A 144179-nucleotide genomic window follows, 5' to 3' on the forward strand; every position below is an offset into this window, starting at 1 on the left:
GGCTTCATCAGTCACAACATGACAAATCAAACACTAATTACAATATCTGACAAAATAAGGCCAACAAATCATTTGTTCTGCTCAAATTACACTTTCTGTATGGCCTCGTAGATTTTCCCATTGGCCCGAGAAAGAAATTTGTCATATATGCAAGAGCTGGAGACTAAATATATGGATATAAATTCAGTTGGCAGCCTGCCTCCATTCCTGCCCGGAGGCTAAAGAAAGCCTGAGTCACGTTTAGAAAGTGAATTATAGGAGATCATAAATCCTTATCTGAAAAACCTTTGACCGTTCAGAAACTTTAAACGTGGTGCACACGAGATGTGTGAACATGCTAATGGCTGCAGAAATCAATCTGTCTATTTACTTCATCACAGGTCTGAGAAAGTGACAGCTGTAAGGAGAGGCTGTAGTAAGCAATACATTACCGTTGGAGTTCAGGCTCACACTGGAGAAATACTGTTTTTTGGAAGCTCCTGCATGCTAGTACCAGCTCTGACTAATCCTGCCTGGCTTAACACATGCATATATGTCCCCTGGCGCAGGTTAATTTTCTCTCCTCACTGTGAGCAAGCCAGAAAAAAAAAAGAGAAATGAGGCAGCGAGAGAAGGAAGGAGCGCTCTGAAAGAAGGCAGACCATGGTGGGTGATATCTTCTTAATAGCATAACTGCCTTGACCCGTAACATACTGTCCCTTTCTCGTCTGCCTCTGTTCACCCTCCGTTTTTTCACCGCACAAGAGCAATATTTCTAAACTGACAGAGACTACATGGTTATGTAAAAGCCAGATTCTTAATCTGTTTCTGGTTGCAGGGACTGGAATGTTTTTTTGTCTCATGGACAAGCAAAGAAAAGCATCGCCTGCTTGGGCTCCATTTGCACTAAAAGCAAACCTGTTTACGAGAAAGCTGGAAAAATAAAAAGGGCTCATTTCTGCACCAGCTCAGTTACGTACCAGGGACGGCATTGGGCCCCACCAACCCTGAGTGAGAGGTGTGTAACCCAGATAGAATCAATACTTTTGTCAATACTGTAGTGCCAGGAGAGGACTGAAAAGAAGAGAGCCAGAAAACAAGACGCATGATGGAAAATATGTCAGCTCCTCTCGCATGCAGCAGAAAATCCATTGAAATGTATCACATCAAAAGCACAATGCATTTAGAGCCTTGTCTCCATGAGGTGCACCTGCTGCCGATATCCTCACCACACACAACTTGTCATCAATGGACAGTGTTTCTTTAATTATACAGTCATTGTCACACAGAATGTCAAGTACCCATATTGTCATGTCTTTACACAAACAATGCATAATCATAATGAAAGGATTAATCAATACAAAAATCTGTATGAAAAACACCACTTCAGATCAAGGCCTTGCACGTGTTCTCATCCCTGATCGTCAAATACTGACGCTTTGTTTCAATGCTTTGGCGTCTCATCACATGGTTCATGTCAAGCGGACTGTTAGGTTATTCCCCTCTCCCACAGAAATTTGCACGTTGACACGTGTTTTTCAGACCTGGGAACACCCACTTAAAGATGGCGATTGTCTTTTTTCCCATTGCCAGTGAAGTATACTCCCGTCGGTCTCTTTTCTGCTGCGTCACCGGCTGACGTCACAAACGCGCCGGAAACAGGGTTAGTAAACAGTGAAGATCTTACGGTGGCTATTGTATCTGTCACTCATTCAGTCTGTGTATCAAAGGCAGTGCCGACAGATGTGGCACGATGTTCGAGCGCTGCTGATTTGCAGTTGAGATGACAAGGAGTCGCAGAAGTTACAGACGGAGCATAGCATCGCCCAGGAAAGGGGGGCGGAGATTAGCATGTCGACACGGGTTTTGTGTTCCCATCAATGCCGATTGGAGTAGAGGCGATTATTACCCTCTGGTCTGAATGCTGATTGTAGACATTCCATTAAGCAATAAAGCCAGGTGTTAGCAGGTGTTAGCGGATTTTTTGACCAATGGGAAAGCGGCTTTAGATTCAGGAAATGAGAGCTACATGACAAAGGTTAGGTTGAACATTGTACGATAGGTTTAAACAACAATTTTTGCTTTCACACGAGACTCAAACTCCAGTCACCCATGTTTTTCTGTCCTTCCATCGCCCCACATCACCACCCCAAGTGGACTTTTTCATACTTTCTTCCACATCACTGATACCAACTTCTTGTAGTGTTGAAAAGTGATGCTAATAGGTTAGCATTACCGCTGAAAGCCCTGCGTGTCTCATGCACACACTAATGAACACTTCGTGCGTCTGTGTGACACCAAGGGACATGACAAAGCGTTGGTATTTGATAAGATGGGAATGAAAACGAGCTCGGCCTTCACTTGAAAGATTTTTACAGCTTGGAAAACATCAGTCCTGAGATTAGACTCATGAATTTTTAAGCACAGTTAGCTTGTTTGGCTGTAAAATGAGCCAAAATAGAATTTTAACACCAATTAGACCAGATTTTTAATAAGAGCGAGAAGCATCTTATAAGCAAGGAGGGTGAAATCATGCAAAAGATCTCAGGACAGGACGATCCCGCTGCTGTTTGCCCTCATTTTTTGTGTTAGTTTAATTCTCTGCACTGGTCTGCCAAATGCAGAACAGTTGAACTGGACAAATCTGTGAGAATAAGGTGCAACACTGAAACTCTTCCAACCAGAAGTCAGTAAACCATGAGATTATCAGCTCCTCAAAATAACACACACACACACACACACACACACACACACACACACACAGTACGCTCAGAGATGCACACACATCCTATTTGCTTTACAAGCTACATAATAAAAATGAAAACTAGCAAGTAAAAAGTGGCTTCGTCGGTTCGTGTGTTCTATGGCGATGTAGTTTGACTTGGAATGAGGCCAGTCTCTCTACAGAGCTGACTTCTACTGTAGCAGAGGTCCAGTGGTTAAAGTAGATCAGACACAGCTAACCTGGCTGACCCCGCCGCTGTTCTCGTGTCAGTCAGGGTGATAATTAGCTCCAAATATATCTCCCGGCTCCAGTCCTCTTCTCTGTGCACATAATTATATTGTCCTATGCCTCCAAGTATTTCCTTCAGAGCTGCAGAATCTTTCCTCTCACATTAGAGATAAAAACCACTTAATCATGTGGAAGAAACATTTACCTCTGCGTAGCAATCGCACTTTTAGTCCCTTAAGGTGGAGTGTGCAGCTCAGACTTCACATTCTATGGATCCCGATATGGTGCACGTGCACGGCCTCGTCTCATTCACCAAAGAGTCCATCGCCTCTGAGTTTGAATGGTAGCTCAGATAGTACTCCTGCAGCTGAGAGTTCAGGTCCTGCTCCTGCTTGCGGGCCTTTTTCCTGCGCTTATGGTTGACTGAGTGCTGCTGCAGCTGCCTCATGGTGTTGGGGTAGCGCCTCCATGATACATAAATAACCAGGAGGATCAATGACACTGACAGGAACAGCGCTACGCTGCCTGCAATAATTTTATGGAAAGCCATGTGTTCAAACGGTAACTCTGGGGTCAAAGACGTAGGAGGTTCAGGGGAGATGGGGGATGTGGAGCTCATGGTTGTGGACCCTGTTGTCTTTCTGTCTGTCGAACCAGGACGGGCAGACGAAGGAGTAAATCTCTGATCAGGTAAGTCAGTATAATCCAGGTCTGTGTAATCAAAGGGAGAGACGTCAGTTGTGATGTTTAAAACCTGGGTTGAAGTGAGAACGATGAGAGAAGTGGTCGAGAGAACGTTTGACATGTCTGCACAGGTCGAGTGATTCCTCACGACGTCCACGACTCTCTCGCCCTGCACGGACTTGGGGCTGCTGCAGATCATACTGATGTCTTTGGGGTCTTTGAAGTTTCTGAGCCATCCCATGAGCGGGCAGATGCTGGGGCTGCAGTCCCACGAGTTCCCTGCCAGACTGATGGTGGTCAGTGAGGTCCACGCTGCCACAGCCTCCACAGACACACTGCTGAGCTTGTTCGATTCAAGGTTGAGGGTTTGTAAGTTCGGCATACACTGAAAAACCGCCGGGTCCAACATTTGGATCTCATTCCCTGACAGGTCCAGCTTCTGCAGTTTGTTCCAGGTCCAAGGCACGCCTTGATTGATGGATCGTATTCGGTTCCATTGCAAATAAAGAGCCTGGAGGCTGGTAAGGCGCGGGAAAATGTAGAAATTAATCCTGGAAAATTGATTGTGCTCTAAATGAAGCTCTTTCAGCTTGAACAGGCCTAAGAAGGTTGTGCGGGTGAGGCTCCGCAAGCGATTGTAACCCAAGTCCAGAAACTCCAGGCTGCGGCATTCCAGAAAGGTACGAAGGAGGATCTGTTTCAGGCCATTAGACCGGAGGTGGAGGTTTTGTAGCTTGCGCAGACCATAAAAATGTCCCGGCTGCAGAGACTGCAGCTGGTTGTAGGATAGGTCCAGATTGCGCAGGTTTGGTATGGCGCTGAACGTGTTGTTGTGCAGATGGGAGATTTTGTTGGAGCTGAGGATCAGTTCCTTGAGCCTGCGCACACCCTGGAAGGCTAAAGCATCTATGGCAGTGATGGAGTTATGGTCCAGGTACAGCCAGATAAGCTGATTGAGATGAGCGAACTGGTAGGGCAACAGAACCAGCAGGTTGTTATAGCGCAGAGACAGACCTTGGCACCCCGTTGTGATGTTTACTGGGATGTCTTGGAAGATGCCAGACTCGCAATAAACAATCTTTCCTTCGCAGCGGCAGCTCGTGGGGCACATCCTCTCCCCCTCGCTGAGCAGCAGCAGAGCAGCCGCCTGCAGAAGAAGACATGATAACCTCCAGTCCAACATCATAGAACCTGTTGGGGGTAGAGTGGGGCACAGGCAATCAAACGGATGATTTGGTTACAGAAAATGTGTGCTCAAAGACGTTTAAGCAGATAATGGTGGAAATTCATTCTTCAAACAGGAGCTCGTGTAGTGAGGAGCAGCTTGGGGTCTGATGTCTGAGGCACCAGAACAGCTTTATGAAGAATTGGTTACAGAGTCTGACGTTTGCTACTTTTAATGTCAGAGATGTGGAAAAAATCAGCAGCAGAGAAGCAAGTGAACGAGAGAGAATTCATGTTTTACTGCATGCTTTAAAAAGAAGTACAGCTCCTTATTCTTTATGTGCAAGAAATTCAATTCTGGAACTAATAAATCTTTCAATAAAAACTGACATAAGCTGTCGTCTTGACTGAAGATCAGCCAGAGGGAGAAACTGTGTCACTAAATTTTGAAGAACATAATGACTTACCCATCGTTTCTGAGGGAAGGAGTAATCCTCTGAAATAAACGGGTAAGGAGCACATTAAACTGCTCTGAGATGAGAAAAACGCAGTTCATGCAGCCTCAGAGTCGATCCGCGGACTGGAGCATCACTTATGTTTTCAATTAAAAGGAGGGAATCAAATAAAGGCAAGTTTTCCGCAGCGGTCCGGCGCCTCTGATCTCTGAGGACGCCTCCTGCACACTTGGGTCGTAGTTGGAGCCGCGGCTGTAGTTCAGCCTGCTGTGTGCGCAATAACCCATTTGAGCGCCAATAGACGGATGCACAATCCTCCTCTCCATGCAGTCACACACTCTCTCTCTCTCTCTCTCTCTCTCTCTCTCTCTCTCGCTCTCTCTCCCTCTCCCTCTCCCCTTTTCTCCTCTCTCTGAGGCGTAGGCGTCTTTAAACACACATAAGCCCAAAATGTAGGCTGGCATATTTACATCACATTTAGGAGCCCTATTATGTGATTATTTAATTCAACGTAATATGATTTTTTTTACTAATTCATTGTCTATGTTTTATGTCGTGTTTTAAAGGTTCAAAAACATACAAAAAATAAATATATGAACGCTGTATTATATATTTTGGAGGGCTCTATGAAGTCTAAAAATAACAGTGACAATACTTTGAATTAAATTTTGTATTTATTCCGGTTTTAAAGTATTTTTATTTATTTTATTTGTTCAGATTTCAACTTATTTTCTTTGAATCCAAATCTTTCTGTAATTCTGTCACGTGATGATCCACAGTCTACAGAAGGCATCGCACAATGCTGCTGACAGTAATGATGATTACGCTCAAGTGGCAACTGAAATAATTCCCCCCCTTTCAAAATAAAAGTCTGTACTCATCTAAATCCTTCATTCATTCATTAACAGGTCCAATAGCTCATTGAGGAACGGCAGCAGAGAACAGGAAGTTGTGTAATCAGGGTTTTGGGTCCCTCTCAGCAGCTTGTTGTTAAAATTATGCTAACAGCTGAAGTGTGATGTTGTGACACGCAGCATCCATCCACACTCTCAGGCTGCGGGGACAGTTTACGTAGATAAACAGTTCACACCTCGTGGCGTCTGGAGATGCTGAAGAGGTGGCAACAGCAGGATTATTGGTATTTCAATTAATGACGCTAATGAAGTGGGCAGGCGGCAGACGGGAGAGGAAGGAGGAGAAGTGTGTTTAAAATCAGAGCAGATGTAACGTGTAATTCTGATGTCATCTTATGCTTATTTTCATGCTTTGAGCAGACATCCATCACTCTGGATGGAGGAAAACATCACCTCTGACGGTACATCCTCGCAGAGTCTGAGTTGTAATGTGTGGTAACAGCAACCCCTTGTGCACACTAAAAGAAATGTCTCGCATTAACACACAACTCCAGCAGAGATAAGAGAGAAATCAGCACCCAGATTCTGCACGTGCTCAAAGAAAACTAACTAATGAATTCGTATCAATATTTGTCAGGGAGCGCGCTCATAATCTTGGTCAAACAACATTCCCTCTGATGCCTGGGGATTGTGTCGAGGAAGGGAGGGATTTATGGAGCAGCGCAGCAGGGGTGATTCTGAGAGGTGTGAAAATGAGCCATTCTGTTAAGATAATACCTCTCAGACTTATAGTAGCACATTTGGCACGAAATGTCAAACAAAACCTGCTCTTCAAAGGGTACGCCGGCTGCCTCACACGTGTCTCGGGAAATCACACGCCATTCAAGAAATGTGCACCTAAAGTGTAGGACGACGTGCTGCCTCTCTGCACACACTCTGCTGCTGCGTCTCTCCATTCAGGCAGAGGAACAGAGACAAACCTGTGAGGGAGGATGTGCTGGAGTGTCAGTGATCAGGATGTGACAGCTCCATAATCACTGGATGACAGATCTTTTCTTCTGGATGAAAATATAGAAAATGTTTGTGTGTGTGCACACAGCCAGATATTCAGTGCTGACAGTGTAATCATCCTGATATAGGGGGCAAATAAAGCACCAATTCACAACACAAGTTATCTCATTTCTTGTGCTCTTTGGTATGTTATTTAAAGCGACCCAACATTAATCCACCAATGAACAAATAGTCTGCAACAATGGCAAAGAAAAAACCTCCTTTTAACAAGCAGAACCAGACTCTTGGTAAACAGACGTCTGCCTCGACTGGAAGGGCCGAGAGAGTGGGATAGAGGGAGAGACAGAAAGAGAGAAACAAACAGGGAAACAAACACACAGCAACACAAATAACAGACAATACAGATTGATAGTAACAATAGAAATAGAAATTTCCATCCATTATCGACGCCGCTTATCCTGTTCAGGGTCGCAGGGGAGCTGGAGTCTATCCCAGCTGTCATTGGGCGAGAGGCACGCTTACACCTGGACTGATCACCAGTCAATCACAGGGCTGAAGCACAGAGACAATCTTTCATACCTACAGACAATTCAGAGCCACCAGTGAACCTAACGAGCATGTCTTGAGACTGTGGGAGGAAGCTGGAGCACCCAGAACCCACGCACGCACGGGGATAACACAGAAACTCCACACAGAAAGGCCGACTTCATCCGAGCCGGGATCGAACTAGGAATCCTTTAGCTGTGAGGTGACAGTGCTTACCACTGCACCACCTGCAGCCTAGCAGAAATATGACTAATATGAACAATAACAACTATAATAATGATAGAAACTGTAAATATGAGAGGGTACATCCCTCAACACAGAGGCCCTGGATTCCACTCTAACCCTCGGCCCTTTGCTGCATGTCATCTGCTCCATCCACTGTCCTATCTGATAACGTCAAAGGCCAATTAAATAATAATAATATTTAACTATTTTCTGTCTGCACGTTATAGAATGTGTCTTACCTTAAATCATGTGAATGTTTAAAGTTACAGTTTGAGCGTGAACGTGCGTGTAAACTACGGTGTTAAAGGCCTGCTCTGCTGCACTGTGTCTGCAGTTTCTTGTCACCGTTATCAATCTTATTTACAGCCAGATGAGAGATGGATTTATTCCTCCTCTCAGACATCTCTCACTGACCTTTAACTCTCCCCACTGAGCCCCATTTTCCAAACGAAGTTTGTCAGAGCCAAAGGTGCAGCCGTGTCACGATCCTAAAAGGCCCGTTGTATGCAAACAGCACATAATCTTCCGTGCTTATCTTTGAAAATGGCCTTTCGTGATATTTGAAATATCTAAAAATATCTGAGCTGGAAGGTAATCTCTTGATAAAAGTCAGTGGCCTTTGTCTTGAGATGTGTGTACAGCTCGGCAGTAATCCACAAAATCCTGTTTTATTTAATGCCTCCTGGTGTTTCAGCTCATCATGTGATCATGGAGGTACATTTTCGGGGTTTGTATCTGTTGCTATGGACGACAACATCCTTATATACATGATGTTTGATGATGTTTGCCAACCTTTTCCGGCGGAGGATTGTCTGTACTGTGCTGCTGTTTCTAATCCTCTAAATGTTCACTTCTATAAGATAAGGTTCAATGAATGGAATCGGGTGCTTAAGAGCTCTTTGTAAGAGCTACAGTGTGTTGAGGGTTTTCAGAACATCCTGTCGCTCATGCAAATACTCGTCTCTCACTCACTCCAACTCAGGTGCTTCATTAAAATTTTATTTGCACGTAAAGAACAAACAAGGCAGCAGCAAGCGTACAGCGTTGTGACTACAATCAACAATAAAATGAGAGAGAGAGAAACAGAAGACTGGATGAAAAATGAACCACATTTATTTACTGCTGGAGTTATTTAGAAGATCTTTCACTGGACATGAATAAATCAGTGGCAAGGGAAGAAGAAGTATTTTTTAAGAAGTAATGCACTTCACAAAATCACATATTAAAAAAGAGGATATTTTTATCAAAATATATTTATCCATAACAGTAACTGAGTAACAGTAAGGTATGCAACGATACGTTAAAGACTCAAAGAAGCTGAAGTCCAGTTTGGTTTATTTGTACTGTTTGTTTGCACTTTACAGCCGCACACACAGCTAATACACGCCCTGCAGCGTAGGTACATGCACTTAAGTCTTTCACACAGAGTAACATGTCGTCATTGGCTGAAAATGCTGTCTCACATTTCCTGTTTAAACTGTGCGGGTCATGTAGAGTTCATGTAACAACACCTGCTCAGTGCTAAAGTTCCCTGTCGGAGAAGAACTGTTACAGTCACAACACTGGTATGCTATCATGATGCATTATATAGAAGGAAATATACAGTTTAAAATAAGAAAGTTGCAGAAGACGAATCTTTACTTTGGTGCAGAAGTCTCATCTTTTAATTGTGATGCTGAAAAGTGCTCACTTTGTGGGAAGCTGTCATGTTGTTTGTGTCACACGGGCTGCTTCTGTTGGACATGCATCTTTAATTTGCTCGTTGATTGTCTGAGGAACTTTCATAACCTGCAGTTCTCCAGCTGTCCACCAGAGGCCCTCACAACCAACACTCACAAATCTTCCACCCAACCTTAATCTCCAACCCTTCAGCCTGAGAACTAAATCCTAACAGGCTTAAGACATCAGGCATGCAGAGAGGGCTAGACGTGGTATACAAATGCCCAGTCCCAATCTCCACCCCAATGACTGTATATATAGATGGACGACGCGTCTCCATCTGCTCCGATAGTACGAAAGTGATGCCAAAATAGCCCCCATGATAGGCGCGGCCATCTTGCGATGGTTACGTCATTTGGAGCCAGAGTCTGCGCAGTAGAGATCGGCGGCCGTAGCCACTTCTGCTAACCACAACACACACTTACAGAAAAAAACAGCAAAGATCTCGCACGCCGGCGTGTTTAACAGCAGAACAGCTTCTTTACACACTGATGGCAGAGGCTGCTCTGTAAAGTGCTCATCTGTTAATCATGCTGCATTCCAGACAACTCAAAAGTCGAGTTTTTCCGACCTCTGTCTAGAAAGATTGCTCTGGAACGCCATTAAAAGTCGGAGTTCCTACTTGTGAACTCGGAGCAGATTCATCTACCCCGACTTCACAGAGAATCAGATTTCTGACGTCACACAACGATGGAGCCATGGAGAGGCACGTCGTTAATGGGAAACTATCAACTGAAAAGCAAAGAAATGTTGCCAGTGTGATAAGATAGCTGGTTACTATAAATAATCTCTGAAAGTTTTCTCTTCACAAAAGTTATTCTGCCTGGAAAGCAGCATCAGCACTAATCACATTCATACCTTTTGGCTATTCCACGGGAGCAATTCCGGGGTTCAATGTCTTGCCCAAGGACTCTTCGACATGTAGCAGTCACGGATCGAACCACCCTCCTTCCGATGGAGCCACAGCCGACTTGAATGATGTCAGGCGTGCAGTGCGTGAGTCCATGACGTATAAAAATGAGGATTAGGACACACTATTATGCATCACACGTTGCCTGGAAACAAGATGCACTATTCAATTAGAAAAAAAAAGCCTGCCTCCAGGATGTAATTGTGTGTCTTGCTACAGTGTTTACATATTTTAGTGAACAATCAAAAGTCAGAGAGGCGTTCATGTTTTCCAGATTTGCAGCTCCAGAATAATAGGAACAATAGGACAGCAAAATGTTTCAAAAAACATTTACAAATCATTCTTCATTTCAAAAACCTCAAACATGGGCTGAAGATACGGCCACGGTGCTCCGGGAGAGAATCGTCATCCTTCTCTGCTGTAGCCATCATTACCACCGCTACATGAACGGCCTGATCTGCGTTTGCTCTGCGTTCAGCCACGCAGATGCACAAGCTACAGGTACGGCAACACCACTTAGACAAACCAGGTTATTGTCTTTCTGATTTTGGAAAAGAAAAGAAAATTCAATGGCTGACTTCAGAGCAAAAGTAACGAGAACATTCATAGAAAGGTAGTGGAGTCAAAAGCACGATGTTTGTCTTTCAAGTGTAGCGGATTAAAAGTCACAAGTTTCCCCCAAAAATAAGAAAAAAATGCACTTAAGTACAGTACTCAAGTAAATTTACTTTGTTACTGTCCACACCTGAGCATTAATTTAAATTTAGTAGTGGGGTGGGACAATCACGTTTGTATACGTCACCAAGTTGGCAATGAACTCTGGGTAAGTCATGCAGATAGGCGACTCACAGCATTTTGGCTTTGAGAAGTCCTCATCAGAGCCCTCACACCCTCGGTGATTTGACATTGGGACAGCACTAAGCGCTCGCACACTTACCGGGAGTCTGTAAATCCCTGAGTGTGGAGATTGGGATTAGGCCAAAGACAGAAAGGGACACACCGTCAGGACACCACATGTTACCTGCTGTTACTCTGCCATTAAAAAAGAGAAGAAAGCCACAGCTCCACTCTGTGTTTGTGATATTACAAGATTTATACATTTTAGCATCAGAAGTCAGGAAAGCCATGAATGTAAATCAAAGAGGTTATCTGACAGCACAAATACAAACAACACAAGCCAAGTTGCAAGATGCTATGTCGCATACAAAATCCACATTTTCTTTGTTGTAATTTACATGGGGGCAGTGCAATCATGTTTTGCATGCACAGATTTTGCTATGAACTCTAGGAAAGTCTCACAGGCGATTTTGCCTTTGAAACATCCACACAGGAGCCCTTATGCACTTGATGTGTCAGTGAGATCGCTCTACGTCCTCCCTCAAGTGCGAAACACTCCAAAAAGTCTGCAAGTCAATTAGGGTTGAAATTTTTCCTCGGCCACCTGACTCCAGCATCCACCTGCTCACCTGTTCGCATTCCCAGCTCCTGCTGACACACCTGCCTCTCATTATCTGATCAGCCCTCTTGTGTATAAAACCAGCCCAGCAGCCCCTCCGCTCTGCCAGTTTGTCATGTTGTGCTCTCGTGGTTAAGCCACCTGTGCCTGAGTTTCTGATATCTGCTATCTGTGTTCCGACCTGCTGCCTGTTTATGACCCGCCCGCCCGCCCGCCTGCCTGTCTTGCTCCCCTGCACCTGTTTGCTTATTTGCATTGCCGTCTCGTGCCTGTGCGCCCGTCTCTCTTTCAACAAAGATTCTGCAAAGTTCTTTCTCTTCCTCGGGGCTGCTTTTGGGTTCTCGATCCTATTCCCTCACAGAGAGATACTTCTGTGTCTGAAGCAGGATTTTAATGCAGGAGCCCATTATCATCATCTGTATAATGCATTACCAGCTGATCCTCACAGGCTTCCTGGCAGGAGCGTGCTTTCTTATGCATGACAGTGATATCTGGAAAGGTAGACTACCATGTAAAGGTTTGGTGTCTCTGAGGAGCACTGGTTCAAGCTTTCGTACAGTCGTGTTTTAATGGTGTTTTCCACCACCTTTTCCTCATGGGCGTCATGAATTTTGCAGCACCTCTGCTGCCTGTGTTTCAGCCTGTGAATCGGTCTAAAGAGATGACTCGTGATTCTGAGAAAATAGTTCCTTGAAATGAAGTAAAGAGAATATGAATCCAGGTCAGATGAACAACTTTTCAGTGTTCGAGCTTGAAAGAACTCCCGAGGGCGTCGTCCATCACAGACACGATCACTGAATCGTGGTGAGATGAGGATCGATTTTAAGGGAATCTCTTCGTACATATAATCAGAGAAAATTCAATATACAGGTGTCAACAGATAAAATAAAGTGCATGCAGTGTTTATGTCTTTTTCTCTCTCCTCACTTGAGCAGCAGAAGCAGCAGGGGATAAAGCACCAGATGTCTCCTAAATATTTACCTGCTGCTCCGATATGTCGCGTGTAATTTGCCGGGTAATTAAAGTTACGCATTTAGAGGTCAGGGTGGCAGTAAACAGAACCTTCTTCAACACTGTTTTAAATCTCTTTTTGTCCTAATTATTGGACTATTTACACATTTTACACAGTTTCAGTGGGATTCATTATGCTGCAAAAAAGCAGATCTTACCTCGCTCTATTATTCAGGGCTTAGTCAGTCACAGACAGTCATTAAACTTTCATAGGAAGCAATTTGGTGGCTGAGTTATTTGCAAAGTGAGGTGAGTGCATATGGTGGCACTTTACCTTGTGTTGATTGCCCGGGTTTGCATGCTTTTCATGTCAAGAGAGGGTCACGCTTTTATCTTGTGGGGTGATTTTTTTTCATCCCTGATAACATCTGAGGGGACATCAAGAGCCGCTGATGTTTCCACAATAAGTCAAAGGTTCCAGCTGGAAGATAAAAAGAGGGAAAGTCAGGAGAGTTTTAAAAAGATCAAATCATGATGTCTTTCAATGTTGAGAGTTGTGACTGTGAAACCTAATTATTGATTCATGTCTTTGATGCTCGGTCCACAGGGAATATAAGGAACTTAATAACACATGATTGCACAGTGACGTGCAGCAATTTCTAACACAGGTACAACCAGTCATCCAGATAGTTTCTCCCGCTATCAATCTCACTTTTTATTTCTGTGTACGGATTATTAACAGATTTAACACTACAGACTAACATGGCTGTAGCTGTGATAAACAGACAGAGATGAAGGGTATCACACTCATGCAGGACAGACGAGAATTGAACCGTATTGTTAGAAATCAACAACTTGTTATTGTTATTTTATGCAAAAGTCCCAGCTGTATTTGGTCCAACAGAGCAAAAGCACAGTGTATCTAAGCCAATATTATGGCAGCAATGTTACTGTGAGAGCTTATTATATGTTAATACATGTAAATTTGTAAATCATTAAAATTAAATGAGAAAACACTCGATTCTGATTATAATGAGTTTAAAGGCTCTATAACAAAGGTGGATGTAGCCTCCATAGAAAAGCTTAATCAATGTATACCAGTGACTTAATATTCCATATCATACATTATATACATTTACTGCACATACTATAATATACCATACTGTATTTATTGCCACTTTTATATTGCACGATACACCTTTATACCACATAGCATACTGTCTTATCTCATCCTGCTAAAATGTTGCTGCTATTATCCATACATGTCACTTTATCTCATAACTGACACTTACTCCTACTCATAGAACAGCTGTATATACCTTTATTTATTCATGTTTTTATATTGTATTTGCTTACTTGCTATTTTGTCTTTGAGCTGCTGCAACACCTGCATTTCAATAAAGGATTATCTTATCTTATCTTATGTGCCTCTGCTATCTAGCTGTTGCCTCACAGCTAGAAGGTTCCTAGTTTGAATCCCAGTCCAGACCAATGACTGTATATATAGAGGGGGCCTTTCTGTGTGGAGTTTGCATTTTCTCCTCGTGCATGCGTGGGTTCCCTCCAAACACTCCGGCTTCCTCCCACAGTCCAAAGACATGCTCCTTAGGTTCACTGGTGACTCTGAAATTGCCCGTAGGTGTGAAAGGTTGTCTGTGTCTATGTGTGTCAGCCCTGTGAATGACTGGTGATCAGTCCAGGGTGTAACCCCGCCTCTTGCCCCAATGACAGCTGCAATAGGCGCAACCCTGAACAGGATAAGTGATATAGAAAATAGATGTGCCTTACACTTGCATTCTTTCTAACAGCCAGCAGGGGGCCACTTGAGTCATTTTGTATAGATAAACGACCAGACTGCAGTTAATTATTTCTTCCGTAACATTTTCGTGATAAGTTGATGGTGTAACTAAGTTTGCTAAGTTTGAAGTTTCTTCAATACAGGACGATTTTTTTTTAAGTTACAGTAAAATTTTAAATAAAACAGGGCATATTTTAGGCTGTAGCAACTTTGTGATTGACAAGTTGCTATGGCAGCAACCTGAGAAAAGTCTGTTTCAGTGTTCTGTCGTACAAAAAGCCCATCTAATGAGTCGGCTGTTCATTTTTTCCAGTAAGTACATTGTGTTTTTTAGCCAGCTAAAATTAGTGTCCCAAATCATGTCCCAGTTAATGTGAAGTTTTAAAGGTCATAAAGCTGGCACTAGCATTAGCTGATTACTTTCTTAGTGTTTGCTCACCACTCACTCCTCTCTAGCTTCAACCTATCGGCAAAACATGTCACTTCTTACTTCAAAAATCAAGATGGCAACAGCCAAAAATGCAGAACCAATGCATGAAGTCACAGTGGTTGCACCTCTTATACACAGTCTATCTGTGAAATAGATCAAAATGTCTATGTATTGAATTCCTCCTGTGTGGGTATGATATTTTTATAGTTGGGGCCTGGTGGAGGGCAGAGATACAGTGTCATAAACCACATCCTCTTTTATGCCCTTTAAGAGTTCATAAAATGCACCTTTCCTGAACAGTCTGCAATGGTGGGACTATTTCCACCTCCTGATTCAAACTTTTACTGGAAGACATACACTTATTGATCTCTTAAAACCCCTTTTTACATTATGACAGAGAGGATTTTACTACTATATGTAATAAAATGTAATGTATTATGGTCACAGTTGAAACAATCTCTTTAGGGGTACCTCAGGGCACCACTCTTGGACCGTTGTGCTCTAATTTATTTCTAATTAATCCCTAAAATGCTTCTGACAAACTAATTAACTTTTTGTTGATGACAAAAGTCTCGCTTAGTTTGAGATATGTGGAAAGCATTGGAGAAAAGATGGTGTAAGGTTTCAAACTTAATAGATATACAGAGAGCAGATTGTCAGATTGACAGATAGAGAGAACCTTTGTTTCTAACATCTGTCTGGTTGGGAACTATTCTTCAGTGAACAGAAACAAGCTGACCACTGTTGTTAGGACAGCATGGAAGATAGGCTGATGACCTTTACATCAAAGCTGTACACAGGGAGGCCCTGTCAATCATCAATGACAAAACACATCCCCTTCACCCTGAGTCTGTGACAAAGACTTACAAGAGTTCTTTATTCTGAACCAAACAATGTGGTCAGCAGATACAGTTAACCTATACACCTGATATCACAGGTTAATGATGCTTTTATTGTGTGTTTCTGATTTGTTTCATGTATATTATGTGCTAATGTTATGTATGCCCCCCTTTTGCCGCCAAAACAGCCCTGACCCGTCGAGGCATGGACTCCACTACACCTCTGAAGGTGTGCTGAGGTATCTGGTGCTAAGACGTTAGCAGCAGATCCTTTAAGTCCTTTAAGTTGCGAGGTGGGGCTTCCATGGATCAGACTTGATGTCCAGCACATCCCACAGATGCTCCATTGGATTGAGATTTGGGGAATTTGGAGGCCAAGTCAACACCTTGAACTCGTCGTGTTCCTCAAACCATTCCTGAACCATTTCTGCAGTGTGGCAGGGCGCATTATCCTGCTGAAAGAGGCCACTGCCATTAGGGAATACTGTTTCATGAAGGTTCACCAGCTCACCTTCTTACCAGCATCCTGGTGTCATGTCTTCCCCAGGTAAGCTATGCACACACACTCAGCCATCCACATGTTGTAAAAGGAAACGTGATTCATCAGACCAGGCCGCCTTCTTCCATTGCTCCGTGCTCCAGTTCTGATGCTCACAGGCCCATTGTAAGCGTTTTCACTGTGGAAAGGGGTCAGCATGGGCACCCTGACTGGTCTGCAGCTACGCAGCCACATACACAACAAACTGTGATGCTCTGTGTGTTCTGACACCTTTCTATCAGAACCAGCATTAACTTTCTCAGCAGTTTGAGCTTCAGTAGCTCTTCTGTTGGATCGGACCACACGGGCCGGCCTTCGCTCCCCACGTGCATCAATGAGCCTGTCACAGGTTCACCAGTTTTCCCTCCTTGGACCACCTTTGGTAGGTCCTGACCACTGCAGACTGGTAACACCCCACAAGAGCTGCAGGTTTGGAGATGCTCTGACCCAGTCGCTAAGCCATTACAAATATGACCCTTGTTCAAGTCGCTCACATCCTCATGCTTGCCCATTTTTCCTGCTTCCGACATCAACTTAGAGGACAAAATGTTCACTTGCTGCCTAACACATCCCACCCACTGACAGGTGCCACTGTAACTAGATAATCAGTGTTATTCTCTGGACCTGTCAGTGGTCTTAATGTTATGGCTGATTGGTGTTCAGTTGCTTATCTTTTTTTTTTTGTCTCTTGGTGCAGAACAAACTCCCCAGGGGGGCAATTAAGATTTCATTTATTCATTATGTGAGAGCGTAGGCTACACAATAGGTATAAATGCACACGATGTTTGATTGAGAGATTTATGGGATGCAAATGTGGTGTTTGGTCGACATGTTTGTTTCTATTTTCTATAAATGAGACCAAAGATAATTTTCCTGCCTCGGCTCTATAATAAGGTTCAATATATTCTACTCAAAAAATCTAAATGTTTATAATTAAAAGGAAAAGCTCATTCAATGACGCTTGAGTACAAATGTAATTATAAGTTTAAAACTAAGGAAGTGAAGTGATTGAAGCTTAATGAAAGGGCAACTAAGAACTAATCACTTGAAAAGCAAGTAAAGCCTGAAAAAAGGAACAATATCTGTCAGTATGCTTTAAAAACACAGACGAGACTCTTTCTGTTATATTCTGACAAACTGTTTGTAGTTCCACTTGTCCAAAATCCTGTCTTTAATAAGCAAAACAAATTAAATATGTAATTTATTATCCGTATTGAAAATCTGTTGCACCACACGCGTCACTGTGCTCTGTAAATGATGAGTTTTTTGGTCAGTCAGTGTGTTTTGTATTTCTTAAGAATGACCGTTCATCCACATTTAGTCTGACTATGGTTTAATGAATGAATGAATGATGTTTGTTGGTTTGGAAGCATCATCAGACGACATCTGTGTGTGTGAAGCATCTGTTACATTCAAAGCTGTACAGTGCATTGAGCGCTGTATCTGCCGTTACTCCTGTCACCTTGGTGTGTGTGTGAGTGTGTGTGTGTGTGTGCAGGTCTCGGCCCCGTCCTTCAACTCTAGTTAGCCGATTGATCCAACAATGGAAATTAAATCAGCGACTGACACCGGAGTGCTTCATGCATCAGTTTTATTTTTGTTTGCGCCGATTTTCTTTGTCACAAACTCTCTGCAAGTTGAGGTCAAATGTTCATTAATGTCCATCACTGGTAATTACGCTGCTCATTAACTACAGGAGCGGAGGGACCTATTAAAAGTGATGACTTTGACCCTGACTCAAAGTCCCATTACGAGGCCGGAGAGCACCCTTTGTTTACCCATGATGCACCTCAGTGACAATACACAATGAGTAAATACCTACCAACCGATACCTGCTTTCTTTACTTCTTTACTTGACATGGATTTAAAAAATTGCATCCAAACCAATTAAACCAAACCAATTTAAAAATGTAGCTTACAAAATGTGTTTTATTACACATGACCTCCATCTGGATCTTATAGACCCCAGCAGAAGACGCTGTTCACTGTTTTCTTGCTTATTATGGGGTTTTATAGTGACAGAGACAAAGACCTAACAAGCTGACCTTTTCATTAAAGGCCTACCTGCCTTTGAAACACTAATTAGGAATCATGTTAACATCTGAGAGCTGGCCAACAGTTCCTCTGAAACAGGCCCAGATTCAGAGTAAAACCACTGGGGGGCTTGTGAAGAAAGTTGGGGGCACTTTATTGCAAATCTGCAGACAGAGAAAGTTTTACTGCTGATAAGAACATTTAAGATAACAGTTATTAAATCATTAAAGTTAAAGGCAAATTGTTCCACACAGCAAATTAATACATAATTAAAATAGCTAATCATTTAAGGAAACTAAGCAGACTCGTGGAATCTAATTACTTTATGTTTGAGGTACTTTACTTTATGCCACAATATTTCTGTCCCGCTACATTTAAAGAACAAAATCTGCACTTTTTAATCGTTTATAGATTTAAAATAGTTGCAGAACTATACCTTTCATCTAACTAAATCTCACACTACGATTTTCATCACGATTAAATCTAAAGCTTCCTCTGTTGCTTGTCTTGATGGTACGTTACTGCAGAGTTGAACACTGAATAACCTCAGTATTGGCACTCTTTACCGCTCCAGGAAATCAAAGAAGCTTGTGTTACAACTTATTTTAACCAATTTTGGATTATGCTGATGTTGTGTATCAGACTGCAACTAAACCTGACCTCCTCCTTCTCTATATAACCTGTAACAGATGTCGAGTTGTGACTGTCCTTTCAGAGCTCCCTGCTGCACAAACTCTTAATTGGCCCTCTCCCATCATGAGCAGACAGCAACACTAGCTGCAGTTTATCTTCAAATGTGTACATTTAATTATCCTCATAATTTAAACAGGTTTTGGTACCTTTCTCATGTAGTTATCAATTAGGACACTGTACAGCTGTTGTCTCTGTGCCTGCAGTCTAAATCAATAAGTAAAAAAGCTTATGTCTAAAGCTAGTTAGTTATTCGATCCACATCATCTTTAAGTTAATCATATTCATGTCCCTAATCAACCCTCTTTCTCTTTCTTTAATTATCTTGTGTTTCTGTTATGTTACTTACCCAACGCTATCACTGACCTGACCTGCCCGCCTACATACTGACTAAACGTTGAATGATTGTTTTTTGTTGTTGTTGTTGTTGTTTTTTTTAATCTTTCTCCGGTTATTTTCTTATTGTTTCTGTCTCCTGTTTGTTCGTCACATTTCGCATAGTTATGAATGATCTTGTAGTTTTGTTTTGTTTGCTTCAAATGAGTCTTCACTGTACTTTTGTGTTTCGGACCCCCCCTCGAAAAGGACATGGTACATCTCATGGGGTTATTCCTAATAAAGACTTGACAGATGAAGGCGTGAAGTCAAGACAAACAATGGGAGCACAGCCGCTGCGGCATCTAAATGATCTTATAACGTAAACCCATCAGTAGGCTAATATTTTCCCAACATCAAATAGTGCCAGTCTATTTATTGAGCTTTTACACGTGTGCCTTTAATTAAAAGTGGAGGTAATAAAACACGAGATTGTTCCCTGAGACTTATCCAAAAAGCGTTCAAACACAGGCTGTTCAGACGCATTTGACTGGAGTAAATATCCACAAACATCTTCGTGCAGGGGGAAACAGACCTCCTATTCCCCCGCTTTAATTGATATGCAGCCTCTGTTCACGAGGACAATGAAGTCTACTTTAACACGAGCTGAGGAGAATCACTCAGTGACCAGGAGAGGGCATCTCAAGTCCTGAAACGAGCGCCAGGATCTCAGTCTAATCCTCCACCAACATCATTCCTGTTGCTATACCACTGATTTATTCTTGATGCCACGGTCAACGGCTCTAATCCACAGCAGACTGCGCCTTTCCCCTCCGCTCTCCTCCAAGGAATCAGGATACATCCAACTTGTCGGCTTTGGACCACAGTTTTCCCCTTACTAAATTCTCCACTTGGTCGGTTTCCAGTGTCTTTTCCGTTACTTAACCTAGATTTAACATTTGGCGACTCGGTCTTTAAAATGTGTTTTATAGGCTCCCAGTGCGCGCGCTAAACAGTGTCAGTCTCACGAGGCTGCAAGCTCGAGTGCGTCTATCCAAGGACTTTGTAAGGTGGTCTGAAATATGCATTATAACGCTGATGCTGTGCGGTAACGTAGGAAACTACAGGCAGAGGTGGATGCACACCTTCTGGAGCTACTCACATCTCCGACAGGTGTGCGGCCGTGCGCAAAACGGATCCGGCTGCGACGCAAATTGCGTTTTTATTCCTTGAGGACGGGCGTCCTGGGTGCGTGTCCAACTATTTGGACAAAACGTCTAACATGTGGACCCGGGACGCATGCAACAGAGAGCCCTGAACATGAGGAGGAGCCGACACCGCGCAAACATGGGTATGTACTCTGTTCCGCAAGATACTTATGGTGTGAATTTCTGCGCAAAGTCTTCAGTCGTTTGGATAATTACAAGTCACTTAGGGCTAATGTTGCCTGTGTGTTTGCCTCCTGCGGTGTGTGAATGATGACTGCAGGCTGGGGGATCTGAAGGAGCTTTTTCTCTCTGCAACTATTTGCCGGATGCTTGTGGTTATCAGTCACCTCTCCAGTGTGTCTCGAACATGACTTTGACTGTGATAATGAATGTAAGTGTGTGTGAAGTAGGCTGCAAATAACCCCCCCATTCCTCTCAGCACAGTATGGGTTATCATGGCTGGTTTCCTGGTACAATTTCAGTTCTATTCTATTTAATTCAGTTTTATTCCAGTGTGTATAAATCGGTCCTGATTTGTAGGCGTGTTATGCTCTTAAGTCTACTTTCTGTGTGTCGGCAGGACTTCTCGTGCTGTTCAGATGGCTTGTATTCACAATGGTGGTGCCCGCCTGGCTGCTCGCTGCTCCGAGTGCCATCCGTGAGCGTCCCTGCCCCCAGAGCTGCAGATGTGATGGGAAAATAATATACTGCGAATCCAATGCCTTCCGTGACGTGCCAAGCAATGTGTCTGTAGGCACACAGGGCCTCTCCCTGCGCTACAACAGCCTGGCCAACCTCAGAAGCCACCAGTTTGCAGGCCTGAGCCAACTGGTTTGGCTCTACCTGGACCACAATTACATCAACGCTGTGGACGGTCAGGCGTTTCACGGCATACGGAGGCTCAAAGAACTGATTCTCAGCTCGAATAAGATCACACTGCTAAAGAACAACACTTTTCATGACGTTCCAAATTTACGTAATCTTGACCTTTCTTACAATAAACTGCAGTTCCTCCAGCCGAATCAGTTCTACGGTTTACGGAAGCTGCTCAGTTTACACTTGAGGTCAAACTCCTTAAAAACTGTCCCCATGCGAGTTTTCCTCGACTGTCGCAACCTGGAGTTCCTGGATATCGGCTACAACAGGCTGCGGAGCCTCACGCGCAACGCCTTCGCAGGACTCCTCAAGCTCATCGAGCTTCATCTGGAGCACAACCAGTTCTCAAAGATAAACTTTGCTCACTTCCCTCGCCTGACCAACCTGCGGGCGCTCTATCTGCAATGGAACCGTATTAAACTGCTCACCCAGGGCCTGCCGTGGATGTGGACTTCGCTGCAAAAGCTGGACCTCTCGGGAAATGAGCTCCAAGTGTTGGACCCGAGCACGTTTCAGTGCCTCCCTAATCTGCAGACTCTTAACCTGGACTCTAACAAACTCAGCAATGTGTCGCAGCAGACTGTGGAGGCTTGGATCTCGCTCACCACCATCAGTCTGGCGGGTAATTTATGGTACTGTAATCCTAACATATGTCCCTTGGTGGCTTGGCTCCAGGCCTTTAAGGGCAACAAGGAGACCACGATGATTTGTGCCGGCCCTAAGGAAGCTCAAGGAGAGAAAGTGACGGATGTGCTGGAGACTTATAATATCTGTACAGCAACACCGTCCCCTATCACCACAACAACCACTTCACCCCCGACTTCCACATTCCAGCCCAAGCTGCCTCCTCTTCCCACTCAGTCTGCGGTGGATAAGAAGCTGATCTGGAACAGGACAGCCTCCCCGACTCCCTCCGAGGCCTCCCCCACCATCCCTCTGCCAGACACTGAGTACGTGTCCTTCCACAAGATCATCGCTGGAACTGTGGCCCTCCTCTTATCAGTGGCTATAATTCTCCTGGTTATCTACGTCTCGTGGAAGCGCTATCCCAGCAGTATCAAACAGCTTCAGCAGCGCTCGGCGGTCAAAAAGCGGCAGAAAAAGGCGCGAGAGACAGAGCGCTCCCTTAATTCGCCACTGCAAGAGTACTATGTGGACTACAAGCCTTCACACTCAGAGACTATGGATGTGCTGGTTAATGGGACAGGACCTTACACATACACCATCTCAGGCTCCAGGGAATGCGAGGTATGACCGTTGCCCTCCAAAAATCCATTTCCACTGCGAGGCATGAGAGGTAAATTTTCTAACAATCTGCTGAGAAAAATTCCTTTTTTTCTCCTCTGCTCGTGTGTGATTTGGGATAAGGAAGTAAAGGTCAGCGCACGGTGACTTGCTCTGCAATATGCTGGGTTTGTTCGGTTCCATATGATTACCCAGCTGTTGTTCTGAATCATGCACTTTTATTGCTAAAATATGACTCCCATTAGCTGAAAGTGCAGCGGCAGCTCCTCTCTGCGGATAACTTACATACAGTGAAATGCATTATGCACAAAGTGGCTTCATCTGTCATCCCTGACATAAAAGAGCCCGCTGATGAATCTATGTATTATCAGCCAGTCTGTTATTTATTCACAAATGAATTGCTGCCCAGCGTGGAATGATAGAGAGTGATATTAGATCAAGTCACTGTGCAGGTGGTCCTCTCTCTTATCCTGTGTGTTTGCTGCCACAGCTGTAGCAGCAAACACGCCAGTCATGTGAGTGTTTGTTTTTCTTTTTGCTGTATTACACATGTTAATATTCACACTCATTCCAGCTGATCAGACCTCATGCTCCTTTTCTGCTTCTAGGAATCATCTCATTAGGATTTGACTCATTAGTTTAATTCACAGAGTTCAAACAGTCACCGCAGGCTGGAGACGACTATAAAGACCTGCAGCCAAAGAGAAGATAAATGAGGCCTTTGGGCTCGATTTCTGTCTGGCTTTTTTTTTTTTATTACTGCTGCAACAAACTGCATTTTACTTTGTTAAATTAGTTATAGAAACATAAAGAAAGTATTCGGCAAACTTTTGGACTTAAAATCCTCATCCTAAAGCTGGAGACAAAACTGACTCTGAACTTACAGCAAAGAGCGATTGAGACAGAAGCTCCAATCAATTTCCTCCTGCTTGATTAGGCACTTTTTTTGTCTGTGTACTCTTTTTACTCTAATGCTATGCATCCATCTTGCTTTGTCCAGCAGCTTTCTCTCATTTGGCACTATGTTTAAGTGTGATTAACAGAACATGTTGGGTTCGGAACTATGTTGTGTCGCTGGAATCTCAGCTGCACCCTTTGACTAACCAGACGTGCTGCTGTGGCGAACAGGAGACATCTTTCTTCTGTGTTGTATCTGTCAGCATGGCTCAGAGACAAAGTTTTATCTCCATCCGCCACGCTGCTCATTTCCTATATTCCACTTGGACCCTATAAATCACGTTATAATGTCTTTTAAGTCAGTGGATTGTGCTGTCGCACCGCTTACATTCTTGTTGTGTCCTTTCCTGAAGTCACTTGAGGGCCTGGCACAAATATGTTTCATTGTTTCCAGTAATGTCACATACTGCCAGCGACACAGGCGGCTAAATCAGCTCTTTGTCAGATTATCTGTGGCGGAGCATTTCTCAAACACAAGGGGAGCTTGAGGTGAGATGGTCGGCTTATCAATCTTGTAGCCTTCATGTGAGAATGTGGCATGGGAGCATTAAATGGCAGACCTAATGGGGCTTCTGCTAGCTAGAATAACTAATAGCCCATCAGAGGTAAGGAGCCGAGACTTCCCTCAGCTTTGTTATTCCTTGCCCTCTACAGCTCAGGGGAGCAGCCTGAGTAGTTAAAAATGTAATGGGATTTTTTTTTCTGTGTGTGTGTGTGTGTTACATTTTGTAGCAAACACTGCAATGCAAAGTCAGAACACACAGTGCAGCAGGGGACTTTGAAAAACACTACCCCATTTTAATGCACGCTCAGGTTCAAGTGGTGCGTTCACTCTCTCAAACTGTTGCAAACGGCTGCAATATTTTATCTCACGCGCGATCGTGTTTATTATCCATGTAACTTGCGTCAGAATTCAGTCCATGTTGCAGCGCGAGAAGCCAACGATGTGTAGTGATTGTGTCTCAGGCTATTTGCATCACAATACGGGCAATGCAGCACAATCCCTCCTGATATATGAGAGGGCTTTTCAGTTTTATTGAATGGCACACAGTGGAGAGAGTCGAGAGGGAGGGTGCATCCAAAAAAGCAGCTTCAGGGTTCAATCCCACAGTCAGAAGTGTACTCTAAATGCCCAAACTCAGTGAGCCTCTTGCACATTATTTTAGCTACCCCAGATAGCGAGCACTTAAGCTATTAGCTGCTTTTTCAATTAGGAGAAAGAGCTTTGTAATTGAAGCCTGTTATCTTCTGCACATGCCCAGACCAACAGACTTGGAGTAAATTTGTTTCTATAGATTTCCTCGAGCACAGCTCAGCAGGTCGGCTCCGACGCTGCGAGCTGAACTCGGCCAGTGTGAATTTTGATGAACACTTTGAACTGCGCGCTGGCATGCTCTTCCTGTGGCACATTATTAAGAAAAGCCCCCTCTCTCTCCCCTGTGTGTGTGTCTCTTCCCACTTCTGTGTCACAAAGCAGCTGCAGTGGTTTTAGTCCAACCAGGGATCACCTCGCCTGCAAAGTTAGCTCAGAAAATATTAAGGAGAAAATCCCACTGTCTCAGCCGAAGGCGATTCGTGTACATGTGCAGAATTTGCCAGCGTTAATAAGGTGAGGAGTTCCTGCTCACGGATCATTAAAGTCTTCTGTGAGAGGCCAGAAAGGGGGGTGTGCCGATGCTGGTGCATCTACCTGACTGATACAAATGCCGTCTGAAAAACTAGACTAAAAATAATTACACTTGCAGCTTAACTAATTTTTCAAGCTGACAGGGTCAGAAGCAAAGTAATGCTAACTTTCTGATGAGCAACCCAGTTTCTAAAGTCGCAATTTAGGCCACAACGAGCCTTAATCACTTATTAAGTTGTTTTCATTTTTCCTGCATTCTGCTCTCAGAAATGTGGCTCCCCGTGTCGCCCTCCTGGTTATATTAAAAACTAATGGCTCCTATGGATGTAATCTGTGTTTGCTTAGTACAGATCCTGCAGCTGTGGGGACGTTTTACTCAGTAAACATTTGCTTAATATTGAAGCGTTAGAATATAAACCCCATCTTTAAGACTTCAGGAATAAGAAACAAAGATGAAAAGCGATCAAAATATACTGCTTCAGAGTGCCAATATGGCAGCTTGCTCTTCATCTGTGCGTAAATGCACAGACGGCCGGCTTCCATCATGTGGAGGGAGTTTGATAGTTTTCAATATTTGCTGTTTACTCGCCAAATGAAGGTTAGACACACGAGCAGAATAGCTTCTAAAAGAGGATCACATCAGTTTGATGCACGCTATGGGACAGCACACAAGGGAGCAGAGGTGGAAGTAATGAATTACAAGTACTCACGTTACTGTAACTGAGCAGCTTTACCGTGTACTTGTTCTTTTTTGAGTATTTTACAAAGTCAGTCATTTTACTTTTACTGTTCAGGTAAATAAATGTCTGTTAAGTCTCGCCGAACGAGGTAACACAATGGTGATTGAGCCTGTGGCCCACTGATGAAAGCCTTTGTATTTTCAGTTTATAGTATTATTACATACGGGGTGTCTGGTGCAACTTGTGACACGTTTTCCAGCAGCCAGCAGTGGTTGGTCTGCCAGAGAGGGTAGGCGGAGCTAAGCGGCTGCTTTTCCGCTCTCTGCAAGTGTTGTGAGTAAACAGTAATCTACTATGGCTGAACAAACAAAGAAAAGATCGATGACTACAGATACAACTTCAAAAATAAGTGAAAATCCAAAGAAAAGGAAACAAATTTGACGCTCAGATGAAGGCAAACAGTCTGAAAAGGAAAGCGACAACTGTAACAAAGGGAGCCAACCGTAGACATCTGGTGATCTGGGACGTTTGCTCCTGCAATTGCCTTTTATCACCACAAGGTGCCACCAAAGAGAGGTAAACTGAGAACTACGAGATTATCACTTTAAGTATGTTTTAAATGAAGTAAAGTAATTGCTACATTTGTACATTCATCCATTACTGAGTAAAATATTTATCTACAGATAATGCGAGCTAGAAAGAACACTTACTTGGACCAGACACCAATCAAATGCATCACATCAGAAACAGGCTAATCAAATAAAAACGTCATGCATCAGACAAAACAGCGGTGCCAGTTGAAACAAACAAACTAACCGATCGAGGCAGGCGTGTTAGGCGAGTCTGGTGGCTATGACGAGAGCTATATAACTGCTGTCTCTGGTTTAACACGGGATCTTACTCTTTGACAAAATGTCCCTCTCTCATCATTTTGACACCAATACGTGTACATATAGGGCCCAGGTTTGAACATAACAACATTTTATTCCATTTGCATAGGATGCATGTGCAAGGTAACCTTGGATACATTGGGCAGCAGTTGTGTTGCATGCTCTGAAAGGTAGCGTCTGATCTTCCTGATGTTGTACAAGGCAAATCGACATGTCCGAGCCATCGAGGTCTTAAAGGTTAGCTTGTCTCCAGTTATGATGCCCAGCTTCGGGGCAGACTTAGTGGGTACGAGTTCAGTTTGTCCAAGCTGGATATTGATCTGTGCTTGCATAGAGGGACTGGCTGGGATGACAAGGAGCTCAGTCTTGGATAGGTTGAGCTGAAGGTGGCATAATTTCATCCACTCAGAGATAACAGCAAGGCATGATGAGATCCGAGTCGAGACTGTAGTGTCGTCTGGTGGGAATGACAGGAAGAGCTCGGTATCGCCCACATAGCAATGGTATGAGAAACCATGGGAGCGGATGATTGCACCAAGTGAGGTGGTACATATTGAGAAGAGAAGGGGACCGAGCAATGACCCTTGAGGGACCCCTGTGGATAGGCTGTGGGGTTTGGACACTTCTCCTTTCCAAGATACTCTAAAAGATCTCCCTGAGAGGTAGGACATTAACCAGTGGAGGGCAGATCCTGAGATACCAAGCTCAAAGAGAGTGGAGAAGTAACAACAGTGCTTCTTGTGCTACTTCTTCTTGAGAAGAATATTTCAGTACTCTTTACACCTCTGCATCGGTGCAGCTTTAGACATTATGACAGAAGTAAATACACACTGCATGAGACACACCATTAGTGTTTTTGTTCCAAAGAAATGTATCTTTTGCCATTAATTCTCATTGTGCTCGGTTGTCTTCTTGTTCGATGGGTTAAAAATGACGCAACACTGGACGGCAATGATCCATGAGTCAATATAAGTAGGCTACTTATCTTTTCCCACACCTGATGATTTTGTGAAAAATGGTCTTTGTTCAGCTCGATTCAAACACAACTGCAGCAAAAATGCAGGATAAAAACAGCCTTTTATGTTAACTGAACGCAATGGCTGTTACACAACGTCTTTTTTTAGCGTCATGTATCACTTATCATTTTATAATTGGTGATATAAATCTCTTTAAAGGATGTTTGTGTATGACTAAGCACATCACAGCGGCTCAAGCTGCACTGGGGACCTGTTGGTTACGTAATTATGGGAATTTGAGTTTTCTTTTGTGCTAGTTTCAAATGAATATTTTTTTCCGCAGACAAACCAATTACATCGCCTGGACCGCAACAGGCTGAATATTATTATTCATATTTTAGCTTTTTAAGGGAAGAATTTAACATTATGGGAAATACACTTGGAGTTCCTGAAGTTGATCGAGTCATAGCCGTTAGCTGTCGTACCAACTCCTTCAGCATTTACTTACTCAAGAGGCTCTCTCTCTATATATACACAGTGTATATATATATATATAACTATATACTGGCCTCTAAATGTGCAAAAGACAGACTTTAAGCATGACATGTATAAACACACAGCTGGATTTATAAAGAATACCTCCCTTCACTCCACTCAAGGCTGTGATTTCATGCCGAGTTAAGACGTTGCAGCAGGATTCATTTGCACAAATGCACATAATCAGACGTCAGACTTATCTTTTTCCTGTTAAGCACCTCTCAGGCTGCTCTGTGCGTGGGGTGAGATCTCCCCCAAATACACACACTCTGCGATATGTATGGTTCCTGCTTTTGACAGATGTTGCTTTTGGAGGTGTGATGTCTGCGCTGGTGAGGAGGTGGAATACATTTAACAAACTTAGCAGCGGGGAGAGGCAACACAGGATTTGTGCAATAATACCCTGTAATCTAACATGGCTTGTGCAAATGAATACGGCAATTCTGCAGTGTCATAGTCATTAATCTTAGCATCTCATCTCTCATCCAATTGGTGTTTTCATGATTTTATTATTCTCATTATGATGCACTAATAGTACAAGCCCCAGACTGCTAATAGCTTAATCTGGCACAGGCTGAAAATATGATGTTCCTTCTCCACGCTTCGACACAGACAGTATTGAATTTCACTCCGGGTAAGATGTTCTTATTTACAGAACATATACGATGAATTGATGTCTGTGTCATCATTACAGAGTCTGGCAGAAGCAGAAAGCCAGACGAGTGATAGTCGCAGGTGGATCACTGAGAGAACAGTTTGCTGCTGAGGGAAAAGAAATGAAAGTCATCGCTTTGTTGACCTCCAAACCTCCATTTTAAATTGAGGTCAGCATTGATTGACAACATCATTAACTCCTATATGCACTTTATAATACACAATAACCCAGTCCTTCACTAAAGCCCATGAGCAAATTAACTTGTCTGATATAAACAAATCAGGTGCGTCCGCATGTTGCGGGATTACATAATTTAACAAAGAGTTTTGGAAGTTATGAAAATGTATTAAAGAGTCATTTCCACACAAACTCATTTGGTTAGAAATGAAAAAGAGCACAGAGATAAATCAAACTAATTCATCCTTTCCCATCACACAATCTCCAGTGGTCCTTCCCTCCTGCAGCCACACATAAACCACCATGAATATTTAATGTGATATTAAACTTCTCTTCACTTTTCGTTCAGGGCCATTCTGTTCAGGCGATGGAGAATCGGCTTAAATCTCTTTTGTGTTAATTAGAAGTTTGCTTTGATGGAAACCCTTTAATATGTTGGAAATTATTCCAGTCTGTAAAAACAGCAGATGTTTATATTTAACTGGATTTATTATTGGCATAAAAGCGTTGAGCGGCAACAACAAAACAGGGGTCTAAAGCTACAATAGCAGCCCTTCAAGGCTGTAGGCTACTTGCTTCAAGCTAACTGCTAACATGCTCACAATGACGATGCAGATTAATATGGACTGTTTCCTATGTTCAGTTCAACATGCTAACATGCTAATTAGCCCTAATTAAAGCAATTAAAGCTGCCTATTGGGAAGTTAAATCAGGGATTTACCATTGTTATGAGGATTTAACAATGGACCATGCATGACAATACACATTGTAACAGTTGTTGAGATATATCGGTCCTAGGAGGCCATAGCGTCATGTTGCTAGCACAGCTAAGAAAAATACAAGTCCTCCCCTTAACTGCCCACCGGAATGAGATATATGACAACACATGCTTAAAATGAAGCCTTTATCTGATCTGTGACCTGCAGCTGCTACAGTGCCTTTGCCATTTGTCATATCTTTTGGCTATAAAAACGTCACACAAAGCCTAAACAAAAAATCGGCAAACGCAACGTCTGCAGTATGAAAATAAAGGATGGTGGATCGACCACATCAAAATTCTTCAGGCACCGAAATAGTCAGCAGATATGTCAGTCAAGTTAGCAAACATGTTTAGCTCAGCTGCATTAGCAATCTAACGTTAGCTTGCTACTAACGTTAGCTTTGTGGGAGGTTAACTTTTAGATTGGCGTTCTCAAATTTATATAGTTTAAAAAGATGAGTGTTTGCTAACCAGTGCTGGATTGGCTTTGCTATGGCTATAAAATTCATCCAAGTTCTGCTGCCACCATCTGCTGTTAATTTGTGAGAAATACCACGTTAATTATTAACGTCGGCTAAAAGCACGTTTACGTTACAGGTTTAATCTTGAGCATGTAGCGTTAGCGTTAAAATTAACGTTACTGGGCTTATTGTGTTTGAGAGGCTTGAGGGATTTGTTCGTTTTCAGTAGATTATAAAAGGTAATTTATTATTATTTGCCAAAATCATGAGAGACTTGACTTGGACTTGTGGCCAAAAGACTTGTGAGTCGACTTGGACTGGAAAAAGGTGACTTGTGACCATCTCTGCCACTTGGTCAGGGACAGGGAAAGATTGTGGCCATGGTTTAAAGAAAGCAGTGTTCACTGTTGGTAGGAAACCAGAAGCAAACTGTGGTCTTCCTGTTAAAGTATAGACCAAACCACCAGGACCTCTCCTCTCTGCTGATTTTAATCAATGTCACTCCTTTTCTTCCTCTGCTCCCCACAGACAAACGTCATAATTCTACAACTGCTCGCGGGCTCACTTAACATATGTCGGTATTGGGCATTTGCTGAACAACTGATGCTGTTGTTTTCTTGGAGGACTGAGGTGTTAATTCTTTATCAATTTCCAGTCTTATCTGAGTAATTAATACAAATACCCTAAAGGAAGTACTTTATAAAGCCGTGTTAATTATCCGCTGTGGGGGACGTCTCTTTCTTTTCTGGACAGATTCTGTTGTTTGAGGATGTAATGTCTCATCCGATGCAGCATTTCCTGTTGTCTGTAACTTCAGGGGGCAACATCTTGTTTCTGTGTCAGACCCTCTGAAAGATTGTCTCACAATTTGAACCTGGCACTCAACAATCCATCATAAAAGAGAAATGCATTATAGAAGAGGCACGGAAACCAATTTCTCCGCCGACAACAGCCTCAACAGACCACAATGCAATGCAGCCTCGTGATATGCTGGGATTTGAGTCGGGTGTGTGACTTTTTGACTTTCACTACATGCTATACTTTCTCTGCCGACACATAGAGCGGCACACTGCAACAGGTTTACCCTCAGTGGCCCCTGGCAGCTGTCGAGATGCATTTAGGGAACAATAGGAAAAAGGAAAGTGAAGCTGGAGCAGATGTGGCGAGTTGAGGGAAGTTTTGTACCCACAAAATAATTTATGCTACTTCTCCTGGCATGCGCCGAGCCTCACAGATTGATGATACATAACAGTGTATCCAAGGGTGGATTTTCCCATTAAGTCTTCAGTCTGAGTTACAGCCAAGGAACAAAAGAACGACTCCAATTCTCTCGGCGGCCGAATGAATGTTTCCCTTTGCAGAAATCTGTAAATTACCGACAACATCCTAAAAATCTGAATCCCGTATCGAGCGTCGTATTATTATGACATATCTATCAGTCAGTCATCACATGTCCCGGATTCCCCCTCACTTTAAGCTTCTGTTCAATCAATCAGTGACACCTCTGCTATAATGGGATTTGACAGCTTATCTAGCACTTCATGAAAAGTCGGCCATCGCAGACAGAATGAATAATATTACATGAAAATATTAGATGTAATGCTGTTTTACGGTCACAGCAGCCATGTTAATCTTTCAACTCAGCTTGAAGCAGTTAGGGCCTATTTAGCCGTTGATTTTATTATGATTCATTTAATTAGGGTTATTAAGTTAATTTAACTGAGATGCTGTAGTCATGTGCACTGTGTCACTTCCATTCCCCGCGAGAAGAAGTTAAGAGTAAAAGAATTAAGTGTTGTTTTGGCACATTACGCGTCCTCGTGAGTCGGTGGACAGCTTATATCTGCGCCCTCCTCTGCATAGAAACACTTCCTTTCATCTTTCTTTCTGCTGCGAAACATTCGGATGTACAGTTGAAGTCTACGTCAAGAATAGTATAGTGATTTCCCAAGAAAGTAAAACTCCTTTATCATGAAGCTACACCTCCTCAGTCTGTCTGATGGGAGGAAACAGTGAGTCAGTCAGCACAAACTGGGAATGATGCAGCATCTCTGCCAACTTCTCCTTTCAGGTTATTGTGAATCGCTTGTCAGGATGCTGCATGTGTGGGGGGGGATGTCCTGAAAATAAGCATTACCTGGCACATTTCTGGTACCGAATATGAGGCAGTGTTTTTATTTTTGTGGGGAATATAAGGAGGCACTGCTGACACAAAAAATATATGTGCAACATGGCAAGAAGAGTGTTAAAGTCCAAGAGTTTGCAGCCGTGCTCGCAGCTCTGTGAGGCAAAACGATAATGTCAGCATGCTGATATATTCACAAAAGTTAGTTTCCATCTAACTGTTTATGCACATTTTAAATTTATTTATAAAAAAAACTTGTTTTGAAATGCTGGAAAATGTTGAATTCTCATAAAAAATATTTTCACGCTTGGCTGAGGTGGAAAATTGGTGTATCAGTAAAAGCAAAGTACAACAAAGTGCCATGGAAACAGATAAATCTTGAGGAAATGATACAAAGATTCGTCTGAAGCTTCTTCTGACTGAAAAGAGTAAGTAACAGAAGAACTGCAGAAAAACACACCAGAAAAGGCCGGATCATTTCTCAGATTAATAGATTAAATTAACAGAAATGTAATTTTTCCATCAAATGTTTTCCAAGTGATTTTCCATCATTTATTTCCATTCATAGCTCTTTTTCGTTAACGGTTGTTCAATGGCACCCGTCTACAGACTTAGCACCAACTGCTACTCTCATATGTGCTCAGCTCCTGGCGTAAGAGTTAAGAGTAGTGATCAAAATAAGATTTTTGGTATTTCAGTAAATATATTCTATGTTTGGTTGGAAACTTGATTCATAAAAATGCTCACTGTAAGGTTTTTAACAAAGCTGGCAGAAAAGATCCCCAAAACAGTCCAGTTTACTAGGCCAGGCAGGCAAGGATCAAATCAGGAAATCACTCCAACAGCAAACAAATCCGATGGGGAACAGGCAGAGGGAAGGTCAGGGAAAGCAGGCAAGGTCAAACACTGAGTCAGGCAGGCAGAACCGATACAACTGAACAAAGAAGGCTGGAACGCGAGGCGGCAAAACTCTAGACAATCTGGCAGGGGGTGAGTGAGACAGGGCTGGTTTATGTTCACTGAGGAGCTGATTAGGGGATGAGCTGCAGGTGATAGGGATTAACCAGGTGAAGGGAATGAGCTGATTGCAGGCAGGAGCGAGTGGCAGGGTCTGAAATGACCTGAGAGTTAGTGATATGGCGTGAAAACAAAACATGATGAAATATACTATGAGTTGGGGAGGGGTGCAGAAACAAAGTTTTTGTACAGGTTTTGTTCAGCTTGTTAGTATGCTAACTTAAGTTACTTAGCAGCTGAGCATTTTGGTAAATGGACTGCACTTTCTAGTGTTCCAACCGAGGCACCTTTTACATTACATGTCACATTCATATATCAATGTAGTGGCATACAAGGCCACTAATCAACTAACCATTCACACACATTCATATACCATAGGCTATGCCTTTGGGAGAAATGTGGGGTTCATCCTTCCATCCATCCATTTTCTTCCACTTATACGGGGTCGGGTTGCAGTGGGAGCAGGCTATGCAGGATAGCCCAGACGTCCCTCTCCCTAGTAACATTTTCCAGCTCCTCCTTGGGGATCCCGCGGCGTTCCCAGGCCAGGTGGGATATATAGTCCCTCCAGTGAGCTCTGGGTCTGCTCAGGGGTCTCCTCCTAGTTGGACGTGCTCGGAGAACCTCCACAGGGAGGCGCCCAGGAGGCATCCTAATCAGATGTCTGAACCACCTCAACTGGTTCTTACCCTATCTCTAAGGCTGACTCCAGCCACCCTGCGAATGAAACTCATTTTGGCTGCTTGTATCCACAACCTCATGACCATACGTGACTGGTTAATTTAGAGCAGGGGTGGCCAACCCTGCTCCTGGAGAGCTACCTTCCTGCATGTTTTAGGTTTGATTTGAATGTTTTCGTCATTATCAATCCTCTGAGAAGCTTCAGTTGGTTGATAACGAGCAGATCACTCAAATCAGGTGTGTTAGAGTATGGAGAAACCTAAAACATGCAGGAAGGTAGCTCTCCAGGAGCAGGGTTGGCCACCCCTGATTTAGAGCTTCGCCTTACGGGTCAGCTCCTTCTTCACCACGACGATTCGTTAAAACGCTGGCAATACTGCTGACGCTGCACCAACCCGTCGTGAACAAGACCCCGAGATACTTGAACTCGAGACTCACTCCCAACCCAGAGAGAGCAATCCACCATTTTTGAGAACCATGGCCTCAGACATGGAGGTTCTGACCCTCATCCCAACCACTTCGCACTCGGCTGCAATGCCCCAATGACTGCTTGAGGTCACAGCTTGATGAAGCCAAAAGAACCACATCATCGCCAAAAAGCAGAGATTGAATTTGGGGTTCAGTTCATTTGGGTATATACAGGAAGACGTATGCGTATCAAACGACCAACCTACTTGGAGGGATTGGAAGGCAACCCTCTCTACCACTGCTCCACAGCTGCCCCAAATTGGAATGCCATTTTCTAAGTATGTTGTCTAAACCATTTAAACCTATTATAATGTGACCCAATGATAACCCAATTCATAAAGTCACAAAATGTCATGGCAACAGCTGACAAGATATTTAACCCGTATATTGAAAGCTCTAGCTCATGGTGTCAAAGAAAAGTCTGGGGATCATAACAGTCATATGGATTCATTGTCTGAAACATGAATGTCCGTCAATCATTCTGAGCCAATCCCTTCTGTAGACTGTTGAATATTTCCTGCTGTATGATTCGTTGTGACATGTATTGTGCACAGGTGGCGGAAGAGGAGGGATTCATCTTGCCATTTCCCCTCTGGGTGCAACGTAGCTTTTTCACATCAAACAAATGGCCTCGCCCTTTATTCCAGCTGAATATAATTACTGAGACATGTTTTACACTCTGATCAGTGCGGTGTTTCAGCGATCAACATTTAAAATGCTTTCCAAATAGAAGCTCAAATTTCCCTCCATGCTGGGCAAAGTGATAAAAACTGTGGTCATTCACAGAAGAGAAAAACAACACTATCTACAGAGTGCAGAATTCAGGACAGATCATCCTGTTAGGATTAGAAGCTCTGACTGAGCAGAGTTTCAACAGACCTCAGCTGATTTCAGGCTCTCTTTCTCTTCCATTCTCTGTTCCCCAGGTACCTTACTCCATGTTTCAGTGCCATATTGCCTTCACCAACATCCTCTTCTATCCATGTTTCCTCAGACGGGGGAATAAAACAAACAGGCCAACAAACCTGGTAACCTGCGGACAAACAGACAGAAACAGCACAACAGAAAGCTGCTACCAGCAGAATTATAAATCTGATGCTGTTCTTCACAAAACTTCAGTGAGCGTTTGGCCTTGTTTTTGTCAGGAAGGAAAAGACTGCAAGACTGTACGTGCACAACATATCGCAGACAATCATAACAAGGAAGTCTCAAAAGAGCAGCATGATCAGCCAATTCTCTTGGAGATGAGATAATTTTCCTGCATTAGACTCTGGCATCAAATTATCTCGTGAATAATACTGAGATAAACATATTATTTGGTGCCCATGATGCTAGATGAGGGAGATGATATTCTGAATACTGACAGCGAGTGTAAGGGGAACTAGTTTCTGCAGTGAAAAAACCATAAAAGCATCAGTTTGCGCTTCCCATGAAACTGATGCAATGAATGAATCATATTACTTTTGTTCAAAGAGCCACTCTTGAAATCTTACATACTGAAAGATGTCTGGGAAGCAGCTGATCTGAAAGATAATGTCTGATTCGCTCAGGCCCAGATTTACAGAAGTCTTTCAAGTTGCACCAATCATGACCGTTCATCTAATATGGGTTTGAGTGCTGTTTAACTAGCTACCTAGCCTAGCTGCCAACCGCCAATTGGTCGTAGCTTTCAGAGATGTTTTGGTCTGCGCCCATGGATGGCGCCCTGTGAAAATCAAAAATGGAATAAGAGGAACACTGCCAAGCTGGATAGATGATATAGTTTCCATACACTTTGAATAAGTCAGAGAGGTGATGCCACACATACAGGTAGTAAGTAGCCAAGTGGCAACCTCTGGTGTTGACAAATGAAGCCAATGTGCAAAAAAAAACTGCAGTTCCTCTCGTGGCCACTTGAGGCTGGCTCCAGAAACCAAGATATAACATTACAGCAGATGGGAAAATTCCCATTTTTACAGCAGAAATAATTTTGTTCAAGATAACCGTACAGTTACACACCTTTCTTAATTACATTACACTTTAAATTATAGGGGCGTGGTCACTTGAGTGACAGGTGGATACTGCTGGCAGACACACAGACACACAGTCACTAAACTTTACATCACCATGTTTGTATTATTGGAGCCTTGTGGGGATTTTATCACACAAAAATCAGACAAATAATGTGTCTCACTGTGTGATTTATGGAACTTTCTGGCCTTGCAAGAAGTCTGTGTTCCAGCTTTTCGCTGAATTCAATTCTAGTATTATTATGTTGCTATGTCTGTGAAGGTTCTCAGTCATCCACACATGGTAATTCAAAGCTTAAAAGGCAGATGGACTTGATTGAAGTTCAAGTCAAGTCCAGCAATCTTTTGGATTAAGCTTTGAATGGCATTGATATATTTTTTGCACTAAGTAGCTGAAATACTGTGCTCGCCATACCTGGCTAGTTAGCCTGTTTAGTGTTTATCATTAATTGAATTGTTGGCCAGTGCAGGAGTCAGGACTTTCCCTGGAGAGATTATGGCACACTGTAGTGATGAGAAGATGGGTTATTTTACGTTTCCCGGTATGTGTCGTTCACCCTCCGCTCTATTCTTTAGTCTGATATATAAACAACTGCAGTCAGAAACCACCAGAAAAAGAATCTCCTCTGTGGGAAACACAGAGTTAAACTAGCTCATTCAAACTTGTCGTTTGCCAACCCCTCGCTCCTCTCCAGCACCGCCCTCTCATCCAAATTTCACTTGGCTGCAGTAAAACAACATGGCGGCGGCCATATTCCGGCTTCATTTACGCAGTGGAGAAACCAATGGGTGACGTCACGGTGGCTAAGTCCATTATTTATACAGTCTATGGTAGTAGTTTAAGTGTGCTGTCACAGTGGGGCCCTATGCAGTCAAACTAGAGTGCATTTGCCTGGATACTGCTGTTTGTTCGGGCTGCTGTGAGAGCAAACAGACCAACTGCAGGAGTTTATTATAAAAGATATGTGACTTTAGAATGAAGTCAAAGGCCTCTAAATACTTTTACATCCATCTGTCGATTGTGAACCGCCCAGGCAGATATCTGTATTCTTTGTGCGGCAAAACTAATCTATGACTGATTCTTCGTCTGTTTACCTTAATGTTCCAGGGTCTTTGTTGGATGGTAAAAACAAGAGTAAACTCACTGGAACTACAATGAAAAGATGTATGTTTTTTCCTTTTGTTTGAACCAAGTGAACCTAACCGCAGGTGGGAAAGCACCCTGTGTGCTGCAGTATACTTGTAACACTGCAAGGTTTGTTCTAGACAAGGTTTGTTTTAGGGCAACACATTGCTTTTAACAACCACGTAACAAATTCTCCAGGCTAAACAACAAATGCTTTGGAAGACGATCCATACCACTTTTAACCTGACAGGCCTGTATGCGTGATTTCAGGTGTCAGGGTCTCCTAATCAGAGTAACTGACATGATGGTTAAATGTCTGTATAGACCTCACTAAAGAACATATCACTGGCCTCTCTGCTTTGCTGGGGCCACCTTTCATTCCTCTCTATAAAATGGAGCCAGCAGCCACCCTGAATGGGTTTGGACCAGAACAAACCCTTGACTGTATTGTTACATATTCTTTTAGTCCTCCCTCAGTAAGAGTTACTGGGAGGCATGGCTCATATCCAGCTTTGTAGATGTCCTCCAGTCAGAGAAAGATCGTGGTTTAGGTTAAAATAACTACAATGTGAAGGTTGGGGAGCTATTATGGGCATGGTTAAAATAAGCTCAGTTAAGGTGAGGGGATGGTCATGGTCCTGGTTAGAAATAACACACATAAAGAGCCGTGTCAGGTAAAAGGAAGCAGGCGAATTTAATGCTTTTGAACAAATGATTGACGCTTCTTGTGATGGACAGTCTCCCGCCTACACTGGATGTGATTTCTGTGTTTAATTCAATCTAAATGTGGTGTAACAAATAGATTCCAAGCACCAGAGCAGGAACGCTGCATGTTGTGCAGAGCGTTTCTTCCACAGATAAATCAGTGGGTGAGATTATCCCCGCAGCCAGGAGGAGAGGCATTTCATCAATCGGAGATCAGGACTTTGTATTGATCTCGCAGCCCATGCATGTTTGACATTACTGAAACCCCTCTGTTTTTGGTGACTCCTGGATCTCAGTCAATCTCAATTTCCATAGAGCACAGAGGTGTGAGCGCGCTGCAGAGGCAGAGCTGAGAGGTGACGTGCTTCTGCGGCTCCAGAGGTAGTTTTTTTTTCCACCCACCTGTCATACTGTTCTCCTTTTTATATAATAGCTTACCTGTACCGCACAGACGTCCTACAAAGCTGGATTTCTATTCTTTATATCTTAATATTTTTGGCTCTTTTCTTTTTGTAATAGTTTAACTTTACGACATTGACAGTGTCCTCAAACGCAGCAGCTTTTGTTTCTTTAGTTTTTTGTTCCTCTTCTGACCCAGCTGTGAATTTGTGGTATAGTGTCAATGCAAATTAAAGACAATGTAGTCCTCGGTGTTAAAGCAGCTTCATTCAGGCCGTAATGTCTCTTAAAGATGTTATAGAGTCGATTATAGAGGATGTACTTTCCCCTGCAGAGCATTTTATGGCCACAATTTTTTGTGGTAATGTTTTCCAACCACGTTAACTGATACAGCGCATCGATGTAACATATCTGTTTTTGCTTTATGAAAGTGTTTTGAAAAAGTCGAGAGGGGTCTCCGTCCGCATCCAGACGTCTCAAATGAGCAGGAAAAAAAGGTTCTGATCTGAATTCTTAAGAGCGACAGCAATTAGCTCAATCTGCATCAAGCCGAGCCACAAGCCAGAGGGTTGCACATTCACACATACTGCTGGAGCCATGCAAGGCTTGACTTCCCTCCACAGCTTACTCACAAGCACCCACCCACACCCACCCGCACGCTGACACCATAACATTCACCAGCGAAGAGGTGTGTGAAGCCGACATGTGTGGCACTTACGTCCGAAAGCAAAGCGAGGAAAGCAAGCCTTTCCTTTTATTGTGGAAATTATGAATAAATCCTTCATCATGTAGCGCTTGTCAGCGTTTAAGAGTCGGGCGGCTGGCGCTGGCTTTTTTCCAATTCTGTGACAATTACCACAACAGATAGTGGAAAGCCACGACAAGGGCCCTAAAGCAGCCCCTAAAGCCTGTGTGTCGGCAAAAGGGCTCGCTGACACCCCATCATGTTCCTGTTAATGTGCTTGAAAGATGCTGAATGGAGAGATTTTTCAGTCTCATGAATTTCTCTCTCGGTAAACTGTATTTATATTCCTACTGGTTACACTGACGCGGAGGCTTCTCCCAGTCACTTATGAAAGCTCCAGTAGGATTATCATAAGTGCAGCACGGGCTAATTTTAAATGAATACATTTTTTAGTCCTATTGCTGTTTGCAACATTTAACAGACATAATTGGAAGCAGAGTTTTTGAATATCTATCAGAACAAGAAAACCCTGAACTTAAGTGATGTGACTGCACATTTTGGGAATATAAAATCCTAAAGATGACCTTCCTGACATCTGAAAATTACCTCCATTAATCACTGCTTACGTGGAGGCCAACAACCACAGGCTCTATTTACAGGAATCAATGGTGCAGGTTATCCTTCCTGCTAGACCTCAGCCGGCCTCCTCAACACGGCCGAGCAGCAGCAGCAGCAGCAGTAGCAGGACACTGGGCTCTGCTCACATCATTGAACTTCTCACCCTGTTGTCATGCAAAGTGAGCCCAGTCGCTCTGTAGAGGAATCTCATTTGGCTGCTTGTGTCAGGAATGAAATGATGACGTTTTAAAGCCCTCATGGTTGAAGGCTGGAATAACGATCCTCCAGTGAGTTTGGAGCTTTGATTTGCAGCTCAGCTATTTGAATTTATAAGTCAGTGTTGACTTCTTCTCTATTTACAGATTCTACATACACAAGTAGACTCTGTAGGCGTGCGACCGGACTTTGGAACAAGAAATGTTCTGATTTCCTTTTTTAGTATGTTTGTAGCCCGAGTCGTATTGACCAATCACGTATCAGCAGGTTTTAGTGTATGCTGTGTCAATATTTGACTCCCAATTTGAACTTAACCAAGTCCTTCCAGTGGCCTTAGATTATTAATTATATAGATTATAACTATTCTTTTCACCTCATTTGCTTTACAACAAGAGGAACAAAAATGCAAAAGAACTCATGGATTTTAGAACATATACTTGTCGAGCCACACTCAAATTAAGAACACTGATTCAGTGTTTTTCTTTATAGATGCAAGAGGATCAGCCACAAGTAGGGATTTTCAAATCGAACAGTAAAAAAATCAAACAAATTGGATCATGCTGAGAAAGTATTTAATGTTATTAGACTTTAAAATCGGCCTTAAAGCTGCATGAAGTCATTTTTGACCACTGGGAGGCAGAAAACTTTCATACTCAAGCAGAAACATTGACATGTTTCCTCATTCATGATTTATTGTTATTGTCTTCAGGTATATATTTTTGGCTGACTGCCCTACACATGGGTCTGTATGTGGCTGAGTGACTGAGTAACTGAGTGAGTGACGGTACTTTCAGAGCCATAGGCGGGGCTGCTCCTCCGCTGCTTGTCTGCTGTCCTCACCATGTCCGCAGCGTGCATTTCCAGTGGTTGTTTCAGGTCTTTGTTTTTAAGGTTCACGTGGGTTGCTCTTAACAGAAAACGATCTTATTTACATTAGAAACAGGACCTTAATTAACACACAGTGAAAACAACCGTATGAGCCGAGAGGAAGAGACGGAGAGCGAGCGAGGGGTAGAGAGGAATACTAACATATACACTTATGACCTGCGGGAGACTTCCTGGAAAAGTTACAAATGAAGTAAGAAAAATAACAACAACAACGGCACGGGCAACATTTCAAAGTAAAAGCCTTGTGTACAAACGAAGGGAGTCAGAATTCCAGATCGGGCTTTTACTACAGGAAGAGATGTTAATATTGCTGTCAGAGATCAACAGGACTCATCACAATTCATTTTCACCGTGTATTTTGGCCGAGAACTGTGTGCGGCTCGCAGTAAAAATAGGCGAGCCTCATATTCTCTACATTTCCGGCATGTGTCACGCCGCAATGCGAAGACTCTCATCTGTTTTCATGCGTTTAAAATGAAAATAAACACGTCCCGCAGCCGCCACACACACGCGACGCTTCCAGTCCACATTGACCACATTGTCAGCCACATACATAGGATTCTTTCAACTAGAATCAAGCTCTGTAATGAGTTGTACACACAGTATCATTACACGAGCATGATGTAAACCTGACTCTTTGCTCTTTGTATGTTTATAGAGGATGGGATGTGGACATTACTTCCTCTCTGTCTGCCAACATGTGTATCATTCTCTGTAACAGACACTCAGTAGTTTACTACAGTACATTGTGACTTTGGACACAGGCTCACAGGAATCATCATTCTGCGCTCTCACTGAAAGATGCAGTGTCAGAAAGCTGTTTATTCTGCTTCCATAAAGTACAACACATTACATCGAGGAATTGCTTGCAGAATTGAATGTTCCCGCGATGGACGGATATTTTCATGTAATATTTTGGCCATTTCTGAGGACACCACATCATGAATAAATTTCCAACTGAGAATTCACACACTCAAACCAAATGCTGGACAGGAAAAAAAAGAGCGCTTCATAACAGTTAGGGAGTGATTGCAGACACAGCCATTGTTTTTACACTTTCATATTATCCTAACAGGTTGTTATGTCTGCTGTGATAGCAAACGGCTGCCTACTCACTCATCCACCACAGCAGACACAGAGCTGCCAGAGTGTCCTATTAGAGTCCTCCTGCTCTTTATGAATTCAATCAAATGCAGTCTACACTTCTAAGTACACTTATATCAAATCATACCCAGACTATATGTATTTATTGATTTATGCTCTATGGAGAACATTGATTCTTAACTTTTGTTCAAGAGTTGACATTTTGGTTCTTTGTGTGTCTTGTTTGGTTTTTTCTGCCAAGTACATGTAAGAAAAAAAAGCAGGTTTAAGACGCCTCAATATACTTTTGAGGTTACATAAAGTGGAAACCTCCGGTGTTATTAAATCAAGTCAATGGGGAAGTGCAAAAAACTGCAGTTCCTCAAGTGTCCACTTGAGGCTGGCTCCAAAAGTTGGAGCTGTACAGGGGTTGAATTTTTATATAATTCACCTGTTTTGATTATGTTAAGCCTAAAGTTATAATTAGGGCTAAGCAAATAATGTGTTGATTGCTGTGAGATTTATGGATCTATCAGGCCGTGCATGAAGTCTGTGCTCCAGCTTTGTTGGTGAGTGAAACTGTTGTGAGTGTTTTGATATACTTGCACGAAGCAGCAGGTATGCAGGTAATAGGGCTGTCACTTGGAATATCAAATTCGATATATTGTTCGGACCTGGTGGAATATTAATAGTTTGAACTGTAATGATGCGACTGAATTCAAAATTGAAGCACAGCAGATAACGCCCACGAACAAAAGATTAATCTGCTTTCTAGAGTCCCAGAATGCTTCACGTTTAAAGCAGTGTGCCTTGTATTCCAGCAGATGGCGATAATTCACTGCCTGCTACAAACCAACGGAGAAAACTAGCAAGTCGAGGCGTCGTTAACCTTTCCTGCTTGAGCGTCCCGACTGTGGTCAGAAAGCACGGGGGAGACTTATTGTTGTTCTGCACCAGGGCCGAAGCTGGAGCTAGCTTTGGGGCTAACTCCCGTCACTTTAATACGCCAGCAGGAGTTGTAGGCTTTATTAAGCCCAAACAGCCTGAACTGTACATTAGTCCTGTTGTTTATACAGCTACTGATCACTCTTTTCCCTTATCTTCCGCTGCTCCGGCCCACGACACTTAACTCGTGCACACACCTCCGTTCTACAGCCCTCGCTCCTCTTCAGCCTTAACCATCCTCTCGTCCAATATGGTCACTTCCAGCTCCAGAAAATCAACATGGCGGCCAAATCCTGAAACTCGAGGCTTCATTTATGCAGTCGAGAAACCAATGCGTGACGTCCTAGTGGCTAAGTCTCTTAATTATTCAAACATTATTAGCTACAACCCACTCTCTAATACATTATGGTACACACACACAAACAGCACACACACATACACACATACATATATTATTACATAAACACAGTTAACACCTGTGTTTGACTCAGGATCAGTCCAGATAAGTACATTGCAGTAAAACAAACAATGGAGCTACATTTGCATCGCTGTACTTAACTTTGTTCCCTCTTTTCTTTCCGACCTTTAACACGCAGCTGTTTAACAGCGGTGAAATCACAAGTGGTGTACCTCATTATGTAAATCGCTGTCACGCTGAATATTAACTAATTGTGCTTCTTGTTTGCAACGCTGAACTTCTCAGGAAACACATGAATCTCATAGACACACAACCCACCCACACCATCAGTGCAACCAAACCAGGTGCACTGATGACACTCATGCTGTGTGACTAAGAGTATGACTCTGTATGTGTGTGTGTGTGTGTGTGTTAGACTGAAGGCTTGTCCACTGTGTTTTCCTGCCTTCCGCCCAATACACACTGGGATCGGCTCCAGCCATTGGACACGGATGAGACTTACAATGCAGTACAATGAAAACAGATGTTAAGTGTCGCTGAGGAAGGTAGTCCTGTCAGAGCAAAGTGCTTTTTCGTGTTGAGAAGTAAAGCATGGAAAGGTGGGAGCATTACGATTGGTCGACACGGCTGCTGATAATAATTGTTTTGACAAATATAAAAGCAACATGGACAAACTGCATGTGAGAACAGCTTTGATTGATGCATCATGAAATCCAGGTAAAAGTAGAGCAGAATAAATTATTATGTGAGCATCATTAGGGTAAGGAGCGTGTGGTGAAATGAAAGCCAAATGTCTGCACCGTCTAACAAGGCTGAGATGAAAGCAGCCGTCTATTAACTGTGTCCATTACCTCCTGTTGTACCCACGCTGTCACAGAGCTCAATCATAAAAGTGAAGTCAAACAGAAAGACAGAAAAAACTTTTTTTTAGCTGGGCAGACATTGAGCAATGTTGGTGGTTTGCTTGTAGGTGACGAGTGAGAGCTCTGTTGTTGAAATAGTGGCCTGTGTCACACGGGGTGGAATACAGCCTGAACCCCCCATTTATATGCCCTTGAGCAAGAAAGGACTGCAGAAATGAGTCAACAACATTAAATGTAGACTACTGAGGCTGTCTACCCTTCCTCCTTAGAATTTTTATTCTGTTATTAAAGTACATTTGAAAACTGTCCTCAGGTTGAGCACATATATAAGATTTTTATGACCAGCAACTATTTCACAAGGTTGTTATCATGAAGTTAATTGACTGGAAGTAAAGATACTTCAAAACAAGACCCTCTTCAGCCATGCTGGTAGTTTTTTGTGGCTGTACATAGGCAAAGTAGCCCTTTGAGTGAGAAGCTAATGCCAGCATGCTGACATGTGCAAAATAAAAATGCTAACATGCTAATGTTTAACATGCAATAGTTTCCTTGTTAAATCTTAAGCCCTTTTTACAGTGCGAGTTCAAGGCGGGATTATTACGCCTCTGTTACGTTACTTCTTGTATGTAAAACACACAGAGGCGAAACAGCATCTGTGTAAACAACGAAGCCGGCACTGTGTACACCTCACGCCCGCTTTGCATCCGCAATGCCGGACACTATAAAGAAACACACACTGGGGCGGCTTTACGCGGGCTCTGCTTGGTCCAATGTAAAACGGCAAAGGCTGCATGACGCCTGAGCTTCGTTACAGCGCTGAGACTGAAGTGTAAAAATGTTTAGTTCTGCATGTTAGCATGCTAACACCAAGCTAGGTTTCCAGAGTCTTGACAAATATCAGTAAAATGACAAAATGTCTCGGTTATTAACATTCACAAATTATCTGGGATTTCAACACAATACTAATAATAATATGATACATGTTTTCAGCAATTACATAGATTTCCTCATGCTGTCCCACTCTTTGTTAGCTTAGCACACACGGAGGTGGTCTGGGACACTTTTATCCACATACGTCTGGCAGTGTGTACGCACGTGTCCTGGGCCACATTAAGCACCGCCCACCGTATCTACGACAAAAATCACGTGGATACGGAGAGATCACTCGCCGAATTTTAGGTCTTAATGTTTATCAGAGTTTATAGGCTAGGCTAATGCTGCAGGGAGGAGCAGATAGTATAACACAGATGTGTGTTTCTCATGCTCTGTACCTGACACAGTAACATTGCAATCTATCCATGAACAGTTACTAAGAGTATAAACTACGTGCTGTCATATGTCCATATGCGGTGTTTCATATCACGTCATCACTTCAGTCTGTACTCACCCGCTACCTCCTTCCCTCCCTCCCCCTGTGCTCGTGTGCAGCAGCTCTCCCCCTCTCTGTGCTGTGAGTCTGCATTACAGTGTTTTCGTATTATATGATGTTTTTAAAGTCTTATTAAGGTGAACGAGGCTCCGTGTTCATTTGCATACAGAGCGGAAAAGGGAGATCTGATCACAAGTGGTCACTGAAGACACATCTGAGGGGCTCGTTAATGCTAACAAACGAACTGCTGGGCTTAGAGCTGACCACTTGTGATCAGATCACCCAGGACACATACGATGATGTGGATAATACCAGGTCTGAACAGGGCCTATGAGGATGTCCTTACCTGCTCTTTGCGTTCGCTAAGAGGCTCAGCAATGTGTTGCTTATCTGAAGACCACTCACTCCAGTTATATAGTGGAAAGCTTTTGCAGAAGAGGAAATCACAACCTATAGTAAATTAAAACCCAACCTTATGCCTTCTGCAGCACTACAGCATCCCTCTTAATATACTTGGACATTTTTTACGCACTCAATCAGCTAAATTCACTCATTGCTGTAAGTTAGGACAGACTGGCTCTCTCTCACAGAACCTGCCAGTGTGCTAACGGTTAGCTGCATGTGGTCTTTATCTGAAGAGCTAAAAGAGTTTACATTATTAGTAGCTGAACCATTCTCTGGAGAACATAAATGTGTGTCCAAAAATACATGATAAAGTGCGAGCCATCTAATTGTTGATAAACACAAATTGGTAGCCCCACAGACCGACATTGCTATGCTAGCACCAGTAGCGAGACAACATGAGATCTAATTAGCCTCGACTCTATTTTCATGTTTCTTTGATTACTTACCCCAGCTTGTGTTTAAGTGTCAGCTGCTTTTGGAAAATAATTCTGTTGACACTAACATTTTTTTATCACTTACACAAACCCAGATAATTTGCTAAGTCTGAACCATTCAGCGAAAGCGTTAGCTGCGTCTTTAAACAGCTCTGTTGAATACTGTGACCTGATTGAAGGGGCGGTTTTATGAGGACATGAGACTTTGATCTTGTAAATTGTGACTTGGGAGGAGATGAGTCACTTCACATATTTTGTACTTTTCACCTTTGCTGATTACACTGTAGCTCAGTGAGTGCAAAGACCACAGGGCTAATTAGTCTCTCTGAGGTGATTGATATCAAGCATGTAGAGACGTGCTGAATGAGTAAGGCTTGTGATGACTCACAGCCCGATTGAGCCTTGAAGTTTGGAGAATTGTTTTTGGAGTGCATAGATGTCAGATACTCTGGCAGAAAAAATATTTAATTTCTGTGAGTCCTTGAAAAGAAGTTGAGGAGAAATCTGGATCCTAATAATTGTATTTTTTGTGTGTGTGTGATTCTCCCTCAAGAAAATCTGAAGGTTTCTAAAGTTTAGAGAAAGTTGAGCTTTTTATACAACCCACTTCTTTCTGTTATTAATTCTTTTCAAATTTTCTGATTAATTTAACCTTGTAAAAAGTGTATTCATCTATAAATGTTCCTTACATCATTATATCAGTATACAAGAAGCCTAATGTTGCATGTAGAAAATGATTTGACCCTGTCAGACCTCTGCTCTCTGAGCACTTTATGAATACCTGACGTCGGCCTGAGAGGGATACATTAGTGGGGTTTTAGAAAATCTTAATCAATAGACTGTATAGTAACCTAAAGTAGATGCTGGTGCACGGTCCCTGTTTGGAGAAGCTGGTTAAAGTACCGTCATGGAAGATAAGTATGTACCGCTGTGGACGGGGAAACTTAAGATGAAAGCTCATAGAGTTATTCCAATACCAATACCAGTATGCCAGTCCATGCACCTTTACCCTACCATAACCAATCAGCCAACCATTTTATTTTTAAGATACAGTATTATCAATGGTATCAGGAAGATAGTCATCTTCAAAAAATCAGCACTCTGAGCTTTCTTCTTTTTTTAAATAGTATTTTTTGGCTTTCTAGCTGAAGAGAGAGAGGACATGTGGGGAGTCGAGAGTGGGGGATGACATGCACCAAATGGATCGGCAGACCGGGAGTAGAACCTGCAATTAGTGTGTTGAGGACTGAAGCCTCTATACATGGGGCGCCTACTCCCTAAATCAGCGCCCCACCCTCTGAGGTTTCTCATTGTGCATGAGTGTTAATGTTTAAACTCAGTGCAGCTAGCCAGAGATGTCTATGGCCAATTCACTCAACACCAGGAAACTCTTTGTCTGAACAGTCTCGAAAAACACAAGCATGCACCATCTTTGAAATCTTCAGAAAAGGGAAGTTCTGCACGTTCTGACCCAAACAGCTGATCTACGGAGTAACACAGGTCACATTGACGTTGTATACGGTTTAGAAAACCCCGGAAAAGACTGTCTGATGGCAAGGTGAAGAAATTAAAATATTCTAAATATAGCGTACACTGGTTTTATTTTTTGGGGACTTTCTTAGCCCATGTTGCTCCAAACCCCGTCCACTAGCTCAGCTCACATGTCTGTACCTCGGCCTGCCTCTCCACACAGGTCCGTGCTTACAGCCATCTACCGTAGGTAATACACTGACTATTGGTAATTACCTCATATGACCCCTCTTAAAAAACAAATCCAAACTTTCCCTTTAGGGGACGATACATCTCATCATAGATGATGCATCCTAAAGGGATGTTAATGATTTGTTCTCTCATATATGTGCTAATCGCTCCACAGATCCAAACCGTTCACGGGAGCATTTTTACCTCTATCATTACATTTCAGCAATTAAAACGTACTGACTGGCCTGAAGGGAGGAGAGGGGGGATTACTGAACTAAATAGAGAACCATAACACAACACTGTCGAGATAGAAATGTCATTTAATGTAACCCACACAGCAGCTGAAAGAAATGTGTCCAGGCTTATTTTCCGTAAAGGATGGATCAACAACAGTACAAAGCTGCGGTGTCCCACAAACTGAAGAGATCGTGATTGTGTGTTTTTGCATATTTCCCTGATAGTTACATTTTACCATAAACCCAGGAGCCCCTTTCATCTAACTCTGCATATGAGCGGTAGCTAAGTAAGGCCAGGCTACTGGGTTTGTTTGTTATTGTATTGGGAACTCTCTGGAAGCAAATGTGTCTCCATCAGCTGTCATACTTTCATGGCTATATTTAGAGCCTCCAGCACTCTGAATGGATATTCACAGGGTTAGGCCTACATCACTTTCCCAGCTCTATGTGAATAGTTTCAGTGGTCAAACTCATATTCTGATGCAGTGTATAATATTCTAAAGAGGGGGTATTATGCTGTCTCACATTTTACGACATATATATAATGTTACAATGTTGGATGTTCAGACTAAACGTGGGTGAAGTTTCAAATCTGTAGGTAAAAGTATGTTGGAGCATCCACCCGCCAGGTTTCACACAGTTTGTTCTACACGCTGCACTTTGTGACATCACAGCAGGCTTCGGAGAGCAAGCCAATCAGAAGAAAGTGGGCTTGTAGAGGCAGGGTTTCTTAAAGGGACAGTGCTGACTGAGTCTTTTCAGGCTGTATGAGGGCCTGCACAGAGCACCAGTGTGAGAAAAATGAGGAGTATTTTTTAACTGTAAATTATGCTAAGCTACTCCACAGGTATCACAGAGTGAAATATGAGGCTTGAAATTAGCATAATACCCCCCTTTAAAACGTATTTAGTTATTTTTTTTAATCTAAAAGTCAAAAGGACTTTGTGTAATGTACAAGTTGTCTCTTGTAGTGACAAAACCTCAGTGAATTATTGTCTGACTGCAGTTCTCTTCAGCTTTATGGAGAGATTAAGCAACTTTCAGCTCATTGTTTTGGATTTATGGTGACTTTAATGTTTGGTTCACTGTATGAGCTTAACATCATTTCATGTCACATCTGTTATTTTATGTATTTATAATTTTTTTGGGTCTTTTCTGCCTCTATTGAAAGAGAGACAGTGAATAGTGTCAGAGTCAGGGGTAGAGAGAGCGGGGATGACACGCAGCAGAGGGCCGAGGGTGGGAGCCGAACGTGGGACCGCCGCATCGAGGACTGTAGCCTCTGTGTGTGCGATTTAACCACTGAGCTGTTAGTTTTTTATACAGGAAAAAAAAACTTACAGCGAATTTAGCAAAGTTAGCGACTAACTCAAACGGAGGCGTGCACCAATGTTTCAGACCCTACTAATTATAGTAATTATTCAGTGTTGGATCCAAGACAGGAACACTATGTGACTTTAAACATTGGAGGTAGTTTTAAATTTCATTAATGTCTGCAGGACATGAATATACAAACAGTGGTACAGTAAACCATCTGGCAGTAATAGGTATCAGAAAACCTCCTGCAGTTACACTATTACATTTCATCTGTTCTTAATGTTTCTTGAGTGTTTTTGCTCAACACGCATGAAGACATAAATGGAGTCAACATTAAACTGTGGCAGAACAAGAGCACTGTACAGACAATATGATTCTTTCACACTGTGAAGGCAGGATGACAAAATAAGAGAGAATTTTCAGAATAAGAGCATGCACAGTTTGCTTCAGTGATAGCGCTTCAGGAAAGGTCAGGTGTCATCCAAATCAATACGTCTGTTTCTGTTTGCTGTGTGAATATTCATAACATTTCATGTCAATCAAGCAAACGCACAACAATAAATAGACGGAGCGGGGTGATGACTTTTTTGCAGAAACAACAGAAAAATTAAATCAGCAGATTAAACATAAATCTTCGCTGTTTGTTTGCATCTTACTTGCCTGTTATATAATTTCCTCTTTCAAGCAGAAATTCAGTAACAAAGAACCATCATGTTTGTTATCAGCTCTTCTGTCATCGCTCCTTCATTTTAATATCTATTTATATTCTGTAATTTCCTCTTTTTAACCCCTTTACTCGGGTTCTGACGATGCAATAAACATGTCGGAGGCCCCTGTGGCCTTGGTACACGCTCACCATCTCATTGCCCCATAAAATGAGATCTGCGCCCTTATTTGCACCAAGGTCCTGCAGCTCCATCTCTCCCACAATGAGAGAAAACGGCCACGAGGCTGGCAGATCCCGTCCATGGGCAAGAGGTTCAATTACTTCAGTTGTCATGGAGCAATAAATGACAAATTAAGTGGCTGGCACCGAACACAGGAGGCTGTATCAGAATACTAATGTCAGCTGTGTGTGACGGCGGGTAAAGAGAAAAGGGGCCGAGTTTGGGGAAGAAAAACAGACTAGTTTCAGACTATATTCGTTGACCTCGAAAAAATAGTCCCTTGTTGCCTGAAAGATAGCACAATGATGTTTTAATTGCTATTTAAAAGAACACTTCTCGTTATTTATAGATGTAATAAACAGATGGGTGTTGTTCTATTGTATTCATGGAGATAAAGGCCTCTGTCTTGTTTTATTCTTCTCAGCAGCCCATGATCTTTGTTAGGGTGGACTGGAACAGGCATTGTAATCCTGTAATTAGTCGAGTACGCACACAGAATATAGACACTGCTAATGAAAGTGCTCTGTGGTGCCACTTTTAATCACATTAAAGGTAAAAGTCTATAGCCGCACGATCTGCCCAGAGAGGCTTTTATGTTCATTACACACCAGGAAACAAATTCATTGGAGCAGAAATTGAGAAATTTTGCAAACCCCAGACACCTTCAACTACTGGGTCAAATCATAGACTGTGTTAAAAGATGGACGACGTGACAGCTTCCATAAAGTGAAGCCAAATCATCTCTATCGCCCCCTGCTGACTGCAGTCATAAAGCCCACCTCCTCCATGTTAACAGATGGGACATGAGTCAAACTATAAAATCAAAATACACGTCAAATAATTGTTTCTCAAACATGGTTTCTGTCATTATAGTTAGTTCTTATCATGCTGATTTAGTGTTCATTTTTCAGACAAGTTTAGTTTTAATGAGTTATTTGATGCTGTAAAAATGATGATTGACAGCTCTGTTGACAAATATGGCTCCTGCAGCCGATCTGTTCCTGATTAGCAGAGTAGAGGAGGAACGATGAGAGGGATTTTTGCTGTTTCTTTTTCAAAAGATTTAAGTGTGTGTGTGTGTGTGTTTTGGTTAGCGGCTAAGTGGCTAAGGCGGCTCCACCCGCCGATCTCTACTGAGATCTACTGAGCTCTGGCTCAAAATGACGTCATCATCGCAAGATTTTGGCTTATATTTTGTACAATAAGGCAAAGTGTCCACATAGCTCCCTTTCTGCGCTAGGGTGAAGCACTTGTGTGGTGGGAGAAAAAACGCTGCATTAGATGAGAGAAAAAACGCTGCACCTAAGTTTTGTGTCTATGACAACAATACGTTACACACATAACATACTACACAGTAAACAACAAGCTCACAACACATCGGGCGATTAAAGCACAACACACAACAGCAACATTTAGTGTGCGGCCGATCTGCTCCCACAAACAGGCTTTTTCGGTCTCTATTCTGATCCTATTTGTTTGTCATGTCGTACAGCTCTGGGTAGACAGAAACGGCCGACACAAGTTGTTCCTCCATGTTTGGTGGTAACCAGGGTGATGAGTGGCATCCCATCTGATTGGTTGGTTGAAAAAAGTTGCAGTGACGACACCAGCGCCTTTCTGAAAAATTCTGAGATTTTCAACTCGAAGCGCTTGGAGCGGCTGCACAAAATAGGATGAGCGGGGTGCAGCATGTTTTCTCTAGGCGGCCTCATACGCTCTGTCCTCATTGGGAACAACTGAGTCAAATATGTAACATTTAGGAAACATCATGTTTATACCTTAAATGAAAGGGTTAATCCACTCCGACTCCACCTGTCAGACAGTGATCCACATTCTCAGACTTAAAGCCACCGTCAAACAGAAGTTTAAACGGTCTTATCTTGTGCAATGTGATGCATTACTGGGTGAAACAGACTAAAGTAGTTGTGACTGAGCAAACACAGGCCCTGATATGGAGCTCCAGTGAGACAGAGCAGTGGAGGATCATTGACCTCCACCTACACCTCCCTCAGACGCCTCATTACATCAGGAGGAGGAGGACAAGGAGAGAGAGATGCATAAATTAGGCCTCCACCACAGTCTTTGGAAATATAAACAGATTTTGCCAACTGAGATTCAAACACACACCACCCACCATGACACCCTCAGCTAGCTATCACATTTAATTGAATAAATGTATGCAAACGCCTCCGAGTTCAGGATGCGTCATCGAACATTTTACAGGAAGAGAAAAGAGGGATTTTGATGTAAAATATATTAATAATGTTTTTTTCCACATATATTCAGCACCAGGATATAAATAAACAATAAATGGGGACGCAGGATTAGGGATGGGTAATGTATTTTTTTATTGCAATGTGTCTCTAAAGGTGCATCAGGGCTTGTTTTTGCCCACTTGGGGGCTGCGGAACAAACAGTAAACACCATTGTTATGTTATCACCTAAAGAAGTGTTGTTAGCATCATTTTTTCACATTTTGTTAAATGTTTTTCTGCCTACATAACAAATGCAAATCCAACATTCACTCTCTGTTCACTTTCGTGTTGGTCTTGAACCAACTTCTAAGTAACTTTTTAGCTCCTTAACGTTTAAGAGCTGAAGACTGAAAATGTTTATCTGTCATTTGGTGTTGGGTAGATAAGTACTTTTTTGGCTGAAATTAGCCGCCTGCTACTGCTGAATAATAAATCGATGAGACTGAGTAAAGGCACCTAATTTGCAGACTGTAAAACTAAGAAAAAAAGAGCCGTAAAGACACTTAAGGGGAAGTAAGGGATTGGGTGGTGTTTATCTTTGGCTTCATCATGTAACTCCCTTCAATTGATTTGATTGACTGTTTCAGTTTTATCTGAACATTTGGAGTAATGCCCAGTTCACAATGCATGCCTGAGTAGTGTGTAGGTTGCTGTATGTCTTGCTTTGCATGTCACGCCATGTCTACACGTACCGTACACGGGTATTTTTCCCCTCGTCCACACGGGCACGGTTATAAAAAAATCCCTGTCGAAACAAAAAGGCAAAAACACAACAGAAACGCTGTCATGACAATGCCACACCAACAGGCGGCGATATAACCCGGTCATGCAAAGATGAAAAAGAAAATCGTGGCCAATCAAAAGTCTAGAAGACTACCTGGCAAGGAAGGGGGATGATATACTGTATCAATATAGTGGACTGTATACATATGTGTAAACATGTAAAAAGTCTGGGCCGCTGGTTTAGCTCAGTTGGCAGAGCAGGCGCCTCATCGACAGAGGCTACAGTCCTTGTCGCACTGATCGCAGGCTCGACTCCCGATCTGCTGATTCATTTGGTGCATGTCAGCCCCTACTCTCTACTCCCCACATTTCCTGTCTCTCTTCAGCTGTCCTATCGAAAAAAGGCAAAAAGCCAAAAAAAATAATCTTAAAAAAAACATGTAAAAAGTCACAGTTAGAAGCATCACTGTTTTTGTCACATCCATCATTTTGCAAGGAATGTCGCCTCATTTGTGACGCCTCACAAAGGAGATAACGGCACACAGCCAAAAATGCAGTTTACCCCATCGTCTCCGTGGAAACAGAGTTTCTAAAAGTCTTCACTTTGGCGGGAGTTTTACAAAAGATCAGTTTTCAGTAACCTAAAACGGCGTTTGTGTGTGGCCAGAAATACCCGTGTACGTGTAGACATGGCCTCAATGTGCATGTTAACAGTTTAAAGCAGCCACACTGACCCTGAGCCGCGCTGCTTTCACACTGACAGCCTTGGTCGGGGAGTTTTCCCATGTGGAAAATCCGACCAATCTGAAAGCAGTTTACTCGCCCATCAAAAAGTTTAGTCCACTGCTAAAAGCTGCCGTGTGAAGACAAAATGCAACATTGTAACACTTTGTTTTTTGATTCAGATCGAACAAGCACCCTAAGAGGCTCTTCCACGAGTCACAGGCGAGTCTCTGCAAAATAAAGTCAAAATAGTCTTGTATAATACCAGCAATGTGACTTCTTTCACTACAATGTTTATATCTGTAGAATATGTAACAGACATGCTTTTCAACTTCAAACATCTTATAACCATTTATTTTTGTCTAAACTTAAAATAAATTAAGTGTATTTTGACACAAGATGGACATCCGGTTACTGACGGCCGTTATCAAAGCCGATCTGGTCGTAAAGAGAAAGAGCTGACAGCAGCTGCCTGTGTGAACACCACAATGGTACGAGCTGCAGCAGCCCAGCGGGGCAGCCTTCCCGCGCTGCTCAGGCGTGCTGTGTGGACCAAGCATAAAGACTTCAGATTCAAGGCTTGACCAACAAATTCACCAATCAATCCTGCCATCCCTACTGTCACACCACCAGCATGTTTAAAAATAACGATTGGAAACCAAAGCGGCGTTGGAGGTGTCTGCGTTAATGTGATTGCTCAGCGTCATAGATTAATCGTCAGCCCATAATCTGCTTGTTTTTTTATGCCCTTTGTGAGCACCGCTACATTATCTAACTGAACCTGTAGAACTTGTAATCAATTACATTACCGTTTACAATCCTGCACAGCTTAAAAAACAGGTGCAGGGTTTTGTTTTTCCCCAAAAACCAAACTGGTCTTATAACACTGCAGAAAACAACAGACCCCACTGACTTCCTTTACGCCTCCTTTTCCTTCATCATATCACTGAATTTAAATGCGTGTTGCTCAGAAAACATTGAGGTTGCTGACCTCCACTCCCCTGTTGCCTCTTTCTCTCCACTTGTTTTTCTTGTTGATTTATTACTGTACATTCTCCCGGCTACATTTGCACCGTGTTCAGCAGTCAGACAGTGCAACTGAGTCATGCTGCAGCAGATTTGTCAGAGTAACGAAACGTTTGCACCGCAAATGTGAACTTACATCCCCCAAGGTGACCTCCAGGGAGATGCTGTCAGGCTGCCCAAGGTGACAGCTGAGCAGCTGAAGCACGCCGCGCAAATGGGGAACGTTCTGCGGTAAAATGAAGGAAGGCGTCACGCGGATGGGATTCATTCATCTTAATAAAGTTGGGTATCAAGCTGATGTGGCTGCAGAGGTTCTCGTTAGACAGAAGGAGAAATGCAGGGAGACGGAGAGAGGAGAGGAGAGAAGCCGACAGGGCCATAGGAAAGACTCCTCAGCTGTAAACACAATGTTCTTTTCCCAGCAACACTCCTCTGAATAGCACAGCACCTGTCTACCTGTTGGCAACACCGACAGAGACGCTCGTTTTGTAGAACTGCTGCAAAGAACATTTTAATTTGACTCCCAAATGCCTGGCAGCACAATTATTCTTTTAAGTAAAATCTGTCCCACTTTCACGCACATAAAGGTGTTTCGCTGACATACTGTAGCACAACTGTGATTCAAAGTGTTGTCACTTCACAAAGCCTGCTGCGTATTACTTTTAAACAATCAGTCTGTAAGGTCTTCTCCCATAAGAAACGCTCTGCCACGCGGGGAATGATGCTTTTTATGTCGGCAGCAGTTTGTTTGTAATAAATTCTGCTAGTTAGCACAAGCGCTGAGCAAACAAGGGAAAGTAGCACAAGGCTGGGGAGGAAGGGAAAAGGTGTTTAACTGGCAGGTGATGTCATGTGAAACACCACAGTGGATAACCTGAATAGCAATACGATCTGTCGCCCAGCTCAAGCACTTTTTCATAGGAGAGAGACGGCATGGAAAAAAGCAGCACTGTTACCTCTTCATCCAAACAACATCACCTCACAAAAATGATACGGAAAATGTCCCCTAATGTTGTTTTGAGTTAGCAGTGAGTGGCTAAGCTTGGTGACTTCACCTTCACAGTAAAAGCTTTTTAGGTTTGTAAGCAACAGAAACCTGCTGCTGGGGACCTGCTCGACTCCAACTGTTAATATCAGTCTAACTTTTATTATCACTATGATTAAAATGTTAATGTGAATCTTAAAGCTGCTTGACTCTAACTGCTATAATTAATATTATCAATCTTCCCCATATTATAGTTATTAAAGTTGCTAATGGTTATAATAGACCTCTTGACTTCAGCTGTTACAGTTATTATTATCAGTCTATTATCATTACTACACCGATCAGCCATTACATTATGACCACCTGCCTAATATTCTGTAGGTTCCCCTTTTGCCGCCAAAACGGCCCCGACCCGTCGAGGCATGGACTCCACTAGTTAGCAGCAGATCCTTTAAGTCCTGTAAGTTGCGAGGTGGGGCCTCCATGGATCGGACTGGTTTGTCCAGCACATCCCACAGATGCTCGATTGGATTGAGATCTGGGGAATTTAGAGGCCAAGTCAACACCTTGAACTTGTTGTTGTTGATTTCTGCAGTGTGGCAGGGTGCATTACCCTGCTGAAAGAGGCTACTGTCATAAGGGAATACTGTTTCCATGAAGGGGTGTACTTGGTCTGCAACAATGTTTAGGGAGGTGGTGGTACGTGTAAAAGTAACATCCACATTCTGCAGGTTTCCCAGCAGAACATTGCCCAAAGCATCACACTGCCTCCGCCGGCTTGACTTCTTCCCATTGTGCATCCTGGTGCCTTGTCTTCCACATGATGTAAAAGAAAACGTGATTCATCAGACCAGGCCGCCTTCTTCCACTGCTCCGTGCTCCAGTTCTGATGCTCACATGCCCATTGTAGGTGCCACTTTTGGTAGGTCCTGACCACTGCAGACCGGGAACACCCCACAAGCTGCTGGTTTGGAGATGCTCTGACCCAGTCGTCTAGCCATCACAATTTGGCCCTTGTCAAAGTTGACCAAATCCTTATGCTTGTCTATTTTTCCTGCATCCAACACATCAACTTGGAGGCAAAATGTTCCCTTGCTGCCTGAACTGTCCCACCCACTGACAGGTGCTATTGTAACAATATCATCAATGACCTTGTCAGTGGTCAGAATGTTATGGCTGATCAGTGCTGTTCTCGCTAATAACACAATTGTACCATTCTTATTGGCATTGTAATCATAAGTCTGTATTATCTATTGTTGTTGTTGTTGTTACTCTGTTTGCCTGTCTCTTTCCTGCATCTCCCTCTATCCCACTTTTCAGCCCATCCACTCGAGACGACCATGAGCCTGGTCTCTCTCTAAATAATACAAAAAAAGAGAACGGTCTAGACCTGCTCTTTCTGTAAAGTGTCTACAGATAAACTCGGTTATGATTTGGAGCTGTATATGAGTGATTGAAAAAGTTCAGGTTGCATCAACAATAGAGTACAATGGCCAAATTGTTGTAATTTTCTTCTTTGTTGGTGTCTCATCTAGTTTGACTTGACTAGCATGTGTTTTTTTTTTTACGTTTGATAGTCATGTACCAATGAAAGGAGAAAAAACAGCTTTATTTAATGTTGTCAGTGATGCTGACCTGCGGAGGATTACACTGCAGTCTTTTCATCGTTATTTGTGTTGTCCACACAGATTCACAATTTAATGGACGTATTGGGGATCTAGTAGAAGTTTTTAATTAATGCGCTTTTTTATTTACTATATTAAAACCTTTATTTAATGTCTAGTTCGAACATGCATTTTTTATTTAGTTCTTAAAGTGGTTCAAACTGGCTTCTGTACAGTACACTAGTAGTTCAGTTTAAGTTGCTTGTGTACAGGGCCGTACACAGACATTTTTGGGGGCAGGGGCTCAAGCAAAAAAAAGAAAGACAGTTAGGAAGGAGGCAGTTTAATGCATTTAATTCATAATTAATTAGTACTGCAGTTAATTGATATATTGAGACAAAATCATTTGGGAGGGGGTGGGGTCTGGAATGCAGAGTACTTCCTAAATTGATAAGGCACATTTATTCGTGGATTCTACTTAAGGGCACTTGTTGACTCAGGGGGCACAAGGGCAGGGGCTCAAGCCCCTCTTGGATCTTATCTGTGCACGTGCCTGCTTGTGCATGATAAATGGTATTGATGGTAGAAGAACCAGAAGCACAGTTACCTGCTGTTGTAGGGACAGAACTGCACACGAGGACAGCGTGGCTAAAGTGTCACTTTGTACACCAGCCTGTGGGGACGTGGCATGATGAGCACCACCAATGACACCAAATTAAAACATAAATCTTGCAGATCAGTTCCACTGAATGACAGTTTGAGACCATTTAAAGTAGGTCAACATAGTTTCATCAACATCAGTCCTTTTGTTTGACAGGGAGAGGACAGACAGGATAATGTATGGCTTCACGCAGCGGCCAACGTATCGCAGTACTGGCCTCACGCCATGTTGCCTGAGTTGTATATTATCCTCCTGCAATATTCACATCTCATCACCGCAGATGAATCTTTGCTGGGCCTTAATATCCACCCAGTCCTCACAGGGCAGATCGTTTCTCTGTGGAAATATCACGGGAGGCCAACAGCTGGCTGCAGTTCATCTCTTGTCGCCTCACATTTTCAGCCACATCAATATCGGGCGAGTCTGCTCAAGTTCAGCGGCTGTTTTCAGACTGTAGCACTTAAACAGATGGCCATCCTCTGCCCCTGTGTTGTTTTTTTTAAAGAAGCAGACAAACAGAACAAACATGAACCAAATCTCATATTTTTTTCCCCCCAGCCGTCTATTGTCTTAAATATTTTGTGCAAAGAATTGTTTCCGAGCTGATGTGTTGCTTCTGGTCCTTAAAGATTTAACATCAGAGCTGAAACTAAAGAGAATATTCACATTGTGATAAAAACACATTAAATATTATATGGCACACACACACTGAAACGCACACATCTTCCACACATTAAGAGTTGCACATACAGCCTATTCTTTAGAGTTATCACCATGGAAACTGGACAGGAGTGAAGAGCCTGTATTATGGTGGATGAAGCCGTGGCACGACAGCATCCTGGGTCCTCCACTGTGACATTTACATGCAATATATCAGCTGTTGTATGAACTTCATTTGTCAGCTCCTCTAGAAAATAAATGTTTACATTATTTTCCTAATGTAGCATTTTTTTGACCACTGTAGCACCACTGAAAGCAGTCCTGCCTTGCTTGTTAGGAGGGGTTAGTAATGTATCAGAAACAAATGTGACAGCGAGAAGAGTAATAAAAAAGTCTCAGTTAAAATGTTCAGTTGTCGTTCAGACGCCAAAGTGATTCTCATGCTTCAGTACTGAGCTCTCATATGGTTTCATGGCTGGATTAAAGGTATTACTTTAGTTCTGTCATGCCTCAGAAAGTCAGTTTTACACTCTGTCCATCTTAAAGGAAATATAGAAACGTCTCTGATTTGAATAATAATTTGTGACCAATATAATAACTGGCTTCAGTAGTTGTCTCACACTATGAAGCCTTCATCTCACTCGGCAGGAGCTACTTTGCTGCACTTTATTGTTCTCTGCATACAGATGACAGAGATTGCAAGCAAAAGTTTATTTAAAGTTAAGCTAAATGAATTAAATTACCTTTTGCAAATTTCAATTAACTAAGCCATAGCTGAATTGATTTGAATTCGACAGAGGTTAATGACGTCTTTCAGATCTTTGTTGTGCTTTTACAGCCTTCAATTTGGCTGCTTTGGTTCACTGTTAACAGTCTCATTGGCATTGGTTCTACACACAGAAAAACACTCTTATAATTAGGCTGTTTGCTACCTGTCCAGGACAAAACAGCAGAGTAATAAAGATAGCTCGCTGGTGAATATAGTGGAGCAAATAACTGCTAAAGAGAGGTTTTCAGCTAGTAGAGACTAAAACAGAGCAAAAAGAAAAGAGCCAAGTGGAAAGAAAGTGTTGGGTAACGTTACTTTTAAAAGTCACTCGTTACATTACTACATTCCTGACTGAGAAAAGTAACGTGTTAGGTTACTTTTGCGTTACCAAAAATTCAAACCCTTTGTGACTTCTTACACGTGTTGGTTATATTGTCAGGACGGCGTGTAGCCTACTGTACATATACCTTTGTATGTATTGTCTCTACCGTCTTTGCATAGCCTCGTTTATAATCTGTAACTCTGCAGCCTAGTAACAGGAATGACAGACGCAGTATAACTACAGCTCTTTATTATGCTTACAATGAAACAGTGAACTAGGCAGAGGCATACAGTATTAGGCACAGCTGTTTTAGTGACAACAATACAACACAGGCTCTTAGTCCCACCAGTGTAGCGGAGCTGTGTTTAGCTGCAGATGCTTCTTCACAGCTGACAAGCACTTATCCTTGAGACACAACTTATATTTCACTGTCATGTTGTTCTTGTCCCATTTGCCCAAAAATTCAAAATAATGTGAATATTTCCACAAAGTACACGCTATCCTCTCTGCCATCTTGCTAGTTGAGTTAGCTAGCTACGCATGCACACTGACACAGCTGTGTTTACCTTCTGCTGGTACACAGCTACCTGGCAATGACAGATTGCTTTTAAAAATATTTTATTCATCTTTCATGGCGTCCATCTTAATTTTTTTGATGATCTGCTGGTTTGGCAACGTCAGCATCGTAAAAAAAAAAAACGGCTGGGAGATACTATTAAACTTTGCCAAAAGATTGTCGGCTTTATCAGCCAATTCGCATTTCTTTTCTGTGCCACAAAATGGCCAAAAAATTAAATTAGTAAATGCAGTTAATTGCAAAAAAGTTTTTAATGAACCTTTAAAGTTGAGCACGAGTTTTAAACTCAGATCCACAACTTGAAAATATTCAAATGTAGAACTTTTTCTCTGCACTCATCATCTGAATGTATCACTGGAGGGGGAATGTAACTGAGGAGCAATTTACACATGACTAATTACCTGCCTTATGCACAGTTCAAGTATTTGTCAGAGTTTTCTTTAATTAGCAGACAGTTAGACTGCATTGTGCTGTTGTGGTTCTCCATCAATGGCTACAGAAACAGAAGAAGAGTGGAAAAAAGGGAAGAAGCTGAGGGGAGGATTATAACTGCAGTTTGACTGATGTAGCCCCCAAAGCTAAGTTCAGTTTATCCCAACCCCATTTTTAATCCTCAACCTCGAACCCTATCCTATTTTTATATTTAACAGTAATTCCCAAATTAGCCCCAGAACTTTCACTTACTCTTTTCACATAATGTTTGGTTTCGTCTGAACTCTGCAGACCTGTCACTAACAACTACAATCACTTAATTGGACTATCTAAAAAAAAAGGGAGGGAACATTAGCATATCTGTGATGTCCTTGAGTACCTGCACATCAGCAGTTTCACAGATCTGAGATAAGGGTTCAAATAAGTGAAGGGGAGATTCTGACTGTAGACACTGTGTCTGTAAAATCCTCCTATCCAATAAAATATCACCCAACTTTTCTGAAGCAGTCATCCGCTCAATCAATGAGCATTCATCTCGAACCAAGGTGATTGTATTATTACCATATCCATTAAACACTCGTCTGTCTGTCTAGTGTTTCATCTCTTTTTTTGAAGTGGGAGTTCTGAATTATCTGTGATTTGCAACATTAGCTCGGTATCTCATCTGGATGAAGGAAGGCTGATAAACTCCAGAGATCCATTAGAGAATGAAATAGCTTGAATCAGGTGTACTGAAGTTTGTCTTTTAGTTTTACTGACTATATTCCAGAGACAAACTTTTTCCTGTGGTGAGGAAGTGAAAAATAAGTCCAAGAAACACTTGGGTCATATTGTCTGTAATTGGTCTGCTGTTTTTGTTTTCTTGGCTCATTTTATTTTACTTTTATTCTAAAGCTCTGCTTGTCTGTTCCTGCGTTCCTTCCAGTGCATGCTGAAATCCATCCTTGAAAAGTAATAACATTGTTAGAAGAATAGCCAAGTAACTATTTATACTAAGCTTAAAGGAACTAATTTTTTGGTCAATTGGGGACCAACTCATCCACAGGGAAGTATGTGGGTTTTCAGCTGCTAAATGTGAACCCACACCCAAACGTGCTAATTGCTGATGGGCTCCACAATGGTGCAGTAGTTAGCGCTGTCGCCTCACAGCTAGAAGGTTCCTGTATCGAATCCCAGTTCGAGTTTGTATGTTCTCCCTGTGCATGCATGGGTTCCCTCTGGGTACTCCCACAGCCCAAATTCAAATAGGTTCCTTGGTGGCTCTAAATGGCCCGTAGGTGTGAATGTGAGCATGAAAGGTGGTCTGTCTGTATGTGTCAACCCTGTGATTGACTGGCGATCAGTCCAGGGTTTACCCCGCCTTTTGTCCAATGACAGCTGGGATTGGCTCCAGCCTCCCCGCTACCCTGAACAGGATATGTGGTATAGATAATGGATGGATGGATGCTTGTTGATGGGAATATTGAGTTTAATGACTCTGTACCGACAATAGGCGTGGTCAGAGGCATTAGGATTTTCAGGATTTGCGTCTTTCTGTCCGTTCATTCCATTTTGGGCAACGTGGCTCAGGCAAGCTAGCTTAGATTCAAGGGTTAACTAATAGGATTTTGATGTTCAAAGTTCGAGGTCATTTTGACCCCATAGCTGTCCTAATATCGTAAACGTGATTTCTCTGCAAAACCTTAAGGAAATAGGTTCATATATGGTATTAACTTCCACTTTGAATCAGGGATGAACTGATTAGATTTTGGTTGTTAAAGGTCGTAGGTCAAGGTCACAGTGTCCTCTTAAAAAGATAAAAGGATTAAATGGTGACCCTTTTCAACTAAACGGTCAAAGATCAAACTCATCATAACATGATAATTACTAGATGTCAGGTTAACCCTCCTGCGCCAGGACTTAAGCTGCATATTAGTTTTCCAGGCCTCTCACATTGGGAGTCTCTTTATAAACTCATATAGTAAACAGGGTTACTATGACCCAACAAACAATGAAAAGATCAATAATGGGACAGACAACTGACTAATGTCACTCTGTCATGTTCCCTGGGAGGTGAGGTCGAGTGAGGTTAAAAAATGCACTTGCAATTCTCACTTGTCGCCAGAGGTGCCACCAAAGAGACAGAAAACTGAGATCTTTGAGAGCAGCTTTAAATTTCATGTTAAACTTTGTATATTTTAGGCAAGTCAGCCAAGCATCTGGCGTTCTTTCTAATTGGATCCCTTAAGGTCTCCATGTGTATGAAAGAGAAAAGTCTGTGCTGTAGAAGTATTTTTCTTGTCATGAAAAATATTAGAATCGCACAAATTACAGCAATATTTAGACCTCAGCATGATGCATGTTACACAATTAAAGCACCTATTTTATTTTGACGTATTTTCTGCTTGTTTTTTTATTTGTTTTTGAAGAATTGTGTTTTTGACAGCCAATATCAGCACATACTGCACGTGTAAGTGTGTGTGTGTGTGTGTGTGTGTGTGTGTGTGTGTGTGTGTGTTTGCACATGTGTGCACTCAGGAATGTGTGTGGGAGTGTCAGGAGACAGAAACAGTCAGCGCGGGAGAATGAACCAAACACTGTAGCTCAGATGTCTTCTTACTCTGTGCCTCAGTTTGAATGAGGATAAATCTATGCATCTCCATTGCTTGGCATCTATATTCAGGTTACTTATATCTACATACATCAGAAAGGACTCTGTGGTGACTCATAAATTGTCCATCCACTAAATAACTGTAAATCTCAGCATGCATTGCCAACATTGATGAGCAGAAAATGGGATGAGCAGCATTAGGAGAAGATAAATCCCCACATCTGAAGGATTATGGTTATTTTGACAAATGCAATGCGCTTTCAAATAGAAATGTAATTACATGCTGAATATTAAAGTCAGCAAAAGATGATCTTTCTGGAAGTCGAGCACATGCAGCATTACAATGTACAACTTTCTGTTTCTTTTCAGATGGGTGTCCGTTTTTTCTGTCATAATTGCTTAAACCCGACAGGAAGGATGCTAATGGTCTAATGTATGAAATATAAGTAGTAGGATTTATTAAATATTGGGTTAGAGCAAATTCATCCGAGCTTTTTATGCACATTTGTAAGTTAATAACAATAAAATGTATGTATGCGTTAATGTATTTCACCTACAGCACAGTTTACCCTGCTTAATGATATGGTCACTGACCACTTGTTATCCGCTTCTTGTCTGTGTCACCCAACTCATTTTTCAATTTATCCAACCAGCAACAATCAGGGAGGGGGTTCTCGTGGCCATTAGCATGCCATTCAGCGCCCATGAGTGTGTAGCCTAATAGACAGCAATGATAATAGAGGCTTGTCTGTGCTCTCTCGCCGCAGCGTTGACCACTGAGTGAATTATCCAGCTGACAGAGAGCAGCAGCGCAGCTTAGGAGGCGGAGGATGTTGTTAATATGCCAATGAGAGCTCGTGCCTCCCGTGCCAGTCTGAGGCCTGCTGACATGGTGCAGCTGCCTATCACCTAATTGTGAATCATTTAGCAGCAGCTTGACCTACATTCAGAGCAGTGCAAAAGGGGGGACCACCTATGTGAATGTTTTTATTAGCAATCCAAAGCTAATCACTTGGGAGTTGGAATTAATTGCTGTGTGCTGAGTTTATATCATTGTCCTCTTCTACATCTGCAGTGAAGTGCTCTGGAGTGGGTTAGAAGAGTGCTTTGTGAAGATCTAAATTGAATCGAACACAGAGATAGTTTTATGTAACATCGGACATTTTTGATTTTCATTAGGGCGTTACAGAGTCAGTCCTCCTCTTCTAAATATTTTCCTTTAAAAGGAACAGTTTGACATTTCATGAAGTACATCTGTTCACTTTTCAGCTGAACATGGAAAGACCAGATTTGAACCACTCTAATGTGTGTAGTAAATATGAAACTCCATTAAACAGCCAGCTAGCTTAGCCTAGCATAAACACAGGACACATGGCACCTTGCGCTATCAAAAGGTAACAAAGTATGCCTACAAGGAGCTCTCATATTACAGTAGATTGTTGTATCGTGTTTTATAATCTGTATAAAACCTAAAGGGTCGAAACAGTTGATGTAAATGTTTCCCTGTTTCTAGTTTCTGTGATAAATATGAAGCTAACTAGCTAAAAACTGCTGTTTGTCGTCCAAAAGAGCTCCGCCTCTCCTGCTCTCCTGTGCTGTGATTGGCTAATACTGTTGTGCTAGGAAAGCAAATAGGTCAAGCCCAGGACTTTCACCCAGGAAAATGCTGTTTGTGTCTCTTGTAATACCGTGCTTCAGCATTAGCTGTGTATCAATACAGGGGCTGCATTGAGACACATAGCCTCTAGCCTGCATCCTATGTAGACGGCTGAGGCCGGACAGAAATGAGACGATCTGGTCTACGGAGGATTTCCTGTTTGCTTCACCAGCTGTTCCCACCCTTACCCTTGCTTCATACAGTGCCGCTCCTGTCACCTAGCAACAGGTAGCTAGCTGGCTAAATAGCGAACAAAACTTACGTCACTTAAACTATTGTTTTAAAGATAATTTACAGGTTAAAGACTTCTACATTTGTATCATGAGTTATTTGATTGAGTTGAAACCCAAAACTTTTAAATTTCAAAGTGCTTCGAACTGGGACAGCCTTCGACGCGCTGCTGTGACACAATTGGCCTTAAAATTCTTCCTTCGAGGGATGCAGCTGCTGAATTAGGACACAGCTACTGACTTAACATTTAATCCAAACCATGATCTTTTTATGAACCTCATCAAGTAGAGTTAATACCTAACCTGACCAGACTGTGCCCGTCACAACCTCCCACTGACACGGTGAGGTTAAAAGTCAACATGGACTTATACGCTGGACATGCACAGCTGGCTCCTGCTCTCCTGGTTGACACGTGTACATGTCTCTGAGATGGCTCTTTCTTAGCAGAAGGCCTGAAGGTGAACTTTGAGATAAGGAGTACCAGCCAATCACAGCACAGGAGGGCTGCTTATATTTATTGTACAAACATGCGAGTAGTATACATCTTCTCATCTTACTCTTGGCAAGAAAGCAACAAACAGGATTTCCTTAAACAGCAACTATTCCTCTAAATATTTTTTGCATTAATGTCTGTGGAGTCTGATCTAGTTCTTTTTTAATAGCCTAAAAAGTGAGACCAGCTCGAAATGACTTAGTGGGTGTTGAAGCATAACGTTTGCACCCCACACTGCAGTCTCAAGCTGAAGTGGTCACTAGAACAGGAAGTGAATAATTTGTCATGTTGCCTGGGGGGAGGATTTCACTGCTTATGTTTGGCTGAGAGCAGACGAAAACATGTATGAAAACCACACTCTCACTCGGCCTGTTAGTTCTGTCTCTGCACCAGGCCTACTGTAATTTATTTTCCTCAAACTGTCATCTAAAAAATGTTTTTATGATCTTGTCATTTATATTTTATCATCTTTCTGTTGTCTAACATCCACTTTTTTCTGCTTCTTATCAGGTTTTGTTTTAACAACAACACTATAATTAAATTCAGATAAGCAGTGATAATAGCTAGTGGGCCTTTCTGTGTGGAGCTTGCATGTTCTCCCTGTGCATGCGTGGGTTCTCTCCAGGTACTCCTGCTTCCTCCCACAGTCCGAAGACATGCTCATTATAGTCATTGGTGACTCTTAAACCTACCGGCACGGTAGGTGTAAATGAGAGTGTGAAAGGTTGCCTGTCTCTATGTGTCAGCCCTGTGATTGGCTGGCGACCTGTCCAGGGTGTACCCCGCCTCCCGCCCAATGTCAGCTGGGATAGGCTCCAGCCCACCTGCCACCCTGAACAGGATAAGCCGTACAGATAATGGATGAATGAATGGATGGATATATTGCTGTTGTTGTTGCCGCTCAAAATAAATCCCAGATAACTGAAAAGATTATTTCTTAACATTTTAAACCCTCAAGGCTTCCAGTGCTCATTCTTTCTGGATTAGAAGAAGATGCATAAAAGGAGGGTATCATTCAATTGTAATGGATGTATCAACTTTTGGTACAACATAAAAATAGACCTGAATAACTGAGGTGTAGTTTCTACAGCTTTGTGCAGGACATGTATTCTTTTCTCTTTAAATGTACCTCAGATTAAAAAGGATGAGCTATAGTTTAAACAGTTAACACAAAGTGAAGACAAGATCAGGCTCATGCCAGATGCCAGCTTTATTACTTGGCCAGTAGCCAGTGACTCACTGAATAACGACTCACACTTGTCAGGAGGAAACAAGGCTATTCTTAGAGAGCTATTGTAATCAAGAGATTTGAATTCATTTTATATTTATCTGCTGGTGCGTACATGCAGATTGGAAAGGACTTCCTGAGCCATTACAGTTGAGGGAAGATGGCGATCATGCCTCGGGCTGAATCTGACTGTATGCTGCGTTCAGCTGTAAGCAGCACGGCTGGCAGCTGGCCAAGCTAAGCTAGCCAATGAGTCACCTCTCTGAGAGCTCCAACCATAACAGCCAACGTTTCCCCAATATTCCTGATTAAAGCTGAACGCTCACTCTGCTCGGTTGGCCAAAAAGGCTTTTATTCTTTTATTCTTTGCTAAGACATGACACTGATCCTCTTTTAGTTTACTGCCTTAAAAAAACAGATATTTAAACTTCATCTCACTCATGAAGAACTGTGAAGAAGCTGCATCTGCTCGCTGTGAAGTAAACATGTTTAGACTGCTGCACAATGTGTTGTTGACCTGTGAGATGTACTGACAAAATACCAAAAACATTCATTCCAATTTAATGACTCTAAACTGCGATGAGGGTTCATTACACTTATGAAGAGAGCTGACATTAAGTTAATTGATTTTGTTTTGACATTTTGTATTTCAGTAATTAGTGGATGTTCTTATCCGAAGAGAGCGAGCCCGAGTTCGAGAAGCTGTTTGATATGTTTCACAAAAATACATAATAATCAGTCGGCTAATTGAAAGATATTGGGTTGTTGAGGGAATTAAAAATGTGACCTTTTTGGAAACGGGATAGCAGTTTTTCATATAACTTACTTTGCCAAATACCCAGATAGTAGCTTCATGTTGGATGCAGCATTTTAAAGCCGAATCTGTGCTGCTCCTATCCTCATCATTTTACCAGCAGTGCTTTTGGAGCCATGCAGCCTGGCTTTATAGATGGCAACCTCGGAACCCATTGGCTATCGTATGACGACGATATAGCCTCTGGGGACAACGGTGAACATGTCGGGCATGTCGGTCCGGTTTAGCCAGCAGATAAGGACTTCCTGCCGTGACTTCAGCCTTTTCCTACGCAGGATTGTTCACAGTCCAATTAGCAACTTGAGAAGCGACCGTGTGCTCAGATCAAAAGTGAAGCGAATTTCACTCCTCCAGACATGTCTGCCAAATAAACAGCGTCATTTCATGGTTCATTAGATCCCCTGCTGTTAAATACACCGGCAAGCGGGATCCTTGCTGTTTTTTCGGTAAGTTATGTGTGTGTTTTGGCTACGTCCCCTTCACCCGCCGATCTCTACTGCACAGTCTCTGGCTCCAAGTGACGTTACCATCGCAAGATGGCAGCGCCTATCACGGGGGCTATTTTGGCATCACTTTGAAATGGGAGCAGATGGAGACGGGTCGTCCATCTATATATACAGTCATTGGTTTAACGGATGTCGGATCGGTCATTTCTGATGCATTGGAGGAAGTCAGGAATTCTAAATGCTGAACGGCTTTAATGACACAACGTCAAGGGAATTTATCTCAAGTTGAATTTTAGATCTAGGGTGGATTGTTATCTAAACTTGCTGCAGATGTCTGTTTATAGAGATTAATAAGAAGCTAAATCATCGTCAGATCACGCTGACGGGAGCCGGGATGTCATTACAGCACATTACGCCTACAGATTCTACATTTCTATGTTGAATCTGTAAATAGAGATTATATGGATGGTAATGTTGGTTGGTTTGGGTGGTTAGTTTATCACTCTGGTTAAGACTGAAATATTACAAATTAATTTTTAATAACCATTGAATTGGCGGTTCTCCTGTATTGGGATGTAAGGTGTTTAGTTGTATTTGCCAGATTGTAGCATGGTCACACATCAAAATCAGATTCTAAACATTGGTATACATTCTTGCATCAACCTGCATTGTCAGTGTTAGATGTTAGCATGCTAGAATTAGCATTGCAGTCAATGCACTGCTTTGCCTAATGCAGCCCATTCATTCATTTAATTGAGGCCTCTATGGCGAGGAGACACCATCTGGCTAATTGTGCAGCTGCTTATGAAGTGCATACATAGCATGTAGATTACTTTGTAACATGAGGAGCACATTTTTACTTCAGGATTACTGCAATGAAAGATTAAAGAGTTTCCACTTTATAACTTTCTGGCATTGTAAAATCTAGTGTCAGACTGTTTAAAAACCACTGCTCAGCGTTTTGGCATCTGGTAAGCTTTAAATTCACGGCACCTACTCACACTGCACCTCTTGAATTTATTTCATTGTCTCACAGATGCCTGAATCAACACACCTCCACCAACGCAGCCTGTTGTGTTGTTTCAGCGCAGGGCTGTTTTTGGGCCGAACGCCTGCTTAGTCTTCTTAAAAAGTTTACATAGCGGTATATATATGAGTGTGTGCCAACTATATACAGCAGACCAGAGGACAATCAATACATTTGATTGATTCATACTGTGAATTTTTTTCCTCCACTGGCTGATTCACATCACTGGCTGATTTCCTTCTCAATGCAGAGTGACGGAGAGTTATACTTCTTCCTGTCTTTTACTGTGTAGCGTCTTAAAAACACCCACTATAATGGATTAATCTATTGAATTATAGCAGTCCTTTAGAGAGCTGGAGGAAGTCATATGAGGTCAAATGTTTCCGTTCGGTTCTACTTTATAGCTTAAAAAAGGGAAAAGTTACAGATAAACCACCCTCAGCTGTCAATAAAGAAATACTCGCCTTCCTAAAAATTAAAGACCCCATGAAATTGAAATTAGAGTTTATTTCATGGTAAGCAGCTCCGTGTGAATACAAATGTGAGTGAAGTGCAGACTTAGTGCACTTTATGTGAGCTACAGTAGGCGAGAGTTGAAGCAAAGTGCTGGAGAAGGCAGCAGCTGACTAAAGTGTTTGAGGAGGCGATGAAAATCAAGAAAAAGGTTCTGAGCGGTTGTTGTTGTTTTTTTTCAAACTTTACCATCAAACTTGCTGGAGGGGATTACATGTACAGATTCATGAAGCCTCTTTCACACATGTACTGCACTCATGAAAATGTCCTGACATTGTCCGGTTGGGCTGAACACTAACAGCTGAATTTTTAACCTGACTGCAGCTCCCATCAGTAATGGACATGAGGCATAAGGTCATGGTTATAAAACAGGGTTTAATTCCAGCTTCAGGCCAACCCTTGAGAACTGAGTAGAGAGAGAAAATAAATAAATACAGTAAATAAAATGAAATCATATGTTTGTCTTGTCTTTACAATCTAAGCCCCTGCATCTTAAGCTGACAAAAGCTAGAACATTGCTCACATCACACTACAAGCAGGATTATTAAATGGTAAATGGACTGCACTTTTCTAGTCCTGCGACCACTCAAAGTTGCTTTTACACTACATGTCACATTCACTCATTCACGCACTGATGGCAAAGGCCTAAGTGCCAATCTCCAATCAGATGCACATTCATACCCGATGGCTATGCCACCCGGAGCAATTTGGAGTTCAGCGTCTTGCCCAAGGACACTTCGACATGTGACTGTAGCAGTCAGAGATCGAACCCCTAACCTTCCGATTGAGAGACGACCCACTCTACCACTGAGCCACAGTCGCCTCATTATTAAGCAAAGACTCAATTATACACTTCACATACAAATGTTTTAATTTATACACTTGAGATATAAAAAACATCAATAACATGACGTTCACATCCCAATTTGCATATGAATAAGAGCATAATTTACATGCTAATAAACACGTGGCTATGCTAGTTAGCATCTGCGTCACCATATAGTGATATACTTGCAGTTAAACAGGCCTCACAGGCTGCTTGTTACTTGAGAAGGGCTAAATCTTCTACATTCTTCCTTGTATTTGTCTTCTTTCTTGTTGTTGAAAGTATATTTGTATATAATTAATTCTCAAACTTAGCTCGAGAGCTCATCTTCTCTGGAGCTTCGCTTATAGGGTGCAGATCAGGAGCTTCATGAGGGCCGACGCTGAAATTGTTTGGCAGGTGCAGGGACTGCAGCGTCATGTTCTGCCTCCTGAGACCCCACCCCTGACAGAAAATCTCCCGCTTTTAGGGACATGTGTGAAAGGGAAACTGTGGAAAATTTCAGAAGCAGACTCTCTTGAAATTTTCTAGAAATTGTCAGGAGGGCACGAGTGAAAAGGGCTTAAGTATGTGTGTAGATATGTGCGTTTGCTTGTAGAAATCCAATTTAGGACAGGTCAGAATGTTTGCATTCATGCTTTTAAGTTTTCAGTGCGTCCACTTCCTGTTGCAGAAATGTCACATTCTTGCAGCACAAAGTCCAAGCAGAGGCCTTAACACACGTGTTGCATCATGCTCTACCTCCTGGGCGAGCAGGAAAACGAGTTTGACATTGGCAGAATTTTGTACCTCTGCCTCGTCATTGGCATATGTTATGGTTAAGGAGTATCACATACATTTCCTTGACTCTAAAAAGCTCCAATTCCAAACGGTAAATTGCAAACAGAGACGAAACCTTGACGTTGATGCGCTCCCCGCAGACTGAACATAATGATAAAAAAATGAGGAGCTACTTGAGTCTGTGAGAAAGTTTAAATCAATCTGCGTCGTGATGGTAAGCAGGATATACTTTATGTCTGAAGCAGAGCTGCAATAACCTGACACAGGCAGTCCCTCTCAAAGCTTTGCATTGAGGTTTTTGACTATTTTATATCCCTTTAAGACTATTTTGATTGACACCTATCCTGCAAAAAGAAATAGCCCAAAACAAAGACTAAAAGATTCCTTACAAGAAGCTTTCAAGTGGTTTTATCCCCTCAGGACTATTCATAATGTTTACAGTGAGCAGACCTTTATAATAATAGCACTTTACCTTCTCTAAGGTGTATTTGTTTGTGTATTTACAGATCTGCAAAGGTGAGGGGAAAAAGGCTTTTATTGTCTCAGTAACTGCAGCTCAGTTTATTTTATTGCACCTTTGGCTTTCAGTCGGGATAAACGGGCGATGTGGAAGTTAAACAGAGGAGATGTTAAAGAGACAAAGGTTGGAAGAGCTCTGCCAACTACTACTGAGCACGACTGTACACACACGCACACACACACACACGCACGCAAGCACGCACAGAGGGCTACTGGTTCAAACATCCAGCCAACCAAATCTGTATTGACTTCTCCACTTACATGTTTGACTTTATCTGTTGGTGTAATTGGAGAAAACAAGTCCTCGGTGTAGCAGAGAACTCCCAGATCCAGCCCCCTCCCCTCCCCTCTCATACCCAGCCATCCCCTTCACTCATTTTGCATTCGGAGCATTGTTTTCATGCATTTTTTATCAGGTCCTCTGAAGTAGTGTGCAAAGTTCAGCTGTTGAATTAGACAAAAGAGGGTTTTTCCAATAATCTCTCCATTAGAGCGGAGAGAAAACAGAGCCGGATCATTCAGGAGAAGGAAAACATAACCTTTGAAAGGCTGTGATTTCAGAATTAACGGTCCGAACTGTGACAGCGATGTGAAACGTGAATACAGACACAGTTTCTGCATCAAATCAGCTGCAAGTAAACACGACTGATATAATGTGATATTAAGTGTGTGATATGTCAAGCAGACATTCTGAATATTAATGTTTAAAATGGGAATAATTTATTTCTTAGATAAAAATCAATGGAATAATCGACTGTATGGACTAAAGCAGTGGTTCTCAACTGGTCTCGCCTTAAGACCCACCAACTTCTTAGTGATAAGTCGTCACCCAAATTTCATATCTTTTCAACCACTTACATTTATTTAATGAAAAATGGTGCAGTTTGGACCTAAGAGCGAACGTAACATCCCAGTATGTCAGCATCACAAAACAAAACACTGCAAGAGTCAAGCAAAATGGTGGCAGTGTGGAGAAATATTCCCATTACAGAAATATGCTAAAAAATGCAACATAAATGCAACTACTGTCGAGCTCAACAAGATTCAAGAATGTAAATGTAACGAGCTGGGATTATACAATCAGTGGATTCATGGAGTGTGAATAAACTACACTGCTACTGCATGTAGGTCACAGGAAACCCATGTCCTTGACCCACCGGTTGAGAACCACTGGACTAAAGCATACAGTAACATGGTTGCCAGGTCCGCGGTTTTCCCGGGGTTTGGAAGTGTTGCTGCAGGTGGAAATCCTTGTTCGCTGGTTAGTTAGACCCACAGTATTTTGCATGCAAATTACATGAATAACAGGCTGAGGTAGCGCTCCTTCTTGCAGGGCAGGTGTAGCAGTCTGCTGCTGAAGGAGCTGCTTAAGGGCCCGATCAGACAGAACGCGTTTGAGCAGCTGGGGGCGGCTTTTTTGTCTTTGTTTTCAATGATAGGGACGCTTTTTGCGCGCTGCTTTTGCGTTGCAGAGTGCCTCGCGTTTTTAAGGAAACGCTCCGAGCGCCTTGAGCTGAAAAACATTCAACTCAAAGCAGAAAACAGCCCGACGTCATGGGGGTTTTTTCTCATTGTCCAATCGGATGAAAGGAGAGGCGGGCCTTCTGTCAGTTTACAATATAACGGTTAGGTTAATGACAGCTGATACATCGGTGGTTGCCTTAACAACAGTAGAAAAAAAAGCCGCCCCCAGCTGCTAAAACGCACTCTGTCTGATCGGGTGTTCACGCCTTAAGGCACCCCCACAGCCTCATGCAGGGGGTGAGAGAAGTTGTCCATGATGGATGCCAGTTTTGATAACATCCTCCTCTCATCCACCTCTATGACCGTCTGAGATAATCCGTCTGTGTATTTTATAATGCATTTGGCAATGGTAGCAATGCTGTTGGACTTTAAGAGCAGTGTATATGGTTTGGCAGAGGTATATTTTGAGTTCTACTATTGGGCTGTTTTCTGGGCTGGTTTTGATTGGCCATTGGGCTGGTTTTGTCACACAGACCTGGCAACCCTGTACAGTACATCCATGTATAGCTGATTGACCACTTACCTTCAAGTGCTGCATGTGTTCTGTGTTCTCCGTCAAATATGAATGTCTCTAAACACTTCATCGTGTTGCTTTGTGCATTTCATGATGCATGAGTGCATCCATATTTTGTGTGAAAGCATGACAATAAATTAGGATATTAATATCAATATTGCGCAGACCATGATGCAGCTTTATGCCATTTAATTGACATAATTCAGACCACACCAGCACGTAAAACTAAGAGGGGTCTTTGAATCAGCAAAGTGCTTGTAATGTAATAAGCACTCTCTTCTAAATGGAGCCTTGACTCCATTTAAAAGAGGGCAGAAAATATGTGTGCACTCTTGCTTAAGGCTTTCATCTTGCATATAAATCACTCCAGCTCAAAGTGGGTGTTTGAGCGCCACAGATTTCAGGTCTTGGGGCGCGCACTGTAGCAGCGGCCAAGGCTGCATTAATGACAAAGCTGTGCCATGGCATGAAGTAAATTAAGCCAATTCCAAATATTCGGAGAGCGGAAAAATGTTGAGACGGAGGCTTTCTTGGCTGATTTAAAAGGTTTACTCTTGGCTCTCATTCTTCTTCTTCTTCTTCTTCTTTCCGTTCTCTGCTCTCTGTTTCTGTTTAGATTCCGCGGCAGCTGAGTGCTCTGACGTTGTACAGGTGTGAGCAGTCGGTTCTGGATTACTGTCATGCCCACCTGTCGCTGCACCTTAATGTGGGCATGGAGCCCCCGACTCAGGCACTGGGAGGTGCAAGGCCAGCCAGGTACCACCCAGGGCTAATGGCTGCCCTCCCCTCTGAGCCTGTGCTGCCTTGCCCCCAGACCCACTCCCTCCACCAGTGATCTGGGGACACTGAGGCTCCAAACTCCTGTATGTCTGCTGATCAGTGGACCGCTCGATGTAACGCAAGACTGTGTGGGAGGAGCTGGGACTGGTCAAGAAGCAAAGGAGACAATTAATCTACTGTGAAGCATCCTGGACCGAGAGTAATGAAATGAAAATATTTCTCAGTGGAATTAAAGGGTTGCAGTAGTATCGATTAGCGAGCTTCTCACCTACCTGACCCTCAATGTCCTCAATTAGCAAAGGAGGCTGAGCAGCAGCATGACTTTCCACGTTCTGCTCTGCCTCCTGAGGAGTATTAAGGATAATAATTTAATGATTTGTTAATCTTATTAAACATTTTTCCTCAGCTTCTCCTCATCCGGGCCCCTCTCTGCTGCGTCAGGTAAAGTAATCAAATGCAAAATGCTAAGAAGCGAGGGGGGAAACAGCATGATGAGTAATTGAGTAGCAGAACAAATGAAAGATCAGCCAAGCTAAAAGGTTTTCCGCTGCTTTTTTTGATCAGGCTGTCAGTCAGAGGTCTCTCTCCAACTCAAATCCCTGTAGCGTTTTTCATCTCCAGAAACGAGCCGCCCAAATTAAATACCCGTGAAGAAGGAAACAAGTTAGAAAATAACGGACATAATTGTCATATAAAATGTACAGCCTACACATCTTGCCGGCAGTGAGTTGAATTTACATGGTGACTTTTGATTTCCTAAATGAGTTGGGATGTTTATCACGTCGTAATTAAATTAATCAGGATGAGAAATTAACAGATGCAAAATCAACAGTAAGTACAGATCTGGATGCACTGGGATTTCTCATGTTTACTTTTCATCAGCCATTGAAATCACTCTCGTACTTAATGGGTTTTTGTTATTCAAATGTGTTCTTCAACCAACTATCTGATTGTGCACTCATATACCTACATGTGTGTGCTTTTTACAAGATGTTACAATATAATATATGGTGAATAAACTGTGGTAAATGACCAGTTACGGTGTCATTCCTCAACATCAGTGGTTTGTTTTTAGACAGCTGCGTAGGTGTTGGAGACTGCAGCGCTGAAGGCAGGACTGATTAATAATGATGTGTCTGTTTTTTGCCTTAGTGATCGAGACCCTGGTGGTAACTTCCTCCTGCATTTCTCTCCCCCTGTGACTGTGTGTTACTGTTGCTGTGACGTAATACAGAATACTGGACTCACTCAACTTGGCTCATGGACTTTTATGGACTTCCTATGTTTATGTTCAGCAGGAAACAAAACACTTGTGTACAGAACAATACCCAATTAAGGCTGTGTATTAATAGACAGCAGCTTCATGTTCCTCACACACACATAGTGTGCTATCACAATGGTGGAGGTAATTGTGATACAGCCTTATTGGGATGTTTGTCAGCTGGGAAGAGACTATAAATCAGCCTTTAGTCCTCTGAACGCAAATTGTCCAATCATAGTTTAGCTGTCTTAAATTAGCACTTCAGGCCTGTCAAGCTTTGGATTTCTGCACATGTTGAGACGTTGTTCATAAAACAGCAAGAGTGATATTCTGCAATTAAGAGTGAGGAGGGTTGTGTCTCTCTTATTTCATATTTGCAAAAAGATTAACACATGAGCCTAACTTTAAAAATGAGATTCAACTGTGTGTTTATCTGCTCTGAAGCAAGCTGCAACCATTAGCATGGCCATCTAATAAGCTTATCGCTGTATGGGGAGACCGGGGTCAGTTGTAACATCTCGAATTGCACCAATCAGAAACAAAAGTAGAACCCTCCTCTTGTTGTAGAAACGTGAAGCCAAAATACCCCCGGGGCGGGTGCTGCCATCATGCGTATTTGGAGTCTGCACAGTAGAGATCATCTGGCAGAGCCGTGGTAATGACGTACCGCCCACACACTATTAGCTTACCGTAAAAACAGTAAAGTAAACAGCAGAACAGCTTCTTGTGTTGATCTGAAGAAGATATATTAATTATGGAAAGTTTAATGACTGTAGTGTTAGTTTTAGTTACATTTCCTCTCGCCAATCCTCCTCTACTCTGCTACTCTGGAACAGATCGGCTGCAGGAGCCATAGCTGTCAATCATGACGTTAGACCCCCTCTTTTAGCATCAAATAATATATTAGAACTAAACTTGTCAGAAAAATGGTGTATTTTGATTTTGATGACTGTTTACATGGAGGAGGCGGGCTTTATGACCTATACTGCAGCCAGTAAAAATCCAGCTACCTTAAGTCAGTCTTTGTCTTGTCTAATGAAATGATGAAGTGTTTAATATTATGGTAACGTTTCAGTCTAGGTTTATGAAAATAGAGAAGTTCAATGATGTGAAATTTGCAAACGACCAAGAGATGTGTCTTCTCCCACACCAAACAGGAGGCAGAAAATTGGATACACAGCAGGCCTATGGTTAGAACATGGAGATGACTTTGGGGAGGAACAATATTCTATCTTTATTTCTTGTGAAAGCATTTGATGATTTGTAACAAGTAGAACACAAATAAAAGTTCTCTCCATACAAAAATTATCCAAGTAGTGAGTAATGACAATAATAATAATAAATTGTTACGATGGACCCCGGTCTCCCCAACTGTTGTAATGCAGCGTTTCTTCGGATTTAAGCAGCATTTTATTAGTTCCAACATTTTATGGGGTTGCAGGTTTTGTTCGACAAAAATCCCTCTTCACGACAACATATACTCTGTGCGGTGTGTCCTAACTGCATGGCAGGATACTTGTCCTGGATACTAATAAATCAGAGTGAAGGGTAATGATAGCAGCCCTGTCCTGCTGCTGTTCTGCTGCTGGATTTGGGGACTTTTACACTCCAGTAACCTCCGTCAAACTTATTAGCAGAGACTGTGTTATATCCAGCAAAAGCAAAGGCCAGGCCTCATGTGAAAACTCTTCTCTTGTTACATAGAAGTGACCCATGTTCAAATATAGACTATAAACAGGAAAGGATAAATCTAACATCTGTCCAGGTGTGTAAGCGCCGTAAGCTAAACTAAAATGAGCTAAGCTAGGCTAAGCAGCCAGACAGGGTTATGTAAGAAATACAAAAAGGTAAAATCATACCGTCCCAGCTGTCATTGGGCGAGAGACGTGGCACACTCTGGACTAATCGGCAGTCAATCACAGGGCTGACACACAGAGACAGACAACGGCTGTGTTCGAAATGGCATACACTATATACTGTTCTACATGCTGCATGCTAAGTTTGGCGGTAGTATGTAGTATGGAGCTGTTAAAATATATTTAGCGGTATGCTACACCAGGCGCTAGTTTCCGGTTCTGTAAAGCGGAAGTAAACAATAGCCTTCCAAAAGCAAGCCGCCGCTTCTTTAGCTATAGCGCCCCCTTGTGCTCTTCGGGAGTGCTAGTATTGTATGCCATTTTGAGCCACCTACATTCACACCTACGGGCAATTTAGAGTCACCAATGAACCTAACGAGCATGTCTTTAGACTGTGGGAGGAAGGCGGAGCACCCGGAGGGAACCCACACATACACAGGGAGAACATGCAAACTCCACACAGAAAGACCCACTACGTCCGAACCGGGATTCGGACCAGGAATCGTCTAGCTGTGAGGCGACAGCGTTAACGATTGCACCACCGTGCAGCACCAAATTACAGACATTTCTATTTTTCATTTGAAAAAGAAATCCGCTGTAAACATTATAATGACAGAGTTTTTAACTAATTCCAGGGCCAAGTGTTAATTTTCCTTCTTTAAGTGGCGAGCCAGCTGCAGCTGATAAAACCAGCGAGCAACAGTTTTCGCTCCAGCTGGAGAAATCATGAAAGGAGAATCTTCTTTTGTACGGCACTCTTTGAAATCAAGGAACCATCGATTGAACAATTGTTGAATTGTCCCCGGCATCGTTGTAGACAGCGCAGCATGAGAACAGAGAGCTCTGGTGTTGAAGAAAATGCTTTTAAACATTGTAATACTCTTATAAAAACTGTGTCCACATCAAGCAATCAGTGAACTGTCATCTGAAAATCTTAAAGCTGATTGTATAAAATCAGTTATCCAACATTATAAACACAAATTAATGAGGCATTGATCGTGCACGACTGCACACTTGAATGTCATGTTTCCAATGGTTCCTCACCAACAGACTCCACGCTCCGCCTGCTCTTCCTCTTTAAAAAGGAAAGACTGCAGAAGATATATCTGCTTATGACAACTGTTTCTGACACATGACAGATTCACGCTGCTGGAGGATTTACTGCTCTGTAGCCGCACACACCAAACAGTTTAACGACTCTGATAGATTGCACACACTGCACTCACTTCGAGTGTTCGGAGGAGGAGGAGGAGGAGGAGGAGGAGGAGAGAATCCAGACAGGAAGGAGCGACAGATGCAGCAGAATAATGTTCAGACTTACTTGTTCCCATGCATTTAAACTAACAAGATGATGACTCATGATACTTCAATCAATAACAGCTTCTGGAGCTGCTCTGTCTTTACAACTCTTACACACAGAATGGAAAAATGAACACCCACAGAACGTCTTAATTCAACTGTGTGACTCATAAAAACCCAAAAGAAGAAGAAGATAGTTTCATTATGATTTTACCTGATCCAGGAGGGTTGTTAGGATGAAATGCTATCATCTAAAGCCTTGAAATGACTCATATTATTCTAAGAATCAAGAGAAAAACAGAGATACAGCTCTGGCAATAGTGTGCCTGCCAACTTATCTCCATGTGCACCAGGGAAATCTCTTTTTGAAGGCCTGCACACTGAAAAAAAAAACAGAGTTTTGTGCTCCCCGTGTTTCCTGACAGACTCTTATTTATGTCCAATTCTATCCCAGTTATAATTTTTAGATATGAAAAGTGTCAAGGTATCAACAGGAGATGTTTTCAGTTTGTTACTCACTTGACATTTTATCTGTTTGGACAACATCTTGGTCTTTTCTGACAATCCGCTGGCAAGGCAGACCCGAGCTATTTCCCCCTCTTCCGAGCCGTCAAAGTGAGCCAGACAATGCAACACTTCATATTATGTGGAGCTTAAAATCCTCTCATCCCTCATTCTGTTCCATTGATTTCATCCAGTGATCTTATTTCTGCTGGGATTCAGGACGCCAACGAGAGACTCGTAAAAGGACGGCACACTAAAGGACAGAAAGACTGAAAAAATCCTGATAGATTTTGTATTTTATGTACTGTTTGCAAATCTTTACAATCGCCTGTGATCAAAATACAGTAACTCTGTAGGCATATTTACTTAGATTATCTTCAATCCAATAAAACAGGGCCAGATGTCCTGCTCTGAGTGCAGCCTGATCAATATTCCTCGCACGCACGAGGGCATACCAACAAAAACAAGTGGGAATAGCTACCTTTCAAAACTTTAGCAGATCTCAGAGATTCATCTCAAACCTGCAGGGTGAAAGCTGCACTCACCTGAGGTTGGGGCTGTTTATGTGGAAACATGCAGCTTTGTCTCACAACTTTATGGTGCATTGCATGTATTTCAATCTAAGGTCAGGCTCAGGTTTCGGTCCGTCTTCGTCCACCGTCACGTTGCTGTGTCATTTTAAAGTTGTGTTGCGGCTGCTGCCGGGCAGGGCAGCTGTGAAAGCTCTTGATTTCCCCGGAGAGCTCCACTGCTGCTGTGCCCACACTTTGAGATTACCTTTACCATCTCACAAGCTCCCGATGACACTGTTGCCGCTAGTTTATTTTTAAACTGTCTCTTGAATCACAAGGCAATCGACTGCTTCCCTGATACATTTCAGGGTCAAAGGTGTGGCCACTTTTCAAAGCTCAAGATGACTCATAACTCTGTCTGCCTCATTTATAGTCGCTTTAATAAGGGATGCATCTGAAGTACAGAATCCTATAACTCCCACATGCTGATATTATCCTTCATCTTATACATTAAAGGTATTTCTGAGGAGGCCATTGTTTTGCAACGTGATCTCAAGGGACATCACATCTCTCCTATCACTGTGTCAATATTCAGGGACTGTAGGAAAATGATTGTGGGCTGCACCTTAAGTTATGCTAAAAAAAACAAGGCCTTACAGGGTTAATAAGTTTTCTTTGAAGCCTCTTCCTTCCCCTTACCAACAACATAACACATTTCTGCCGTATTATATCAGCATTGCCTGCCCAAGTTTGACACATGCAGGTATAGCCTCCTGCTCAAATCATGTGATGATATCCTGTTTATATTTTGCTGTGCAGACTAATACATCTACTGATTTAGAGCACTAAATCATTTCATAACTTTCTAATATAGAGACAGTCCGACCAGGTAGGAGCTTTCAGCAAGGCCTCCTGTTTTTCCGACACTGTTTTCAAAGTGTTTCTGAAAATGAAATGCAAAGCACCGATGAAATTAGACAGTTACTCTCTCATCATAAGCAGTGGCTGTTGCTGACTTAAACCCTTCAGAAGTTGACTTGAATGAAAGTGCGGTTCTTGGGGCGCTGGTTTAGCTCAGTCGGTAGAGCAGGCGCCCCATGTACAGAGGCCACAGTATTGATGGCAGGTTCGACTCCTGGTCTGTCATTTGGTGCTTGTCATCCCCCACTCTCTACTCCTCACATTTCCTGTCTCTCTTCAGCTGTCCTATCAAATAAAGGCAAAAAGCCTCCAGAAAAATCATCTTTAATAAAAAACAGAAAATGCAGTCCTTGTCCTTCACTTGTCGCCCCCTCTCTCCCGTCACAAGAACCCACATCCAGGATGCTCAGCAACCAAAGTGATGGAGTTAACAAGCCTGGGTCCTTTTAAAAGGCCTGTTCAGATCGGCCCAAACTTCCCACATCATAGTAGCGTTTTTATTTTTGTAAAAAAACATTTTTTGTAAATGATAATATTAATCATTTAAAATAAAAGTTAGGGATGCTTATCGTTGTTCAGAGTGGGCCTGTTGTATAAGTGTGTAGGCCCAGGCCCGTGAGGCCCGCCCTTAACACCACGGCTGATTGGACAAACTTTCGTATGAACAATAGGTTACTCACTTCATCTTCAAGGACTCAGAACAAACAAACCAAATGATTTATATTATTCTACTCTACGAACTTCTAACTCAGCACTGAGTGAGTCAAAACAACTATCCTACTAATTCGAGAATGTCACTTGGGGTGGGTCTTCTGCTCAGCATTTAACTATTAGTCAGCTCTTATGATAGAGCGCCCCTCAGCCAATGAAAATATAGAAATCTAATGTGTAAAGGTGCATAGCTAGTTTAATAATGAGCACTAATTTAAATCTGAATACATAAACGTAGCTTCTATGTTGTTACTGTGTTACAAGGAAAGCATGTGTGCACTGTGGACGTAGGTGAGGACAGCGGACGAGCAGCAGAGGAGCAGCCCCGCCTACTCCACGAACAAAGTATCCAGAGCCATGAAGAGAGAGAGAGTCGCTTCAGTGGAGGTCCAATATGCTCCATGATCCGCCATTGCGCTGTCGCAACTCTCTCTCTCTACGGCTTTGACAGTACGATCACTCGCTCACTCAGTCAGTCAGTCACATACAGACCAATGTGTAGGGCTGACCCCAGCGGTAAAAAAGTGAAAGCTGTATTTTTCTGTTATTATTAATGTAACTATTGACTATGGAAGGCTGTAATAGAATATACATTAACGATCATAAAAACAATAAAAATTCTCCAGTTCTCACAAAATAGAAGTCACAGTGCCCTATTTCAGTAATATAAAAATACTGTCTCCCCTTTTCAAACCTCCTCTCCCCAACATTTTCTACAGCCCCTAACCCATTGTCATCTGCTTATGAAGAAATTCCTGATGAATAAAGTGCATCCTCATTTCCTGAAATAATAATAAGTCATTCACAGGAGGATTGAACATTATTGGATGAAGGTTTAATAACAAAGGCTTTTCCTTGATTCCTCAGATTTCCTGCACAGAACGAGACTTCAGCACGACACAACTGGGAAAAGCGGAGTTGACTTACAGCTCAAATCAGGGTTAATGCGGGATGATGCCTGAGTGAAAGAACATTCGGTAGCAACGTTGAAAGGAGATGCATATTTTTCTTTCAAAAAACAGACAGTAAACAATGAAATTAAGTTTAAAATCTGGCCTGTAGCTGTTTTGCCGTCTCTGCTCTGAGCTGAGAGCTGAAAGCCAGCGTAGTGCTTTGTCAATTGCTGCTATTTAAATAGTTTCAGAATCCATCTCCCTCAATGCCACGTTCGGTGTTGAAATACAAATCAATTATGGTAAAAAAAGAGGCAATGTTAAGCCGGTATTGTGCTGGCTGGTTTGTATTAAAGGCTGGATGCCACTCACTTTACCAGACACATGCTCGCTCCAGGATTAGAGCTGCAGTATGCGCGGTATAATGTGAGAAACCTCCATCAAGCCCCATCTCATCAATGTGGTTAATCTAGTTTTACATTAAGCTGCAGTTTAGATGAAAGGCTGCTGGCTCGGCTTGCCTCAAGGATTTCTACTAAATACAGTCCTTACCAGCGGCCTCTGTGCCGACTCTTATGTAGTAGTAGGAAAAAGGTGGTGAATGATGCAGCTGCAAAATACTGCTTTATAAAGGTTAATCTAATATGGGAACACAGCTTTTCACATGTTATACTGTACACTATGATTATAACTATTGAGTGGTAGCAGAATGACCTGAATAGGTGACCTGAAATAACCCACCGTCATATATATCAGCTGCTTTATTGATGCTGCGGCGGCTGGTGGTGAAGAGATGAAGAATGTGAAAAGCACTGAGGCTGATCAATACTTCCACTGTAATTAGATAATGCACGTTTTGTTAAAAGACCTGGAAGGCCATCCTGTCTATATAAAAGCAGGCACAGAGCCAAGTTATATATATTTTTACTTTAGCTTGTTTATCAGGGAGGCAGCAAACAGTCCAGCTCGTCCCTGAACTCCTGAACACTCATGCTAACTTTAAGCTAGTTTGCTGCTGCTAGCCGAGGCAACTTCTTCAGGTTGTCCTCCAACAGTTGGTGTTAGAATAAAGAAGTATGCTCAAATTATCCTTTTTAAAAGGTGTTACAGGTTATTTTCCAACATTACTTAGTCCCCAAAAAGCTGTAAGAAAAGGGAAGACGCATGTAGCATGATGCTAACTCTAGCAGAGGCAGATTTAGTGAAAGGAGTAAGCAGAAGTCGCCGATGCAGGGTGCGCATCATGTAGCTGGGATAAATGTAGAACTGGATGTGGGTGTATTAACTATGATTGTTCCCATTAAGTGTCTAACTATGTCTTTATGGAATTCTACATTGTTTTTTTAGGTGTTACATTTCTGCTTAGTCTCCACATGCATAATAATTACTCTGGTCACCATGCGCAGCTCAGAGCACAGATTGGTATTTGTACTGAGGAAAAAGGTTGCTAGGCAATCCATAGAGATCTAAGAAAAGGTCTGTATGAGATGTGGCGAAGACAGAGAGCTGGCAGTTGCTGGGTAAATTGCGAGTAGACAATCAAAGTCATATCACACTGAGCTGGTGAAGCAGAATGAGCGGGAGCGAGCGGCTGAATGAAGCTGTTTACCTCCCTGTCCTCTTGTGCAGCAGCAAGTGGTTGATATCAACAGGCGACGCGAACAATTAAATACCCTCCATGAATTAGTCAGTGATTGATTATTTTATTTTGGAGGGAAGGAAAACAAAAGCTTGACATTTATGACACTCTATTCAGGATATTACATGCTTGTATCAGTGACTGGCAGAGTAAGAAAAGCTGAGGATGTGGCTCTGGGCTTTGATTGTGAGTGGGACAAGTGAAGGAGGAGGCATAATTGGGTTCACACTCTGAGGAGGCCGAATGACTCGCAACCCACCCACCCCCACCACCTCCCCTCCCCCTCCCTCTCCCGTCTGAGAAAAAAAAACACCCAGAATAAATAATGGTCTGTTGATGAAACAGCACAAATGTCTTACACTCGACCAGCTTCACCCAGTGACAGAGCACGACAGGGCAGATTGAATTTAACTGTCTTTCAGGTTAATACACAGGTGCGGCTGTGTGCCCCGCGGAGTGTAGGGGGGGATTTATGGCCGGGAAGACTGTAGCTGTCATGTCCCTGCAGCAGCAGCTCCACCACCGCTCAGCATCTCTGCCAAGGCGCAGTTTACTCTGCCAGCACTGCCCTTGCATCCCAATGAGCTGCATGCAGGAAGCGGCTAATGTTACAGCCTCTCATCATGTATCCTGGGATATGAGCTCAATCAACTCAACATAAGCACTGTCAATAGGGATCAAAACAGATACAGGAGCCGTATTTGGCTGTGTCTACAATTACAGTCTATGTTACAAACTAAAAAAGCAGCACAGGATCGATGTGATTGATAGCTTTAGTGTGTTTCACACCTCTCATTTTTGCCTGTAATCCATCTTTTAGTGTCTGTCTGCAGCGGCCCGGGCGTTAGGGGTGATCTCAGGAGAGGAGGATAAAACCCGAGGATGCTCCATCAATTTTAGCTTGCTACACTGATTTACATCTCCCCGGCAGAAGGGGATTCATGACTTGCGGAAATCCAGCACTTTTCCCCCCTTTTCCCCCCCCCACACGGCGGGGAATCTATCACAGCAGATCTAATCAAGAACGTCAAGACCGGCTACTGGAAGGATCTCTTGTGTTTAATCAGTGAGATTGTATGTTTAATCAGAAATGAATTACAATACTGGACGAGGTGCAGTAACACGATGATCCCACGCTGGTGGAGCTCGTCATAATGAGGGTCAGATGAGCGGCAGCATGAAGGGCTCTTTGTAAATGGCACCGTTTCACTCATCTTTTTAGGTGACACACAGAAAGTGTGGCAGGGGGGAAATCCATTAAAGGGATCTGTGCTGGGTGTCTGCGTGATCACTATCATGTTTATGTAACGCTCTTTATGTAATCATTTTAACATGTTTGTGTAATGCTTTTGTCCCTTTGAAACACAATCAATTTTTTAATTATTTGTGTATTTGAAGGCGGTGACACATTTTACAACCCATTCACGTTTGAATAATGGATGTTCAACTATTCAACTTTGCTTTTGTCACAACTACCACATGTGAACGTTACTCTTTGGATGCTCAAAGTTCAGAGTGAAGGCGTTTAAAAGTAGAATATAAAACGAAGCAGCTTCACTATATTCTATTTCTGGAGTATTTTTTTCCCGTTTGAAGATATGAGGCTGTTTTCCCCCTGATTCTCTTCTTTTTATTACATTTACTCCCAAAATTAATCTTCAGCTAATCTCCTGTTTCTCTATTATGTTGACAAGAGTCGCACAATTAATTTGGACTCATTAAATGAATAAAAACGAGTGTAAACGAGCAAATGTTGCAGGAAATTACTGTTTGAATTGCTGCTAAGTTTAGCCATTTTAGCAATTGGTTCATATGTCTTCAGCACCATCCCGGGAATACAAATGTGATGTTTGGATGTTTTCTAGTGTTTTTTACTCAGACCATAATGTCTGTGTGTAAAGCAGAGGGATATTAAGTGTCCTGCAATGAGCTGATATATTTAATTGTTTGCCACAAATATCCCCAATGTTACAGCTGTTACAGACGAGCAGGAGACTGCTGACTGGAGTGTCGCTGCTGTAAAATGATAAATTACATCAAGAGCAGCTGAGTGAGATCCTTTGCATACACAATGTGACATCCCAACAGAGACATTTTAAGGGACTGTGCCACTAACTAGCTTTTCTGCACTGGCAGTTCCTATTTTCTATACAAAACCAAAGCAGATCTGCAGTTCTGCATTTTCAGCCCTCAGCGACGTCAACTTTTGGAAGAAAACCATGCTGGTCAGTGTCACTTCTTCCTCACAGACGGGATGATATCAACTTGTCAACAGCAATGGCAGGTGAAGCTTATGCTTTTGTCTTTTTTCGAGGGTACAATTTCCAGGTCAGAGCTGCTGCTAATGCCAGGACACAATGCCTTTCCATTGTTTTTATCCTTTTTTTTAATCAAATGTCTTTGAATAAAGCAAATAAGCATACAGAGGAATTTAAAGACTCCCTCCAGTGAAAATCCAGTGTTTACATCTCCATGTGGTGTTCTTCATGTGCTACAAGACATATCAGGGACAACATGAGCAGTCATCTCCACGGCTGGGCCTGTCTGCTTTTAAACTGCAGTGTACCAAGGACAGGCTGAACAACACGTTTTCAGATTGGCAGGTTTGAGACGTCACAAACCTAAGGAGCCAATCCCGTTAATGGACGTGGTGACGCTATGCATATCGTTATGTGTAACCTATGGCAACCACTTCGGCGATATGCAAGCCAGCTGTAACCGTCATCGTAATTTTATCAAACTCACTACTGACTTCTATCATTAACATTACTATGACTAATGACTACATTCCAAGCGAGCTACGTTTCAACAAGTTGCCACTAAACATTTTGTTTTCAGCTGTAATTTTAAGAAAGGAGAAACGGTGAGTCCTCATTTGTTACCGAGGGATATAAAAATCAGAGAGACGGTTGGAAATGTGCACAGTAGGCGAGGACTACGCAGATTTTTTAATGAGGGAGAAGGAGGAGATGCCTTGGGAGGATTTGTACAAGGTAATTTTGCAGAATTTTGCAGAAAAACATAACAGACACATTGCCGGCAGACAACTTTCGTAACTTAGAAACAGTAAGCGCCAGTGAGCAGCGCGCTGAATTTCAGGTTGTGGTCACTGCCAGCGCAAAAAAAGCTGTTAGTGGAAATAAGCTCGAACATCCTTTGATCATTAATTCTTTAAAATATTTCCTAATTTTTATTTTTTGCCTACACTGTATGGATATCTATTATCTTTTAAAACCGGGTTACTTTATGGTCAGTCTGTTGTTGTTTCTTGAGGCCTTTGTGAAGAAATTGGTAACTTGGATTTATAAATAAAGCAAACAACAGATCTGTCCCTGTGTCTTTTTACAGTAATTGATTTAATTTACATTTTGGAAAGACACTGATCATTTCTTTTTCACTGAGCCGTCTCTCCCACTGAAAGAAGAACAAGCAGTTATCATCTCCCAACAGAGCTGCATGTAAAGTGGGCAGAAAACATGTGATGGAGCCATATGCTGGTCTTGTTTTGTTATGGTAAAGAAAGAGACAACACATCTGTTGTATTTAATCCCTTCTCCTGAGGCTTCTGTGCTGCTTTATGTAAACACAAGCAAGACGGATACTGTCTGTGTGCTCCATCCATTCCTCTTACTTGCTTTTTCTCTCCAAGTGAATAATAGATTGAAGTGTAATAATCATTGACACAGTTGTATTGATGTACGTTGTACTACATACATACATACATTTGATCATGAAGACCTAATTAAACGATGTATAATTGATTACTTTGGCGAGTGAACTCGCACCCACATGAAAAGCTGGGTAGTTAACATGAGCAGCAGTTCTCACCTCGGCTGAACAGACTAAACTACCGAGCGCCATCAGAGAGGCAAACTTGAGAGATCCGTGGATGTGCAGAGCATAAACAGCACAGGAATCAGCATCAAAGATGTTGCTAAATCTCGAGGATTACCACCGTGTGTCCAAACCAAACCCAATAACTGTGAGCAGCTTTGATGTTTGCTCAGGTGGCTGTTAAAACAATGTGCTCCTCTCATGCCGCTCACTTTGCTCTGCCAGAGAGCAGCTGAAAAGTTAACAACCTAACTGAACTTTTGCACTTTAATACCATTTTGAAAAATATGAATTCAGAATCAACATTTCATTTAAACTGACTGTGAGGACTTTTGAACCTGTAATGAAGACGAGTCAAAAGAGACCTCTACTGACTCACTGGTACAAAATTTATGGATGTGTAACATTTAATAACATCGAAGGAAAGAGTACATGGAGATCTGATCCGTCCCAGCTGCATAGAATTATATTGTCCGCCTTAGATTTCAGTAACATATTCCTTAATAAAGATTCATAAAGATGATTCATAAATCACAAAGATGGCAGATCTGGCATATAGCATCACTGGATTTCCAGACGACTGTATATATAGAGAGAAATATGCAGATGTGATTATATAATTTAGTGACTCAGCAGGCCCTACAGAGCCCTATACAAAGGGAAAGCATGTTTAATTTGACAAAGACGCTGACAACATGTTGGATTTTTTATAGCTTTATCTGCAAATGCATGCATACAAGGTTAAATACAGGCTCAGCCCTTTCAACCTACCTCCAAACATCATCGCATCAAAGATGCATTTAAAGCTCCTGAGAGGAGTTTTTCGCTGGTTATGAATCAGACTGAAATGATGTCTGATGACTCCGTATGACCCACAAAAGCAAACCCGACCATCAGCGACAAGATTGATTATTTCTATATAGTTATTTTTTTTAATGCCTGAAACTGCTGCCGGGGGGGGGGGGGGTAGGTTTCCAGGGCAAAAATTTAAAGTGACTGATGAATATGACTGTTAGAAAGCAGGATGAGATTTTGAGTTAAAAACCACCACTTAAGCATGAACAGGACAAAACCAACAAAGAGATAAGAGGTACAGCTTTGTCCACAGGGGGCGCCAAAATCAACACAAACCAAAAGGTCCTCAAATGAGCTTTAAATATGAATCATATGATCAGAAAAAATATTTTTAGTTTAAAAATTCAAACTTAATATAAAGCTTTGTGTTAGGCCTGCATGATATGAGGGAACTGCAAATATTAGAGAGTGCAGATTAGCTATACCTGTTAGTTTCTATGTCTATCTGCTGTTCTGCATGTTTTACACCAGTGGTTCACAAAGTGGGGTCCTAGGACCCATGGGGGTCTGCAAACCATAGTCTGGGGGTCCGCGAAATAATTACAATAAATTTATAATAAATTATAAAATTGTGCTGTGTCATTAAAAACCATTTACGCCAATGAAACAAGCATGTTGTGTCCATTACTCCCGCACGTTAGCTTTGGACCAATAGAAACTGACATGATTGTGACACATCACGTCAATCTGTCATGAATCACTCAACTCACTCAGGTCGCAGCAAATCGTTCCTGCGGCTGTCTGGCTGCTGTTAATATTCTGAAAGCTTTTAACATCAATTACTTGAAAAGTATTAATGCTGTCAAGTTGAGTTAGAATAAAATGAGCCTCTGTTTTAAGGTATATAAGTGGTATTAACATGATTCAAACTGTTCTGTTTATCAATTTGAAACAGGTCTGAAGTATTTAGATTGATAAGTTTTACAATACAAATGGCATGTAAGAGTGAAAATGGTAGTAAGCATACTACTTGGGGTCCTTGGAAAATGTTCTCCCCCTGGCCCCAAAAAGTTAGAGAACCCCTGTTTTACATAATACCTGTGTTTCCAACAGGTCCCTGCTGAATCCAAAACAAATCCAAAAAGCAGGTTGTTTTTGTGCTTTATATATATATAAATATATAAAACTATATTGACACAAATGAATCTGAGGGTAGCTGACAGCTTTATCGCTGCTTGTTTGATGCTTCATCTTCATCAAAACGGTGTGAAAGCATGGCCATTGTTCCCAAGGCTCCATCCAATTGGTTGATTGAGAAAGCATGGCCTGTTTACATAAAGTAATTTTTTTTAATCATTGCAATAAGTTCAGACTTTTGCAATGTGTTTATTGCCAATGCTCATATTACAATAACGATGAAATTGTAATTTATTGTGCAGCCCTGCTGGTTGTCCTAGTTTGGGATTTCAGGCTTTAATCTTGTCCATTTACAGAGATTTTCCAAATATAATCTGTCAGAGATCTGGTGTGTAATCTTGCAGATGTTGTGCATAACTTTTACAAATACAAATGTATCACCACCTTGCACAGAACTGTGTTTTTGTCTATTTATCACAGCCTCAATTTAACACTGATGCATGGCCTACAAAAGCAAACCAGACCATCGGCGAGAAAATTGACTTTTTCAAGATAGATATTTTGAATGTCTGTCAACACTGCCAGCAGTTCAGATTCTGAAAAGTGATTTACAGCATGCAGACCAAGAAGTCTACATTTCCACAGAGAGGTTCTGTAGAGAATACTATGCAGGCATGTACAGAACAGGATCAGCACAGAGATAATACGTTCTGGTTTGTCCACAGGGGACGCCGAAATTGAAACAAAGCTGCTTTAAAGTGCTTTATGCTGGAGGATATTACGGATGCTTTTTAAGATGTCCTATTTAGACACACACAACAGCACATCAGTGCCTTGAAAGGATGACACTGTGCACAAAAAAAACATAATACAATTTCACAGCTGTGAAGTGCATGTCCACACAGACAGAGACACGAATGAAGAAAAATGCATTCCTTGCTGTCAGAGGAGGAAAATCTAAATTGTCAGACCTTTCTGAGTGCTGTTCTATTGTATCATGTTGAATGTATTAAAAATGTTCCTACACAAGCAGCACAGAACCTCTCACACCTGTCAGCTCCAGAGATCACCCACACAATCTCTGCGTTTGTCTGTCTGCCCCGAGTAACAGCTCATCAGCTCCCAGGCTCTGTGGACGACTGCTGCACCACACACGCACACACACACACGCAGATACACACACAGCTTCACCGCCTCCACTGCCACCCAGACCTGAGCACATCCATCATAATTATGCACAGCAGGAATTCAAATAGCTCTCCATACTTCAGAGCAGAGGAACATTGCACCAATTTTCCTCCACATTATACAGCACAAACAAAACACGGAACATAAAAATCTATTTTGGTTATTTTTGTTTACTGACTATGACATTGGAAACGCTTCAGTTAATTCGTCAGAAATCAGAAAAAATCTATTTGTGCTTCCTGCGGTTCTTTTTATCCGCCTCATAAGCGTTTCATGAAAAAGTTGCAGCAGCACAGACATTTTTTGGAAAACCTTAAGGCGATATTGAGTTACTATGCAAACCCATCTCCAGCATGTTTCCATCATAGCCTGTGTGGGACATGTCGCCTTTTCTGTGACATTCTTCACTCATCTTAAGAACGGGTTCACGCTGTGCCTCCCTGCCAGCGTCATATCCACTTTCTCAATTGCATCTGAGACTGACTTGACCTATGGGCAGTGCACATAAATCTCCACTGGTGCCATGCGGGCTTGTTTGGCCTCTCGCAGGGCGTAAGTTATGGGGGTAAAAGGTAAAGACAAAGCTGAGGCAGATGAAGATAAAAAGAAGAGATGGCGGATCAGCATTGCTGAGCAGAGGCACAGACTGTTTGCTCTCTGCGAGTCTGTTTTTGTTGAACAATTTCATTTCTTCTAGAATCCATTTACTTAATTATATCCCCTTGAAGTAATATCATTTGGATTGAAAATGAACAAATGATTTGATTTACAGGCTTCACAGACCACAATCTGCAGATGTATAAGGACCCCTCAGGTTTGTGGGTGGTTGTGTGCGTGTGTGTGTCCTCTCTGTGCTGCATGTGCGTTGTACATGGCCTTGAATATACTGAACTGTTTAGAGCAGGGGATAACAGAATAGACTAAATGCAGCTCTGCAAAATTAAATCAGCTTGAATAGGCTGCTGTTTACGTGCAGAGTTTGGCTGCTGCGAGTACAGTTCTGTCTTCAAGTCTTTGGTTGACATATCAGGTCACGGGGCGTCACACTAACATGATGGAAAATTGGATTATCTTTATTAAAAATGGGATTATTCTCTAATTTACTGCTAATCCATCTTGACATTTCTCTTTACAAGCCCCAAGTGTTGCACAGCATGTAAGATAATAATCAAGACCGTGGTTGTTTCTATTTAACACAGGTCATTCCTCTCTATGTTGCAGTAAGTCTATATATATTAAAAGTCAAATGTGCACTTGATGTCACCTCAGGGACCGGATAGGAGAGAGAAGTATGGAGAGATGAGAATCGTAACAGCGAATCACATATCATAAACTTTTACCTTCTTGAAAGTGGAAGGATAGGGTGAAACTCGGGGGAGATTAAGTGAGATTAAAAATGCTTAATACCTGGCAGCTCATCATTGGGCAGCTTTCCATGAAGCTGTGACATGAAAGGTGACTTTGACACAAAGAGTGGAGCTGTGGATGACACACTGTCATGGTTGAGCTGGGCTTCTTTTTCCTATTTCAGTGCAGCGGTGGCTAATAAAATGCTAAAGCGGTGGTCGTTGGGCTGTTTTTAGTAGGATAACATGGATCCTAAAGATTATTAATCAATTAGTTAATGAAGACTGTGATGTAATCTTTCTGGATTTTTCAGACGTAAAGTGCAAATCTCGAAGATTTTCATGTAAATAAATGTCTGTTAAGTCTCTATCGCTGAATGAGGTAACACAATGGTGATTGAGCCTATGGCCCACTGATGAAAGCCTTTGCCAGTTAGTGACGCGTTTTCCATCACCCAGCAGTGGTTGGTCTGCCAGAGAGGGTAGGCGGAGCTAAGCAGCTGTTTTCTCGATGACTACAGATACAACTTCAAAAATACGTGAAAATCCAAAGAAAAAGAAACAAACTCGACGCTCAGATGAAGGCAAACTGTCTAAAAAGGAAAGCGACCGTCAGCGAGGAAAATCAAGAGTTACAACCGGAGCCAACCGTGGACGTCACACATGCAACACCGTCTGGATATCTGGGAAGTGTGCTCCTGCAATTACCATTTATCGCCATAGGTGCCGCCAAAGAGAACGAAACTGAGATCTTCAAGACTACCACTTTAAAATAGTATTTATTAAAGAGGCAAAAAGACTATATGAACCCAGCCATTCATTATTCTTGGTAATGAATGTCCACTGTATCCTATTATACTACCCTGACACTGAAACTGATCGCAGTGGGTCTCACAGAGCTTCCACACACTGTGAATGTTGGTTCTTTATCTTAAACTCTCATTGACTCGGCTCCAGCCAGTCCATGTTCAATTTCCCCCCACAGTAATGTTCCCCTGAATTAAATGGGTTTGTGAAATGGAGAATATAGAAAAACCATTTTGGAGAGATAAAATTATTTTGGTACAGTGAGAGCAAAGTGTATATCCTCTTCTAAGTGATTTCAGGGGTACAAAAATCAATAGCTCTCTAGTTGCATTTCTGCCAAGTTGATGGAGGTGGTTGAGTACAGGTGCAGAGATGGATCAAGTCGGAAATCAATCAAATCCCAAACATTCCATTTGAAAGGCGAGAAATGTAGGGCAGTGGAGTGAGCAGGAGTCAATTGTGGAGCTCTAAAGGTTCAGCGGTGTTGGAGGAGCACACGGCACAGAGGATAGGGAGGTGAGTTTCAGAGTGACGCAGGTTAAATTACTTTAAACTGTGATCGTGTTTCGCACTTGTTTCCCAGAACTCAATAGAATTATCTGTTTACTTATCTTTGGATTACTTCTGTGTCGTAATATGAAATTAAACCGTTTTTAAGACAATAATACCTTTAATCTTCCTTAATCTACTTAACTCAAGAGTAGGTATTACACTGCTTTAAGTGTATGTAATTTAACAACCCCAGCACTTACACTGTCTCAGGTGGAAAGTGAAGATTGTTTGCTCTTTTATTCTTTTCAGACTCAAGTTACAGCACACATTTCTTCTTTGTTTTGATGTATTTCAGCCAATAATAATGGCCTGCTCTGTGTCACCGGACGTGACCTTTTGGAGGTTGGAGAAAAAGACCAACACTTACCTGTGAAATGTCACAATGCTATCCTGGATGTCTTTGTAATCGTGTTTTCAGGGTGAAAATAACAAACAAATAAAAAAGGAAGGAAGGAAAATATAGTGTGGCAAGCAGAGAGGTGGCAACTTACAGGGTGATAGGAAGCCATCTCGTGTGTGTGTGTGTGTGTGTGTGTACGTGCAAACACTGATTTAAAGTTACTCTTTGTTACCTTTAAACAAAGAGAAAATATAATACTTTTCTAACAGACTGGTAAGTGTAATTTTCTGATTATTTTGCTTTTCAAATTAAAGCCTGATACTAACTATTTGACTGCAGTTATAATAAATATAAATGTATTATTTGCTTTCATGTGTGTATACATTGAAACAGAAATGTAACATAGTAAATGGACACCTGACAGCCATTTGAATATGTTGTTACACAGAGTAACTTTAATCACTTAACCAAACCTTAATTTTCTGAAGTAAAGCACTTAAAAGAGGGGGTATTGTGATAATTTCAAGCTTCATATTTCACTCTGTGATACCTGTGAAGTAGCTTAGCATAATTTACAGTTTAAAAAAATCCTCATTTTCCTCACACTGGTGCTCTGTGCAGGCCCTCATACAGCCTCTGCCTGAAACGACTCAGCTCTGTCCCTTTAAAAAGCCCCGCCCGTACAAGCCCACTTTCTTCTGATTGGCCAGCTCTCCGAAACCTGCTGAGGCTGCACTTTGTGACGTCACAAAAACCTGGCATTCATAGCAGCCTGCAGACTGAGCTGAGAAGCCTGGGGATTACTCCAACATACTTAAACCTACAGATTTGAAACTTCACCCACGTATATGTCTTAAAATGTGAAACGGCGGGGCGCTGGTTTGGCTCAGTTGGTAGAGCAGGCGCCCCATGCACCGAGGCTACAGTCCGCGTAGCACTGATCGCAGGCTCGACTCCCGGTCTGCCAATCCACTTGGTGCATGTCATCCCCCACTCTCTGCTCCCCACATTTCCTGTCTCTCTTCGGCTGTCCTTTAAATAAAGGCAAAAAGGCCAAAAAATAACCTAAAAAAAATAATAAAATGTGAAACAGGATAATACCTCTTCTTTAAGTTTCCACACCCACTGTGGGTACTCATTGTTGGGTACCAATCAATGGATTAGGCAGTGACACTGCAGAGAAAAGGCAAAACTAAAAATATAATTTCAATGCTACGCTAACACCATAACAAAATATCAAGTTGCTAGGATACCGAGATAATCTAAATACCTGAAGTTATTTTCCACTTGGAAGTTTTTTTTAAATGTGTATTTAAATTATTTACACCGTGTAGAAGTTTTCCTCACACTTTCAAAAATAATGAAAGAAATGTGACAGCGTTTAGGCCCCCAGGTCTGTGCCAGATGTCAGGCTCCACCACTTAGCCTCAGAGGTCAGAGAAATTGAGCAGGTATGTACATGACAAGTACCGATCGCTGTTTGTGTGAGTAGCCATAATTGCGCCGATAGGAACCATTACCTGTCCTTCCCAGGTGAGATTATCAAGTCAATGGTCTTGAACTAATGACCAGAACATTGAGCCCGGACCTCTGCGAGCTGCTCGGTGCCTGAGTGGCAGAGAGGAAATCTGTCTGAGATGAAGCACCAATCAGCCGTTTCTACAGCTTCTGGTGGGAAATAACAGCAGCGAGGACTCAGCCCCTCTAAAGAGGAATTCACAGTTCCTTTTTGGATCATTTGATTAAATATAGCCATGAAATTCAAAATGTCTGTAGTTGATATTCACTGAAATGTTCCTACTAAAAAAACCCTAAACCCTAAAACCAAAACCCCAAATGGTAAATTAAATGTTACGATAAGTAAATATGCTGTATTTCATCCATTGCTGATGTGAATATATTGATATGTTTTAGTAAAAAACCCACACAGAAGTATCACCAACTTTGTAGCTCTCCTCAGTTAAAACATTATAGCATCTTAAGCTAAATGTTTTGGTTATAAAGCCCGCTAATTTACCACTTTGGTTCAGTCTAAAAGCTTTAATCAGTGTTGTTGCAGGTGCAGGAGGCATCTGTTCCTAGCTAAAAGGCTTCAAAATGTCTCAACACTACCTGCCAAGCGAGTAGACAAAATTAGCTACTAGCTTGTGAACATAGTGTAGCATTTAGCTACTAAGAGCCAGATATTTTCCTCAGGAGTGAGTAGAGACAAAACAAAGATAAAAACAGAATGAATACAGGACGACAGTCTTGAGTGAAACATGACTCTAAATAAATGCTAATGTTGCTCTGTGTCTGTTGGATGTGTAACAACAACTAGGCAGCTTTTTGCTAACAAGTTAGCTTTATCAGTCTATGTCAGCGGTTCTCAAAGTGGGGTCCACGTATCCCACTAAATGGAAACAAGTCCGGGACCGTTGCGTCCGTGCAAAAAGGAAAACGTTGGAGAAACAGAGTGGGGACGGTGCCGACAGAGCTGTCGCTGTTCTGCCGTGACCTCAGAATTAACATATTAGTAACCTGTCGCCATGTCTGTTGTTTATATCCTACAAATCCGCGGTATCCTCCAGTAACACGAGTAGTGCGTAGGCAAGCGTGTGAACAATTACGCTCATGACACAGCCGGTTGTTTACGTGAACGCAAGGTTAAAAGCAAGTATATCTCCAGTTTTAAGGTTACTGATGGACCGTTATGATGAATAGTCAAACAACTATTATATGGAAATACTGTTTTTCATCAATATTTATGAGTTGTCTTTCAAAGCTTCAACAAGAATTTCCTTAAGAGAAAAATGGCTTCCGAGGAGAAACTTTTAAGATCTGTCTCCTCAAAGCCGTCATCGCAGCTGTCTGGTTTTATGTTGGAGCCTTATCGTAGATTAGATGGATGATAAGAACGATACAAAAGAGAAGCTTTTGTATCCTGTAAGGCTTTAATAGCATCACATCTGCTCACCTCAAAATAAGAGCGAACCATAATCTCACACCTGCTGTTGGCTTTCGCTCAACTGCACCGGCAGATAAATCTCATGGACTGGCACACAAATGCACGCACACACACACACACACACACAGCCGAACTGTCAGTGTGAATCCGAACGTCTGAGGCCAAACATCTGGAACAAATGCTCCAGGAGAGTCTCTCAGATTTTATTGAATTATTCTCCTTCTGAGAGGAACTCTATTTGGTCGACACACCAGAGAGGGAGGTAGTCGACATCTGCGGTGCATCGCCCTCAAGCAGCGGTATATGAAGTGTAGCTGTCCTGTTTTCAGGACTAAAATTAATATTATGTTTCCGAGGCAATCCTGTTAGCACTGTCTAATCCAGCTCAGATTGGCAGACTTGAAGACTGGTCTCAGAAGCAGTTTGAGGATTACCCAGTTTAAGACTTATAGACATCTCTCTTGCTGGTAGCCATGTTTGAGTCTAAGCCGTGGATTTCATATTCAGGATAAACATGTCTGTCTGTATGAACAAGCAAAACAACTGTGGTCAGTGACATTCTCAGACTAAAATCTTTCATGTTCTCACCACAAACATTAAAGGCTGATATGATGAAACGGCAACTGAGAGCGCTCGATACGGCAGAAGCGCCATGTGCCATCCAATTGTAGTGAGCACTCTGGGGGCCCGCAGTCTCACATGGCTTCTGAAGGCTGTCAGCACTTGATATTTACTAGTATATCTACATCTGTTCCTCTTGTCTGTGCTGGTATTAGAAGTTTTTGTGCAGCAGCTCAAGTTTCACTTTACTCAACTTTGCCAACATGTCTGCTGTCTATAGCTCTCTTTTTTTCTTCCCAGACTATGAACGGTAGCCACTTTATATCATGTCCGAGGTTTCTGTTGACGCAAAATAAAAACAAAAATAACTGATCTTCTCGTCCTGCTAGCATTGCAACTTTTGGTTAAGTCATTAAAGGTAAAATGCAGCAGATAAATTACTCTACCCTCATCCACTTACGCAGCATTCATCAGAGAGCAGAATACATTAAAGCTAATTGAGCATTTTTGCCATTTGGGCTGTATTAATTGAAAAGCCATCACTGCCAGCCATGCACCAAATGACCACATTAACTGTCAACATTATGTTTGACATCCTGCTAGATGAAGTAGTGCTTGGGGAGCTCTCAGCGGGCTCTTAGACACAGCAGAGGAGAGAGAGAGGGGAGCCATGCTAAGCTTGTGTGTAGGTGGTCGGGCCTAAAGTCAAAGAACAAATTGCCGTCTCTTTGCGTCACTGCTGCTAATCACCGATGGATGGATTTGCCATGTCATCCAGGATTTGTGTCTGCTGGGATGAAGCAGCACAAACTTTCATGGTGTGTTATAGGTTCAGACAGATACTGAAGAGAAAATAGAAAACGAGCCCCGCAGTCTATTTAGAGACAAGCGCTTACAAGCTGTTTTTCTCTATTTGCACCTCATTTCTCTTTGTAGCGTATCTATCATGTCATATCTTCTGCCTGCGAGATATTTTCACCCTCGTCGCTCCTCGGGTCTCGCCCTGTTTGAGTGTCTGAGCTTGTGTTTCTGAGCAGGTAGCCTGGGGAATAAAATGCAGATTCCCTTCTCCTTTGGTACTCGGTGCACTGCAGTCACTCATGCGCAGCCCTGTGCAGTGTGTGGCTTGTAAGATGACAGCAGAGCTTACTTTTAACATAGAGGTATATGCCAGATCCCACTAGATGTTCTTTGACTTGTGTGTTTGCTCAAGGATTATTTGGTATTGAGCTATGTAGAGTGAACCGCCAGCAAAAAAAAAAAAAATAGCTGAAACAGTGCATTTAAAACTGCTTAGCTTTTTAGAAAAGCTTGAAAAACAAATCAAGATGAATAAGACGGCAAAGGATTTTACTGACGGAGACAGACGGGCTAATCATGCAAATTCTTACCTTTCAGTCACAACGGTAACTCACAGGATGCCGTCATAAAACCAAGAATGAAAGAAACTTTTACTTTATTACTTTTGCCAAATAACCGCACTAGGGATAGCTGATATACTGATATTTTCCAACCCTTTTTGCTGATTGCGAAACAGATATATTGTGCACATGTTTTTCCCACCTGTTTGCAGAGAACATCAAGTCTCCCCTGTAGTGGAATTGATATCATGCTTACTCTTTTTATCTTATCCACTGGCAGATTCTTGAGATGGGCGATTTAATTTGTAGTCTTGAATGAAGGAGGTTTGGCCTCAACAGCACAACCTTGCTGTCCGTTTCGGAAACTTTGAAAAACTGCTGCAGACATCTTCCACCCTTCTCCACGCTTGACAGAAGGGGCGTGGTGCAGGCAGTGTATGCGCACACTCGCGCCGAGTTAATGTCGTAGCATTACGTCAAGCTTTTTCAGGAAATCGAGCATTTAATTGAAACTTTTTATCGGTGTAAAAAATATGGGCAGAACAATGACATATCTGCCAATACCGATATGTCATTCATTTGCAGATACCGATAACGTGCCGATAATATTGTGCATCCCTAAACCACATCTTGCTATGTCCCTTTCTATTTTGGTCTCTATATGTAGAAGGTATGACATATATACTGATATTATTATATATTGAATGATAGATTACGAGTCGTCTTATATTCAAACTACCAGGCCGAGCCCTGTGTGAATGTGTCTCTGGGGTGAAAAAAGTTTTCCTTAATCCCAACCCGAGAACATTCCTGAAGCTGCCAGATTTCTCCAGGGATACCGTCATGTGAATACGCCTCAGAGAGCCTCCATGCCTCTGATGAGACTTCCTCTACCGAACCTCATTTCCATTTTGGCTTCGCTGGTAATGATGAAAAGGATGAATAGAGGATTGAGAGAGGATGGAGTGCTAATCTGGTGAATCAAAGTGCAGGGTGCAGGGCGCACCGTGTGCTGTGCTGGGGTGTTTTGAGCCGGGGAGCGCATAAAAACAGGTTAGGATTAGGACGAATTAATTATCATTATCAGAGGTTAAGTGAGGGCTGGCAGAAACAGTCATGACCAATCCTCTCATCCCCTTTTAACCCATTAATGACACATATTTAGTATGATAAGGAGAAGTTCTCTTTCTCTTACTGGTAGAATCAGTACATTTGCTGTTGGAAACCGTCGAGACATTTGGCGACACATTACAAAATTAAAATGTCTGACATTTATCACGCCTAAATTGGGTATTTTTTCCAAATCAAAGCACTCATTATTGAAATTTAATTGGTTTTAAATCCAATTACACCACTTGATTTAACTCCTTGTAGTTTTTGAATTCTCCACTCTCGCAACATTAAGTTGTTAGTCACAAGGGCTCACTCAATTTCTCAGTTTCCACAAAAACACCAGGGGGTACACAGGTTTCTGCGATCACATGTTCAGAAACTCTTTATGACCAGATAGACTCACGTAAGAATTAATGATTACAAACATTTTCCAATCAACTTTTAGGGACACATGTAGCTCCCAAACCCTCAGTTTCCTTTAGGGTTTTCGTGTTTTCTTTGTAATCTGTGGGGTTTATTGGTATAGCTTGCTGTTGCTTTTTGAGGTGTCTCAATCACTAAGAAACACACACACACACGCGCAGAGAATAAAGCCCTAAGCCAGACACTTGTCTGCAAACATCTTTGCTCTTTTGTCTTTGATGTGCAGGTGCAGCTTTATTTTGATTCACTTATCAGGTCGTTGTTTCACAGTTGGCTGCTGTCACTCTTTCTATTTGTACCCTTTTAACAAAGATATACTTGGTCCACTATTTGCGAGTGTCACAGACTTTAGTATCAGAGAGGGAGAGTCAGGGATAGGATGTCTTATGTTTTACACTTCAAATGCATTACTTATTAAGTTTAAGGTCAGATCATTGGAAAATAGCAGTGGTAGTAGTACAGTGCAATACATTAAAGTACAAGTAGTAGCAGTAGTTTATGTGTTGACTTTTGTGTCTGGTCGGGGGTAATGACTTAATTCACTTACAGGGACACAGACCAGACATAAGTCTATTGTGAAAGGCCGGTGGAGTCAGGGCCAGATGCCGTGTCCCAGATTGGTAAAAGAGTGATTTGTGGGGTGAGGAGTTAAGCTGAGGGTCAGGTTAATGGGGTGGGTTAGTTAGGTTAAGGTTTAAGGTACAGGTAAGGGTCAAGTTCAGGCTAGTGATTAATAGGGTATACTACATAGAAATAACCTTTTAGGTCTGCAAGATGTCTATACTGGACCAAGAAAAAGAAACAGACTATTGTAAGAGTTGATACTAAACGCGTATGAAGATCTGAAATTCCTAAAAAGCAGGGTTTCTCTCCCCATGACACACAAGTTAGGTAATAGGGTGGAGAGTTCTGGAGAGGCAACTTGGGTAAAGTTATGATGTAAAGTTATCTCCATTGAAATTCATTGTTTCTATACATAATTGAAGTGCAGCATTTAAGGTGTTATCTTTTTCAGTTGTCCAAGCCTGTCTCCTAAAAATTATTTTTTTATATTACTAAACTTTTTGTATTATGTAGAACAGAGTGCTCCCTGGATTTTGTTGGATGACAATGTGTTTTAAAGGGGACATATTTAACGTATGCAATCAATTTTCTATTATTCTAATGTGTTTTTGAATCACGTTGGTAAAGTTTGTTTCATTTTAAAAATGATTTACAGATTTTAATTTAATTATTTTTCGGAGCCTCTCCTTCCTCCTGAAACCAACAAGCCGTTTGCCATACTGTCCACGATTGGCTGGCAGTATTTGGAGTGACCGCATAGCCCCTCCCCCACATGAGCGGCCACACCGCACTGTTACTCCAAAGTTGTAGAAAACATGGCAAACTTAGATGTACAAGCCAGAATCGGCAGGAGGTATCGGAATGGTAAGTTGAAATCTTAACAAAGACTTGACCACAAGCTCGTGCAAGAAGGCAGCCTGTGGAGAATGACGATTGGTCGATTTCAGCGAAAGCAAGGTTCTACGTAAGCAGCTGTTCTGAACGGCCCATTTCAGAGGCGACCTTTTTAAAAATGTAATTCTGGAAAAACACAGAACTATGCAGTTTTCTTTTTTTTAACGTGAACAAAAAGATATGGCCCCTTTAAAGGTATAATAAGTAGGATTTTCTAGAAAAATAAAATATAGACTTTTACGAATATAATATAATATAAATCATCACTTATGGGGCTCTTTACATGTGTGTTGGTGAGTGTTTGTGCAGACCCTTGTGAGACCCTTCCCTCTCCATCTATTCTGTTGTTTTGCTTTGCACAGGATGCTTTCAGGAGGGGCGCTGTTGTGGTTCCCTGAGCCAATCACAGCGTATAGGTGAGAGTGGGAGTGGTTCAGATTAGCAACTGGGCCCCATTCAGACCAGCGAACATGGCGAAAGAGTGATGCAGAGTTGGCCTTCTTTCTGTTGGACAGGTAGGTTCCTCAAACCGGGTAGGACAAGCTAACAGGCAGTTAGCATGCTAGCGCAAAGCTAACCAGCATTTATCATGCGAGCACAAAGGTAACCGTGATGCTGTCGGTGTTAGCTTGCCGGGGCGGGCGTGTGCTCGCACGAGAGGGTGAGAGTGAGCTTGTGGTGATGAAGAGCCCAGGAGGAGGGGCCCAGTTTGAATGTGTTGTTGACAAAATGCAAGGAAAAATCCTACTTATTATACCTTTAAAGTAAATGAAACAACATTTATGAAGGCTAGTGATCTGGACTCACTAGGAGAAAATGGATAGTGGACATGCAAAATGTGATACCAAACCTGGGTCCACATCTCCACACGCACACTCTGGTCTGTTTTTACAATAAGGCAAAAAAACAAAAAAGAAAGAATACTTAGATTCAGGTTTTCATTCAAAAGGTTGCTGTATTGATTGGAGTTAAATAAACATTAGTCTAATGTCTCAAGTCAGCAAATTATGCTGCTGTCACTACGAGTGGTTAGTTTATTGCAAGAATGCCTTTAATGGCACAAAACTTGAGTAAATATTAAATGCCTCCTGATATGTTCAATATCAACATTTTTGTGAATGCATATTCATTTTACTCACTTTAAATTTTTGCCCTGGAAAATGTAAATAAAAGCAGCGGGCAGTGAATCACTTCGTCTGACACCTACCCCCACGCCAGCGGTTTCAGGCAATAAAAATAACTACAAATAAATAATCAATCTTGTCGCCGATGCTCTGGTTTGCTTTTGTAGCTCAAATAAAGTAACCAGAATTAATTTCAATCTGTTTCATAACCAGCGAAAAACTCCTCACAGGAGCTTTAATTCAGTTTGCGTTACGTTTAACATTACCTCACAGAACCAGGCTTTTGCTTATTAGAATTTTAGGAACAAAATATAGTGTCCAAAGAGAATTATCATCCCTATGGTTCCTCAGCTCTACTGATCATTTTAACATCTTTGAGCTCCTTGTTTTGGTTTTATGTTACTCTGTTCTAATTTAGTCACCACCTAGTGAAAAGCTCTGAGACAAACAGCGGACAGAGTTAGCATTTTAGGTTATTATATCGGAGCATCATGCTGCTAAACATACAACTGATGTTAAAGTTTGGCTTCTAAATTCCTTCAAATGACCCATGGCTTTTATCAAGTGGATAATCTAAATGCAATAACCCATAACTACCAACTTCACTGATCCCTTAGAAATAAATATGTCTTGTCTAAAAGACGCATAATACAATATTTGCTTTGATCTAAGATAAAGCCGTAGAATTAAAAACCTGAAGATGCCATCAGAGGCTAATAGACCTGCTCAAACCTTCAGAAACACAGAGGTCCACAGACAATTTTCCAACAGGCAGATTGTAATCCTATTACATCAGGCACTCTGCTCAGACAAATGAAATCATCTGCTGCAACTGGAGGGAGGCCAAGTTTACATAAATAAATTAAGAAACAGATTCACTTCCACCCCCTTCAGTGATTGCACCTGGATTCCCCAAACAGAAAAACAGCATAATTTACCTGATAAGGGCCTCTAAATAAATAGAACTCAAATTGGGTTTAATTCAGGAGGGTCTGTATGTTTTGGCCCTTTGAATTCTAATTTGTAAATGTGTAATGTATTGTCAATGAATGCATTTTTCATCGCTTCAGAGTAAATACAGACAAAGCCAGACAATTGCTGTTTAAACCAAATCTAATATTAATCAGTGAAGCGTGCGCACAAATTCCTCCTGTATTCTCATTCGTGAGGTTGTTGCAAACTTACTTTCACCTACAGTATAAAGTGGCAGACTAAGATGTGCACCTTCACATTGTCTAAATCAGTGATTCCCAACCTGGGGTACTTGTGCCTTAGGGGGTCTCCGCACCGCCACAGGGCACATGGAAACATTGAGGAGCTCAACTGATTCGGAGGAAGAGTATTTATTTTAAAATACATTCACTTGAGGCAGCTGTAGCACCTGAACACTGCAAGCTGATGATAAGCATGCATGATAGTTAGGAATAAGCAGGGAAGTCTAAACAGTTGGTTTTAGCTTACAGCTTCAAAGTGATGAATAAACATTTCAAACAGCCTATGGTAAGACAGTTGAAACAGAAATAAGCAATGGACAAAAGGTCGAATCATTTAACTTGAAGTTTGCCACCCTATACAACATTTATGGAACTGAACTGAACTAGACCACTGGAGCCTACAAAACGTGCTCTTCTAACTGTCTAATGCTTTAAATCCCACAGGTTTACCCTGAACTTGGAAAACCTGCCTTTAGTTTTTGTGCTCCAAACATGTGGAACTATTCACAACATGCTTTCAGGATTATCTACAAATAATGGATAAATGGTTAAAACAGTTTCCGTTGAAAACGTTATCTTTGAAACCTTTATCTAGAATCATGGATAAATGGTTGAAACTTTTATCTTAAACTAATGGATAAATGGTTGAACCCCTTATATTAATATAATGGATAAACGGTTGAAATTGTTATCTTAAACTAATGGATAAATGGTTGAAACCTTTATCTAAAATAATGTATAAATGGTTGAAACCGTTATCTTGAAAGAATGGATAAATGGTTGAACTTCCAGGAAGTACGAATGTTAGATTCACTGCAACAACTGTGACATTGCAACAATATCCATTTTTTAAAATAGAGGAGTATAATTACTTCCTGTTAAGGATCAATTCAAATGAACATGATTGGTGGGTCCACGAAGCAGTCCTTGAATTAATCTGACAGGGCTGTTGTACTTGACATAAAATAGGCCCATGTTAACAGTATGGTAATAATACGTGCCTACATTCATGACTCACACTAGTAAAGTATCAAAGAGGGACAACATAACAATGTCTGAAAGAGTTAATGAGCTTGATCTTCAAGGTAACGGCCTGTTTCGACAGCGAGCTGCAGGAGACGAGACGCTTACACTGTGGATGGATGGGGCTGTTTGATCGCTTGTTATCCAGGTGAGCTGCTCCAAGGTTGTTGCGTTATTGCATCCTGCCCAATTATATAAAGTCAATACCAAAGTGTTTTCACATCTGAATTCATTAGGCTTGACAAGGACCCTCCCCGCTGCTGCAGTCGCTGAAGCCACACTATGAAAATCCTGGGATGTTATTAAAACCAGGATGCCTGTACCCCGGCTGAGCGCTGTTCAAAGGCCTTGTGAGTCATTGAATGTCTCCTAATAGCAGGCTATCTGTTCAGCTTTAGGAAGGAAATAAAGTTTATTCTGTTTATGGTATGTGACAATTTGTTTTCAGTCAAAGTGTAGCTCAAAAGCAGACTGAAGCCACATGAAATGCCTTTGGTGCCGGTGTGTCTGTATTGGGTTCAAAGACTGAGTGAATTTATAACCTTATCTCCTAAAATAGTCAGTTTCATTTCCCTGATTTTGCTAGATGGATGATAAATTAATGTAATTTCAATTTCAAATCGCTAAAAAGGATAAGAATATTGTGCCAAACATTTCATTATCCCGACACTGAAGAAATTATGTGATAAATTAGAAACAGGGATTGAAATGAGGACTTCACCGACACTGAGAGAATTCCCATTAGTGGCCAAGAAAATGAGAGATCCTTCATCAAAGCCGGAGATGACAGCACTGTATCATTCACTCCTTGCAGCTGCATGGGCCTTTTCTCTGCACCATCCTCAGATTAACGCTTATCTGTAGTTCTACAATGAAATACTTGAGTTTCCTCCTCTTGTTTAATCTGATTATTAAGTGCACCGGGGGGAGAATAATTTCAACAAAGAATAAAAACACACATCTCCTTTTGTAGTCACTTATTCCCCTGAGAGAGATGGGTTTTTCTTGATTTGAAAAGTGGATTTCATCACGAGCGTAAACACTGAAGCGCTGTTTTTCTATTCTTTGTCCTGCAACATGCAACCATGTCAAATGTGAAGTAATGATCCCAAGTGTATTACATTTTAATGGTGTTATTACAGCATACGAGTACAATTAGTTCATCAGCCGAAGGAGGAGATAATTTCCGGCGGCTCAGCTCCATTTAATGGCCGTCCCAGGGATGCTGGCACAGCAGAATAAGACCCTGAGCCAGTGGGTGACATTTAGAACTATAAACAGACACTTATAAGTTAAGACTGTGTCGGCAATTTACCTAAAGAGCCAATGTAGTTAGTAAAAACGGTGTTGAAAAAATGCCTTAATAAAAGAGTATGATTGGCTAATTTATTCGTGGAATTTTTTTTTCATGCAGGTAGCATCCCACTTAAATTTTAAGTAATTTAACAGCATAATTTATGGTCACAGTGAACATTTCTGCAGACTGGCTTCATGCAGAGGCTGCTTCTTTATTCTATCCTGTAATGTCCTGTCATAAAAACAGGTGCGTTGCAAGAGATCAGATGATGTATAGCTTCAGTAGCATCCACTCCACGACATCAATTATGCTTTGACAGTTTCACGCTTGTCGGGCCACCCATAATGACATCCGATGGGTCAGCTTGAAATTGGACAGGTGAGACGGTATGTCATCCTGACATAAGGACAATGGGAGCAGCATGAGCGTTGATGGCTGGAAAAATTGATTCAGGGGCATTTTTCCAACATTTTAGCAGGCGTGAAGATCATCCTTAGTGAGAGGGTGATTTCAGGAATGATCGATTCGTCTTAAACCGGCTGAAAAAGTGTCTTTTCTATCAGAGGATGTTTGTGGTGTAAAATGTGTGAATAGGAAAGAAATGTTCATGTTTAAATACAAAATCACACAAACCGGTATGTCATGAATGTGATGCTCTCGGTTGAATTCAACGTCTATCTGTGGGAAGCTTGATAAAGCCTCAGTCACTTTCATACACATTCCTGAAAGAGACTACGTCAATGCCCGAGTTGCCATGGCTGCATAGCAAGAATCCCTGACGTGTATTTTCTCCTACTGCTCTTAAAACTGCAAGACAGGAGATACTAATCAGACTCAAAGTTCCTCTATTACCGTAGCCTTTGCTGCCGCTGCCTTGTTCTTGTCACTCCTTAAAAATGATAAATGATTTTTGCAATGTATTAAATAAATTACCTTGAGCGTTGCAAGACAAGGAGAGTGCAGATCTGTGGGTGGGAGCTGATAAAAGTGTCCTTGAGGTATTTCATGCAAGAAAAAAAAAAAATTGCAGTGGATTAAAGGAAAGTAGACGACAGCAAATAGCTCTGCTTTGTGGCGCTGAAGAGCCTCACATGGATCGCCTGCAGTGTCTCTTATAGCTCAGATGCTGCATCTTCTACTCTCTGCTCTGATTGATGCTTCTCCATCACTTACTGAAGACATGCAGTTAGTGTACACTTATCTGGCTGTACTGTTTAGTAAGTGAAGGTGATAATTGTTTCTAATTGATAGAGTGTAAGAATTGATTACTTAAACTGATGTGTGTAAATGTTTCTTCTTTCTTGCCTCAATAAGCTCATACACAATAAATTCCAGCACACACTGCACTGAATAGGAAATATACTATGTTTTGATCTACACTTGTAAAGCTTCTCTGAGTGCATAACGCTGGTCTGATGTCTGTATTTCTCACCTACAGTATAAGTAAGTCTGGAAGGAGCGGATGGATCCCCCTGGAGCTGGAGGAGAGCCAGAAGAAGAACATCTGCTATCACTGCGACTGTGTCCCCTCGTCATGTGGAGTTTCTTACCTCTTCGCTGTATAAGCTTGAGCCCGCATTGTCTGTTGGGGGTTGTACTTCAGTTCTACTCTGGAGCACATCTAAACTAAGATCGTCTTGTGGATTGATTCAATTTAACTTCATCGGATCAAAAATAAAAGAATCTCCGTACATATTTATCTAATATTGAGGTGATAATTGTTATATAAAATATAAAATATATTGTTCGTATAAAATGTTTTCGTTTTCCTACAGACCTGTCCAGCTGGTGTGCAATAACCTACACCAGGTTTGGCTTAAGATTTGTCTTAAAGACTGTGCAACCTTTGACTTTGTAAGGTTTTAGATTTTTAGTTCCCTGGAAATGACTCTGATTTAGTACAAAAAATAAGAAACATGTTTCATTGTTGCTTTCAATGACACATCTCAGAAAAGCTGACTTTCAATTCTACCAAAGTCATTTTCTGGTCTCATATTACTTGAGTAACAGTATTAAAGTTTCTGATGTTTACTGAACTAAACTATCAAAAGTATTTTTCTGATATTAATGGTACTTAAAGTAACAATCTTGAACTTTCTAATTTAAATCAATGTCTGTTAAGTCACTATCTATCGCCGAATGAGTTAACACAATGGTGACTGATGAAAGCCTTTGCATTTGCAGTATATCGTATTATCATGGATTGGGTGTCTGTGGTGACACTCGCGGAAAAAATCACAAGTTAGTGACGCGTTTTCCATCACCCAGCAGTGGTTGGTCTGCCAGAGAGGGTAGGCGGAGCAAAGCGGCTGCTTTTCCGGTCTCTGCGAGTGTTGCGAGTAAACAGTAATCTACTACGGCTGAACAAACAAAGAAAAGATCGATGACTACAGATACAACTTCAACAATAAGTGAAAATCCAAAGAAAAAGAAACAAATTTGACGCTCAGATGAAAATTTAAAATTGAAAGCGAGGGAAATCAAGAGTTAGAACCATGACAAAGGGAGCCATCTGGTTAAATTTGGACACGTGCTCCTATAATTACTGGTTCTTGCCAGTGGGAGGTGATCAAGAGCACAAAATGAGATCTTCGAGATTATCTCTGTAAGTATTGAAGATTCTTGAGGATAATGTAAAAGCACACGTTTTATTTAGGAAGTGTATCGGAGTAAAAATGGAAGTTGACAGCAACATAAAAAAAAAGCAAAGAGCAGATATTCCCAGAATATCAGTCAAAGCTGGTGTTCTCTGTAATCGATAGAAGCAATAATATTTGAAATTGGTTTCGCCCATTCTACATTCCTACAACACCCAGCGTGCATTGTGCCCCTCCCTCTGAAAGGAGTGAAATACTACCGTTTTCCAGTCAAGGACATTGATCGCTGCAGGCAGTGACTCAGAGCGGTACAGAATCTGAAATATGACGAGAATCTATCGTCAAAAAAATCTTCAGGTCTGCAGTCTACATTTCAAACCTGACGATTTAGAACGAGACATGACATCAGAGGCCGGCGTCCTAGATTGAGGAAGTGTAGTTTAGCGAGCTCCCTCATCTGACGGCGGTTTTCCAGGGCCGATTGGAGAAGCGGATAGCGTCCTCCAAAGGCACAGGGAGAAATTGCATATTTTTTCTACCATAATGACATTAGCTCCCCATTGACAATCAGGGAACTGGCCCTTTAAGTACTGTATCAAAGTACTAGTTATTTGTTACATTACACCACTGGTTCCTTTTAACTTAAGCATAACCTTGCAAGTTATCGTTATTAATACACAAGTCATAAAAATGCAACAGTTGAGAATGAGTCTTTCTGTGTAGAGGTTAAAAACAGGGGAAAATACAATTTAATTATTATGGAGAATGTGTTTCCCAAAGATATATATGAGTATTTTTCCCAATCATGAAAAGCCCTGAAACTGAAGCAATCAGCTTCTCACTATTATTATTATTATTATTGTTCGCATTTCTGGGAAACCGCAGGAACATGCAGGGATTAAAGGCATTACTAAATTGTTACATAAATTACAGCACATTAAAAGCGTCTTTCAGATGGCCACCCAGACAAAATGCACCAATCGCTTTTTCAAATAAGTTATATACACATAAAAAGGCAATGCTCAGACTCTCTCTGAGGATATTAAAAAACAGTGTTAAAGGATGAATGTGTTTTCTGTCTGAAGATATTGATGTTAGACAATTTTCTCTGCTCAAAACGTTATAAGAAAATGTCTTTATTGAGCGTCGAAAACTTTTATAAGTATATTGTGTTGAGGCTTTTTTAGGTTTATTGCTCAGTCACGATCAGCAGCAACAGTTTCCAGTTATGTTTGTGGAATAAAAACACCCACTCACACACGTACACACACCCACACAAACACAAGTGCAGATACACAAACAAGCACAAATAAACAGGCTCAACAAACCAAACAAACTTCCCCGGGAAGGAAATCCACAAACACACACAAACAGCTGACACATTTCTCTCTGTGGGTCCGCCTCATGTGATGAAATCACGTCCAAACGCACAGTCACACACTCCTCTCTGCTCCCCGAGCCCACACTGTACTGTTTAACATGCAGGCAGTACGGACAGCACTTCAGCACCATGGACAGAGGAAGTGAAGGAAGCGTTCAAGGTCCATTCAAAGAGACTGAATCCTGCAAACAGGCTGAAATGGGCGGTTATGGGACACATTGAGACGTGGGTGTCACTTACGGTACAATGAGCTGTGTGTCCTCTCACTTAAGGTCAAAAAGCTTCTGGACAGTTTTGTGTCTCTTCCCAAATCCATTAAGTCCTTAAAGCCCCTGGACACCCAAATCCACAATAGCCGTCTCACTATGTAACATATGGTTTATGATCGCACTAGTTTGCCTCTAATTAGTATGATAAACTAGTTTTAACTTAAACATTTTCATTTAAGTTTCTGATAACTTTAACATGTTTATGCTCAGATGGTTATTGCAAAAATTAGCCAATTAATTCAGTGAACCAATCACAGGAAGAGGAAAGAGTCACACAGCAGCTATTCAGATGTTAGTGTTAGCATTGTCCTTGGGCCATATATTGAAGGCTGCAGGTGTTGAGTGTCGACCCTGGTTGTCTATTTTCAGCAGCCTAAGTTAAATCCAGGCCGCTTATGATCTATTTTTGGCGGCAGGTGTTGAGCGTCGGCAGGGGAATTTAGCTCCGTTATAATACTGCACTAGCTTACGCGACAGAGCTATCAATTAGCATTGCATGTGAGCTTTGGAACCAATGACTGTATGTATATAAATGGATGACGCGTCTCCATCTGCTCTCATTGTACGAAATTGAAGCCAGAAAAGCCCCCATGACAGGCGCTGCCATCTTGCGATGGTGGCGTCTCTTGGAGCCAGAGTTGCGCAGTAGAGAGCGGCAGGTGGAGCCAACGTAGCCACTTCTGCTAACCAAAACACACACTATGCTTACCGAAAAAACAGCAAAGATCCCACACATCAGCGTATTTAACAGCTTCTTGTGTTGGTCTGAAGCAGACATTCGCTTCAGCTTCAGTGACTGTAGTGATTGTTTTAGTTATGTCTCATGTGTATGCTAACTGCTAAAGTTAACAAAGATTTTATAACTCGTCATTCAGGGACCAATTAAAATGAATAATTCGTTGCTTCCACCTCTGATTCTGACTCAGACAAACTGTTTAGGGCTGCACTACGCTGATCGTCACATTTATAACGCCAATTATGCGGCAGTGGAGCCAGGCAGATGTCACTCAAAATGTAATCGACCGCGCCCACACAGTCTTGAGAAATGGTCTAAACAGCTAAATTAGCTGTTTTAAAACAAAGCTTTTTAAGATTTATGAACATTTATTTTCACCCAGAATTTTGGGGATGCTTTAATAACACTCTCAGCTTTAATATTTAATCAGCTTTAAGATTCAGGAATGTTTCTTTTTGTTCTCGTCTGGATTTTCTTTGTGGGGTGGAAACAACACAGCATGATGTAAACCTGCTTTGGTGTGCGTTTGCAAAAAGAATGAATAAAGAAGTTGATTAGAGTCGTCCTTATTTCTCTTCCTCATATATGCAATAAACTGTATTTATTAAATGTTATATCCACTCTGGAGTTTATGGAATATATTTCTATTCACGCTCCACAATGTGTTATTAATGCACAAGCGAAACGCCCTGAAGGAATCAGCGAGGGCATGACCATATCTAAGATGAGAAAAGAGAGGGAGAGAAAGTTGCAATAAAAGCGAAGTAAATCCCTCTGATGCCATTTGGCAGCCGCTTGCTTGATATACCTCAGGCTGGATATTAAAAATCTCAGATGGGCTGTCCAACTGACAACTTAATCCATTTAGAGACACTGAGTAAGCAGCAGGAAGCTGAGTCGGGGTCAGCGTACACAGAGGTCTGTCATTTCTCACACGAGCCACAATAAGTTGATCTCTGGTAATCTATTCCGCGCGCTTAAGAGTCAGGCGAAAACAGCGGGGAGGCGGGAGGAAAATCACATCATCCTGTTTCGATGTCCTGATGATTAAAAGGTGTCACAACATGAAAGCCCACTCAGCCCACAGAGGCGACACAAGCACTTGAAAAGAAGAAAATGCGTGGTACGTTCTGCCGTTAAAATAAAAGGACTGTGAGGACATAACTTCTTTCATGTGAGAATATGTTGTGCAGAAGCCTTGAATTGTGAAGGGTGGAGAAAATGACCTTTTGAGAGCGGAGCAGTTCAATGTGTTAATTAATAAGGCTGTGTTCCCGGGTGGAGCACGATTGGCTGGAGGCACAGCGAGCTTGCTGACTTTCCTGTTGGCGTCCACACAAAAAAAAAGAAGGACAAAGAGGTTTGGTGCAAAAGGAGCTCAGTGTGGTTTCAGTATTTTAGACCATAAAGATGTGAACAGAAAAGTGACAGAAAGAAAACAGAAGAATTAATGAGAGAAGGGCAAAGGGAGGAAGAGGAAGGTGTTGCAGAAGCTGGAGGCCGATGTGTATCATAATTTGTCAGTATAGAGAGGCAATATATTCAGTGAGAGGATGATTAGTCACTGCTGCATAGCTAAAAGTTAAAGAATCATTATGTGATGACGTTAGCTCGTAGTACACTGAAATATCTGATCTAACTAGCTTAGCATCCTAGTGAATGCCTCTCTTGTAACTCTGACACTGGACTTATTTGTACCTGTGTATCCGTCCTGTTCATGGGGCTCTGTTTCGAGGGGTTAAAGAAATAATTTTGGCATGAAACTTTTCTGGTAACGAAGGGCTTTACATTAAGGAATTATGCTTTAAACAACCGAAGGTGTTTTCTTAACAATGTGGCGACTCATGTTAGCAGCCAGTTAGCCTAGCTTAGTTTAGGACAAGGATTTGAAACAGGGGGACGTCTCATCTGTCTTTCTTTGGACGTATAAAACTGATCAGATCCAGTGTGTTAAAGGTGGGGTTGGCACTTAATTTTGGATCCCCTTTAGATATATTAGTTTAAATTCTCTTTACATAAAAGCGGCAACAAATAAAATGTTTGTAAAGTAGTTGCATTACAGGATGATAATAAGTGTATACCTGTCCGTCTGCCTACCTGTGTCTAATCTTCTCTTGCTCTCATTGCACATGAGCTGAGCTACCACAAGCTACGGCTTAGGGCTGCAACTAAAGACTATTTCGATAGTCGACTCGTCATTATTGAAACAATATGTCGAATAGTCGGATTATTTATTAGAATTACTTAATGGCTCTTATTTCAGCTTTAAATTCAGTTGTAGGTTCTTTTAAGCATGTGCTTACTAACAATAAAGACAATAAGTTCATTATTTAAAAATATGTCTTTTAATCTTTTAATCTTTGCAGCTGAATTGTTCACAGTGTGGCTCAAACTTTGGACCGTTAAGTTAAATGTCACAGTTGATGTTTAAAAAAGAGATTGTTTCTATAGTACTGCAGTGTTATATTTATGTTAAAAGACAATACAAACATTTTTTAATTCTAAAACAGTGTCCGTGCACTTGAAGCTGTTTGTTGGCACTTCCTGACTTTGTTCCCTCCCGTCTTGATCGTTGCTTGTGTTGTATTAACTCTCAGATGTACGTCGCTTTGCTAAATTACATTATAGCATTGTAACATCTATAGACAGCTAACGTCAGCTAGCTGAGAAGCTAATTATCTTATCCGTGGCAGTCTGCATCATCCACAAGTCCAACGTGCCTTCTCTTCAAATCACAAATTACCGACGTGCTCCCGTGATGAGCAAGGTCCGCCTTACAGGTCTTGCAGGACTTTCTTTTCTTTGCAGCGCTGAGGGTGAAACGCTCCCTGACGTAGAGGTAACTGACTATAATCAACTACGTTCACTACTCATTTTGTCATCGATTGTTGTCGAAAATGTCAACTAACCATTGCACCCCTACTATGGCTAGCACGATAGTTGCACAACAATAACAATGATGCACTCCACTCCTCTCTCCAACTCTCTCCATCGACTCTCGTCCTACACTGTGAGGCAGTTTACAGCTAAGTGTTTGGGGACGAGTGGCTGTGAGATTTCTCAGGTGGAATTCCTTCTAAACCTACTTTACTCTTGCTTTGTTTTTTTAAAGTTGCCCGGTCCAGCTTTAATATGTAGGCTTCATGTGCTGGTAGATTGATTTAGATACCCCCCTTTTTCCAGTGTTGTTGCTAAGCTACGCTAACCTGCTTCTGGACTTAGCTTTACATTCACTATATTGACATGGGACTGAATATATGGATAGATAGATAGAGTGAGTTAAAGTCACGATTTCTGTTTTTCCTTCAGTCTTCCGGCGCAGAGACTCACGACACGACACAAAGTTTGTCTGCGTTGATCCTCTGAATATCAGACGGAGCACACGGAGCTCTCATACAGTTGGTTCTGTTAGCTTACAGTGACTCATGTATTGACAGAAGCATTTACACTCAATTTATTTAAGCTGTTTTCAAAAAATATATCAGCTCTGACGGGTGTCACCGTGGGTGTCTACTGTCTGCACCTCGAGAAAGACAGGAAGGGTAGGTGGGTGGTCGTGGGGGTGAGGTGGGTGGAGGAGGGGGCGCAGAGGGGTTTGGACTGTCCCCCTCAGACAAGAGGCTCCTGGAGATCACATTTTGGACCAGGCTGCACGAGCTGTTAGATCAACACTGCCATCTTCTGGACGAACCGGGCCTGTTGTAAGGGTTCAACAAATGTTTCTTTAACGGGGCTCTATGAGGGGGGTGTTCTGTGTTTCCTGTTAAACCCACATCGACTCGCCCTGCAGTTAGCAAGGCCGGGTCTCTATGCCTGCTAATGGATATACATGTAGATGTAAAGGACCTTCTGCAAAGTAGTATTTTATAATAAAGTAATATATAATACTGATATATAATATTATTATTCAATGAATTGCTGAAACTTCTCTGCAAATGTGCACCACCCATCCCTTTCCCCCTCGAGTGTGAAGTCATTTACGTCAGCAAACTCACTTCTCTGATATTCAAACTATTGTTACTGATGTTTTTTGCGTCACTGATCATAAATAGTAATCGTACAGCGAGGTAGTAATCCCCCTGTGTCGTATCAATGTTTTGTTCTGACACAGCAGCAGAAATAACGAGTGGAGCAGCGTAAACGTGATAAATAATGTGTAGATTCTCTCTCGGGCATGTGGAGAGCAGCGAATGAGCACACGCAGTGAGAAATGAGCATTTCATGGTGATTGACTTTAGAGTCATTCAATTTGTACACATCTTATCTGGAGTCCTGACACTGAAATCTATTGGAGCGTTTTTTCCCTGCTCGCTCACAGTGGATGTGCAATGTGTTACGCAAGAAAAAAAAGGCCACAATCATCGCAACTTTTTTTTTTTTAAAGCTGCGGTGAAATCAGACATTTTTGGTCACAACAATCACAAAAAATGCCCCTGAAATCCTGGAGGGACTGAAAAACTTATGAGGACTAACATACGGGGCAGCCGGCTCAGTGGTAGAGTCTGTCGTCTTTCAGTCGCGGGGGGGCTGGAGCTTATCCCAGCTGTCATTGGGCGGAAGGCGGGGTTACACCCTGGACTGATCACCAGCCAATCACAGGGCTGACACATAGAGACAGACAACCTTTCGCACTCACACCCACACCCACACCTAAGGGCAATTTAGAGTCACTTTTGTATTTCAGAATGTGATTATTGTGTTACACTAAATGTAAACATACTCAGATTAGCAGCTGCAAAAAGCTTTAAAATGTATGTAAATATATTTATGGACGATTTAGAATAATTAAGGAACCTGTGTAAATGTTGTACATGACAAACTGTTTACACTTTAAATTAGAAGCTGCTATTTGTGAATGACTTGTACATTATTAACTTACATTGCTTGCTGAAAACAGTGCGTCATATTTACACATTTAAGCACTTTACATAGGCAGCTACAGCCTCTAAATATGGGTAAGTATATTAATATCTGTATTTGAATATTCCCTAAAAAGAACATGTTACATTCAGCTACATTGTTCTCTTGTAATCGTATTTGAAGAATATTCATGTTCTATACAAATGAGTTGAAATCATCCTCACATGACCCGTCTCTGTCGGTGCTTATTAGCAGTCTGTGTTAGTGTCTGTGTCTGTGTGTGTGTGTTTCTGATCATTCGGGCATCTGAGGGCAGAAACTCTTCTGTTCGCCTGTAGCACCATAAAGACTACAGATAAAGGACGAAGGAGGAATGTGAATTACAGATAATGAGTGTATGAAAATATAAAAGTCGTACCATGCCAGGCAGGTGCTGTTTTTTTTTTGTTTGAAACGCTTGTTTATGAACTCATATTTTATCTATTGTGGTTTGTTTGTTCTTTTTTCCTCCAATAAAAATCTGCTTATCATCAAACTGCTGGCTGGTGGTGTTTTATTTTTTATTTATATTTAAATACTTTTTGCAATAGTTCATTTTTGACACACAAAGCTAGCTGACAGAGCTGATAACGATCTAACTCAAAGCTGTTTTTAACAAACAACATATGAGGCGTTATGCTGAGACACTGTCGAGTTTAACAAGCCTGAATGGACCAGAACACCGCTGAGGTTGGAGGTGCAGCGTTGTTATCTCGAGATAACGAGATAAGTACGTCGAGATCCCCAGATAACAACCTGGAATTACTGTTTATCACAGGAAAACAGAGTAAATAAAATGTATGGATGCATGTCCACTTAGAGCTTCTGTATGTTTTTATCCAGTAACAGGTGAGTCGGCCGCACCTGCATGTCTGCAGAGCTGAAAGATTCCAATCAGGTTTTTAAAGAGGCTGATAGTGTCTCAAAGTTCCAGAATTATACCTTTAATGTGGATGTAAGTTTGGCTCTGTAACAGAAAAATAAAGCTGATCTTTGACTTAATGTAGGATGAGATCCTTTTACTCACCCGTGTGTCCACTCTGTGAGCTGAAAGCTGATCTGGGCCAGCTGATCTTTGCTCCCCCTCCAGGACGCCAACATATTGCCGGAGGATGTGTGAGGAAACAGACCGAGCTCTCTCCAGCACCGGGGCAGAGAGCCTGATCCGACGCTCCCAGCACTGTCAGCCATCTGGTAAATGAGACAACATCAGTAAAATGTTGGGAACATGTTACTCTAATTTTGTATTACTGAGCACTATGCCGACCTATACTGGTAAGGTTTGTGGTGAATTTTATACACTATCACTAAATATTTAAATGAAAATACTTTAACTAATTGAATATCACATCTGCATCAAACATGCAAATACTGTATAATGTATACTTTTTTGTACATTAGACTAGTTATTTGCTCTTCTTATCGTATATAATAAATTTGAAGTTTGTGGTTAATCAATTGAGCCAAATACATTATATAACCCTGCTGGCTTTTACTTATAATGTTGAATATATTTGACTATTAAAAGTATTGAAGTGTTAAAAAAAACCAAAGAAATGCAATCATAATGAAAAAGTTCAGCTGATAAAATCAATGAGGGTAAAATGGTGTTTGATCTCTGCTGTTGTTTTAAAGAACTACAAACTATTTGGCATGTATTACACTTATGGATTTTTTGCATTTAAACAAATATTAAAATATTTGAATTATTAAAAGTTTTACTTTGAAGTTGTCCACTGGAAAAGTAAACTGTATGTATGTCTGACTTGACGCTTGGTAGAGTTGGTGGCTGCCTAAAGAGCATTCAAATCAAGTGCACACTGCCCTCCAGTGGTCACAGTGTGTAACTACACCGCGGACATTTTTTGAAAAAGCTATTTTCCCTGAACACTGACGGAGTCAACACTCCTGAGCGTCGTTAAATAATAACGTGATGCCCCATAGAGTTCACGACAACGATTATATGATGAGGTTGCGAACACATTTAACAAATATGACAGAATCACTGGTGAAAATTGTAACGCCGTACCAAATTGTAGTTACATAAAGTAGCCAGAGGAGGGCAGTGTTTATCCATTACTAAACAGAAATGCCCTCTGTCAACCGGCAACTGCTAAGTGTCAAGACACAACGAATGGCATCTGAAACGGTTACAGATCGATTCTGGAAAGCACTTTCAAATTGACGTTTTCAAATTGGAAGGAGTTACATGTAGTTACATCTGGAAGGTAATGTCAAACTTCTGCACAGGATGTAGTTGCCATGGTCAAGATAATTACATTAGCATACAACCATTTCCGGTAAAGAATTTCAAAATAAAAGCTACATTTACAGGAATTGCGTACCAAATTCCGATTATTCCACACAAATTGTCTCCCACGGTGTCGTATCAAAGTATTAAATCGTCGCTGCAACCGGTTTATTGCCGTTCTTTCTTTTTTTTTGGACGTCGTTGTTCCTGCATTGCATGTAACGAGCAAGAAAAGTCTAATTGAGGAAAAAGCAGGTACTGCCTCTTTAAATGACGTATTTTTCAGGGGACAGGAGGAGGGCGGTTTGAAAGGAAAGATGCAACTTTTGTCAACATGTTTCAAATAAACCAAATTACCTGAAAGGACTGACGTGAGAGTTCAATGTCAGTAAGATACCTTATTAATAAATTGGCTGGGACTAATCGTTTATTTATAGTTGCCTTCTTCACATGCTAACGTTAAATAAACTCGGTATGCTAGCTAGCTAACGTTAGCTGCTGGTGGTGTCAGTTGCTTGTGTGGCTGCTGGCTGCCCTAAACTTTTGTTTAGATAAATGTTTACCAAGTGTACCACAACATCGTGTGAATTATTCGTCGTTCTCTAACAGTAACGTTACCTGTCAAAATGGCGAGTGTGCATGAAAATCTGTATTTCAACCCCATGATGACGAACGGAGTGGTCCATGCTAACGTGTTTGGCATCAAAGACTGGGTAACTCCGTACAAAATCTCCGTCCTGGCGCTGCTCTACGACATGACTGCGTCCAAAATCACTCTGCCAGAGAGAAGACGACTTAACAAGCTCATCCTCCCCCTGCAGCAGGTAGGTTTTATTCATATGGTTTCTTGTAAACCGCTGTGTTGACGCAGGTGTGTCACTGTTGTATGTTTTCTGTCATGTGGGGAAATCAGGGTCCAGACCTGACTCTTGGCCAGTTCCTGAAGACTGTGGAGGAGTGTTGCCCACAGACTGCTTATGCTGTCAAACTCAGGTATGTTACTCCAGTATAAAACACTGTGACTTTAGTTGATGGATTTTAAATAGGGAACAGCAGTAGGCAACAAACGATCATTATTGCTTAATCTGCCGATTATAATAAGATCATTCTTTATTGATCCCCAAATATATATAATTTTACTTTATGCATATTTTAAGTATTTAATTTGTTTTTGGTAACAATTTGGTTACAATTGTTTAAGTGTATTTATATATTCATTTTTGAACATTTTAAGTAATGCAGCCCCCCCGCATTAACTCTTCCTAACATGCATTCATATGATGAGATCTTAATCATTTCATTAGTCCTTCACTTTGATTGTACGTTTCTGATCTACTGATTGTCCTGACTTTAAATGTTCAGTAAAGAAGAAGAAGAAGAAGAAAAAGGAAAAACCTGACGAGTATGTAGTCTACAGAATGAAAAAAAAGACGTGAAGAAGCTCATCACAACTTTCCAGAGACCAAAATGACGTCTTCAAATTGCTTTTTTTCTCAAACAAACAAAGAAAAGATCGATGACTATAGATAGAACTTCAAAAATAAGTGATCCAAAATCCGAAATCCAAAGAAAAAGAAACAAATTCGACGCTCAGATGAAGGAAAACAGTCTGAAAAGGAAAGCGACCGTCAGCGAGGAAACTCAAGAGTTACAACCGGAGCCAACCGTGGACGTCACACATGCAACCCTGTCTGGATATCTTCTAGATTACAACTTTAAATAATGTTGCAATACTGACATGTCTAGTTGTTGACACCCTTGCTTTTTTCCCTTTTAAAGGCTGCATGAGATGGCAGACGGAGAGCTGAAAGACATGGAGTACTTCTTCTCAACTCTTCCCACTCCATTCACTGCGTTTGATTCGGAGGCTTATAAAACCAGTGTTGTGGGTGAGCAGGGCACAAGATTTAACAGCTCTGAAGCTCTGAACTGTAAGCAATATTCTCTTTGATAAGACTCGTATAAAGCTGTGCTTCACCTGTCTTTCAGGTCTTTTTATGAGACACATGCTCCTGGCCTACAACAAGCTGTCTTTCAGTCAGGTGTACAAGCTGTACAAGTCCCTTCAGCACTATTACCACAGTCACTACGGCAAGCCCAGCGACAGACAGGTAAGTCTCCCAGCGCTGGCTGCTGATGACTCAGAGATGGACCTCACCAGCACCGAGGACACTGTGGGAGACAGAATAGACAAAGAGGAGATGGACATCCCGCTGCATGAGTCAGAGCTGAGGTTAGTGATGCCATGATGCACTTCAACCTCAACTTTTGACATTATTTATATTGCTATTATGCTGTAAAATGTTACATCTTTGGCGAGGATGATCGTTAACAGATGATATTTTTCCTCTCTTCTAGAAACGACAACACGCCAAGCAGAGGTCCCCTGTCACAAAAACAAGCAGAGTACTTTCTTGCAAGACAGGTCAGTGTTTTAATCTGAGAGTTAACCATCCTTGTGACAAACTTAGAGATGTTGTTGTAGCGCTAAAGGGCTCATAGATTTGAAAACCTCTCCCTGCAGGCATATCTTCTGAAGAACGATGAGAACAAAGCTCTCAAGCCGGCTGCTTTGCAGGAGGAGCTCAACAACATGCTGAAGTTTAACCCAGATTTTGCTGAAGCGGTGAGGTCCATCACCAAACTCTCCTAACTACAAGTCTTACAGGAGGGCATATCCTAATGATCATCTCCATGATTTGCGCTCTCTCCTCAGCATTACCTAAACTACCTGAACAGCATGAGAGTCCAGGACATCTTCCTCTCCGCCCACAGCCTCTTACATTATTTTGACCGGCTCATCCTGTCTGGAAATGAGGGGAAAAGTAACGGGGATGAGGGCTACGGGCGAAGTCTCCGCTACGCTGCTCTCAACCTGGCCAGCCTGCACTGTCGCTTCGGCCACTAGTGAGTATAAGAAACGCTGTAGTCTGAGTAGATAGTTCCTTCAAAGAGAGTATTGGCTCTTACAGCTGTTTGCCCTTCTGCTGTTCTTCAGTCAGCAGGCGGATCTGGCTCTGCAGGAGGCGATCCGCATTGCCCAGGAGTCCAACGATCACGTTTGCCTTCAGCACTGTCTGGTAAAAGCCTTTGTTCAGCTTCATGTCACTCTTAATTAATGGTTCATTATGTTTCTTATAAATATGCATGTGCCTGGGTGTATTCATGCCTGTCTCTTTGTGTCCCACTTTAGAGTTGGCTCTACACACTGGAACAGATGAGGGGATCAGACAGCACAGTGTTAACTGAGGATTCAGTGAAAATGGCTGCCCATTTCTGCCTGCCAGTGAGTGCAACATGAGCTCCCACATAAGAATGTTTTCAATTGGCTTTGGCTGTTCATTAATTTTTAATTGCTTTGGCACAGTTTTCAGTGTCAGTTTCAAAAACTCCACAAATAGCCTGAATCCGAATCTTGGACTTAAAATATCTCACAGCAAACAACATTAAAATATCTGTGATAAATTTGTGAAAACATCTCATCAAACCAGAGCATCACAACATTCATCTGCCATATTTGTTTTTAAAAGAGAGGCTGCAGTGACCATGTTAAGTCAATTTTAAAGGTATGATAATAAGAAGGATTTTTCCTTGCATTTTGTCAACAACACATTCAAACTGGGCCCCTCCTCCTGGGCTCTTCATCACCAGAAGCTCACTCTCACTCTATCGTGCGAGAACACGCCCACCCTGCCGAGCTAACACCGACAGCCTCACGGTTAGCCTTGCGCTAGCATGATAACCACCGGTTAGCTTGTCCTACCCAGTTTGAGGCACCTACCTGTCCAACAGAAAGAAGGCCACCTCGCATCGCTCTTTCGCCATGTTCCCCTGTTTGAATGGGGCCCAGCTGCTAATCTGAACCACTCCCACACTCACCTATACGCTGTGATTGGCTCAGGGAACCACGACAGCGCCCCTCCTGAAAATGTCATGTGCAAAGCAAAACAACAGAATAGATGCAGAGGGAAGGGTCTCACAAGGGTCTGCACACACACTCACCAACACACATGTATAGAAGCCCATAAGTGATGATTTATAATATATTTGTATAAATATAAGTGCATATTTTATTCTTCTATGAAAATCCTACTTATTATACCTTTAAAGTTGTGTAAAAATGTGTAATGAAAAGTAGAGTTCAGGCTAAAAAAAGGTCAGTGTAAGAATAATTCTTTTATTTTTATTGAATATACAGTAAATTGTTAGAACAAATGTAAATATTAAAGGAGGTATTATGCTGTTTGAATGTTTCAGTGTTGGATGTCTAAAGACTAAACGTGGGTGGAGTTTCAAATCTGTAGAAAGTAAAAGTATGTTGGAGTAATCCCCTGCTAGAAAAGTCCCAGTCTGCAGGCTGCTGTGAACGACCGGTTTCAGACAGACTTCTCCAGATGCCTCACTTTGCGATGTCACAAAGTGGAGGAACAATATATCTGGGCATCTGCCTGAGACACAGCAGAACTTCCTGCCCCTGGCACAGTTCAAAGACACGCCCACCCAGCAGCTCAGTCTGCCTCGGAAAGGTTGTCACTTCACCACTCTGCTCAACGACTCTGCTCGTCAAGTTGATTAAGAATGTCTTGGAGAAAGTGTTTCTTTGGCTGTGAAGGAAAGACATCCGTGTTTACTTTTACAAAGGACAAAAGCACCAGACATTCATTTCAAATCGAAAATGGGATGTGTTTACTCTTTGCCGACAGCTCTGTAACACGGCCACAGGGTAGGAGGCGTGCCTCAAACACTGAGTTCTGCCCCTCGGCAGGCTTCGGAGAGCTGGCTAATCAGGTGAAAGTCGGGTTTCTTAAAGAGACAAAGCTGACTGAGGCTATATGAGGGCCTGCACAGAGCACCAGTGTGAGAAAAATGAGTTATTTTAACTGCAAATTACACTAAGCTACTCCACAGGTATCACAGAGTGAAATATGAAGCTTGAAATTAGCATGATACCCCCCTTTAAGTCTAAAGTCTGACTTTCTACAACAGTGTTTCCTACCCCAACACAAGGGAACCCGTTACCGTATTTCACAGCATCACAAACCTTAGATAATTTAAGCCATGCTCAGTTCAATCATCTAAACTAGTTTAAGCTTAAGTAAAACTGTAATGCCTTAAAGCATAGAACAATATAAACGATTGAACATGGCATATTTACATAGCTAAACCTGATGACATGAGTTATCCCCCACACTGATTGATTCTCCTCTCTGCTGTAGTACCTGGCGTCTCTGGGCATTCAGTCTCTGGTCCAGCAGGGGGCGACACAGGGTAAGACAGCCCACAAACTGATGGACGCGCTGAAGGACACAGACATCCTGCATTGGAAGCACAGTCTGTCGGAGCTCATCGAGATCAGCCTGGCTCAGACTACGTCCATATGGAGGATGTACGGCAAGAGGTCAGGCTCTTCACCTCACCTCTTTGTTACACTCAGTTGTCAGACCTGTTCACTGTTTCTGTAACAGGACTGTGCACACCTTCTGCTCCCCACTGACCTTGGATCAGCCCCGTGAGAACCCTTTGAAATGTCTTGAGTTTTTATGCATTGAAATTTTAGACATCCAATGTACAGGACAGACTTGCCACCAGCATAGATATAAAACAGGTTTAGTTGTGATAAGTGATGACTCAGAGGTGTGTTCATGACCAGACGTCCTTAATGTGGCCCCGTGTGTCTCGTGCAGCACCATGGCTCTGCAGCAGGCCCAGCTGCTTCTCAACATGAGCAGTCTGGAGCCGGTCAACTTCGGAGTGCAGCAGAACAACACAGAGGCGTTCGCCGTGGCTCTCTGCCACCTGGCCGAGCTGCACGCTGAGCAGGTAACACATTTCATCTGATCCCGTCTGTCTGCGTTCTGCCCCGCTGATGCGCATCCATTAGTTAGTTGGCTCAGCATTGCAGGGAGTTGATAAACATTGATCGGGTCTTCTTCTCCAGCTCCCTCACTCACCTCTCCATCCCGTGCACATGTGCTTCTGTTGCAGGGCCTGTACAGTGCCGTGGCAGAGATTCTTCTGCATCTGAAACAACAGTTTCCCCCTCACTCACAGCATGCAAAGGTGGGTTTTCTCATCTATACTGTGTTTTTCAGTGCTGCTTTTCAGAAGCAGAGAACAATTGTAGAAAGACAAGCTGAGAGAACTACAAGGATTCATTTTCAGGCTGTAGGGCAAACTGCAGAACAGATAAAAAAAAGGTCCAGGTGATTCTATTTTATGACTTTTAGGCTGATTTTAATACCAGAGAACCTAAATAACTAAAAGTAGAAGAAGTTGTTTTGTGTCTCTCTAAATAATGTTTGTTAAATGCAGAGAAATGCAGTTTCTCCTAAAAGTACAGTTTTCTCAACCCTTTTAGACTTGTTTGTAAGAATAGTTTCGCTGGCCATCTGTCTGTTAGTCTACTATTAATGTTTACACCACAATCAGCAGAATGAATTAATGTACTAATTAAGAACCGTACATTTAAATATGTAATTTTAAGGCATCTAGAAAACAGTGATGACATAAATACTAGAAAGTGAAAGCTGAAATCGCAGTTGCTGCCATTCTGGTAAGGTCACATAGTTTGCTTGTATTTAGTTATGCTGAATTAATTAACCAAGAGAGTCATCTATCTATTATCTGTACCAGTTCTATACAGCTCTGCAAAAATCTGTTTTCCTCTGGTTCTACTATGTATAGGTTTGTGTTTGTGCAAAATGAACTTTTGTTTTATTGTAAACAACATTTCTCTCTATTTCCAAATCAAATATTCTCATGCAGGTCTTTTATTTGCAGAAAATAATAACTAGTTAAGATTACAAAGAGATGCAATAAAAAAATAATAATAAACCATTCCAGACCATTTCAGACCTGGAATAATGCAAAGAAAACAGGTTCATGTTCATGTTTAAACAACAGAATACTCATGTTTTAACTCAGGAAAAGTTCAGAAATAACTGTTTTTTTATTACAGCTTTCATCTTCGTCTTGGCATGCTCTCCAGCACTCTGTCACATTGCTGTTGGGTGACGTTAGGCCACTCTTGGTGCAGCTCGACTTTGTTCGATGTATTCTGACCATCCATCTTCCTCTTGATCACATTCAGGAGGTTTCAGTGGGGTTCAGATCTGGATTGGGCTGGCCATGACATGTAGAGAGAGATGCTAATTTAAGAAACATTTGGAGTGGTCACTTATTTTTTCCCAGAGCTGTATACCACTGTCTTTTATCCTGATGTCACGAGGGGCTGGAGCCGATCCTAGCTGTCATTGGGCAAGAGGCGGGGTACACCCTGGACTGACAACTTTTCATGCTCATACCTATGGGCAATTTAAGCCACAGCTAGCTTTCATCTGATATAATGTAGCTCCTTGTAGTACCCTTGCTTTAGCTGGAAGTTGGCTGTTTCTCTGCAAACAGTGTAGTATGATTACAAACCCAGAGAGCAGAAACTGCAGCCTGAGCAGAAATGCTCTGCAGATTGGAGTTACTGTGGTTTAGCTTGGTGTTTGTTAGTAGTTACAGCTTACTTTACAAGCTGTTAACACGGGAACTATAGATTTGAATTGTCCTTGTCCTTATACAAGTCCTTGTCATTCACAAGGACTTAACATGGGCTAGCCACACCGCTGTGGTGGTCAGGAAAGCCCAGCAAAGACTCTATGGCTTCAGGCGCCTAAAGAAATCTGGCCTGAAGCCCCAAATCCTCAGAGACTTCTACCGGGGCACCATAGAGAGCCTCCTGACAGGATGCTTCACCACCTGGTACAGCAGCTGCACCAGCATGGACCGTGAGGCGCTGGAGAGGGTGGTGCACAGGGCCCGACACATCACAGGGTGTGAGCTGCCCAAATGAAGCATCCAAGCTAAAGAATTTCACACGATTGTACATGTGTAACTGGAGGACAGGATATGATGATATATCATGATAAGATATGATGGGACATGATATGACATTTTGTTCTTAATCTGCTTCACAGCTCTGGATGCTGTGTGACCTTAAAATCCAGTTTGACAGACATATGCACGAGGGGAAGTATCATTTGGCCGAGCCCCTAGTCACAGCGATCTCTGCCTTGAACAAAACAGAGGGTCTCTACAGGTAACACACGGGCACAAACCTTTCGTCCTCATCTTAACAATGGCTTTCTCATACATGTGTTATGTTGTGTTTGATCTGTAACGTTGTGTTGCTGACAGGAAAGCTCAAGTTCTGAAGGCTCTCAACCGGAGCACTGAGGCGTACAGCATCTTGCAGCGGCTACAGACGCACTGTGAGAAGATAAAGTGTACAGAGGTGGTCATCAGGTAGACGGTCCTTGTTTAATATGTCATAATGTTCTTTCTGATGCCATGACAACCTGTTTCCTGGCGTTCAGAGGAGGAAAACAACAAACCTTTGAATGAATGAATATTACATGTATGACATTAACATCATGAATCATCTTTGGAGGCACCAGCTGTTTATAAAATCTGACAGGAAACAAACATGGCTATATTTCTATAGATATCTAAACACACACAGACTAAGCTACTTTTCTCATCTACATCACTTCCTGTTTCTGTCTCATACAGAGTGATGCTTTCCACCGCTGAGCTCCACTGGGAGTCGTTTGGCTTCTCCACAGCTCTTCCTCTCCTCCTGCAGGCCTTGGCTTTGGCAAGACAGCACCACCTGCAGTCCCTGGCCTCAGAAACCATCCTTCACCTGGCCTTCACTCAGGTCAGCTACAGCACTGTTAGAGCTCCCAAACATGCAAACTGACTGGTAACACTAGCACAGTGTGCATTATTTGTTTAATGAGTTTGTTTCCTCTTCTCTCTGCAGCTGATGTTGGGGGTTCCTGAGCAGGCTCTTAATGTTCTGCATGAAGCCATCGAGCCTGTCCTGGCCCACGGAGGGGTCATGGACAAGGGCCGAGCCCTGCTACTGACAGCCCGCTGTCAGATGGCGGTGGCTGGGTTTAGGCCAAACGGACAAGGGCAAGCAGGTAACAGCCTGAACGCTGATCCGTATTTCATGATGCCCCGTAGCTTCAAAGCCTATATTTAAACTCTGCTGCTTTTCTCAGATTTGCATTTGGCGGTTTTGGCTGTTGACACGCTGAACGAGGCTGCAGCCTATTTCTCCAAGCTGAACTGTAAGGAGCGGCTGCGGGACGTCCACTACCTGCAGGCTCAGCTCCACCGCTCTCTGGGACAAACCTCGCAGAGCAACAGAAGTGCCATGCTCTTCCGGCTGCTGGACCAGGAGCTGCAATCACCAGCACCACCCGTCTCCATGCGGCTCTGACTGCTTCCTGTCCGACTACAAACTGGAGACAGACAAGATGTAGCGGCACCACTCACTGCTGCTCACCACTAGATGGCAGTCCCGCTTCTTTAAGCCTCAAAGCATTTCATTTCTGAAAAAGAAGCAACAGTTTAACTCTTTGCATATAACGTGACAGAGGACAATGTTTGAGTCATAAATACGGCTGAATTTCCAGGTGTCCATTATAGCTCGATGGATTAAGGACTTGTGATCAGGTACATATTTGAATAACGACCCGATGCTAAATATAAAATGTGGTTTAACAGCTTCCACTGCAGCAAGTTTGTCAGAAAAACACACCAGCAAACGTGGCAGAACAGTTCAAAGTTTATCAGGAGCTGCCCAGACCGCCGCCGCTTTTTGATAAATGAGGGTAATATCTCAGTTAGCTACAAGATGAATGTGTTTCAGTGGCCTGGATGATTCATATTTCGCCAGGAGAATACTGATGAAGCTAAAATCCAGGGGAGGAAAACGTGATCACATTTATAATGTAACAGAGCGGACATGACATTAAACCTGATACTGTATCTGCATTCCTCTTACGTCTGTCGCGATTTCTTTGAACAATTCTGGCCGATAATGTCACGTTTAGGTGTCCCCACGGGCCTGTGATCGCATGCTTATCGCACAGCTTTCATTTTATTTAGTTTTCATCCCAAATATTTTGAGAGGAATAAACCTTGTTTGTCCTCATGCACACTCGTCTGAGGTGGGGTGTCTGATTCAAGTCCTCAGGGCCTGTTGACGGGAATTTTCTGTCTCTCGTTAACCATCTGTGCCGGCCCCCCTGAAACTTCCTGTTGACATGGTTAGAGTGCCATGTTTGGCTTCATGTCACGCACTGCATAAACACATAGATTACAGTGGTGCGCAATAAAAGCGGGCCTGTCTTGTATGTAAATATCTCACAGCAAGGTGACACACAGAGGGCCCACAAGGGAGGCCCTTTGACTGCTTGTTGTGATGTGGTTTCAGGCATGAAGACATGTAACATGTAGGTGTTTACATGTGTGGTAAACTGTGTGGGCCAGTTCACAGGGTCAGTTTAGGATGGGAACACTTTAAGAGGAGCGTGTGTGTGTGTGTGTTCTGCAGGTCAGTCTATGCGGGTATAATTTGCTGCAGTGGGATTGAAACAACTAATTATTAGCCATCAAGTTGCACTCATTTCCAGCAAAAAGCTTCCTGTTTGAATTTGACGCTGCAGGACACAAAGTGCTTTTTAATGCAGCAGAGCAATTTACTTAATAAATAATAAATCCAAATAGATTCAAAAAGAATGGCTAAAAAGATTTTCATAAGCTAAGGAAAGTTGTTAAAGAGGAGGTATTCTGCTGTTTCACATCTTAAGACATGTATATACATATATATATATAATGTTGGATGTCTAGATTAAACGTGGGTGAAGTTTCAAATCTGTAGGTAAAAGTATGTTGGAGTAATCCCCAGGCTTCTCAGCTCAGTCTGAAGGCTGCTGTGAACTCCAGGTTTCACCCTGTTTTTTCTACACGCTGCACTTTGTGACATCACAAAGTGCAGGCTTCGAAGAGCTGGCCAATCAGAAGAAAGCGGGCTTGTGGGGGCGGGGTTTCTCAAAGCGACAGAGCTGACTGAGTCGTTTCAGACAGAGGCTGTATGAGGGCCTGCACAGAGCACCAGTGTGAGAAAAGATTTTTTAACTGTAAATTATGCTAAGCTACTCCACAGGTATCACAGAGTAAAATATCAAGCTTGAAATCAGCATAATACCCCCCTTTAAGGACATAAGCTGACATTTTGAGAGTGAGTTGTTTTGTTTTTTATCCACAGGTAGGGAAACACTCTGATTGTTGTAGGTACTTGGGTTTTTCATTTGCTCAGAGAGCACACATGAGTGGTGATATTTACTGAGCTCTGATTGAAACTCACTGGACAGTGAAAGTGAAACAGGTGTGGTTTCTTCAGGGGGCCTGAGTCCTGCACAGGTTTTGTTTGCCTCCTTTGACCAGAGTTGAACCAAAGTCCTAAAGAATCCTTGATCACTGTAGTAGTCAAAGTTACTCAACATGATCATCATGATTAGACTGATAAGATATGTTGATTTGTGCCTTATATTCCAGAAGAGAAACAGCACAGAAATACCCGGAGGGTCCGTGTGGTAAAATATAACATCTTTGTTCAAAATGTTTAATAACAAGCATGGCAACAAACATGGCATAAGAACAATGCATGTTTAGAAAAATATATCTGCAAATGTATTTTTCAGAATACACTATACATTCACTAAACCTCTACTCGATATTAAACATTTACAATTCAAAAGTAATAGCTTCGATATAGAACCTCGGTAGAAAACAACACGGTCAGTTTCCTCTAAATAGTGTTCGTGTCAGGGTCGACTTACATCAGGAGAGAGATTTAGGTAGACATGAAGGTAAAACCTGTTCTTATTCCTGCTTGCATGTCTACTTTAAATGGTGGTTTTTACCGTCCTTTTGCAGACAAATCGTCCAATTTTTTACAATAGTTTTAGTTGAGACAATAAAGGAACTGGAAATAATACATGGACAACCTTCAACTACTCAGACAGCTAAAACAAAGTGATGGAAACTAAGAACATTCCTTAATGTGACATCATCCGTCGCCTTATTATTAGTACTTTCTGGGTTGTGTTTCATTCTCTCTATACATTAAATATAAGGGCTTATTATATAAACACATGTGCTTTGGGCTTCCCCAAAACATCCACTTCCTGACCAATATCCCGGAGTGATGATTCAGGAGTCAAACTCGGTGCAACCTCTTATTTTACTTCAAAACTCAAACATGATGACCAATAACAATAAGCAAGGCTGAATTGCTGAGTTTGAGTAAAAGAGGCTCAGGAGTCTTTTTCCATGTTTGAGAAGAAGACATTGATCTCAGAGAAGTAGTGGTGGCTGTGTCTCCATAGCTTAAACACTGTTTGAGTCCTCGGTACAGACTCCTTTGTGTTGTGTCTCTGTGCGAGTGTCTTTGAGGAGACCGTCCAGGCTGAGAGAAGCAGAGAAAGAACCTGAAGCTGTGGTCAGTATCCAGCTGGATAGCCTCCTTTCCTGGGGTCGGACTCCGCACAGAGACGCTCTCCCTGCCGCACCACCGCCTGGACCACAGAGTCTGGGATCCGCAGCAGCTGCGTGACGTGGTTCTTCTGGACCAGACCCTCCAGGACACTCTGTCGCGGTATCATTACACACACACACACACACAAAGATATAAAATATTGCAGGGGGTTAATGTGATACACTTTTTTATGTAAGCAGCATATTAAACATGTTTGGTTCTCTGAGTCTAATCAATTGTGCATCAAATCAGAAGTCTGGTAAATATTTTTCTACCTCTGGCAGGAAACACAAAACTTGCATCTGTAACTTGTTTAAATGCAACTACTGTAGGGCTCATCAAGTCTGAACAACGTAAATGTAACTGTAGGTAGGATTACAAAATCAGTAGATACATGGAGTGTGAATAAACTACACTACTGCCGCATGCACGTCATGAGGAACCTATGTCCTTCAAAATAAAAGCGCAGCGTAGACTTTAGGCCAAGAACACATCCACGACCCACTGAAAACAGCTCCATGACACAGTTTTGGGTCCCGACCCACCAGGTGAGAACAAGGGATCTTATTAGCACTAGACATAAACAAATATGGTAAACATTAATCCAGCTTTGCATGAGCATGTCAGCATGTCATCCTAGGCCTAAAAATAGACTCATAGGGCTGCAGGCATGGCTGTAGCGTCTTTGTCTTGTTCACACTGTATTTGTTATTCAAAATTATGTTATTATACTGTGGTAATTCAAATATGACTGTTTGGTGAATGTTTGGTTTGAAAGTTGTCTATTAGTGCATCTAGATACAAAGTGCAATCTCAAATGCTTGCAGTTTTTTTTCAAGATTATTTTTTGGGCTTTTGCCTTTATTTATAGGACAGCTGAAGATAGACAGGAAATGTTGGGAGTAGAGAGTGGAGGATGACATGCACCAAATGGATCGGCAGACCGGGAGTCGAACTTGCAATCAGTGCAACGAGGACTGCAGCCTCTGTACCTGGGGCGCCCGCCCTACCAACTGAACTAAACCAGCGCCCCAAATGCTTGCAGTTTTAACTGAATTTATCATAATGCCTAAAGGGGGGTATTATGCTAATTTTAAGTTTCATATTTCACTCTGTGATACCTGTTGAGTAGCTTAGCATAATTTACAGAAAAAAAAAAATATTTTTCTCACACTGGTGCTCTGTGGCCCTCATACAGCATCTATCTAAAACGACTCAGTCAGCTCTGTCCCTCTAAGAAACCCCGCCCCTACAAGTCTGCTTTCTTTCTGATTGGCCAGCTCTCCGAAGCCTGTTGAGGCTACACTTTGTGACATTACAAAGTGCAGTGTAGTGTAGAAAAAACTGCCTGAAAGCCTGCAGACTGAGCTGAGAAGCCTGGGGATTATTCCAACATACTTTTACCTACAGATTTGAAACTTCACCCATGTTTAATCTAGACATCCAACATTGTAACATATATATATATATATATATATATATATATATATGTGTATACACACGTCTTAAGATGTGAAACAGCAGAATACCCCCTCTTTAACAACTTTCCTTAGCTTATGAAAATCTTTTAGCCATTCTTTTCTAATCTATTTGGATTTAAAACTGCTTTATTATTTGAAACTTCACCCACGTTTAGTCTGGACATCCAACATTGTAACGCTGTATATATGTCTTAAAATGTGCAACAGCATAATACCCCCTCTTTAAAGCTTTGCAAGTTGTTTTAATTCTGGTAGTCATTTGAATAAATGGTGGCTTGTACGTCAGGAAATCCATCAAGAATCAGCTAATATGCCATGTGTCACCCACCTTTTCAAAGCCCTGCTCCACGACTGTCATATTGGGGTTGAGCTGATTGTGAACGCGTGGCTCGGTCACGGCTTTCTTTAGGTCGTAGTTGAAGAACAAGGAGTTCAAGATGACCTGGTTCAGCCAGACAAAAAAGGAAAGACATTCAAATATTTGACTTTTGTGTGTGTGCAGGATGGGGATGCATATGAATGAATCAGACTTACTAAGGCAGTGGCTGTGGTGATTTTAGTGCCCCCCGAGGCGCCTACGACCATTTTCACTCTGTTTTCTTTGTCAAAGATGATGGTGGGACACATGGACGACAGCGGCCTCTTTCCTGCAACAGATAAACAGACCGTGGCTTCGACTGCTTAATGGATAAATGTTTACTTTTGAACCCAGGGTTTGATGGTCCGCAGGCAGAAATTTAACAGCTAAAAACAGCCGCATTCATTTGACCTCTATTTAAAATTACTGAAAACATACCGAAGCACAGGAGAGGGCCACGGTGTGAAGCTGGAAGTTATATTATTGCTCTAAAATGGAGAAGAATGATGCTGTTTGTGTTCAGAGTTCCTGACAATGATGAATGCAGGAGTGAGTGAAAATACAACCTCTGCATCATCCTCACAAGAGAGAGGGTAAAGTAACATCCTCGATGTGACTGTGGAACCAAGGGGCGTCATTTAGAAAAACACTACCATCCATCAACGCAGACATGTGTCCAAAAGTCACAACCTAAGCTGGGGGTTGGAGTAATACAGGAGTGATAATTCAGTCCAGCCACACCTGGTTGAATGAAATTGTTCGGTGACGGAGGGATTCCAAACCCGTTGGTCATGTAAGGGGAGCTGAAGTCGTCCATTTCATCGTTGAAAATGATTCCAGTCGACCGGGACATGACTTTGGAACCAAAGCTGGGAAATAAAACAACAACAAAGTTGCAAAAAAAGAAACACTTGAACTCCTTTCTCTCTGATTGGTGGTTGTGTGACTTCTTACTATAGATTAATGGTGCTGGTGGCCGCCACAGCGCTTCCATCCTCGGCTATGACGGACAGGTGAGCCGTCCCGTGGTTGTCTGGGACAAAATAGTCTGGCTCGTAATATGTGTCTGGGTGGGTGGTGTCATCTGTTATTTTGCTCCTTATGCCATCAGCAAAGTAGTCTGAGGTCATGTTGTGGATGAGCTGAGGAGAGCAAAACAAGTGAGTCTCAAAGTGGAAGTTAATAACAGTTTGTCATGAAGATAAATATGTTCAGCAGCAGATGCCTTTGTAACAATACTGAATGACATTATTTTTAAATACACCGATCAGCCATAACATTATGACCACTGACAGGTCAAGTGATAAACAATGATTATCTCATTATATTCATCGGGATATGTTAGGCAGCAAGTGAACAGGTGAAAGGATGTGAGTCTGCACTAGACGCCTGGGTCAGAGCATCTCCAAAACTGCAGCTCTTGTGGGGGGTTCCCGGTCTGCAGCGTTCAGGAGCAACCAAAAGTAGGGAAAACCCATGAACCGGCGACAGGGTCATGGGCAGCCAAGGCTCATTGATGCACATGGGGAGCGAAGGCTGGCCTGTGTGGTCTGATCCAACAGAGGAGCTACTGTAGCTCAGATTGCTGAAAAAGTTAAAGCTGGTTCTGACAGAAAGGTGTAAGAACACGCAGAGCATCACAGTTTGTTGCGTTTGGGGCTGTGTAGCTGCAAACCGGTCCGGGAGCCCATGCTGACCCCTGTCCACCATCGAAAGTGCCCACAATGGACACGTGAGCATCAGAACTGGACCACGGAGCGATGGGAGAAGGAGGCCTGGTCTGATGAATCATGTTTTCTTTTACAACATGTGGATGGGTGTGCGTTGCTTACCTGGGGAAGACATGGTACCAGGATGCACTATGGGAAGAAGGCGAGCCGGTGGAGGCAGTGTGATGCTTTGGGCAATGTTCTGCTGGGAAACGTTGGGTCCTGCTTTTCATGTGGGTGTTACTTTGACACGTACCACCTACCTAAACATTGTTGCAGACCAAGTACACCCATTCATGGAAACAGTATTCCCTAATGGCAGCGGCCTCTTTCAGGACGATAATGCGCCCTGCCACACTGCGAACATGGTTCAGGAATGGTTTAAGGAACAACGAGTTCAAGGTGTTGACTTGGCCTCCAAATTCCCAGATCTCAATCCAATGGAGCATCTGTGGGATGTGCTGGACATCAAGACCGACCCATGGAGGCCCCACCTTGCAACGTACAGGACTTAAAGGATCTGCTGCTAACGTCTTGGTGCCAGATACCAAGTGAGGGCTGTTTTGGTGGCAAAAGGGGATCCTACACAATATTAGGCAGGTGGTCATAATATTATGGCTGATCAGTGTAAACACACATGCTGCCCCTATTGAACTACTCAGTGCTAGCAAGGAATTACAGGAAATTGAAGTAGAAATGCTTCATAATAAAGGTCCGTAATTACACGAAGGCTTACATCAGTAATATTGAGATACCGTGGGTCGCCCAGTCTGCTCCTCTTGGCGTAAGCAAAGCGAAAAGCCTCGACGATGCGATGGTACGTCAAAGTCTTTTTCTCTGCTGTAGAGACGCTTGTGTGTGTGAAATTATACCCTGCAAAATATCCACAGGAAAAACACGTCTGGTGTAAATTAATAAATCAAAAAATCATATTTTCTGGACTAATCAGGTAATGACTCTTTCCATCATCGTGCTAAAAGCCCATTTCAGTCAGTGCCAGGTCATTTAATTGTAAAATCCCAGTTCAAATATCAACATGAAGCCTTCCAGCAGTATAAATCTGGGACCATGTTACTGCAGGTTCATATAGGAAGACATTAACTCTGATCCCTCATTTGAAGCTAATGATGCCACTTTTTATTTGAAGCATGACTAAACCTCCTCTGCCTGAACAGATGGGAGGTTGGTGGTGAATGTAATTTGGCAAGCAGGACTGTTTTCTGCCACCAAAACAGGCGGAAAACATTCCAGGGACGACCCGGGGAAACCTGACATCCTCTCTTCTGCATGGCTGCACGGGAGCTTGGCCAGGCTACTCACCATCCACTATGTTGAGTATGAGTGCCAGCACCGGGCCACTGGAGGGGGCGTCTGGGACGTGCATGGTGTATTCCCCGACGTTCAGCCTCAGAGGATTTTCATTCAGCACAGGCTGGTACTCCAATAAATCATCCAAGGTGATTATGCCTCCTGGAATGAGCACAGATATGTCGGAGTGAATTTATAATGAGGTATAACGCCTCAATTATTATTGCTGTTAAATCCATGAAGTTCGTAATGTGCAGTTTGATTCTAAGCGTGTTCACAGTTCATCCATTAGGGAAGCAAGGAAACAACACTAGACCTGCTGCCTGGATGTCGTTGACGATGCTCTGTGCCATAGATCCGTTATAAAAGACGTCAGGACCCTCCTCTGCTATTCTTTGGTACGTGTCGGCCAGTTTGGGAAATTTTACAATATCATTTTCCTTCAGGATGTTTTTTTGAGAATCACAAAATACCTCACTGAAAGAAATGGAGAAAACAAGTTTAATTACTTGAGTGTCACAGCTTTTGGAAATTAAAGCCACTAAATCTCCCATTAGGAATGCAACCCCCTTACCAAGGAGATGAATGTGCTGGAAGCAACACAGAGACTGTCTTGATTTAATGGAAATACAAGTAGTGACCAGAACCCCTCTGCACAGCATTATTTAATGTGTACACATAATTTGTTACGTGTCAATTCAAAGTGCATGTAGGTGAAGAAGAAAGCCTTTCTAACAAGTGGTCAGTGTGTGAAAATATCCCAGTTTGGTTAGCTTAAGGCATCAAAATAAGTTGCTTGATTGATCACTATCACTACAATTAACACACAAAAACATGAAACCACAATATCTCAACAAACAGTGGCTTTTAAAGGATAGTTTGACATTTTGACCCTCATCAGCTCTCTTACAAAAGTTTAGATATAAGATTGATACATATCTGTCCAAAAAGCTACCATGGTTATATTAAAAAAATGGATACATACAGCTCCTGGTTCTACTATTTATAGGTTGGTGTTTGTGTCAAATTAACTTTAATTTTATTGTAAACAACAACAAAATATTCTTATTTTTCTTAGTCTTTTATTTGCAGAAAATAACGTGTTAAAATAACCAAAAGATGCAAAAAAAAATTATAGCAATAATTGGTTCCAAATAGTTATTCACACCTCGAATAAAGAAAGCAAGGTCATGTTAATTTTGAAACAGACTACTAATGTTCTAACTTAGGATGAGCCAAAAATTCAAGCAGCTCGGCTTTGTTCGATGGCTTGTAAACATCCATCTTTCTCTGATCACATTCAGAAGGTGTCCGTTGGGGTTCAGATCTGGAGATTGGGCTGGCCGTGACATGAAGAGAGAGATGCTGATTTAAGGAACATTTGGAGTGCTCTCTTTTGTTTTTTCTGGAGCTGTATTTATTAGGCAACCATCCTGCCAATTTGTTCCAATAGTCACAGTTGCAATAGTTGCAGGAAAAGCATCTCCAGAATACAGATGTAATTTAAGTGTAAAATCTGTGGGCCAAAGAGGGCTGTGGCCATGGAGAGAAACAGATTTTGGCAGGAAGGAAGTAAGAAAACTTTTCTGGCTTCTGGGCTGTGTGAGCAACTTACATTCAAATAACCAAAGTACGCAAGTATAACCAGCAAGGTGCTATCTTAGAGTTAAGTACCCAGTTCACAGTTGTTTCTTCTTTGTCCATCGTACAAAAGTGCGTCATCAGTAATGATGAAGCGTTTAGGAGGTTATTTGAGTTGCTGGTAGGCGTATAATTTTAAGACCGAGCCCGGCGAATTGTTTCTTCTGTTTAAGCAATATCACATGAGAGGGAGTGATGTTGTACTGAATATGAGCGCTAAGATAATCACAGTCGTGCTGATATTCAGTACAACATTACATCCTCTAGTGTGATATTGCTTTTATACAACAGTAGTATTTTCTGCTCCGCCAACTGAACAAGTTCCACAACGTAACTGAAACTGGACTTTTGTTGCCAAGCAACCCAAACATTCTCCCTCATTCTGTGTCTACAGGTTACCACAGATCAGCTGTTTTTTTATCAGCTGTAATATAAATTAACAGTATTCAGAACACCTGGCTGAGGCGGAGTGATACACAGAGTGAAAAGTCCCAGTGTTGTTGTTCTCTATATCGTCAATCATTGAATGCCTCTCGTCCAATCAGATTACTCGGTCAGAACTGACTGTTGTATAATGCTTCATGTCCAGCATTTTGACATGAGTGTGAATCTTAGCAAGAAAGAGAATTAAAGCTGATTTTCCAAAATATCAAACTCCTCCTTTTCAGGTGAACAATATTCATAAGTCATAAAATTACAGTTAGTTTCGGCACTGTTGCTGCTATTATGTGTAGTATTTTCTGCCTCACCACATGATGGCGTTTCTTTGAATGGAATCTCTGCTCTTGAAGATGGCATGAGCCAAAGCTTTTCCTATAGGGAAGCCATGACGAGCCAAGGCAATGCTGGGCTCAAACAGGTCCTTCCATGGCAGCCGGCCATGTCGCTTGTGTGCCATCTCGTAACCGCGGATCTCCCCGGGAATGGCTATGGACAATCCACCTGTCATGTAGAAACAGCGGGACCATATTTCACAAGCTGAGAGACACTCTAAAAACATGTACAGACACATTGCACCATACATTATCCCTCTTATCCCTCTTATCCCTCTTAAACCCCTCTGATACATCATATGAGTCAGGTTATTGTAGCTACAGCAGCTTAAAAGAACACAATATCATCAGATCTTTACTGAGTGAATCTATTTCCTCTCTTGTGTCCGGGAAAAAATCCAAAACAAAAGCGCCTGCAGCCAGTACCTGTACGAGAGAGCTTGGTGTTGTTGCCAAACATGTCTTCAGTGGCGTTCATGGGCGCTGTCTCCCTGGCATCGATGGTTTCCACTCTCCCTGTTGAGCACAAAATTAGGCCAGATTGATGACTGCCTTTCAGCTCACCTAACTTTGTTGAGAAGTTGTAACTAATGATGCACACTCACCTGTGGAAGCGTTGTAGATGACAAAGAAGAGCCCTCCTCCGATGCCCATGCTGTGAGCGTTCAGAAGGCCGACACATAGCAAGGCCGCGATAGAGGCGTCCACGGCTGAACCGTTTTTCTTCAGAATGTCCCTAAAACACGAGAGAAAACTCAGTCGAAGCTGGAGATTCAACAATCCTGCGTGTCATGTCAGAGTATCAGAGTCTTTTTACCTCCCCACTTCTGAACACTTCCCAGCATCAGCAGCCACAGCAGCCTTGGAGTAGAAGTGGTCCGAGGGGGGGGGCGTGTTATTCTTCCCCAAGCCCATGAACACCCCGAGGAACAGGCTCACTGCAGCCACCGCAAGGACCACCAGACCAGCAATCAGGGACTTCCCAACCATTTTCCTGTTTGGAAAAATCAAGATGAGATCCTTTTCTTTAGAAACAAATGCCTTCTCCTCCAGACATCTCCAATCACTTGCAGAGTGGTAGATAAACCTGCACATCATCATCAAAGTGTTGTTGAGAAGCAAAGCAATGGAGAGCAGACACTCAGACACTCACCTGTGCTGCTTTGTGTTTCAAAGAGAGGTGGATAGTGGATCAGACAGACAGATGAAGTGTGACTAAGCCGTAACGTAGAGGTGTTTAGTTTGACCTGCTTCAGTCATTGGTGATGGAGAATGATCTGTCATCTGTGGTTTTGTGTGACGTAACACAGGTTTATGGATAATAAGCGTGTGCTTTGTTTGGACAAGTATTAGAAAATGACTGGCAGAAAAATAGACGCTTACAGAGAAAGGTATGACAATGGGAGCTTGAGGGAGAAGGTCATGAAAGCTTTCATTGTAGCAAAACTGTGTGTTTAATCATCACAAAATATGAGCTTGTTTTGGTTTCGGTTCATCATAGACTTCACTTTTCCAAATGATGGATGCCTCCTTTTCCTCACTTTGGAGTGAAACTCTGGAGTTTCCTCTCTAACCTTGCATTTCACTCTGATATCAATCTGGCAGGCTTGCCAAAGTGAAGGGGAGAGTGATCCGTTTACGGATGCAGGCAGCATTCAGCCCTGACTCGGGGCTCCGTGTGATTGGCTCAGCCGGTGGCGTTGCCATGCTCGGTAGCCGTGTCAGAGTCGATTTGGTTTATTCTGCAGGCATCCTCAGACCGATTGAGATGCCTGAGCCTTCACGCAGCAGCACAGGTCCAAGCTGGCAGCGGCTGTGACAGCAACAGCAAATTCCCTGTCTGTGGTACCTGAGCTGAAGCAGCGTGCACTCCTGTTGCTGGGCCGCACTGATAAAACACTGTCAAAGGAGCCGGCAGGCTTCTGCTGCTTCTTCTGCTGCTGATTGTGTTTAAATCTAATCACTACTATCCTGTTCTGGATCTCCCAGGTTCAGAACCGCCCCAAGGAGGGGTGTTTATTTAATGGACAGAGCTGATTTATAGCGGCAAGGGACAATTACATGTGTTTGTTGCATTTCACAAAAGCCTTCCTTCAGCGCACACATCTGTCACTCTCACTGAAAGGGGAATATTTCATGAACTATTAGCCGGACCCCGTTCATGTTTATTTCCCACATCTGGAGGCTTAAAGGTGACTTTACAGGGAGGGATTCACTCCTCCCCTCCAGGTTTCCTTCCAATTGTTTCCACACAATAAAAGGGAAGGCTTGTCTGTGCCTATATACTCAGCAGCAAATCAAATCACACGCTGCTGTTGTTCCTCAGCGACAGGTGAAACGCAGCCTGCAGAAACACTCACAGCAGAGAGACGGCCAAGACCGAGACAGAAGTGATGTCATGTGTTTTTATAGGTGGCTGCAGAGCTTTAATGACGGGGGTTGTGTCTTTATGCTGCAATTATATCTTCTTCTTGCCTAACAGCCATTAATAGGTGTTTTTATAGAGTCATCAATGACTTTTATGGTGAAATAAATACAATTTTGAATGTGTCCTCTGATCAGAGGTTACCAGCTTGTAGCTCCTTATAAGGAAGTGAAATGCACCTGCTTATAACTTGTGATCTAGTCAAAATTGTAGGGTTTATTTTTGCCTTTATTTGATTGTGGAAAGTTGAGGAATGGACAGGAAATGAGGGTGAGCGATGCAAAAAGGACCTGAACACAATAAAATTAGGTCCATGTTCATCATCATCCTATCCTCAAAGCTACAGGGGCACACCAGCTGCATGAATGTGTTGCTTTCTGTTGCTCTGCATGATATGTGTGCTATAGACACATTTCAGTACCTCACTGCCCTGTGCTGGTACTTCCTAAACTGTCATGTCCTTGCTTTTAGAACATCTTGCCAAAAGACTGCAGGAGATAATCAGCTAGCCAGCTAAAACCAGAACATTAATAGCTTCATACATGTTGTCCTTCAAGAGATGATCAACCAAAACAGGCTTTTATCCGGCACAAGGAGGTGAAAATATCCAGTAAGAGCAAATATGAAAGAGTAGAAGAATGTATGAAACATAAGCATATTTTTTTATAGCATAAAAGTATAACTCTGGATTCCTGCACTGATAAAAACTCAGTGACTGACAAGTCAAATTGCAGCAGAAGAGGCTGAGGTATACTGAGTCTAAAGTTTGGGCCGAGCTCTAGAAGGCTGGATGTTTTGTCAGATCCTGTTTGCCTCCTGAATGCCCACTTCTTTGAACTCTCACACACCCCGCCTTACATGCAGACCAAAGATGAGTTAACCCCTAATGACACCATCAGGATTGGAGGATGTTTTAAGGTCCCTTTACTGACTGAACCATGTTTCTTATATGTATACAGGACAAAATCTAACAACAACGTAAGACAGAATTGTTTGTAAAGACAAAGCTCCAACCAATGACAGCCTGACCATGGGTCATTCAGTGGTGGGCCTGCTGCTATGAGGGCCGGTTGGAGCAGCCTATTCATTTTTTTTTTAAAAAGAGAAAGAAAGAAAAATCCACTCGGCCCACTTCAGGCCAGTCTCGGCCAAATTTGAGGGATTTACATCAATTTGAGGGATTTACATCGGCCCACGTTGAGGCTGCTTCTCAGTTGGCCCAGTTAACTTTTAGAAGTGTTTGGTAACTAAAGCTTGCAGCAGCAGCAGACCAGATAATTTAGCATTAGTTATCACAGTGGTGGATAGCAATCATGTACATTTATGTAACATAATTCTGAGGTACTTGTACTTTACATGAGTCTTCTAACGTTCATCTCACAGGGACATGTTGTGCTTTTTACTCCACTACTTGACAGCTTTAGAACATGTGTTGTATTGTTTTGATCAGTCAGCTTAGATAACATCTTTAAGATGTACATGATTTCTAAAAATTATTCAATGTATTATTTATCATTGACCTGCGTAGGTGCCACATACATACATACTTAAAAATGTTTCTCCACAAATAAAGATGGACGGAAGATTAAATCACATGTGTGTCTACATGCGTGTTGACTCAGCAGGATCTATTAAATGACAAAAGTTTATCTAAGGAAAATAAGTATTTGAAAGCAATACAGAACACCTGAGAACCTTACAGCATTAATCCATTATATTTTGCTTTTCCTTTACATAAATGAACACATTTTCATCATAAACAAATTGGTACATAAAAACTCACTAAAATGCAAGAAATTAAAGTTGTAATCTCGAAGATCTCAGTTTTGTTCTCTTTGGTGACACCTGTGGCGATAAACGGTAATTGCAGGAGCACACTTCCCAGATATCCAGACAGTGTTGCATGTGTGGCGTCCACGGTTGGCTCCGGTTGTAACTCTTGATTTTCCTTGCTGACGGTCGCTTTCCTTTTTAGACTGTTCGCCTTCATCTGAGCATC

At 42.1% G+C, this 144179-nt stretch overlaps 4 protein-coding genes across 4 annotated transcripts; 2 read left to right on the forward strand and 2 right to left on the reverse strand.

Moving 5' to 3' along the window:
- Window positions 1–3157: 3157 nt before the first annotated feature.
- LOC138610542 (leucine-rich repeat transmembrane neuronal protein 4-like) lies at window positions 3158–5302 on the reverse strand. Its single transcript, XM_069683306.1, has 2 exons — window positions 5248–5302; window positions 3158–4807 (listed from the first exon to the last, which is right to left on the reverse strand). The coding sequence occupies exons 1-2, from the start codon at window positions 5300–5302 to the stop codon at window positions 3186–3188; spliced, it is 1677 nt and encodes a 558-aa protein (XP_069539407.1). The 3' UTR covers window positions 3158–3185.
- A 16072-nt stretch (window positions 5303–21374) lies between these two features.
- On the forward strand, window positions 21375–75772 carry LOC138610133 (leucine-rich repeat transmembrane neuronal protein 4). The gene is made up of 2 exons (XM_069682837.1): window positions 21375–22932; window positions 75691–75772. Exon 1 carries the CDS (start codon window positions 21375–21377, stop codon window positions 22887–22889), a length of 1515 nt encoding a protein of 504 aa, XP_069538938.1. The 3' UTR covers window positions 22890–22932; window positions 75691–75772.
- A 44697-nt stretch (window positions 75773–120469) lies between these two features.
- On the forward strand, window positions 120470–130135 carry anapc5 (anaphase promoting complex subunit 5). The gene is made up of 18 exons (XM_069683094.1): window positions 120470–120487; window positions 120713–120927; window positions 121017–121096; window positions 121883–121992; window positions 122093–122336; window positions 122462–122528; window positions 122628–122729; window positions 122820–123010; window positions 123102–123183; window positions 123297–123389; window positions 125320–125501; window positions 125788–125923; window positions 126089–126163; window positions 128068–128189; window positions 128288–128395; window positions 128663–128810; window positions 128916–129078; window positions 129160–130135. Exons 2-18 carry the CDS (start codon window positions 120730–120732, stop codon window positions 129378–129380), a joined length of 2322 nt encoding a protein of 773 aa, XP_069539195.1. The 5' UTR covers window positions 120470–120487; window positions 120713–120729; the 3' UTR covers window positions 129381–130135.
- A 2315-nt stretch (window positions 130136–132450) lies between these two features.
- Window positions 132451–140745, reverse strand: ggt1a (gamma-glutamyltransferase 1a). The gene is made up of 12 exons (XM_069683325.1): window positions 140573–140745; window positions 140361–140491; window positions 140182–140271; window positions 139732–139924; window positions 137658–137818; window positions 137354–137503; window positions 136770–136906; window positions 135279–135466; window positions 135066–135193; window positions 134501–134613; window positions 134295–134408; window positions 132451–132597 (listed from the first exon to the last, which is right to left on the reverse strand). Exons 1-12 carry the CDS (start codon window positions 140743–140745, stop codon window positions 132451–132453), a joined length of 1725 nt encoding a protein of 574 aa, XP_069539426.1.
- Between the last annotated feature and the right edge of the window lie 3434 nt (window positions 140746–144179).

Source organism: Semicossyphus pulcher, unplaced genomic scaffold, assembly GCF_022749685.1.
Source record: "Semicossyphus pulcher isolate SPU_LCO1_2020_fin unplaced genomic scaffold, fSemPul1.0.p SCAF_6, whole genome shotgun sequence".
Taxonomy (NCBI): domain Eukaryota; kingdom Metazoa; phylum Chordata; class Actinopteri; order Labriformes; family Labridae; genus Semicossyphus; species Semicossyphus pulcher.

What these genes read in the sequence shown, in the direction of transcription:
- LOC138610542 (XM_069683306.1), bottom strand. Translation starts at nt 5,302, where the DNA reads ATGTGCTCCTTACCCGTTTATTTCAGAGGATTACTCCTTCCCTCAGAA. An exon ending in CCTTCCCTCAGAAACGATGG is followed by an intron (nt 4,808 to 5,247) that starts GTAAGTCATTAT and finishes TACCCCCAACAG; the next exon opens with GTTCTATGATGTTGGACTGG.
- LOC138610133 (XM_069682837.1), top strand. Translation starts at nt 21,375, where the DNA reads ATGGTGGTGCCCGCCTGGCTGCTCGCTGCTCCGAGTGCCATCCGTGAG.
- anapc5 (XM_069683094.1), top strand. Translation starts at nt 120,730, where the DNA reads ATGGCGAGTGTGCATGAAAATCTGTATTTCAACCCCATGATGACGAAC. An exon ending in GCTTATGCTGTCAAACTCAG is followed by an intron (nt 121,097 to 121,882) that starts GTATGTTACTCC and finishes TCCCTTTTAAAG; the next exon opens with GCTGCATGAGATGGCAGACG. An exon ending in CTCACTCACAGCATGCAAAG is followed by an intron (nt 126,164 to 128,067) that starts GTGGGTTTTCTC and finishes TCTGCTTCACAG; the next exon opens with CTCTGGATGCTGTGTGACCT.
- ggt1a (XM_069683325.1), bottom strand. Translation starts at nt 140,745, where the DNA reads ATGGTTGGGAAGTCCCTGATTGCTGGTCTGGTGGTCCTTGCGGTGGCT. An exon ending in CATACTCAACATAGTGGATG is followed by an intron (nt 136,907 to 137,353) that starts GTGAGTAGCCTG and finishes GATATTTTGCAG; the next exon opens with GGTATAATTTCACACACACA. An exon ending in GGTATCTCAATATTACTGAT is followed by an intron (nt 135,467 to 136,769) that starts GTAAGCCTTCGT and finishes TGCTCTCCTCAG; the next exon opens with CTCATCCACAACATGACCTC.